General features: G+C 43.4%; 3 protein-coding genes, 1 long non-coding RNA gene, 3 other non-coding genes and 1 pseudogene across 10 annotated transcripts in view; 4 read left to right on the forward strand and 4 right to left on the reverse strand.

The window, feature by feature from the left end:
• Positions 1–5,353: 5,353 nt before the first annotated feature.
• On the reverse strand, positions 5,354–23,809 carry LOC147005828 (sodium/nucleoside cotransporter 2-like). Of its 2 annotated transcripts, none has more exons than XM_085834508.1 (18): positions 23,523–23,809; positions 22,868–22,961; positions 22,673–22,764; positions 19,151–19,245; positions 18,185–18,368; positions 16,062–16,203; positions 14,992–15,105; positions 14,515–14,592; positions 14,057–14,137; positions 13,557–13,637; positions 11,476–11,601; positions 11,265–11,395; positions 10,683–10,851; positions 10,327–10,524; positions 9,685–9,766; positions 8,331–8,429; positions 8,034–8,145; positions 5,354–5,916 (listed from the first exon to the last, which is right to left on the reverse strand). In XM_085834508.1, exons 2-18 carry the CDS (start codon positions 22,946–22,948, stop codon positions 5,799–5,801), a joined length of 1,983 nt encoding a protein of 660 aa, XP_085690634.1. In that variant the 5' UTR covers positions 22,949–22,961; positions 23,523–23,809; the 3' UTR covers positions 5,354–5,798. The 2 variants fall into 2 exon arrangements, with proteins under 2 accessions (XP_085690634.1, XP_085690633.1); XM_085834507.1 differs by having other exon boundaries at positions 22,868–22,964.
• Positions 23,810–35,248: 11,439 nt separating this feature from the next.
• Positions 35,249–36,148, reverse strand: LOC147005829 (uncharacterized). The gene is made up of 3 exons (XR_015044897.1): positions 36,078–36,148; positions 35,430–35,526; positions 35,249–35,321 (listed from the first exon to the last, which is right to left on the reverse strand). It is a non-coding gene; the product is annotated as an uncharacterized LOC147005829 (long non-coding RNA).
• A 7,291-nt stretch (positions 36,149–43,439) lies between these two features.
• LOC147005830 (BMP and activin membrane-bound inhibitor homolog pseudogene) lies at positions 43,440–47,051 on the forward strand (annotated as a pseudogene).
• A 12,057-nt stretch (positions 47,052–59,108) lies between these two features.
• LOC147005831 (sodium/nucleoside cotransporter 2-like) lies at positions 59,109–81,092 on the reverse strand. 2 transcript variants are annotated; one of them, XM_085834510.1, is made up of 18 exons: positions 80,920–81,092; positions 80,263–80,356; positions 80,062–80,153; positions 72,793–72,887; positions 71,822–72,005; positions 69,844–69,985; positions 68,771–68,884; positions 68,294–68,371; positions 67,836–67,916; positions 67,336–67,416; positions 65,231–65,356; positions 65,020–65,150; positions 64,439–64,607; positions 64,083–64,280; positions 63,441–63,522; positions 62,087–62,185; positions 61,790–61,901; positions 59,109–59,671 (listed from the first exon to the last, which is right to left on the reverse strand). In XM_085834510.1, exons 2-18 carry the CDS (start codon positions 80,341–80,343, stop codon positions 59,554–59,556), a joined length of 1,983 nt encoding a protein of 660 aa, XP_085690636.1. In that variant the 5' UTR covers positions 80,344–80,356; positions 80,920–81,092; the 3' UTR covers positions 59,109–59,553. The 2 variants fall into 2 exon arrangements, with proteins under 2 accessions (XP_085690636.1, XP_085690635.1); XM_085834509.1 differs by having other exon boundaries at positions 80,263–80,359.
• A 50,640-nt stretch (positions 81,093–131,732) lies between these two features.
• Trnah-gug (transfer RNA histidin (anticodon GUG)) lies at positions 131,733–131,804 on the reverse strand. The gene has a single exon. It is a non-coding gene; the product is annotated as a tRNA-His (tRNA).
• Positions 131,805–132,336: 532 nt separating this feature from the next.
• Trnah-gug (transfer RNA histidin (anticodon GUG)) lies at positions 132,337–132,408 on the forward strand. Its single transcript has one exon. It is a non-coding gene; the product is annotated as a tRNA-His (tRNA).
• A 1,487-nt stretch (positions 132,409–133,895) lies between these two features.
• Trnah-gug (transfer RNA histidin (anticodon GUG)) lies at positions 133,896–133,967 on the forward strand. The gene has a single exon. It is a non-coding gene; the product is annotated as a tRNA-His (tRNA).
• A 6,770-nt stretch (positions 133,968–140,737) lies between these two features.
• Shf (Src homology 2 domain containing F) overlaps positions 140,738–144,179 on the forward strand; it is a 20,793-nt gene continuing 17,351 nt past the window's right edge. For both annotated transcript variants that reach the window (XM_021155422.3, XM_021155423.3), the window contains exon 1: positions 140,738–141,225. In XM_021155422.3, the coding sequence (XP_021011081.1) occupies positions 140,740–141,225 (486 nt within the window). In that variant the 5' untranslated portion in view covers positions 140,738–140,739. The remainder of the gene's footprint in view (positions 141,226–144,179) is intronic.

Raw genomic sequence — 144,179 nt, forward strand, 5'->3', positions numbered from 1 at the left:
AACGCATGAAACTCAAGAACGAAGACCAAAGTGTGGACACTGTGCCCCTTCTTGGAATTGGGAACAAAACACCCATGGAAAGAGTTACAGAGATAAAGTTTGGAGCTGTGTAGAAAGGATGGACCATCTAAAGACTGCCATATCCAGGGATCCATCCCATAATCAGCTTCCAAACGCTGACACCATTGCATACACTAGCAAGATTTTGCTGAAAGGACCCAGATATAGCTGTCTCTTGTGAGACAATGCCGGGGCCTAGCAAACACAGAAGTGGATGCTCACACTCAGCTATTGGATGGATCACAGGGCCCCCAATGGAGAAGCTAGAGAAAGTACCCAAGGAGCTAAAGTGAACTGCAACCCCATAGGTGGAACATTATTATGAACTAACCAGTACCCCAGAGCTCTTGACTCTAGCTGCATTTGTATCAAAAGATGGCCTAGTCGGCCATCACTGGAAAGAGAGGCCCATTGGACTTGCCAGCTTTATATGCCCCAGTACAGGGGAATGCCAGGGCCAAGGGGTGGGGGTGGGTGGGTGGGGGACTGGTGGGGGAGTGTATTGGGGACTTTTTGGATAACATTGGAAATGTAATTGAGGAAAATACCTAATTAAAAAAAAAAAGGAAAAAAAATCTGATATGACAGGGAGAGACTCCTGAAGATCTTGACTATAGACAGGAAGAAAGAAATTAGCAAGATCAACAAGGCAGATAATATGTACCTTGTTGCTTCTACATGGAACATCTCAGAGACTGGCTGAGACTTAAAAATCTATATGTAGCTGTAGTGGTTTGAATGTGCTTGGCCCAGGGAGTGTCACTATTTGGAGGTGTGGCCTTGCTGGAGAAGGTGTGGCCTTGTTGGAGAAAGTGTGTCACTGTGGGCATAGGATTTAAAACCCTCCTCCTAGCTGCCTAGAAGCCAGTCTTCTAGCAACCTTCAGGTGAAGAAGTAGAACTCTCAGCTCCTCCTGTCCCATGCCTGCCTGGATGCTGCCATGCTCCCTCCTTGATGATAATGGACTGAACCTCTGAACTTGTAAGCCAGCCACAATTAAATATTGTGTTTATAAGAGTTGCTTTGCTCATGATGTATGTTCACAGCAGTAAAAACCCTAAGACAAGAGCTAATAAATATTGTTGGCTACAAAGTCCTCCTAACATATTATTACATGCCATCCTTTCACATGGTTTGGATGGAGATTTATATTATAGTTCAGTTATACAATCCAAACTAACTTTATGAAGTCAGATGTCTTTTACTTGCTCAAACAAAGAACAAAGAATCACCTTTAACTGCTCTATGCACACTAGACATTCAATACATATGTTAATGGAAAAACATATATTACTTGTGAGAGTTTATGTGTTTCAGAGCAAAAGAACCAATTTTTTCTGGGGCCCCAAGAAGGAAAAACTATATCCAAAATCAGTAGGAAGAGGTTTAAAAGAATGACAGCCCATTTCACAAAAGGTGGGGTAGATGGTTTTATGTTCATTCAGTGGGTTATGGATGGTTATTGTTATTTACAGGGGTTGACTGCAAGTTATTCAATGGTCTTGATTAAGGAGAAAACAATGTATAGAAAATTAGACTCAGGGACTTCTCTGTTTCCTTTTCTTTTCTCTATCACTTCTTTCTTATGGAGGGAGAAAAGGGTTGAAAAGAAAGAAAGGAAGAGATAGGAATAATATAGAAATAATTGGGGAAAGAGGTAGATTATTGAATCTACTCTTTTTCTTTTTGTTTTTTTTTTGTTTTTATTTTTTTGTTTTGTTTTGTTTTGTTTTTTACTTTTTCGAGACAGGGTTTCTCTGTGTAGCCCTGGCTGTCCTGGATCTCACTTTGTAGACCAAGCTGGCCTCGAACTCAGAAATCTGCCTGCCTCTGCCTCCCAAGTGCTGGGATTAAAGGCGTGCCCCACCATGTCGGGCTGAATCATTTTTTTAATGAGCATAGAGACCTGGGATTTTGGCTGAAATCATATTTCTTCTTGTCAGGAGCTGCTGTTCCCTCAAGAGAGGTAAACATGTCTGTGGAACTGAGTACTTCATAAACACAAGTCAAAGATTAGCTTTCCATGGCAACATGACTCAGATTTGAATTCCTCATCGAATGAAGGATATTTCCTTCATTTTGTCCATTTTCTTTGTCCATGTTTGTCCATGGTGGACAGCATTTTGTCAGTGGTTGAATCAAGGAACGATTTTGCCTCCTTGCCGCCTGCCCGATTTGAAGCAAACATAAGGAGGCTCTGATGTTCATCATCTTCTCTGAGGTAGAAGTGGAGGTGATGTCCGGAGGTGACATACCCAAAATCCTTCAAATAATAAAACATCCTTTAATGACATCTTCTGTAGGTCTCTGAGGGTTTTGAACACCACCTATTCATCCATAGAATATCTGACATGAATAGGCAAACTTAACTTGTTTTACATTTTACTGTATCTGTTTTGTTTTGTTCTCCAAACACGTGGGGAAAATTCTTATAGTCATGGCTAATCTGGCAATGACTGCCACAGAGGCCAACCTTGAGATAGAGACAAAAATTTACTCTTAAAAAAAAAAAAAATGTAACAAGCACTGATACACACTGAGCCGTGTTGCTGGCCCCTACCCTGTTTCTTGACTGACACATGAATCCTCTCTGAGAATGGACGGGCACATTCTTGTTTGCTGTTGTCTACCTTTGTCTCACTTAAACCCCTGCTTCTGATTGAGATGCACTAACACTCCTGTCCCGCTATCAGTCAGTATGTGTGTCTATCCATAGGTATCTCTCGGATAAATTGCACTGCGTACAATTCTGGACATTGCTACTGCTTCTTGAAATGCTTCCTCAACTTCACCCTTGGTGGCCAACCTCTCATCCCCAGGACAGGTCATTCCAAGGAACTAGTATTCCCACTGGAGCCATTTGATGACCTGGTTTCCCTTGCTTCTGGCTTACCATCATTATTTAAGAGAGTATATGGCTCTATCAATTCTGAACTTTAGACTTGTATCTTAACCAGAGCAAGGACTTCTAGCCTGTGACCCTCAGCAAACTCCAGCCCAAATGGACCCATCCTCTAATCCTGCCCTTCTGAGACTAGGTAGGAGAGGAGTTGAGCATATGCAGAGCAGGGTGCCAGGTACCCCCAGGAAAAAATAAAATATGTCTATGGTAGAAGAATTCAAAAAGTATTCGCCTTCATTTGCCTGATCTATTAGAAACAAAATACCTTAAATCAAATGGCACTTAAACAATAGAAATGTATTCCTCACATTTCTGAAGGCTGACAAATCCCAGATCAGAGCAGCAGAGGTTGGTGTTTGTGGACCGGATTCCATATACAGGCCCATCACTAACCAACAGGCAGAAGAACAAGTGTTTTCTGATTCTTCCATCAGGGCATGGATCGACTCATGAGAGCTCCACCCACATGACCTAAACACACTCTAAGTTCTCACCTCTAATACTAACACCTCCTGGACAGGGTCTCAATACATGAATGGAGTGGGGTACAAACATCCACATTCTAGCAGTGCTAAAATTAGGACAGGAAATATGGAATAAAATGAAGGCAGGAGAAAAGAGAGCAAATACTCGCTATGCATCTCTGTGTCACAGTGATGATGCTAGAGAGGAGATACCGCATTTTCCACAGCAAGCCTTCTATGAAGCTATAGTTCTTTTCACTTGAAAGGGTAGGGACATTGGAGGGTCACTTACCAGGAAGGTATAGATTTTTACCAGGAAGGACACTCAGTAGTTGTGTATGGTGACTGAATGATCACGCTCATGAGTAGGTAGCACAAGACAGTGTACAGTGATGAGAAAGACAATCGTGGGTTGACAACATGGACTAATAGGTGTAGGTGCTAGCACACAGGTTTAAGACCTGAGACCAATCTCCAGAATCCAAAAGGTGGCAGTACAGACCTGATTTCTGAAACAGCAAGCCTCTGATTGCTGATTCATGCCTGCATACTTGGACAGAAAGACAGACATACAGACACAGGCACATACACACAACACAGAGAGAGGGGGGGGGGGAGGGAGAGGGAGAGAGAGAGAGTAAAATAAATTAATTAATTTTAAAGATACTCTTGGGCTAAAGAGATGGCTTAATCAGTAAAGTGCTTGCTGAACCCCTGGATTCGATCCCCAAAATCCACACAGAGAGTATAACAAAGGATTAGCTGTCTTAGTGTCCTCCATGCTCTCTAGCCTATTGATGATGACCCAATCATGCCAAGGTATATTGGACACCCAGCCTCTCTGTGATCCCTGGCTGCTCTGGGTAACTCCGTGGAAGCACTGCTGTCTATGGCACTACCTCTGCCACCCCCTCCACTGGACAGCTCCTGGGTTCCTTAGCATGGCACCCGCACCAGACCATAAATCCAGCAGAGTCTCTTGCATTTTTATTTTGTTTTTCCTTCTGGTTTGTTGAACAAGACAAGGTCTCTCTCTGTAGCCCAGGCTGTCCCGAAGCTCACCCTGTGGACCAATCTGACCTCAAACTCACAGAGATTCAAGGCATACGTCACCCACACTTGGCCCCTTACTGAGGAGCTGAAGCCAAGAATAGTGAGGTGCTGGAGAGACAGTTAAGTAGCCCTGGTGTGAGTGCTGTAGTGAGGGTGCGGGAGTGACAGAGTTAAGTAGCCCTGGTGTGAGTGCCCCTTACCCATTTCTGTTGAGAGAAATCCTCCTGAGGTCTAACTCAGGCTATCTGGCCAGCTTTTTATAGGGTAATTTTATGGATGGTACAAAACTATTTAAAGGATTCTAGATAAACCTGAAGTGCAGGTAACTGGCACTGAATGAGAATACCAAATCAAAATCAGAGCCTGGTAACTTATGGATATCCCTTAGGATTGTATGTACTGGGGCTTACAAGATGGTTCAGTGGTTACGTGTGTACTGTTCCCGCAGCAGACAGGAGTGCAGTCTCCAACATGCATGTTGGTTGTCTCAGGACCACCTGTACTTCCAGGTCCAGGTGACCCCCACATCAGGGCTCCTCTGGCACCTGTACTCACACGCACACCCCCACAGACACACAGACACACACACAATTTTTAAAAATGCTTACTTTAAAAAAAAAAAAAAAAAAAAAAAGCTTTATTGCCCAGCAGTGGTGGCGCATGCCTTTAATCCCAGCACTTGGGAGGCAGAGGCAGGCAGATTTCTGAGTTCGAGACCAGCCTGGTCTACAGAGTGAGTTCCAGGACAGCCAGGGCTACACAGAGAAACTTTGTCTTGAAGAAAACAACAACAAAAACAAAACAAAACAAAAAACACTTTATTACAAGAATCATTTTTATTTCTTTATGAAAATAAAAGAAGCTCTTGTTTTTATAAGTCTTTGGCAATACAAAAAGAATGTGTGTCTTTAAATTCACACGTTTCCAATATAACTTTAAAAATATCGCCCCTCACCTCCACCCCTGCATGAGGACATGTCATGTTTGGGCCAGGCTTGACTTGAATCTAGGGTAATCCCCTTAGCTGTGAACCTACAGGTAAGAGACCACCATTCCCAAGTTAAAACTAAGCATCTACTTTGATTTCCCCACTCTCCCCACTCTAGGCCTGGCCCGGGGTTGAACCTGGATCTTAGCCCTCAGCATACATATTTTCCCCTCAGCTACATTCCCACCATACTTTGGCACAAGAGGGTCTATAATGAATTTCATGTCTTTGTGGAGTTTAGTGGGGTTCTCAGAGAATAGGAAGTACATGAAAATGTATTTGGTAATATGAATCTGTTCTATGAGAACTGTCTTGCAGCGGCCCGCCAGCCTCATGCACACACAGTGCTGGTATAGAGGTCACAGCAGCTAGCAAGATTCCTGAGACTGGACACGTTGTCTTGCCAGGGGCCTGAGAAAGAAGGCATGTTGGTGCTGTTCAGCGAAGTACTGAAATGATAAAACCAGATACACACGGGTCAGACACAAACAAAGCAGCATAATCAACAAGTTTTCCAAGTAACTGAGAACAAAGCTACTGTGCGTAGATCTGTTGTCATAACCAGGACATGACATCCAACTGAACGAGCTTGGCTCCTCACGCTTTAGTCGATGCTAGAACGGAACCCTGACCATTGTCTGCCCAGTGCCCAGCTCCTAACCTCAGGTCAGTTACAAATGTCTGGCATTTCCAAACAGTTGAGAAAAAATTAGACCTTATACATGATCCAGAATTTAATTTAATAAAAAAAAGCTGATAACTAGGGTCACTCTCTTCTTGAGAAAGAAATACTGTTTGTACTTCATTGCTACAAATTAATTAGACAAAGTTATTTCTATTTTTCTCGATTTTTTGATTTTCATTTTATTCAAACTGAAACAGAATTATGTCACTTCTCTCCATCATTTTCCTCCCTCCAGCCCCTCCCATTTATCCTCCCTCAAATCCCTCCCATAATATCCTCTACTCTCAAGTTAATATCCAATTTTTTATAGACATATGAACAGACAGACAGAAAGAAAGACAGATCCAGCTATTATTTTTCTCAGATTCTATGTCCATGTGCAGGTGTGGATGTGTGCATGTGAGGGCAGGTGCCTGCAGAGGACTTAAGCATGGGAACTAGAGATGGAGGTGGTTGGAAGTCCCGTGTGCTTGGGGAAATAGAACTCAGGCCGTCCCAGACAGCAGCCTGTTAGTCCCCCTGCAAGAGCTGCATCTGAACAACTACTTGAGCCAAACTCTAGCTGACTTGTGAGTGGATTTATATGATATTTTCAGCCCCTGAAAACATTTCTTTGGGTTTCTAAATGCCAATGATTCTTTGAGTATGTCTTTAGAAAATCCACTGAGAATATACACATTAGAACTCTACCAGACAAACAATCTAGCCACTTTATAAATTCTGCTTTAACAATAAATGAAATTTGCAATTCGCTTACTTTTACTTTGTTTCTTAACCTGTTCTACAACTAACATCTGATTAAGAACAGGGACGCATCAAGGACATACACTTCACCTCCTAATCGGGCTCCAGCTCTGACCTCTCTCCAGAGCCTCAGACTCCAGATGACTTGTGACTCACTTTATATGCTAGTCACTCAGGTACCTCCAAATTAACATATCCAGAACCGGAAGAGGCCATGCCTTTAGCCTTCACTCCTATTTCTTGTTCCTCCTTGTGATGGACACACAGACCCAAGTCAGAAAAGACCATTATTTCTCCTCTTCACCCTGGGCCTTTCTCCTATGCAGTTGAGGGTCAGTCCTATCGACTCTCCCTTGTGTGGTGCCTGTATCTGGTCAGTGTCTCACTCTCTTGCTAAGACTGTTACACTGATGCTTTTGCTCTCCTTGTTATCACCCTTCTGTAAAGCACAGCTAACCATGCTGAGGTCCAGAATCCTGCAGGTCAAAATTGGACTCCTCGAGGTGCTCATGCAAGGCCTTTCTATAACAGTTCAGTCCAGCTTCCTAGAGCTCTCCCCACTCACCTGCAGGCCACTACCAGCATGCACCTTTTTGGCTTTTACAACAGCAAATATTCTACTTCCTCATTTCTTCTATGTGTCCCAAAACTGATTCCTTGGGCTCAGTGATAGGTTCTTTTCATATTCTAGAACATAGTAAACAAGGTAACCTTCACACTATCTGAACTCAAGGTTATCTTTTCAATTTAAAATCTGTCTTCTCCTGGTCTGCTTTATTTCTATCTGGAAAAAAAATCTGAGTTTTATACAACTGTAAAATCATCACATGTCGACCACATACATTTCAGTCACAATAAACACAGGAACTTCTTAACCAAGAGACCAAACTTCTTTCCCTTCTGCTACACAACACTAATAAATGGAACCTGCCACACACAGTAGGACTAATAATGAAGATAAAAACTACTAAGAGAAAAGAGTCCAGATTATCAATCACAAGCATCCATGTTGTGTCTCATACACTCCACACAGCTTTCACGACCCTGTACTCAAGACCTCCATCTCCCAACATCCAGAAGTTCCCTTATTATAAGAGGATATGCTAGGGGGGAGCAGGAACCCTGGTGGTTGCCTACCTCTGGAAAAGCTCTCTGCAGCACACATATGTCTCATATGTTCTATTGGTGAAATTTGTGTTTAGGAATGAGACACAGTCAGTTTCAGCGCCTCTGGGAACATAGAGGATTCCTGCATGGAGAAGATAATAGTTATTTAAAGAGACAGATTTGACACATGCAGTCCAAAGTTCTGTATTGCTTGGATGGGAGTTGGTAACGCCATAGACTAGGTGTCTGTGGGGTGGATGGTTAGTTAAATAAACATTCTGAGAGAGATCCTGTAGTCTCTGCCAGAGATGATGCTTAGGCACCTACCTGCCATGCAGGCACTGATAAAGGAAACACAGGCACCTGTGAAGAGGGCCCTGACCACAATCTTGCACAAGTCACTCTTCCTCTGGGGTATCATGGATGCTGTAGACAACAAAGAAAGCAATTGATGTCTTCCTCACACAGCAAGGAGGTGTAGCCCATCAGTCCCCATTAGAAGAATTAAAAAAAAGAAAAACCAGGTCAGAAGACTAGTGTTCTTTGACCAACCACCTAAACCTGCTAAAGCTTCCTTAAGAGGTACATACATACATACATTAGTCTTGACACATAACTCAGACTACTCCTGGATCAAGGATTGTATATCTGACCCTCACCTCAGTGGTTCTGGAACCCATTCAAGATGAATCTGAATCAAGCAGGGCTCTGAGCTGCTCAAGCAGGCACAGATGCCTATGTCAGCCAGCTGAGATCTACACCATTAAGTCCAGAGTGGAATTACATGTAGAATTTGAGCCACAGGACTGAAGAGGACAGCATCCATCTCACCTCAGCCCAGAGTCACAACTATCACGTGACAGACATACAGCAGTGTGCATGAGTGCTTTGCAGAGAGGAAAAAGATAAACGAAAAGGAAACTGTTTCACCTGCTTCATTAGCTATCAGGGACATAAATTTAGTGAATCTACCCCAGAGTATGATTGTTATACACGGCATTTTAACACACTCTTTTCATATTATATTTCTTTTTAGATACATTTGTAACGTGGTTCTTCCAAGTGCTCAGCTCAGGATACTGAAGCACACATACACACAGAGAGACACACAAACACATCCACAGATACCCAACACAAACACAGCCCACCAAGACCACCACCCCTCTCCTGGTATTCGTGCAACCATCACCCACAGTCAGCACCCTGAATACCTCTGCTTCATGTACTAACTACTCCTCTGTACTCCAGGACTCTCAGCTTTTGCCCAACAAGGTGTGATGCTCACTGACTCCACTTATCTGCTTTGTCTCCTGTTTTCATTTATCTTTTTAAAATTCCTGTGCAAATATCACTCTTATAAAAGAAAAAACTGTTGGGAAGATTAATTTCAGAAAGAACTTTTGGCAGTTGAACAGCAAGATAGAAATATAATGTTCATAACTTCTTCCTTATAATGAAACTAAAAATAAAACCTGTTTGTGCCTTGGCAGAAAGGAGAGCAGGCAGATGAAGCATTGCTTGTAAAGGATATACCATAGTGAGCTGACTGCATTAGCTCTGAGCTACATGTGGCCTGCGAGGTCCACTTCGTTCCAGATTCTCTATCTAGCCTCAGCTGTGCAGTGAGCAAAGGCTGGATCTGCCTGGCACGTTGAGAACCTGGGGAAATTGAACAACTCACTCAAGCCTCCCAGTGTGATTCCTATGGAACTAAGATTGGCAAATCCACAGAGGGAAAATGTTGTAATGATTTCAGCTTTCACCTAGAGGGGAGAAAACAAGTAGATAAATTTAGTCCTTGTGTGTCTCAGAACCATATTAGAAGTTCCAAGGCACACCAAATCTTTCTTACAGTATTCTAAAGAATGCACAAAAGATACTCAGAAAACAACCAGCCCCTGACTTACAACCACTGTGATGATATGGTAATACCACCAGACTCCTTGTCCAGCTGGGTTCTTATTAAAGATACAGAGAAAATGACCTAGAGATGCTAAGAGAGCAGCAAGAAAGATTGTTTCATAAATGTTTGAATGTGTAGATAAAGGGTCATCAGGACATCCAGGAGAAGGTATGTTCTTTGGACTGTCCTAGTGTAAGGAAGCAACAATTATCTCATAGATCAAAGTTGGGTCAGAATTCAGGAGAGAACTAACACAGAGACCTGGAACAGAAGCTTGGGTCCTGACAAACGTGCTTCTGCTTGTCTCATGCTTAGGCTGGGACACTGAGAATCATTTGCAAGCCCACAATGTTTGTGTGGCACCCTTAGATATGCCTGGCCCAAACCTCTCGCTCTGTAATTCGCTGGATTGTCACTTACAGAAATCCACTGTTTCTCGCCATTGATCCACTCTTCTACTCCAGAGAGACGTTTGTTCTTGTACTGAGACAGTTGTTGGTAGGCCACAAATTCATTTATGAAGAATTTGACTCCCACTATCTCAGCCACCAGTGGGCAGTCTGCCCACTGTACACCCATCATGAAAACCATGGGCCTTAGGACATAGGAGCAGATGACCTAAGAAAGAAGGGAAAGGAAGAGTAGACAACAGAAGTCAGGCACCAGGAGCCACTCCAGACGCTTAGCCGCCTCTCCTTCCTCTACCCTCTTCTCCTCCTCGGGCTTTCAGCTTACTGAGGGTCAGGAAAATATGCCCAACACAGATAAGCCTTTACCTGGAAACTGAGTCCATGGATATCCACCATTTCCCCCAGCCAGGAGAGGGTAGCATTGATGAAGGCCAATACAGCCAGAAAGGCAATCAGGTTGGCTGCCACATTAGCAACAAGGCTTATGGCATCTGTGGCTCCATTGCTTGCAGCTTCCAGGATGTTCCTCTCTTCCCTGTGGTTATTGGGCACAGAGAAAGAATATGCTATCTACAGTAATCTCAGCTCCTCAGAGAGGAGAAGCTCTATAGACCCTAAAATGGAAGAAATGGGTAGCCAGCCATTGTGAGGGGTGCTGGGAACCATTAGTAATTATAACAGTGGAGATTACTCTGAAGTGATTCAGATATTATTGCATGAAAGTTTGATGCCAAGGACATAGAATATTTGTATAATATCCCACTAATGCCAGGTGGGAAGCTTTAGTCCAAACAAAACAAAAACTGAAAATGATTAGCTGGAAGCAGGGATAGCAAAAGGGGACATGGAGTGACAGACCTTCTTCCTTTGGGGAAGCTGGAAGTCTCTAGCACCCTGAGCTTCTTCCTGTAGCCCAGCTTACCATCTCCTGAACTGTCCCCAGCTCACCCTCGAGGCAGCTTCAGTCCCTCCTTGCTCTTGAACTTGGACTCTTCGACTTCTGGATATACCAGTTTGGATAAGGCAAGTGCACAAGGGGCAGCCATCACTGAGGCAGAAATCAAGGATGATGCGTCAATCTGTAAAGCCAGATGGGATTAGCACCACTGTGGGGCTCAACATGAGTGCACCATGAGCAATTATGTTGACTGTGCCTCACCCCAAAGGATATGAAGGCTCCCAACACTGTGCCTGCTATGGTAGCAAAGCCTCCAGTCATGACTGCATGGATTTCAGAGATGGTCATGTCTGCAAGGTAGGGACGGATGAGCAGAGGCGCCTCTGTCTAAAAACAAAGAAAAATAGTCACACACCAAGAAGGTATCACTCCCCAAGTCAAAGTGCTTATCCCAGACAGAGAATGGACCTATCAGATACATGCCCTTCCAGTCAGTGGACAAAAACCTGCCCAACCATCTCCATGAGGGCCTGTTTTCACATCTTCCTCTAGCATATTATGGAATACTGTAGACAACTGGTGTCATTTACTTTGTTTGTGGTGTCTAAGTCCATGAGCTTAGTGAGTAAATTATAGAGTACAGTTCCATTGCTGACCACACACTAGATGTCTACAGAACATGTATTAAAGGAACTGAAAATAGCTTATCTAAGCTAATGCTGTATGAAATAATAAGAAAATAATGTCAAGCCAGCAACAAAGTTCAGCCTGGAGACCTGATATCAATATCTAGAACTCACACCAGTAGATAGAAGCAAAGAAAAACCCAGCATCCACAAGTTATCCTCTGACCTCCATATGAGAGCCATGATACATGACTACTTATACACATACAGAAAGAGAGAGAGAGAGAGAGAGAGAGAGAGAGAGAGAGAGAGAGAGGAAGAGAAGAGAAGAGAAGAGAAGAGAAGAGAAGAGAAGAGAAGAGAAGAGAAGAGAAGAGAAGAGAGATGAGAGAGGAAGAGAGAGTCATTAAACAAAATATAATTTGAAATGTCTGTAATTTTTTATTAATTAGGAAGATTCAAGGAGGAAATGACCTAGCCTTAATCTATGAGGTCATGTATCCTTTAATGAGTGTCAGCAAAACGATGGATTAGCTTAGTAGAGTATTAAGGCAAGGCTCCTGCTCTTAGATGATTAGGTCTAGCTGGAAAAGTTCAACTGATTATAGATAATTTTAGCAAAATGTAAGGTCATGATAAAAGAATACAAAAGTACTCTGAAAACAGATCAAAAGCAGATAAACAGCCCAAGGCTTTGAGAGAAAAAGACCCCAATTGTTAACGTCTTACTCATTTGAACAACTACTAATGTTGATTTGACCAGTCAATGGCATAGATTTAACACTGAAATGGTTAATGTTGATTATCAGTAATTGATAGAATCTCCTAAAAATGACTCTAGGGATGCCTGTGAGCGGTTATCTTGATAGGTCAGCCTGTGAGAGATTATTTTAATTAGATTAAAGCAGAAAGACCCATTCTAAAAGTGGTTAGGACATTTCCTAGGCTTGGGTCCTAGGTGCTGGGCACAAGCATCAGTGGCCTTAAGCTCCTGTCACTAAGCTCTTCCCAACAGGATGGCTGTACTCTCAAGCTGTGAGTCAAAATGAATCCTTTTTCTCTTAATACACCTTTTATTCAAGGTATTTGATCAGAGCAAAAGAGAAAGACATCTATTCCACACAAACACATGCTCTTCCACACAGATGGATGCACTGAGAAAGATGCTGTGTGAAGAACAGTCCTGATAGTCGTGAGCAAGACAAGCCATTGCCTCCTCAGAGACCTCAGAAAAATCACGGTGAATCACAGCAAGAAACCAGAGGTAGCCAACTATCCTTCCCAACTCCTGAGGGGGATAAGGCTTAGACTAGGACATTCCCCTATATAAGAAGCTGGATAGTGTGTCTGGACTGTGCATTAGGCATCGAGTTCTCCTTGACGCTCTGAGGATTCTTTCCTAAAGACTGACTGCCCCGTGGTCTCCATTTATCTGCTTTCCATAAGAAAAATGAGCTTTTCAAGCCATGTGATGACACATACGTATATGTTCAGCACTTGAGATGGGGGAAGCAGGAAAATAAAGAATTCAAGTTCAACCTCAACTACATAGTGAGTATGAGGTCAGCCTGGACTACATGAGACCCTGTCTTAGAAAAACAGGAAGGAAGGAGGTTGGGAGGGACAGGAGAGAGAAAATCCTCTTTCCAAATTTGTTCTCTGCCAAACTCTCAGTTCTTGAGAGATTAGAAAAACAGAAGGCTCCAGGGTACTTACCATCCCCACAAAGATGTTTCCTGCCACGGCCAGGGTCTCTGCAGCAGTGGTACCCATGGTAATTTGCAGGAACCAAGCAACCTACAAGAAACCAGACACATAAATCTTCAACATTAGCAGGAGTCTTGGATAGTGTCCAACAAAACCCCTCCCTGCTATTCCACTTAGTGTTAAAGAAACTGAAGCCTGGAGAAATAGTGTGGCCCAAAGTAACAGAACAAATTGCAAACATATTAGCCAGAGCTCAGGCCTTGGGGCTTCTAGCACAAGCAAATTCAACCCAGTATGAAAGAGCTTCTTACCATGTTCTGCCTCCAGCCTATCTCAGGCCTGGGTGATCCTTTGATACCAGGATGCTTCAGAGAGATTGCCTTTTCAAATTGGTTCTGATTCTCCATATCCTATGTATTTACTTTCTTCCCCAACATGTAAGTAAAAACTCATTCATCCCCCTGAAAATTTCAAGCTGAAGGTCCTTTTGTGGAAACCAAATGCCTCACCTTCTGAATCACCCACTGCACAAGGCCCAGGTAGTAAAGAATAGACATCACGCATCCAAAGAAAATGATGATTGGCAGAGACTGCAACAAGAACGGAGGCAGCGTGTGAGAGATTGTACTGTGTGTGCTCAGTGTGTCATGAGCTAGGTCTTGCAGGCTTCTAAACAGAGCTCTGGGAATGCCCAGGGAATTGGATGCAGTGTAGTTTAGGGATAAACTCAGAATGCACTGCAGCCTATCAACCTATTAGCATTAAACACAGAATATTTCCCAAGTCTTTCCCCACACCCGACTTTAAACCAATTTCATAATGGTAAGGATCATGGGGAAAGAGCAGACTCCTCTCCGGGATCAAGTTGGTAAATGCTTTCTGGTCTCGTGAACACACACATGGTCCCCATCTCTATTCCCCTGTCCTTGACTGACATTGTCATCCCTGCCCACAAAACAGGTAGTACCTGAAAAGCAAAAACATTTTGGACCAGTGTATCACCAAAAACAAAACTGGATCCTTCCACAGTATAAGCCAGGAAAATCTGAAGTGGGAAGAAAAGCGAGGAGAGTTAGGACAGGTGGGCCACAGAGGAAGATGGGATCTGACTCAGGTGTGACCACCTGTGTGCCGTGTCCCAAAAGTTGGCCATGAAATGAGAGACTCAGCAAATCACTTCTCTACACTTACATTCTCACCTGAACCCCATTACTCCCACTCTTTCTTTATCCGACCACATTCTGTATACTACCTGAACCCCACTATTCTCTCTACCCAAATGGATTCCGTATTCTCACCTGAACCCCATTACTCTCTCTCTCTTTACCTGACCAGATTCTCCCATACCATCATTAAGGTGTAGTTCCAAAGCCCCCTGCTTCCCTCAAATCAACCATCTCTGGGTTCCTGGTAAAGAAAAACTCTGACATTCAACTCCCTGTACCTGGATCTGATCTCCCAGCCATTGAAATGCATTAAATCCAGGTTCAGTTCTGATGACTAAAATCCCAAAGATGAACTGAAGGCCCAGGCCCCAAAACACTGTCCTCCAGCACACCTGGAACCAAAAAGAAAATATTCCAGCATGAGTTACAAACCTTGCTCAGCCATTGCCTAATTCAACCATGTGCTGGGAGTGGGGCTAAGTGAGGGTGGTAACAGTCTCAGACAACATAGCTGTGCTGGCTAGTTTTATGTCAACTTGACACAAACTAAAGTCATCTAAGGAGAAGTAATCTCAATTGAGAAATGCCTCCATAAGATTGGTTTGGAAACAAGACTGTATGGCATTCTTAATTAGATGGAAAAGGGCCCAGTCTATTGTGAGTGATGCCACCCCTGGGCTGGTGGTCCTGGGTTCTATGAGAAAGCACGTGATCAAGCCGTGTTGAGCAAGACAGTCAGCAGCACCCCTCCATTGCATCTGCCCTGTTTGAGTTCCTGTTCTGACTTCCTCCGATGATGAACAGTGATGGGAAAACATAAGACAAATAAAACCCTTTCCTCTCCAAGTCGCTCTCAGCCATGGAGTTCCAGCACAAAAATAGCATAGAAAAAGTATGCTGATATTGTGCATAGGCAAATATGTCCATACTGATTTTTAAAATAAGTTACATTACAGTAAAGACACATACATGCAAATAGAGTCTGCAAACATCATTCCTGCACAATGCTATATGATTCTCTGCAATGATATGTTTTCTTCCTTCCTCCCTCCCTTCCTCCCTTCCTTCCTTTCTTTCTCTTTCTTCCTTTCTTCCTTCCTTTCTTTCTATTTGATTTTATTTTTCTTTAATGCTGACTAGATTCATATATACCACAGTAACAATTAACAGACCAAATGTCTCTAAAAGCTTTCAAACTTGCATAGAAATAAACCTGTCAGAGGAAGATTCCAGAAAATATTGGTTATCTCTGTTTTTATCATGAGTACCTGGCATGGGCACTTTACAATCTCTACATAGCCCTTGCTGTGTGTTTCTATGCCCAACCTAAACCCTCCCCCAAACTCACCGCGCTGTGGTGTTTGGAGCAGGCAAAGAGGATGAGGATGAACATACAGATTCCTGCAAAGGAGATCAGCTGCTCTGGCCTTTGAGCTGTGTCAAGAGCCAGCCAGAGGATGAGACCAACAACAGAGAGTCCTATGAATACCCTGGAGGAGGAATAACAACACTCTGTCACCAACTCAGGTGATGAACAGCAGAGAAGCCCCTAGTTGGAGAATCCCTGAGATAACACAAGAGCTTATTCCTCATTAGTCAGAGATGGACCTTGACAATCATCTGGTAGCTCCCTAGCTTCTGCTGCCCCCTCCCAATTTACATAAATAAGTGTCTGATCTGAGGATACAAACCACATAACTTCTCCTTTCTCATACAGACATATCAATAAAATGTGGTGTACAGACTCATCCATGAAGGATGAAGGTGCTTCCAGTGACTAATCCAAATACTGAAAACAGAAGAAAATGATGAGCTGGTCCCCTGTGGATTGCTACTCCTTTTTTAACCACTCCAAAGGCTGGGATCAAATACACTTCTCCTTTCTCATACAGACATATCAATAAAATGTGGTGTACAGACTCATCCATGAAGGATGAAGGTGCTTCCAGTGACTAATCCAAATACTGAAAACAGAAGAAAATGATGAGCTGGTCCCCTGTGGATTGCTACTCCTTTTTTAACCACTCCAAAGGCTGGGATCAAATACACCATCCACGGACATACAGCCTTTACTACATAGACTAGAGGCTGCAGATATAGCTTAGCAGAGCATCGCCTAGAAGGTACAAGACCCTGGGTTCAATCCCTAGCCTACCAAGATAAATAAGGAGTCAGTCATGTGTTGCAAACCTTAGGAAGAGGAGGCAGAAGGAATGTGATTTTAAGATTGGGATTTGGGATTGGAGAACTGGCTGAGCACCTGAGAATACTTATGCTTGTGGTTAACTCAGGATCAATTCCCAGCACCCACACGGTGGTTCACCAGCCATCTGTAACTCGAGCCCAAAGAGATCTGATGCGCTCTTTTGAACACAGTGGTTACCAGTCATGCATTTGGCATGCATGCATACATGCAGACAAAACACTCATACACATAGAATTGAAAAAACAGTTCATTTATGTTTATGAGCAAGTTTGCGCCTAGACTCTAAGGGTGTTTCTCAACCTGTGGGACAAGACCCCTTCGGGCAGTCATATATCAGATAACATACATATCAGATATTTATATTACAATAACCGTCATGTAATTATGATACATTACAGTGACAAAATTGCAATTAGGTTAGCAATGAAACCATTTTCTGGTTGGGGGTTACCACAGCATGAAGAACTTAATTTAGAGGTCACAGCATTAGGAAGGTTGACAGCCACTGCCCTAAGGGGCTATAAAGACAAAAGCCGGTAGAGGGGCTCCGGAGAACTAGAGGGGAAGGGGCTAAATCTCAGGGCAGGGAGAGGCAACCTGGCCTTTGCATAGGTAAGAGCCTGGAGGCCACTCAGGAACTGTCAAAAGAAGATATTCAAGAGATGGTTTTGATGCTCAGCCATCTCTTGTCTAGGATGCACAAGGCCTTGGCTTAAATCCCCACCATTCCATGAACTGAGTGTGGCAGTGCATGTATAATCCTGGCACTCAAGAGGTGGAGGCAGGAGGATCAGAAGTCCAGAGTCATCCTTTGTTACATCCTTGGCTACATAAAGAGTTCTGAGACCACCCTGGACAAGAGACCTTGTCTCATGATAAAGAAAAATAAAAGACAAGAAAGAGAAAGGGAGGGGAAAGGAAATCCCTCATTGGTGAGTTACTCCATTGATGCGTTCACAATTTAAAGGACTGTTAGGAGGCGGAGGAAGCTATAGAAGCTGAGACCCAAGTGGTGGAGGTCAATTACTGGGAAACCTTGTGCCAGGTCCCTTGCTCTACTGACGTCCTTGCCTCCTGGCCTCCATGATGTGAACAGTTTATTTCACCTGTTCACTTCCCACCATGATATTTCTACCCTATCAGCAGCCAACACTTATGGGGCTAAGTGACCATACGCTAAGCCTCTGAAACTGGGAGCCAGGACAGCTTTTGCATTGTTCTTAGGTATTTTGTGAACAGCAACAAAAGCTGATCGACACACTTACCGCTTTGCCCAAAGTTTCAGGTGGGTGTTTTTCAAGGGCTTCAAGCATCTTAGTGATTTTTTAGCAAAGAATTTTTTCAGAAAATGGCAAGCCAGGATGAAGATCACAAGACAGGTGATGACAAACAAGGCCAGTGCCCTCTGGAAGTTCAGGATGCAAGCTGCCAGGAAGTAGGCGGCATAAGCTGTGAAGAGAAGGGGAAGAGTGGGGGTCAGGAAGGCCGAGGCCCATGCAGAACGAAGACATTCCTCTCTTCCCCTGTGAGAGTCTCACCCCCTTCTGTTTAGCTGTGGTCCCCAATATCTGCATTAGATGTGGTTCACATCCACTGTCAGACTCTGGAATCAGGCATCTCTTTGTGAACTTGATTTTTACCTCAGCTATGATGAGATGTCAAGTGATTAAACTTTTTCTACAGTAAAGCCATGTAAGGAGGCTGGCACTAGGAGGAAAAGCCACATGATGCTTCCCTTGGGACCTCAGATTCACCCCAAAGGAAAATTTGTGATCTCATCATCCCAGCTACTCCTAATCAATGCTCCATATGCCCCTGACAGCATAAATAAACAAGGTTTTCTGTCTTTCAAAAATAGTGTATCACACTGATTTTAAGTATAAAGCAGTAAATGAGTTATGTATAGGGCATCGTTCATAAATACGACAGACATGAGGCCTGAATCAAATCCAAGCACTACAAAGGAGGTGAACTAAAAGATTTTTTTTTTCTTAAAAATTAGACCTGTCAAATAGTGTGGTTTTGAACTGTAGCTTATCTTTGGATTTCATTTATCCTTCTGGGTCTGAGGCAATAAATTATTTTTACCTTCAGGCAGTTAGATCTGTACCTCATAGAGCCTTTAGGTTAACTTATGAGTACGATTAGTTTTCACCCAGCCATAGCCTTGACATAGTTGACAGTTGTGAAAATGCTCGTGTTTTCCCCTCCATGAATTCTCATGATCTCACCTAAACACAAGAGACCAAGCAGGATCTTTCTGAATAAACCAGCATGTCTTTCAAAGAAACTTCTCGCCTTGGTGAAAGGCTGAAGAATCCTCCTGCTGAGAAGCCAAAATTAAAATGCAAGCATTACTTCATCCAGTTTGTGCAATTCTTTGAACTCGATGGGCCAGGCAAAGTTTGTTCTTAGTTAACAGAGAAACTTAATCAGATGCAGATGTTTGTAGTGCTCCAACGAGGCCCCCAAAGGCCAGCTCTGACGTTTCACCTGTGCATCAGGTCAGGAAGGCTGACTCCGCATGGAGTAGCTATGTCATTGGTGATTTTCTACCACAGAAACCGATGATGTTCTCTGTTTATCCTAAGGACAGACATTGCTTGCCTTCCATATTCTGCCTGTCCTTCATAGAGGCTATTCCATCATAGCACCCTAAGACCACACAGAGCTAGCACTTTGAGCAGTTCTTCATATTTGGCAGATAGGAGAGAAAACAGCACTAACCTCAAGGGTCACTAGGTTGACAGGCCTGAGAGAAAATGCCAAGCAAGAACTACTCAAGACTACTTTATATAGTGTTTTCCATGTGTTTGGGCTCAAAGGAGTTACAAATGCTAACACTGATCCTCTAATAACCATGGAGGTGCTGCTATTGCAATCTGAAAGCCAGGAAGCTGAGTAACTTTCCCAAAGTCACAGAGGTTGTCAAGAGGAGAGCTTGTCACTGAGTAGCCTGGCTCCTGAACCTAAACTCTCCATCATTGCCCCAGGCTGTGCCTTACCTGACACCATTATCTGCCTTTGCCATCCTAAGTGTCTTTAGCACACTGAAGCAATGTGTGCAAAAATATCCCACTCCCACACTCCTGGAAGCTCCAAAGAAAGTGAACCCAGCTAGAAGTGACCTGTCTGACTATGGTGGTAAGGTATGATGCTTAGCCACGGGCGGGACCAACTGCTAAATGGTCTGGGGTCTTGGTCCACACAGTATTGGGCTCCTTCTTTATTGGTGCCTATCCCACTTAACTTACAGTTGAACCTGTTATAACCATAGCCCCTATATCCTTCCTTCTTCAGTCTCACCTCTCTCCCCTTATTTCTGCAGGAAGTCTAACCATGATGATACAGTTTGAGCAGTTGTATCAGTGCTATAAGTAGAAATTGAATTGAGATGTTTAACTGCTAGGTGAGTGAACCCTGGCACTGTGCCTCTACCTCCAAGTGTTTGTATGGGAGGACAGCACTCTCACAGCTGACAGCTATTCTATGCTAGCTCAAATGAATTATTCTTTTTATACAACTGGTTTTGACTTAAGAGCTGGATGATCTTGTTGCATAGAGAATAGAGAAATTTACACATACATACAAGGAGAATGGCAACTGGGTCTAACACACAAACAGAGACTAATAACCAGTGTGTAAAGCCAAGAAGGGAGTAAGCCAGGGTAAAGTCTATCAGAGAAGGCCAGCATGTTTAAATCAGAGGTGATAGCTATGAGGAGCTGGAAATAGCTAGTTCTAAAGCATCTCACTCCAAATACAATGAGAAAGGATCTAAACCAGAACATAGCCACTACCGAGTCTCAGTAGATGTGTTGTCTGGGAGAGGACTTTCCTCCACAAAACACCCACATCCTTGCTTGATACAGCCCTCACAGAAGATAGCCAGTATTTGATCTTTACTGTGATGTGTAGAAGCAATACCAAAAGTCTAAAGAAACAAAGTACCAAGCTAGGTGTGGTGAGTCACAGCTGTATGCCCAGCTGAGCCCAGAAGAGTTTTGAGGCCAGCCTAAGTGACAGAATAAGAATGTCCCAATAGATAGGTAGGTAGATAGATAGATAGATAGATAGATAGATAGATAGATGATAGATGAATAGATAGATACATAGATAGATACATACATACATATAAAAATAGATAGATGATAGATACATATATATATCAATAGATATATACATAAATATATAGGTACATAAATAATAGATACATATATACATAGACACTAGATACATAGATAGATACATAGATAAACACATAGATACATTGATATATAGATAATAAATAAGTACATGGACAGGCAGACATGAAGAAGCTATACAGTGGGTTTTCTAACCTGCCCTCAGCTTCTTCCTCCAGAACTCATCTCTCCTCAAGTTGGAGGTAGCATTTGTTCTGACAAGCAGTGGAGATTTCCAATAAAAGCGATTCTATCTCATGACTATGCCCCATGCCCATTTCAGGCTGAGCCCTTGGGTTTATTTCTTTTGCAAGGAAAATTATAGGTGCTATTTGAATAACTGAGGGACAGGAGAATGAGGGCATAACTCCCACAACTTTCGCAGTGGATGACAGGCGAGGCATGTTCAGAAGGAGAGGAGAATAAGCCTGAGTAGGAAGTAGGAAGCTCTACTAGAATTTAAAGAGTTCAAGCATGGGCTGGAGAGATGGCTCAGTGGTTAAGAGCACTGATTACTCTTCCAAAGGTCCTGAGTTCAATTCTAGCAACCACAAGGTGACTCACACTCATCTATAATGAGATCTGATGTCATCTTGTTGTGTCTGAAGAGAGTGACAGTGCACTCACATACATTAAATACAGAATTCAAGCACTTGAGAATCATCAGTCCTGCTGTGTGGTGGTGGATGTCTCAGATCAGCATACTAGTGTGCTAATTGGCAATCATCCTTGGCAGGTAAGCAAAAAATATCAATAACATTCATGTCTAAATTATGCTTAAAGAGGAAAAAGTAACTTTGATGTGGGGGGGAGGGGTGAAAGAGCATCTTACTGTACTTCCCAGGCTATTCTCACACTCATTAAGACCAGAACTCATCTTCCTGTATTAGCCTTCAAGGTACAGAGTTAACAGGTGTGTAACACTAGACCAGCATGAAATTCCACTCATGTACTTAACAACAAGAATTTAATCCCAGCCCTCAGGAGTTTGAGGCAAGAGCTTATCAGTAAGTCCAAGGGGGCACCCTAGCTTATAAATGAGTACCAAGCCAGCTATAACTATGTAGTAACATTTTATCAAAAAGCAAAAGAGAAGAAAAAGAAGAGAACAGCAAAGATCCAAACAAGAAAAGCAAAACAAACGAACCAGGACATTCCTGGGCCAAGTTCAGCGATGGCTCTAAGCAGACTGACCATAGAATTTACATTATTGACGGTTAAACTGCTAACAAAAGGATGAAATTTTGTGTCTACAAAAATGTACAAGGTCCATTGTTCACCATAGTAGTGCTCAATCAATGTTAGCCATTTACTGTTATTGCTGTTGTTATTCTTTTCTTAATGTTGTCCTGGCAGACACTGATGGTCTTGTCTAAGTCATGGGCTGACATTCAGTTAATTCTATAAAATACACATGCTTATGTAGTAACATGCAGTGATCCTGGTCCTGTTTGTGAGTTAAGCAATCTAAGAATGAGTAGCTTGGATCTGTTCTCAGCCACTTTTCTTCCCTGCCCCCACCCCCAGGTTCTTGGTTGATAACTTAGCTGGAATCCGGAGCACCCTTACCTCCAGAGAGAGGAATGCCCCAAGCCATCCTCCAGGCTGAGCCCCTGTGTCACTTCCTCCAGTGTGATTCTTTGCTCAAGATTTCCGCCTTCCTACAAGCACAGGTAAATATGAGATCAGCCATGCAGTCCTGTCAGGGGATCTAGAAACTGAGAAAGCAGCCAGAGCCACACAGCCGCCACCATACTGAATTACCATGAGCTCCAGGCCTGGGTTCTCCATGCCATTCTCCACTGTGGCCTGGGAAACAGACTTTCTTCCCCCTGACTTCTCCATCTCCTGTTATCACCTGCTGAAAAACAAATTCAAGGCTAAAGCTGGCCGATTTGCCATTCACTCATGTGGGGCAAAGGAGAAGTTTTATGGCCGTCTCCTCTCAGAAAACACCAAACTGACCTCTCTAAGAAGTCTGATGCTTCCATTAAGAATAAGAAGTAGAAAGATTGTGAACAGATAAATATGATGAATAACGAAAGGCAGAATTTGATTTCTTGTTGTAAATGATTATGGGAAAGAGGCAATATGACAGACAAGAAGTGAAGGTCAGAGAGGAACTGGAATGAATCGTTGGGCCTCCCAGAGCCCCAGGACCTGGGTTGAAATATAACCCACTTACTCTCTCAAACCAAGGGTCAGATAGCATTTCTCTTTATCTTTATAGAGGAGGCCCCACTGAGCTATTCAGAAAGGAACGAGAGAGAGAAAATGATAGCTGAGGAAATCCTGGGTGCCCAGCATTGCTGGGGGGTTGGGGGGAACAACAAATCAACAGATTGCTTTAGGTAGGAGTCTCTAAGGAAAAGAACACATAGAGTGTGTAGCTAAGAGAGGGCTTCCAAGAATGACTTACAGTGTGCTGGATGGGTCCACACAGCCCAGTCCAACAATGGCTGGAACCTGGAAGCTGTTCAGGTTACAAAGCCAGATGCCTCAGCACTTCCAAACCTGGTGCCTTGAAGACTCCTGGAGAGCTACCGATCTTCAGTGTCTACTGGATCTCAGAGACACTGGAGTCTGATGTCATGAGGATGCACAGCTGCAGCAAGGATTAACACTGTCAACAGCAGCAGGAAGTGAAGGCAGGCCAGCAAACAGCAGAGTTTCCCCCAGAAGACTTCCTTTATGTAGGTGGTTACCACTGAAAAGGGCCACCCACTCTAGGGGAGGGGCTTCTTCCAAATGTGTTTCTTACTTCAGACTAATGTTATCTCACTGGTAGTGAAATAATGCACTATATTTTCCTCAGAAAATTGGTAAGGTCCCTGGAGGAATGTAGTCTTTTATTGTCCTATGCCTTAACTATGACAAGATAAATTTAAGAACATTTAATGACTGATAGCAACTCAGTCATTACATTACTGGATAAAGGAACACAAAAGGAATGAAAACACAGATATTTGCTTAATAAATGCATCTATCTACTCAAACATAGTCTGAACACAATAGGTACAGAAACATTCTTGGCACTAACAATCCCCATTTCTATAACAGATTTCATCGCCTTAGCTGGAGTTATAACTATCTTCTACACCCGTTCCCTAGTCCCTCCACCCTCAGCAAGCACATCAGGCATTCTTGGTCCTTTACCTATTGGATAAGTGACCAATGTCTTCACTCTTGAAGGGTCTGGGTTATGTATCATCCTACCTGGCTTGAGTTGTTGTAGTTTCCCATTGGCTTTAATCACAGTGCAGATCTCTTGCGTTTGATATGATCTTCCTTACCTCCATTGTGGGGAAAGAGTCCAATTTCATTTGGTCTGGGTCAACCACCCCTTCTAACTCTATGGTTGCTTCCAATGTGGCTAGAGAGTAGCATTAGCTTCCAGTTCAGTGGGATGTCTCCTGACCAAAGCACCCCCACTATCGGGGGTCAAAACTTCTAGGCCAAGAGAGCATAAGCTTTTCGGTCATAAAGCAAAAGTTTGGCTGGTGGCTCAATGGGGATGCTGATGAGGTACCATTTCCATTTCCACATCTCCATCCTGGACCTGTGAAGCCTGAGTAATGGGAGAAACCATATATTGGGCACTGATTTGAGCACAATGCACCTTCTGGAGAACCTCAGCATTCCAGACTGCTGCCAGCTTGCTAGCTATATAACTGCATTTTTTTTCAAGGTAGAACCAGAGATATGTTCTTATTAACATAAATCAATTACAGAGGGTGGAAATCATTATATTTTCATGTGTGTGCATAATGAACTTTGATCCTATTCAGCCCCACTATCCTCTTCTGTCTCCTTCTACTCCCAACAATGCTCCTTCTCTTCCAAACTAGCCACTCCTCCACTTCCACGTCTCAAGTTTGTTTTCTTTTAACAACCCAGAGAAATTTCATAAGGTTTCTTTACAGGGTCATGAGCACCTTGCCAACATCTATACCTGAAGAAGAGTTGTCTCCTTTCCCTATCAACCACCAACTTCCATAAATAAACCCTCAGGAAGGGGTGGGATCAAAAAGTATCTCTTGTTCCCTAAATAGAATATTGACAGTACAGGACTAATGTTTTACACGTCTTGCATAAGTAATCATAGCTACGGTCAGTCCAAGAGTGCAGCAGTCATATCATGCCCAGAAGTCATCACCCAACCAGCATCACTAACTCCCTTCCTCCACCCTCTTTCTGTGATACTCAGTGAGTCTTGTATGTGACTTAATAGATGTCTCATTTATTGCTGGACAATAAATAAATGGTCACTTGTTTTTGAGTACATTGAACAGTTGTATTTCTTCAATCACCACTGACCACTGTGGAAAGATATTTCAATGACCTAAACAGATAACTCCTATCCCCTGAACATAAACAATTATTGGGACTCAGCTTAATGGGAACATCATGTCCATCTAGCACAGCAACAGCAGTACTTCCCTATTGGGAAACATAACCTCCCAACCACAGGCCTTTTAACTGTGAATTCCTTCCTGGTGGTTGACACAAAACCTAACCCCAACCACTATTGTACTGGTGGGTTTATCTTATCTAGTCTGTCAGTATTGTTGTGCACAGGGTCCACAGCTAAGTAAGAGTGCCGATAACAATTCTCCCCCAACAGCCTGCTTAGCACCTTCTGGCTTTGCGAGAGATAGCCAGCAAGGAAGAGATTTCCAGCAAAGTTCTAGCTTGGTTTTCTATGCCTTGTGATCAAAAGATGGGGCATCTTCAGCAATCTGGTTTTGCTACCTAGTCCTGGTGGGCAAACAATAGCAAAGACAGATCTTGCCCCCTCCCATGAGACTCCCTGACCAACAATCCACGAGGAAGAATCTCATGCCTGACACAGGTTTTTATTAAACAACCCAGGACTCAGGGTTACTTAACAGCTTTTTCTACCTACTGGAGGTATGTTTTTTTAAACTGGTTTTTTTTTTTTTTTATGTTTGTTCCCCTATCATGACTCATGTTTCCATGTGGTGTTTACAAGCATCCTTAGTTTGTGTTGACTCCTCTCCTCTGTGTCCTGGCCACACCTCCTCACAGCTCTCCACTCCCAGCATTCCCCTTTCCATCACAGACGTTCTACTTCCACTACAGATTCTGTTTCCTCCTTTATCATGCGATCCTTTCTAGCTTCCTGGGACCTACACAGTTACTTCCACATAAATGTACATATATAAAGGTTAGAAGACAGGATCCACCTTGAAGGAGAGCTGAGGTTCAGTTACCTCAAAATAGTTTCTGTTCCTATTAATTTTCCTGCACTGTATCTATGTCTTTAAAAAAAAAAAGCCATTCTGCCGGGTGGTGGTGGCACACGCCTTTAATCCCAGTACTTGGGATGTAGAGGCAGACAGATTTCTGAGTTCGAGGCCACCCTGGTCTACAAAGTGAACTCCAGGACAGCCAGAGCTACACAGAGAAACACTGTCTCAAAACAACAACAAAAAACATCCTACCATTTATTCAAGTCAGTTGCTTCAAGCTGATGGAGAGCATGGTGGTTTGAATGAGAAATGTTCCTCATGGGTTTGTGCATTTCAACAAGGACCAACAGCTGGTGGTGCAGTTTCGGGAGATCATAGAATGTCTAGGTACAGCCTTACTGAAGGAAGTACATCTCGAGGCTGGTATTTGAGGGCTTACAGCCTCGCCCAATTTCCTGCTTCTCTCTGCTCCCTGTGTGTGATTGTGATGTGAGCTCCCAGTTCCCTGTTCCTGCTGCCATGCCTGTCTGATACCATGCCAACCCTGCCATTATGGATGTAGCTCTCTGCAACCATAAGTAAAAATAAACTTTCTTTTAAGTTACTTCTGGTCATGGTATTTTATCACAGCAATAGAAATGTAACTAATTACCTCATCATCGTACTTCTTTATGTATAAAAGTGAGTTCTTTGGTCAGAAACAATATGTGGAATACTACAGAGACACTTATTAACCCAAAAAATTGTACTTTGGCTGAATCATTGACCTTCAGGAAAGGCAAATCCATCACCAGAAGGATTAAAATATGTGTCCTGGCCACACCTCCTTAAAATGGGAACAAATCACTGCCATTCTTTACTATAGAAGTGAACTGATGCAGTCCACCTATCACCTAGCTTCTGGCTCGTCATTTTACAGAATGCCATGATACCAGGAACACAGAGGTAGTCTCTATAGTTGCCAGATTTAACCCCAAGCAGCAACTGCACCAGGTCAGTCTTGGTGAAAAGAATCCATGCTGTTGAACCCATGTGCACCTCCCATCTGTGCCACCATGGCAAGTATGTTAATGTGTCCCATGAGCCAATATTGAGGAAGGAATAGGAAATGAATTAGCACTCACCAGTCAACCTATATATTTGGGTATTAAAATCCTTTGCTGATGCTAGTATTGGTGAGCAACTAAATGAGACACAAATATCTTCATATTTGGAGTGGTCTGCCCACATACTCCTTCCCTAAATGTCACTCACTCTAATTTTCCAATCACATATCCAAGTCTCTGACTATCCAGACAAATCATTACCTACAACAGTATATAAACATCAGTATATAATACCACATCTGATCATTTTTACACCAAGAAAAGTATGTGATCAAGACCATGTTTGCTCTCCAAAATTATGCCCACTGAGAAGATTTCCCTTTTCCAGTGTCTTTCATGTCTTCTGCAGGATAGAACAGCGATGCTCTAGGTCCCTACTTCTGGGTAGACTCTGCAGAGCATTCAGAACCATCTGTAAAGCAGGCCATAAGTTTCTGTTTCACAAGGTTCTTGGAATTTTGGTGAAAAGTCCTAATGTCAGCTGCCTGTCAAGTCCTGCATGGATGCAGAGGGACTTTGTGACCCAGTACCCACCCCTGGAGCAAAGACAATAGGGTATGGCCTTCACCAGTGCTGACAGCTGCTGGCATGAAGCTTGTTTTTATACCAATGTACATATTTTCATGTTCCTCCTTCAGGGAATGCTCTCCCTGTTAAGGTTAATGACTCCATTATAATTAGAAACAGCATGAGTCCAGGAGGCAAGAATGTATTCTTCAGCAAAATAGTAAATACTGTGTGACCTTCAAGACAGCCCTTAAGGCTGTGGGAAAGAACTCTGAAAATATGGGTTCAAGACTATATAACTTCTTAATTATGCAAAATATAAAAACACAATATGAATTTTATGAGGGACTTCATGGACCTAAAAAAAAACAAAAAACAAAACAAAACAAAAAAAACAAAGTCACCTGCACTAATGAGCCAGCTCATCAGAAAGATATAAGGCAAGTATATTTCTGAGTTCAAGGTCAGCCTGAGAGAGAGCAAATTTAGGTCCAGCCATGGTGGGAATGGTGATCTCAGAGCTGGATCTCACCCAGCTAGCTTATGGTCTATGCTTACAAAAGTAGGTGGATCTCTAATTCATTTGCTTTGTTAAAAAATGTATTTATTGTCTTTTCCTAAGAATCAAGGGCTCAGGTCATAAAACCCTGATTCATGGAATACTCAAAAGGGAACCTGGGGTAAGGATTTAATTGATATGTAAATAAAGACTTGGATTTGGTCTGTAAGAGCAGAACTATCTAGATGAGTAATCCAGAGAGCTGTCTCTTGAGCAGAAGACAGAGTTTTCTACTTGCACCCTACACTGACTAACCCTGACTTGCCTCAACAGGGTGTACATGCTCAGATACAGGGAAGTAAAAGAGAGAGCAAATCTGTTCTTATCACTTTTGGATTGTCTACACCCATCACTTCAGTAGGAAATTTGGGATCTCAAAGCCTCTGACACCATCTGTGCTCAGGGGAAAAGTAATGAGTCAGAAAGTTTATGGTGTCAGTACCTGACAGCAGTGATCCTCTAATAACCCTGGAGGTGGCTGCTCTTGCAGTCTGAACATCACTCACAAAGTACACAAAGCAATGTTCTCACTTTTCACTCTAGGCTTCCCATGAGATCCAGGTCTTTTGGTTGCTCCTCCAGGTCCTCACTCCACCCTGCTTAGGTCCTGGGAGTTCAATCTATGAGGATATACCACTGAACTCCAAACCCCTTGGCTTGTCTAGTGAGTTTCTGCCAACGGGACCTCACAAGAGCTCACAATACATAAAGTTCACGTCTAAGCAGGGAGGGATTCTGATCTGACTATACTACCAGTTCTGTTTCACTATACCCTTCTGGTCTAGGAATAGATTGTGTTCACTGTTTCAAACCTTAGATCAAGTACCATCCTTCCCGTGACTCAGCTCTACATCATAACATTTTCAAATGTCCATCTTTGTTTGTTATTGTTACGTGTATATTTGTGGAGGTGAGGATTGTGCATGCAGAGGCCAGAGGAAGCCTCAGAGCTTATGGAGTTATGATCACAGATAGTTGTAAGCCACTGGATGTGGCCTCTAGGTACTGATGGTGAGTCCTCTGAAAGAGCAGTGATGTACTTAACCACTGAGCCACCTCTCCAGCCATTTTTTGTTTTTTCTTAATTCTATTTTTAGGTTAGTATTGGGTTTTATTATGGTATTTTCACACATCTGTCATTATACTTTATTTGCACATAATGGCCTCTTTATGAGTAAACTCTCTTCTGGTTATTCTAGCTTAAATATGCTACCAGGGGCTGGAGAGATTGCTCAGAGGTTAAGAGCACTGACGGCTCTCCCAAAGGTCATGAGTTCAAATCCCAACAACCACATGGTGGCTCACAACCATACTTAATGAGAGCTGATGCCCTCTTCTGGTATGTCTGAATACAGCTACAATGTACTTACATATAATAAATAAATAAAACCTTAAAAAAATAAGAATGCCACCTGTTTCCTTATTCACATGGTGAAGCTGGCTTAAAACTATGCCCAATTACATACCTGTTAGGCAAAGCCACTCCAAAGGAGAGGGGACATGCATGAGTCTAAGAGACAATAGATAGCACAGGCTTAGGGTTTTACATCCTCACCACAAACCACCATTTTTTGGGAAGTTCAATATATACTTCAAAATCACCTAAATATTTGCAAAACCCATGAACAATAGATTGCTAGAAAACCAGATTGGAACTGAGTATGAAAAAGAAAAAAAAAAAAAACAATGATGGACTATACATCCAAAAGAAAAAGAGAAAAAAAATGCAACCTTTTAAACTAAACAAGCAGTCACAGAAGCACACACAAGGTTCCGGGAACTCTATCTTGCCTGGTCCAGCATCTTACTAACAGATCCAAGCTCTTACCTACATGATGGTACAGTTTGAGCAGTTGTATCAGTGCTGTAAGTAGAAATTGAATTGAGATGTTTAACTGCTAGGTGAGTGAACACTGGCACTGTGGCTCTACTTCCAAGTGTTTGTATGGGAGGACAGCCCTCTCACAGCTGACAGCTATTCTATGCTAGCTCAAATGAATTATTCTTTTTACACAACTGGTTTTGAACTTAAGAGCTGGATGATCTTGTTGCATAGCAAATAGAGAACTTTACACATACATACAAGGAGAATGGAAACTGTGCCTCACACACAAACAGAGACTAATAACCAGTGTGTAAAGCCAAGAAAGGAGTAAGCCAGGGTAAAGCCTATCAGAGAAGGCCAGCACGTTTAAATCAGAGGTGATAGCAATGAGGAGCTGGAAATAGCTAGTTCTAAACCATCCCACTCCACATACAATGAGAAAGGATCTAAACTAGAACATAGCCACTACCGAGTCTCAGTAGATGTGTTGTCTGGGAGAGGACTTTCCTCCACAAAACACCCACATCCTTGCTTGATGCAGCCCTCACAGAATATAGCCAGTATTTGATCTTTACTGGGATGTGGAGAAGCAATACCAAAAGTCTAAAGAAACAAAGTACCAAGCTAGGTGTGGTGAGTCACAGCTGTATGCCCAGCTGAGCCCAGAAGAGTTTTGAGGCCAGCCTGAGTGACAGAATAAGAATGTCCCAATAGATAGATAGAGAGATAGATAAAAGATAAATAGATACATAGATAAATTGGTAGATGATAGAGATATATATACATCAATAGATATATAGATATATACATAAGTATATAGGTACATAAATACTAGATACATAGATAAAAACATAGATACATCGATGTATAGATACATAAATAAGTAGATGGAGGGTTTTTTTTTTTTTTTTAATAACCCTGGCATGCTGCTCAGGAATTGAGTGCCTTCCCGCGCCTCCTCCCCTGGCCATGCCACCGGGCACTTGCTCCCTCCCTTCCTGTGTGCTGGGCAGTGAGTCTGTGCGTCTATGGCAGACCGAAGGCTCCAGGCACGTAGGGGACCAGTGATGCTGCCCAGACTGTGAACAGGGGAGGCAGCCCCTATGGCTTCTGCCTGCCAGATCCTCCGCTGGGCCCTTGCCCTGGGGCTGGGCTCACATTCAAGGTCATGCATGCCTTCAGATCTCAAGATGAGCTCCTGTCCAGTTTGGAGAGCTATGAGATTGCCTTCCCAACTCGAGTGGACCACAACGGGGCAATGCTGGTCTTCTCTCCACCTGCCTTCTGGAGGCAGTGTTGGGGTGCAGGGGCTACAACTGAGTCCTGCCTATTCTACAAGGTGGCCTCACCCAGCACTCACTTCCTGCTCAACCTGACCCGCAGCCCCCGTCTCCTGGCAGGGCACGTCTCGGTGGAATACTGGACACGAGAAGGCCTGGCTTGGCAGAGGGCTGCCTGGGCCCACTGCCTATACGCTGGCCACCTGCAGGGCCAGGCTGGTAGCTCCCATGTGGCTGTCAGCATCTGTGGGGGCCTGGTGAGCTGAGGATTCTGGGAAGCAGGGGATATGCCCACTTCCTTCTGGGAGTTAAGAAAAACTCATGATCAACACAATGTAACAATCATAGTAGGTAAAGAAGCAGAAGATGTAATTAAAGGAAAATGTATATAGACTTATGTAAGGCTGAAAGCAATGGACATGTGTCTCAAGAACATAGACAAAAAGCATAGCACCGTAAAATCACTAGCAGTCGGATGGCTCAATGGATAAAAGCACTTGCTATCAAGCCTGAAGCCTTGACTTTGATCCCCAGGAACCATGTTATGGAGGGGAGAGAGGAACTTCCTCAAGTTGTCCTCTGAGCTCTACACATGTCATGTGCACACCCACACACATCCATACACAAATAAGTGTAGTAAAAAGACCCTTATAAGGAATTAAAACGTTTAGGAGGGCTTGAAGAGAAGAAAAAGGAGAGAGAATGTAATTTAACTTAAAAGGTTTTAGATGTTTTTTTTTTTTTTTTCTTTTAAGACTGGGACTGGGGAGGTGGCTCAATTAATAGAGTCTAGACACAGGAAATTGCTTAAATCCCAGGCTGTGCACACCTATAACTGAAGGGCTGGGTCGTAGGAGGAGAGAGGAAGATTCTGGCGATCCTGATAGCCAGCTAGTCTAACCAGGAAAGAGCAAGCAAGCCCCAGATTCAATGAGAAATCCAGTCTGGAGGAGATAAAGCAGAAAGAAACAGGGGACCTCCCATGTCCTCCTCTGGCTTGTGCACAAGTGCTCAGGCTTGTACAGCTCTACACACACACACACACACACACACACACACACACACACACGACAGAATATAAACCAGATGTTGGGTGAGACATGCCCCTAATCCCAAGTACTTGTGAGGTAGAAGCTGAGTCATCCTGAACTATGCAGTGAGTTTGAGGCCACCCTGAACTACATAAGACCCTACCTCAGTAAAACAAAAACAAGCAAACAAAAGAGGAGCTAAGTGGTAGCTACGTGTTTGCCTTGCATGCAGAAGGCCTTAGCTTTGATTTCTAGTGTGGAAAAAAGGGAAAAGAAGAAACAGAATCAGAGAGATAGCGTCCAGGATACCAGGACCTGAACTGAGCTTTCTGTCCCCCATCCAGCATGGTCTGATTGTGGCAGATGATGAAGAGTATCTGATTGAGCCCCTGCAAGGTGGACCCAAAGGTCACCGTGGCCCAGGAGAGAGTGGCCCCCATGTAGTGTACAAGCGTTCCTCTCTGCGTCACCCCCATCTGGACACAGCCTGTGGAGTGAGAGGTACTCCTGTGCCTTTGGGGATGGACAAGGCTTCTTTGAGGCAGAGATAGGCAGCCAAGTCTTTGCACCCCAAAGGTCAACTGGACACTGTATAATGAAGAAAGAAACTGTTGGGAGAGAACAGTAATTGAATTCAAGAGCTTCATTCACCTGCAGGCAAGGGCCATAAAGAATACAGATTCTAAGAGGATGGTGCTGTAATGCAGTGGAGTGACCCATCAGTGCTGTAGTCAGCCATCTAGCAGTTCATAGGTGTTCAGGGGTCCAGGGGAAGCCATTCTTTACCTAGAATTAAGTAGACACTTAGGTAGTTAAGCCACCAAAATGCCAACAAGAGCTAAGAGAGTTCAGTGGTAGAGTGCTTACCAAGTTCCAGAAGGCCCTATAAAACATGTGTGCGAGCACACGCACACACACACAGAGACTGATGCAGGGGGATCCATTTCCTCCTACTTGGTTGCCTTGTCCAGCCTTGATATGAAGATTTATGCCCACTCTTATCGTATGTATCTTATTAGGCCGTATTCGGTAGATGTCCTTGGATAGAAGGAGTAGAGGGAGGGGTAACTGCGGTCAAGATGTAATGTATGAGAGAAGAATAAAAGTTAAAAAAAAATAAATAAATAAATAAGTAGATGGACAGGCAGACATGAAGAACCTATACAGTGGGTTTTCCAACCTACTCTCAGCTTCTTCCTCCAGAACTCATCTCTTCTCAAGTTGGAGGTAGCATTTGTTTCTGACAGGCAGTGGAGTTTTCCAAGAAAAGCGATTCTATCTCATTAGTATGCCCATGCCCATTTCAGGCTGAGCCCTTGGGTTTATTTCTTTTGCAAGGAAAATTATAGGTGCTATTTGAATAACTGAGGGACAGGAGAATGAGGGTATAAGTCCCGCACCTATCGCAGTGGATGACAAGCACATCATCTTCAGAAGGAGAGGAGAATAAGCCTGAGTGGGAAGTGGAAAGCTCAACTAGAATTTAAAGAGTGCAAGTATGGGCTGGAGAGATGGCTCAGTAATTAAGAGCACTGATTATTCTTTCTAAGGTCCTGAGTTCAATTCCCAGCAACCACATGGTGACACACAACCATCTATAATGGGATCTGATGCCATCTTCTGTTGTGTCTGAAGATAGAGACAGTGCACTCACATACATTAAATAGAGTTCAAGAACTTGAGGATCATCAGTCCTGCTGTGTGATGGTGGAGGACTCAGATCAGCACACTAGTGTGCCAACTGGCAATCATCCTTGGCAGGTAAGCAAAAAATATCAATAACATTCATGTCTAAGTTATGCTTAAAGAGGAAAAAGTAACTATGATGGGGGGAGGGGTGAGAGAGCATCTTACTGTACTTCCCAGGCTATTCTCACACTCATTAAGACCAGAACTCATCTTCCTGTATGAGCCTTCAAGGTACAGAGTTGACAGGTGTGTAACACTAGACCAGCATGAAATTCCACTCATGTACTTAACAGCAAGAATTTAATCGCAGCCCTCAGGAGTTTGAGGTAAGAGCATATCAGTAAATCCAACGGGGCACCCTAGCTTATAAATGAGTACCAAGCCAGCTATAACTATGTAGTAACATTTTATCAAAAAGCAAAGAGAAGAAAGAAAAAATAGAGAACAGCAAAGATACAAACCCAAACAAGAAAAACAAAACAAAACAAACGAACCAGGACATTCCTGGGCCAAGTTCAGCTATGGCTCTAAGCAGACTGACCATAGAATTTACATTATTGACTGTCAAACTGCTAACAAAAGGATGAAATTTTGTGTCTACAAAAATGTACAAGGTTCATTGTTCATCATAGTAGTGCTCAATCAATGTTAGCCATTTACTGTTATTGCTGTTGCTATTCTTTTCTTAGTGGTGTCCCAGCAGGCACTGATGGTCTTGTCTAAGTCATGGGCTGACATTCAGTTAATTCTATAAAATACACATGCTTATGTAGTAACATGCAGTGATCCTGGTCTTGTCTGTGAGTTAAGCAATCTAAGAATGAGTAGCTTGGATCTGTTCTCAGTCACTTTTCTTCCCTGCCCCCACCCCCAGGTTCTTGGTTGATAACTTAGCTGGAATCCGGAGCACCCTTACCTCCAGAGAGAGGAATGCCCCAAGCCATCCTCCAGGCTGAGCCCCTGTGTCACTTCCTCCAGTGTGATTCTTTGCTCAAGATTTCCGCCTTCCTACAAGCACAGGTAAATATGAGATCAGCCATGCAGTCCTGTCAGGGGATCTAGAGACTGAGAAAGCAGCCAGAGCCACACAACACAGCAGCCACCATACTGAATTACCATGAGCTCGAGGCCTGGGTTCTCCATGCCATTCTCCACTGTGGCCTGGGAAACAGACTTTCTTCCCTCTGACTTCTCCATCTCCTGTTATCACCTGCTGAAAAACAAACTCAAGGCTAACGCTGGCCGATTTGCCATTCAGTCATGTGGGGTAAAGGAGAAGTTTTATGGCCGTCTCCTCTCAGAAAACACTAAACTGACCTCTCTAAGAAGTCTGATGCTTCCATTGAGAATAAGAAGTAGAAAGATTGTGAACAGATTAACATGATAAATAACGAAAGGCAGAATTTGATTTCTTGTTGTAAATGATTATGGGAAAGAGGCAATATCACAGACAAGAAGTGTGGGAGGACCTGGAATGAATTGTTGGGCCTCCCAGAGCCCCAGGACCTGGGTTGAAATATAACCCATTTACTCTCTCAAACCAAGGGTCATATAGCATTGTTCTTTATCTTTTTTCTAGAGCAGGCCCCACTGAGCTATGCGGAAAGGAACACGAGAAAAGGATAGCTGAGGAAGTCCTGGGTGCCCAGCATTGCTGGGGATTTGGGGAAAACAACAGATCAACAGATTGTTTTAGGTACGGTTCTCTAAGGAAGAGAACATATAGAGTGGGTATCTAAGAAAGGGCTTCCAAGAATGACTTACAGTGTGCTGGATGGGTCCACACAGCCCAGTCCAACAATGGCTGGAACCTGGGAGCTGTTCAGGTTACAAAGCCAGATGCCTCAGCACTTCCAAACCTGGTACCTTGAAGACTCCTGGAGAGCTACCGATCTTCAGTGTGCACTGGATCTCAGAGACACTGGAGTATGATGTCATGAGGATGCACAGCTGCAGCAAGGATTAACACTCTCACCAGCAGCAGGAAGTGAAGGCAGGCCAGCAAACTGCAGAGTTTCCCCCAGAAGACTTCCTTTATGTAGGTGGTTACCACTGAAAAGGGCCACCCACTCTAGGGGAGGGGCTTCTACCAAACGTGTTTCTTACTTGAGACTAATGTTATATAGTTATCTCACTACCAGTGAAAATGCACTGTATTTTCCTCAAAAAATTGGCAAGGTCCCTGGAGGAATGTGGTCTTCTATTGTCCTATGGCTTAACTATGACAAGATAAATTTAAGAACATTTAACGACTGATAGCATCTTAGTCATTACATTACTGGATAAAGGAACACAAAAAGAACAAAAATACTGATATTTGCTTAATAAATGCATCTATCTGCTCAAACATAGTCTGAACACAATAGGGACAGAAACATTCTTGGCACTAACAATCCCCATTTCTATAACAGATTTCGTAGCCTTAGCTGGAGTTATAACTATCTTCTACACCCGTTCCCTAGTCCCTTCACCCTCAGCAAGCAAATCAGGCATTCTTGGTCCTTTACCTGGAGAAGTGACCAATGCCTTCACTCTTGAAAGGTCTGGGTTATGTATCATCCTACCTGGGTTGAGTTGTTGTAGTTTCCCATTGGCTTTAATCACAGTGCAGATCTCTTGCGTTTGATATGATCTTCCTTACCTCCATTGTGGGGAAAGAGTCCAATTTCATTTGGTCTGGGTCAACCACCCCTCCTAACTCTATGGTTGCTTCCAATGTGGCTAGAGAGTAGTCTTAGCTTCCAGTTCAGTGGGATGTCTCCTGACTAAAGCACCCCCACTTCTGTGGTCAAAACTTCTAGGCCAAGAGAGCATAAGCTTTTGGGTCATAAAGCAAAAGTTTGGCTGGTGGCTCAATGGGGATGCTGATAAGGTACCATTTCCATTTCCACATCTCCATCCAGGAACTGTGAAGCCTGAGTAATGGGAGAAACCATATATTGGGCACTGATTTGAGCACAATGCACCTTCTACAGAACCTCAGCATTCCAGCCTGCTGCTATCTATATAACTGTCTTTTTTTTCAAGGTAGAACTAGAGATATGTTCTTTTTAACATAAATCAATTACAGAGGATGGAAATCATTATATTTTCATGCATGTGCATAATGAACTTTGATCATATTCATCCCTACTATCCTCTTCTGTCTCCTTCTACTCCCAACAATGCTCCTTCTCTTCCAAACTAGCCACTCCTCCACTTCCACGTCTCAAGTTTGTTTACTTTTAACAACCCAGAGAAATTTCATTAAGGTTTCTTTACAGGGTCATGAGCACCTTGCCAACATCTATACCTGAAGAAGAGTTGTCTCCTTTCCCTATCAACCACCAACTTCCATAAATAAACCCTCAGGAAGGGGTGGGATCAACAAGTATCTCTTGTTCCCTAAATATGAAATTGACCGTACAGGACTAATGTTATACACGTCTTGCATAAGTAATCATAGCTACGGTCAGTCCAAGAGTGCAGCAGTCATATCATGCCCAGAAGTCATCACCCAACCAGCATCACTAACTCCCTTCCTCCACCCTCTTTCTGTGATACTCACTGAGTCTTGTATGTGACTTAATATATGTCTCATTTATTGCTGGACAATAAATAAATGGTCACTTGTTTTTGAGTACATTGAGCAGTTGTATCTCGTCAGTCACCACTGACCACTGTGGAAAGAAATTTCACTGACCTAAACAGATAACTCCTATCCCCTAAACATAAACAGTTATTAGGACTCAACTTAATGGGAACATCATGTCCATCTAGCACAGCAACAGCAGTACTTCCCTATTGGGAAACATAACCTCCCAACCACAGGCCTTTTAACTGTGAATTCCTTCCTGGTGGTTGACACAAAACCTAACCCCAACCACTATTGTACTGGTGGGTTTATCTTATCTAGTCTGTCAGTATTGTTGTGCACAGGGTCCACAGTTAAGTGAGAGTGTCGATAACAATTCTCCCCCAACAGCCTGTGTAGCACCTTCTGGCTTTGCGAGAGATAGCCAGCAAGGAAGAGATTTCCAGCCAAGTTCTAGCTTGGTTTTCTATGCCTTGTGATCAAAAGATGGGGCATCTTCAGCAATCTCGTTTTGCTACATAGTCCTGGTGAGCAAACAGTAGCAGAGGCAGGTCTTGCCCCCTCCTGTGAGACTCCCTGACCAACAACCCATAAGGAAGAATCTCATGCCTGACACAGGATTTTATTAAACAACCCAGGACTCAGGGTTACTTAACAGCTTTTCTACCTACTGGAGGTACGTCTATTTAAACTGTTTGTTTTATGTTTGTTCCCCTATCACGACTCATCCTTCTGTGTGGTGTTTGCAAGCATCCTTTGTTTGGGTTGACTCCTCTCCTCTGTGTCCTGGCCACACCTCCTCACACCTCTCCACTCCCAGCATTCCCCATTACAGTTTCATATCACAGACATTCTACTTCCACTAAAGATTCTGTTTTCTCCTCTATCATGCAATCCTTTCTACTTTCCTGGGACCTACACAGTTACTTTCACATAAATGTATATATAGAGAGGTTGGAAGACAGGATCCACATTGAGGGAGAGCTGAGGTTCAGTTACCTCAATATAGTTTCTGTTCCTATTCATTTTCCTGCACGGTGTCTATGCCTTGATAAAAGCCATCCTAACATTTATTCAAGTCAGTTGCTTCAAGCTGATGGAGAACATGGTGGTTTGAGTCAGAAATGTTCCTCCAGGTTTGTGCATTTGACAACGACCAACAGCTGGTGGTGCAGTTTGGGGAGATCATGGAATGTCTAGGTACAGCCTTACTGAAGGAAGTAATCTCAAGGCTGGTATTTGAGGGCTTACAGCCTTACCCAACTTCCTGTTTCTCTCTGCTCCCTGTGTTTGATTGAGATGTGAGCTCCCAGCTCTCTGCTCCTGCTGCCATGCCTGTCTGATACCATGCCAACCCTGCCATTATGGATGTAGCTCTCTGCAACCGTAAGTAAAAATAAACTTTCTCTCTTTTAAGTTACTTTTGCTCATGGTATTTTATCACAGCAACAGAAGTGTAACTAATGCCCTCATCATCATACTTCTAGATATAGATATAGATGATATAGATATAGATATATAAATATGTAGATATATACATGAAGTGAGTTCTTTGGTCAGAAACAATTTGTGGAATACTATAGAAGTACTTATTAATCCAAAAAATTGTACTTTGTCTGAATCATTGACCTTCAGGAAAGGCAATTCCATCATCAGGAGAAGTATCTCTTCTGATGGGAACAAATCACTGCCATTCTTTACTATAGAAGTGAACTGATGCAGTCCACCTATCACCTAGCTTCTGGCAGGTCATACTGCAGCATGTCATGATATCAGGAACATAGAGTTACAGTCTTGGTAAAAAGGAGTCCATGCTGTTGAACCCATGTGCACTTCCCATCTGTGCCACCATGGCAAGTATGTTCATGTGCCCCATCAGCCAATAATAGAGAAGGAGTAGGAGATGAATTAGCACTCACAGAACAATCTATATATTTGGCTATTAAAATCCTCTGCTGATGTTAGGTTTGGTGAGCAACTATACAAGACACAAATATCTTCATATTTTGGTGGTCTCACCAAATCCTCCTTTGCCATGCACTCCAGTCAAGTCTGCTTGACAGGCTGAAAAGTCTAGAAGCACTCATGGGGAAGAGTTTCATGGAAACTCACCTCCTGGCGCTTTGGCGTTCTCATTTACCCATACTCATACCCTATTCCTGCCTTAGTCTGGTGTATGGAACTACGAGCTCTCTTTTAATATTTTATTATAATTTGCTTTTAAAGATTAAATTCTGATATAGTTAAGTCTCCCCAGTGTTCCAAGATCCCAGAAGTTGAGGAGCTTGGAATCCAGCAGAAATGCAGTAAGGAAGTTACCTATTCAGTAACTAAGTAAGCATTACAAAAGACAGAGCCAGTAGATCAGAGCTGGCCTGCAAAATATTTACTAAGGACAGTAGCAAATCTCACCCAAACAAGGGAATACCATAATAGAGCTAGGGAATCCCACTGAGACAGAGATCTTCTCTACAGCTAGGTATAGCAAGCTTCACATTGGAAGCAAGTTGGTATATTCTTCTGTAGACCCAGAAAATAGGGGGGTTGGGGTATTGCAGTATTCATAATAAGGTCTGCTAGTGCAGAACCCCTGGTGGTGGGTTTAACAATAGACCAGTTTACACCTGGCTCCCTTCTTTGTGGCAGCAGCCTGGTCCCTGCCTTCTTTTGATGTATACATTCCTTTTGTATTGCGGCACTGTAACTTGGTGGATTGTATTTTGCCTAGTTTCTTGTTATTTCTTCGGTATAAAAAGTTTGATGCTCGACCTGACAAAAGACATTCAGATTCTACACAATCTCACATGTTGGTCTGTCTGTCACCCGCCAACGCCTTGCCCACCTGCCCCAGAGACTGGTTCCACGAAGACAAAGGAACCCAGAGGGTCTGCAGCACTCCTTCCCTAAATGTTGTTCACTCCAATTTTACAATCATATGTCCAAGTCTCTGACTATCCAGACAAATCATTGCCTGTAACTGTATATAAACATCAGTATATAATACCACATCTGATCATTTTTAGTTCAAGCAAATTGCATGATCATGGCCAGATATCCTTCCCAAAGTGCTGCCCACTGTGAAAATTTCCCTTCCCCACTGTCCTTCATATCTGCTCCAGAATGAGATAGTGATGCTACAGATATCCACTTCTGGGTAGACCCTGCACAGCATACAGAATGATCTCTAAAGCAGATCTTAGTCTTCTGTTTCTTGGTCAACCAATCATAGAGCATATCCAACAAGGCCTAAGGTACACCCTTTGGAGACAGAGGCATTAACAGTAGTCCACACGCTGTGGTCAACTTCTTCATGTAACTTCATTGTTTCCCAAGAACCTGCTGAGATCCAATCATATATATAATATATATTGCTGCCTTGAATATGCAAAGATAGAGTTTGTTGGGTCAAGTAGCACCCAGCTAATGGTTTATAGTTCATATCACATGATAATTTGTAGATCATTGTCAAGTGCTCAGTTTCCACTAACAAAGTCACAATAGCAGGTCAAGACCTATTCCTCAAAGGGAGAACAACAGATTACAGAAGGATCTTTTTCCTACCGCCAAAATTCCAAAAGCCTTCATTGGGATTCACTTTCAGGGACCTGCCAAAAGCTTCAGAAAGCATCCCTATGTGCCACTGATACCTCAAGTACCATCAGGTGTGCTAGTCATGCAGCACAATTGGCCTAGCAGCCTGCACAGCAACCACGACCTGTGAAAAAGCCTTCTCTTATTCCAAGAAACTGTCCAAAACAAGTAGTCTTTTGAGACACTTGAAGTATATGCAGGAGTAACACAACCAACTTGAGAACAGACTGGCTCCAAATCCAAATAGAGCCAGTAGGCAGCATGCTTTTATTTCTAGGTGGTGGGAAATGCCAAATGTAACAACTTATCATTCATCTTCTAAGAAATACTTCTCTCTGCCCCACACCACTGTGCTCCAAGAAATTTCACTGATGTAAAAAATTCTTGCATTTTTTTCCAGGTTCTTTCCCATCATCTGGTAGACACATACTTTATCAAGAAGTCCAAAGTGAGGTCTACTCCCTGCTCTCTTGGTCCAATAGTTCTAATATCTTCAATAAAATGGACCACTGCAAGCACCGGGGAAGATACTAGTGATCGAGATGTTTGCACACTAAGGACATTAGTAGCCTAGAGATTTAGTGAACCCTGTCTTAGGGTTGCTATGCCTGCACAAACAAGTTGACCAGGAAGCAAGTTGGGGAAGAAAGGATTTATTCAGCTTACTCTTCCACACTGCTGTTCATCACCAAAGGAAGTCAGGACTGGAACTCAAGCAGGTCAGGAATCAGGAGCTGATGCAGAGGCCATGCATGAGGGATGTTACTTACTGGCTTGCTTTTCCTGGCTTTCTCAGCTTGCTTTCTTATAGAACCCAAGACTACCAGCCCAGAAATGGTACCACCCACAAGGCCTCTCACCTTGATCACTAATTGAGAAAATGCCCCACAGCTGGATCTTGGGGAGGCACTTCCCCAACTGAAGCTCCTTTCTCTGTGATAACTCCAGCCTGTGTCAAGTTGACATTCAAACCCAGCCACTACAAAGCCTTAAAGTAAAAAAGTACCAAGAAAAAAAAAAAGCACTTGCTAGATCAATGTTTTCATACCCAGTGCCAGGATTATGCTTTTCTACTGAGAGAAAGAAGCCACATCTGGTACAGCAGTGGCAATTAAAGGCCATGCTTAATTAAGTTTGTGGTAAACAGCGGTCTTCCTCTATGTTGTCTGTGTCTTTTGCACAGGCCTGTAGGAGGTGTGGTGGGAACCATTACCTTGCATCTTCTGAGTACTCAAATGGTGGCACAAACTTCTGTAATCCTCTGGGCTTTGCACACTGCTTTTGACTTAGTATTTTCCCTGACAGGGACAGCTCTATTCACTGGCATTTGGCCTTTCCAACCATAGATCAGGCTGCCAATGAGGGGATTCTGCCAACATCTAAATGTATCTATCCCAACTATGCATTCTGGGGCTGGGAAAATAACCATAGGATATCTATAGAGAGCCACTGGACCCAGTGTGAGTCAGACTGTGGCTAAAACTCTATCAATGGCCTGACTCTCATAAGCCTCTTCTTTGACTCTGGGCACTGTCCTGCCTGCAACCATCTGAAATCAATGTCAATTCAGAGGCCGTGTCTCCTGGGTAAGAGGAAGTCTGATCGCCTACTTTTCTCCAATGTGATGTTACCTTCATAAATACTATAAACTTTCTGGTATTGTAGGAGGTTCTGCCTCAAGGGGGCCTGGCCTTCCTCTCATCTGAGGGGATCTATGTCTGTAACTGACTCAAGATTGAAAATTCATTGAGGGGACCTTGATTCTCTATTGCTGTAATTCAATGTAACTTTACTGTAATTCAATGTAACTTTACTGTAATTCAATGTAACTTTACTGTAATTCAATGTAACTTTACAGTAATTCAATGTAACTTTTCTTTCCCTTCTCTGAAGTTCCTCTGCTTATAGAGATCAAGCAAAAACATAGTTGAAACCCAATCTAATTTGTTTCTGGGAACGCCATGATTAATTGGGCGGATGCTACTGTTTACGTGAGTCAAGCCTTTACTGTGCTGTGTGTTTTGGGAAGTACTTTCAACCTTGGTTAATTGCCATGTAGCCCTTTCTTCTCCCTGATCAGTTGAGATGGGAAGTTGGGTCAGATGCATATGACTATGAATCATAAAATGAACTTTGGGGCTATGAACCAAGGACTGCCCATTGGACTTAGATTACACAAACCTTCCCACAACAGGAAAACGTAGTAATCACAACCTGAAAGTAAAACTCACTAAAGGATGTGCATGTGCCTGGTTCCCACAAAAGCCACTGGTGTCAGATCCCTCTGGAACTGGAATTATAAATGGTTGTGAGCAGTGATGTGGGATGTGGGAACAGAACTTAGATCATTTGGAAGACAGGCAGTACTCTTGACCACTGAACGGTCTTCCCACTGTCCTTCTTTCTGCTTCCTTATATCTGGGATGCCACTAGAAGGGGCTGTCAACATTAACAATGTGTCTTCCCTCTTCAAATAATCCAGTCAAGAAAATTCCTCACAGGTATGCCTAGCTTCTTGCCTTTAAAAAAATGTTGATTCCATATCCAATCAAGTTGACACCCAATATTAACTGTTAGAAACCTGCCCCTTGTCAAATTGATACCCACTCACCCACCTTTATGTCATGCTTAATTCCCAAATGAGAACAATAGCAAAGTCATAATTCTGCCTAGCATGATATAACTGTCTCACATAAAACCATAAGCACATTAGTTTTCTTCCATAATATGTGGCAAAGTTGCTTAGGGAACATTTAGTGTCTTGGTGTCACATACCCTGAATATGATACTATACATTTACAACACTTAACGTCTGATATTTTCTCAATGTTATACTAAATGTAAAACAGGGGTCTAGAGAGATGGCTCAGTGACTAAGAGTACTTTCTGCTCTTGAAGAAGACCAGAATTCAGTCCTTAGCATCCACATCAATGTGCTTACACTCACCTGTAACCCCAGCTCCAGTGGATCTGAAATCCTCCCCCTCACCACACATGGGCATACTCACACAGTCATACCCACATAGGGAGTGGAAACTTTGGGGGTCTTGTAAAGTCAGTTATGTCCAAGGATGTTTTTCTGAAGTAGACACAGGTGAAAGGATGTTTTGCTAAGGCAGACACAGGTGAAAGGATGTTTTGCTAAAGCAAATACGTGAAAAGACAAGTGATAAAAGATTTTTCACTAAGGACACACTTGTATTCATTCGCCTTACATTGTGTCGCTGAGTTCCATTTGTGGTAATTCATAGGAAAAAACTTGCCAAAGAACTTCTCGTGAGGTTCTGGAGGCTTCTTGCCTCTTCTGAGGACTTGGGCTGATTGACAGAGTGATGTCAGCTGATACAGACTCACTTAGGGTTTTACTAAGACAGACTCGTGTGGTGAAGCACGACCCATGGGAAGACATTTGATATTTTGAGAGAGTATATACAGGACTCAATAGACAGTGACGGTGGGCTCGCATAGCTAGCTTTGCAACACTTCTTGGTCTTGGGTCTTTGTCTTTGCTGATCTTCACTTTGTTGAGTGCTAAGAACGTTTCCTGTTGTCCCTGCCGGTCCTAATTGCTTCTCCTGACTTGTGCCTATTCAGTGGAGTCCTGTTTATAGTAGGCTGTGTCACTGCTGCCAATTTGTGTTTACTAACCCAGCACCACTGATCTAGAATACCGGTATATTTGTAAAGTATTTTGCAAGTGGATCAAGCTGCCACTTTTGATTCCTGCAAACTAAACTGCTGATTTCCTGACAAAGCAGATTAGATTTGCTCCAAAGAACAATTTCTAAACAGGTCCACTTCCCCTATATCCTAATAACATTTCTTCTCTACTACCTATGATGGAGGTGGGCTACAGAGGAGGTTAAAACATTTAAAAAACATTATTAAATTAGGCTTTTAAAAATTTAAGCCAACATATACATATAAATTTTAAAATAAAGAAATTTCTTTACGTGATAAATACAGGTGGGCGGGAAAGTGTTTCAATGGAAAAGGCATTTGCCAGCATACAGATGACCTGAGTTCAAACAGTAGGAAGCACATGGAAGTCTTCCAGGTAGTTCTCTGTCCTTAAAATGTGCTCTGTGCTGCATGAACACACACACACTGGTCACAAGGCGGCCAGCTCAGGATGGATGAGCCCTAGGGAGCCAGCAGAGAGCCAGCAGCCCCTTCTTGACTATGTGCACCCTACTTCTCGTCGGCCACGCGCGCGGGCAGACCCCAAGCCCATTGGTCCGTGGTGGTGGTGGTGGGGTTTCAGGTGGGACAAAAGCGAAGCCACGTGCTGGAGGCCTCTGACCAGAGACTGAGCAGTGAGGGTCTCACAACTTGGAACCTACCTAGAAGCTTGGCTCTGCAGCACATCTCTGCTGCTCGCGCAGGCGTCCGTTAGGGGGAGTGGACAGTGCCCCGCTCAGGCCTTAGCCCGCCTCTGGCCCCGCCCCCTGCTTCTGGGCCCCAGGGCTAGAGGCGTCGGCCATTCGGAGAGTGGAGGTGGGGCATAGAGCTGTCCTTGGCTCTATTTACCCCCGCCCGGCTCCAATTCACCTCTCCTGTTCCTGTCTTTTGCACTGGCTGGCAGAGCAAGAGGACTACCGCCGGGGAGCGCGAGGGACCCGGAATGGGTCCTCGGTAGTCTTAGTTCCGCTCAATGCTCAGGCCCTCGCCCAGACACTGACAGCGCCCGGGCTCAAGTGCGGCGCGCCCCGGGGATCGTAGTGCAGCCGCGCCTGGCTCCGGGTTCGAAGGGAGCGCGAAACGTCAATGGATGCCACTCCAGATACTTCTTCATCTGGCTGCAACTGGAGCTCTGCGCCATAGCTGTGCTGCTCACCAAAGGAGAGATCAGATGCTACTGTGATGATGCTCGCTGTGTGGCAACGGGTTACATGTGTAAGTCTGAGCTTAGTGCTTGCTTCTCCAGACATCTTGATCCTCAGGACACCAATTCCCCACTCATCCACGGCTGTCTGGACTTACATGCAAGCACAGCACAGACATCTGCCAAGACAAACAGGCCCCAAACCACTCTGGCCCTGCCATGCCCACTTTAGAATGTTGTCACGAAGACATGTGCAATTACCGGGGACTGCATGAAGTCCTCTCTCCTCCCAAGAGCAAAGCCTCAGGACAAGGAAACCAGTATCAGCATGACAGCAGCAGAAAACCCATCCCTAAGATGCAGGAGTGGACTTCCTTCAAAGAACTGTGGTTCGACCGACCTGGGATCGCTGCTGGACTGATCTTGTGCTGCCTTACTGTTTCCTTGGCCTTGCGAGTGCTTCAAAGAACAAGAGACTGCAGGATCAGTGACAGCAGATGCTGTCCTGTTTGCACTACAGCTTTCACCGTGGTGGCTTTCCTAGATCTGAGATACAAAGCTAAAATTTGAAGAGATCACCAGTGTAATAAACTAGAGTAAGTACCCAAGGAGGAACAACAATATGAACTAACCAGTACCCCCCAGAACTGTGTCTCTAGCTGCATATGTAGCAGAGGATGGCCTAGTTGGCCATCAATGGGAGGAGAGGCCCTTGGTCCTGCGAAGATCATATGCCCCAATGCAGGGGAATGCCAGGGCCAAGAAGTGTTAGTGGGTGGGTTGGGGAGCAGGACAGGGGGGATGGTAGAGGGGACTTTCGGGATAGCATTTGAAATGTAAATGAAGAAAATATCTAATAAAAAAAGAAATGAAACTTGGCAATTGGGTGTGTTTCCTTTTATAGAGTTTGGTAAACTGTAATATGTTTATCATACTATAGACACATATTCAGTATTTTAAACTGTAATATGTTTGTCATACTATAGACACATATTCAGTATTTTAAACTGTAATGTGTTTGTCATACTAAAGACACATATTCAGTATTTTAAACTGTAATGTGTTTGTCATACTATAGACACATATTCAGTATTTTAAACTGTAATGTGTTTGTCATACTATAGACACATATTCAGTATTTTAAACTGTAATGTGTTTGTCATACTATAGACACATATTCAGTATTTTAAACTGTAATGTGTTTGTCATACTATAGACACATATTCAGTATTTTAAACTGTAATGTGTTTGTCATACTATAGACACATATTCAGTATTTTAAACTGTAATATGCTTATCATACTATAGACACATATTCAGTATTTTAAACTGTAATGTGTTTGTCATACTATAGACACATATTCAGTATTTTAAACTGTAATGTGTTTGTCATACTATAGACACATATTCAGTATTTTAAACTGTAATGTGTTTGTCATACTATAGACACATATTCAGTATTTTAAACTGTAATATGCTTATCATACTATAGACACATATTCAGTATTTTAATGAGCAACTGCTTTGTGTTCTGAAAAGGCTGATTCTGCCAATATAATTATTAGCATCTCTAGCAATTATGGAGATATCTATACAAATCATGACTGACAATGCTATAGCATATGTCTCTGGAAAATGGAACAACTTTTGCATATTATAATATAAAGCTAACTATGGGTGTGCCTCAGTTTTCTGCAGGACAAGCAGTTATAGAGAGATCCAATTGTACTTTAAAAGAGATGCTTAACAAACAAATGGGAAACAAAGATTCCCAGAGATACATTACACAGTGCATTATTGGCTTTAAATGTCTTGATGCTAATGAACAAAAAACAACAGCTGCTAAGAAACATTGGACTATGGAAAAGCCTGCTGAGATTAATCGGCTTATATATATAAAGAATGTCGTTATATCTGAATAGAGGGAAGGAAATTATTAGCTAGGGGAAAGGCTTTATATATGTTTCTACAGGAGAAGAAAAACTATGGAATTCATCCAAATTGATAAAAATCTGATATGGGGGGTGGCTGGGGCCCGGGGTCGACTGACACCTGCCAGCTACCCACGACACCCGCCACAGGATCTTGAGACTTTTGGTGAGGGGAACACAGCTTCTGCTCCAGTCCAATCCTGCGGGACCTGAGACTGCTTTGGTTGGGGAGGCAGAAAACCGGCCTGAGTAGGGCCACAAGCCTCTTCCGGTCTGGCCAGCACCAGGGTAGCTGGGGCAGGGTAGGCTGACACCCGCCAGCTACCCACGACACCCGCCACAGGATCTTAAGACTTCTGGTGAGTGGAACACAGCGTCTGCTCCAATCTTTAAACAGTGACAACGATAACAACTAACCCCAGAGATTACCAGACAGCGAAAGGTAAACGTAATAATCTTACTAACAGAAACCAAGACCAATCACCATCATCAGAACCCAGCACTCCCACTTCGCCCAGTCCAGGGCACCCCAAAACACCGGAGAAGCTAGACCCAGATCTAAAAGCATATCTCATGATGATGGTAGAGGACATCAAGAAGGACTTTAATAACACACTTAAAGAAATACAGGAGAACACTGCTAAACAGGTAGAAGACATTAAAGAGGAAGCACAAAAATCCCTTAAAGAATTGCAGGAGAACACTGCTAAACAGGTAGAAGACATTAAAGAGGAAGCACAAAAATCCCTAAGAGAATTGCAAGAAAACCAGACCAAACAGGTGATGGAATTGAATAAAACCATCCAAGATCTAAAAAGGGAAGTAGAGACAATGAAGAAAACCCAAATTGAGGCAACGCAGGAGATAGAAACCCTAGGAAAGAAATCTGGAACCATAGATGCGAGCATCAGCAACAGAATACAAGAGATGGAAGAGAGAATCTCAGGTACAGAAGACTCCATACAGAACATCCGCACGACAATCAAAGAAAATACAAAATCCAAAAAGATCCTAACTCAAAACATCCAGGAAATCCAGGACACAATGAGAAGACCAAACCTACGGATAATAGGAGTAGATGAGAATGAAGATTTTCAACTCAAAGGACCAGCAAATATCTTCAACAAAATTATAGAAGAAAACTTCCCAAACCTAAAGAAAGAGATGCCCATGAACATACAAGAAGCTTACAGAACTCCAAATAGACTGGACCAGAAAAGAAATTCCTTCCCACACATAATAATCAGAACAACAAATGCACTAAATAAAGATAGAATACTAAAAGCAGTAAGGGAAAAAGGTCAAGTAACATATAAAGGCAAGCCTATCAGAATTACACCAGATTTTTCACCAGAGACTATGAAAGCCAGAAGGGCCTGGACAGATGTTATACAGAAATTGAGAGAACACAATTTCCAGCCCAGGCTACTATACCCAGCCAAACTCTCAATTACCATAGATGGAGAAGCCAAAGTATTCCACGACAAAACCAAATCCACACATTATCTTTCCACGAATCCAGCCCTTCAAAGGATAATAACAGAAAAAAACCAATACAAGGACGGAAACCATGTCCTAAAAAAAGCAAGAAGGTAATCCCTCAACAAACCTAAAAGAAGACAGCCACAAGAACAGAACACCAACTCTAACAACAAAAATAAAAGGAAGCAACAATTACTTCTCCCTAATATCTCTTAATATCAATGGACTCAACTCCCCAATAAAAAGACATAGACTAACAGACTGGCTACACAAACAGGACTCAACATTTTGCTGCTTACATGAAACTCATCTAAGAGAAAAAGATAGACACTACCTCAGAATGAAAGGCTGGAAAACAATTTTCCAAGCAAATGGTAGGAAGAAACGAGCTGGAGTAGCCATTCTAATATCTGATAAGATTGACTTCCAACCCAAAGTCATCAAAAAAGGCAAGGAAGGGCACTTCATTCTCATCAAAGGTAAAATCCTCCAAGAGGAACTATCAATTCTGAATATCTATGCTCCAAATACAAGGGCAGCTACATTCATTAAAGATACTTTAGTAAAGCTCAAACCACACATTGCACCTCACACAATAATAGTGAGAGACTTCAACACACCACTTTCACCAATGGATAGATCATTGAAGCAGAAACTAAACAGAGACACAGTGAAACTAACAGAGGTTATGAAACAAATGGATCTGACAGATATCTACAGAACATTTTATCCTAAAACAAAAGGATATACCTTCTTCTCAGCACCTCATGGTACCTTCTCCAAAATTGACCACATAATTGGTCACAAAACAAGCCTCAACATATACAAAAATATTGAAATTGTCCCATGCATCCTATCAGATCACCATGGACTAAGACTGATCTTCAATAACAAAATAAATAATAGAAAGACAACACACATGTGGAAACTAAACAACACTCTTCTCAATGATACCTTGGTCAAGGAAGGAATAAAGAAAGAAATTAATAACTTTCTGGAGTTTAATGAAAATGAAGCCACAACATACCCAAACTTATGGGACACATTGAAAGCATTTCTAAGAGGAAAACTCATAGCTCTGAGTGCCTCCAAAAGGAAACTAGAGAGAGCACACATTAGCAGCTTGACAACACACCTAAAAGCTCTAGAACGAAAAGAAGCAAATTCACCCAAGAGGAGTAGACGGCAGGAAATAATCAAACTCGGGGGTGAAATCAACCAAGTGGAAACAAGAAGAACTATTCAAAGAATCAACCAATCGAGGAGCTGGTTCTTTGAGAAAATCAACAAGATAGATAAACCCTTAGCCAGACTCACTAGAGGGCATAGGGAAAGTATTCTAATTAACAAAATTAGAAATGAAAAGGGAGACATAACAACAGTTCTTGAAGAAATCCAAAACACCATCAGATCCTTCTACAAAAGGCTATACTCAACAAAACTGGAGAACCTGGATGAAATGGACACTTTTCTAGACATATACCAGGTACCAAAGTTAATTCAAGATCAGGTTAATGATCTAAACAGTCCCATATCCCCTAAAGAAATAGAAGCAGTCATTAATAGTCTCCCAACCAAAAAAAGCCCAGGACCAGATGGGTTTAGTGCAGAGTTCTATCAAACCTTCAAAGAAGATCTAATCCCAGTTCTTCACAAACTATTCCACAAAATAGAATCAGAAGGTACTCTACCCAACTCATTCTATGAAGCCACAATTACTCTGATACCTAAACCACATAAAGACCCAACAAAGATAGAGAACTTCAGACCAATTTCCCTTATGAATATTGATGCAAAAATCCTCAATAAAATTCTCGCTAACCGAATTCAAGAACACATCAAAACAATCATCCATCCTGACCAAGTAGGTTTCATCCCAGGGATGCAAGGATGGTTCAATATACGAAAATCCATCAATGTAATCCATTATATAAACAAACTCAAAGACAAAAACCACATGATCATCTCATTAGATGCTGAAAAAGCATTTGACAAAATCCAACACCCCTTCATGATAAAAGTCTTGGAAAGATCAGGAATTCAAGGCCCATACCTGACCATGATAAAAGCAATATACAGCAAACCAGTAGCCAACATCAAAGTAAATGGTGAGAAGCTGGAAGAAATCCCACTAAAATCAGGGACTAGACAAGGCTGTCCACTTTCTCCATACCTATTCAACATTGTACTTGAAGTCCTAGCCAGAGCAATTCGACAACAAAAGGAGATCAAAGGGATACAAATTGGAAAAGATGAAGTCAAAATATCACTTTTTGCAGATGATATGATAGTATATATAAGTGACCCTAAAAATTCCACCAGAGAACTCCTAAGCCTGATAAACAGCTTCGGTGAAGTAGCTGGATATAAAATTAACTCAAGCAAGTCAATGGCCTTTCTGTACACAAAGGATAAACAGGCAGAGAAGGAAATTAGGGAAACAACACCCTTCTCAATAGTCACAAACAATATAAAATACCTTGGCGTGACTCTAACTAAGGAAGTGAAAGATCTGTATGACAAGAACTTCAAGTCCCTGAAGAAAGAAATTAAAGAAGATCTCAGAAGATGGAAAAACCTCCCATGCTCATGGATTGGCAGGATCAACATTGTAAAAATGGCTATCTTACCAAAAGCAATCTACAGATTCAATGCAATCCCCATCAAAATTCCAACTCAATTCTTCAAGGAATTAGATAGGGCAATCTGCAAATTCATCTGGAACAACAAAAAACCTAGGATAGCAAAAACTCTTCTCAAGGATAAAAGAACCTCTGGTGGAATCACCATGTCTGACCTAAAGCTTTACTACAGAGCAATTGTGATAAAAACTGCATGGTACTGGTATAACGACAGACAAGTAGACCAATGGAACAGAATTGAAGACCCTGAGATCAACCCACATACCTATGGTCACTTGATCTTTGACAAGGGAGCAAAAACCATCCAGTGGAAAAAAGACAGCATTTTCAACAAATGGTGCTGGCACAACTGGCGGTTATCATGTAGAAGAATGAGAATTGATCCATTCCTATGTCCTTGTACCAAGGTCAAATCTAAGTGGATTTAAGGAACTCCACATAAAACCAGAGACACTGAAACTTATAGAGGAGAAAGTAGGGAAAAGCCTCGAAGATATGGGTACAGGGGAAAAATTCCTGAATAGAACAGCAAAGGTTTGTGCTGTAAGATCGAGAATAGATAAATGGGACCTCATAAAGTTGCAAAGCTTCTGCAAGGCAAAAGACACCGTCAATAAGACAAAAAGACCACCAACAGATTGGGAAAGGATCTTTACCTATCCTAAATCAGATAGGGAACTAATATCCAATATATATAAAGAACTCAAGAAGGTGGACTCCAGAAAATCAAATAACCCCGTTAAAAAATGGGGCTCAGAACTGAACATAGAATTCTCACCTGAGGAATACCGAATGGCAGAGAAGCACCTGAAAAAATGTTCAACATCCTTAATCATCAGGGAAATGCAACTCAAAACAACCCTGAGATTCCACCTCACACCAGTCAGAATGGCTAAGATCAAAAATTCAGGTGACAGCAGATGCTGGCGAGGATGTGGAGAAAGAGGAACATTCCTTCATTGTTGGTGGGATTGCAAGCTGGTACAACCACTCTGGAAATCAGTTTGGCGGTTCCTCAGAAAATTGGACATAATACTACCAGAGGATCCAGCAATACCTCTCCTGGGCATATATCCAGAAGATGTTCCAACCGGTAAGAAGGACACATGTTCCACTATGTTCATAGCAGCCTTATTTATAATAGCCAGAAGCTGGAAAGAACCCAGATGCCCCTCAACAGAGGAATGGATACAGAAAATGTGGTACATTTACACAATGGAGTACTACTCAGCTATTAAAAGGAATGAATTTATGAAATTCCTAGGCAAATGGATGGATCTGGAGGGCATCATCCTGAGTGAGGTAACATATTCACAAAGGAACTCACACAATATGTACTCACTGATAAGTGGATATTAGCCCAAAAACTTAGGATACCCAAGATATAAGATACAATTTGTTAAACGCATGAAACTCAAGAACGAAGACCAAAGTGTGGACACTGTGCCCCTTCTTGGAATTGGGAACAAAACACCCATGGAAAGAGTTACAGAGATAAAGTTTGGAGCTGTGTAGAAAGGATGGACCATCTAAAGACTGCCATATCCAGGGATCCATCCCATAATCAGCTTCCAAACCCTGACACCATTGCATACACTAGCAAGATTTTGCTGAAAGGACCCAGATATAGCTGTCTCTTGTGAGACAATGCCGGGGCCTAGCAAACACAGAAGTGGATGCTCACACTCAGCTATTGGATGGATCACAGGGCCCCCAATGGAGAAGCTAGAGAAAGTACCCAAGGAGCTAAAGTGAACTGCAACCCCATAGGTGGAACATTATTATGAACTAACCAGTACCCCAGAGCTCTTGACTCTAGCTGCATTTGTATCAAAAGATGGCCTAGTCGGCCATCACTGGAAAGAGAGGCCCATTGGACTTGCCAGCTTTATATGCCCCAGTACAGGGGAATGCCAGGGCCAAGGGGTGGGGGTGGGTGGGTGGGTGGGGGACTGGTGGGGGAGTGTATTGGGGACTTTTTGGATAACATTGGAAATGTAATTGAGGAAAATACCTAATTAAAAAAAAAAAGGAAAAAAAATCTGATATGACAGGGAGAGACTCCTGAAGATCTTGACTATAGACAGGAAGAAAGAAATTAGCAAGATCAACAAGGCAGATAATATGTACCTTGTTGCTTCTACATGGAACATCTCCGAGACTGGCTGAGACTTAAAAATCTATATGTAGCTGTAGTGGTTTGAATGTGCTTGGCCCAGGGAGTGTCACTATTTGGAGGTGTGGCCTTGCTGGAGAAGGTGTGGCCTTGTTGGAGAAAGTGTGTCACTGTGGGCATAGGATTTAAAACCCTCCTCCTAGCTGCCTAGAAGCCAGTCTTCTAGCAACCTTCAGGTGAAGAAGTAGAACTCTCAGCTCCTCCTGTCCCATGCCTGCCTGGATGCTGCCATGCTCCCTCCTTGATGATAATGGACTGAACCTCTGAACTTGTAAGCCAGCCACAATTAAATATTGTGTTTATAAGAGTTGCTTTGCTCATGATGTATGTTCACAGCAGTAAAAACCCTAAGACAAGAGCTAATAAATATTGTTGGCTACAAAGTCCTCCTAACATATTATTACATGCCATCCTTTCACATGGTTTGGATGGAGATTTATATTATAGTTCAGTTATACAATCCAAACTAACTTTATGAAGTCAGATGTCTTTTACTTGCTCAAACAAAGAACAAAGAATCACCTTTAACTGCTCTATGCACACTAGACATTCAATACATATGTTAATGGAAAAACATATATTACTTGTGAGAGTTTATGTGTTTCAGAGCAAAAGAACCAATTTTTTCTGGGGCCCCAAAAAGGAAAAACTACATCCAAAATCAGTAGGAAGAGGTTTAAAAGAATGACAGCCCATTTCACAAAAGGTGGGGTAGATGGTTTTATGTTCATTCAGTGGGTTATGGATGGTTATTGTTATTTACAGGGGTTGACTGCAAGTTATTCAATGGTCTTGATTAAGGAGAAAACAAGGTATAGAAAATTAGACTCAGGGACTTCTCTGTTTCCTTTTCTTTTCTCTATCACTTCTTTCTTATGGAGGGAGAAAAGGGTTGAAAAGAAAGAAAGGAAGAGATAGGAATAATATAGAAATAATTGGGGAAAGAGGTAGATTATTGAATCTACTCTTTTTCTTTTTGGTTTTTTTTTTGTTTTTATTTTTTTGTTTTGTTTTGTTTTGTTTTTTACTTTTTCGAGACAGGGTTTCTCTGTGTAGCCCTGGCTGTCCTGGATCTCACTTTGTAGACCAAGCTGGCCTCGAACTCAGAAATCTGCCTGCCTCTGCCTCCCAAGTGCTGGGATTAAAGGCGTGCCCCACCATGTCGGGCTGAATCATTTTTTTAATGAGCATAGAGACCTGGGATTTTGGCTGAAATCATATTTCTTCTTGTCAGGAGCTGCTGTTCCCTCAAGAGAGGTAAACATGTCTGTGGAACTGAGTACTTCATAAACACAAGTCAAAGATTAGCTTTCCATGGCAACATGACTCAGATTTGAATTCCTCATCGAATGAAGGATATTTCCTTCATTTTGTCCATTTTCTTTGTCCATGTTTGTCCATGGTGGACAGCATTTTGTCAGTGGTTGAATCAAGGAACGATTTTGCCTCCTTGCCGCCTGCCCGATTTGAAGCAAACATAAGGAGGCTCTGATGCTCATCATCTTCTCTGAGGTAGAAGTGGAGGTGATGTCCGGAGGTGACATACCCAAAATCCTTCAAATAATAAAACATCCTTTAATGACATCTTCTGTAGGTCTCTGAGGGTTTTGAACACCACCTATTCATCCATAGAATATCTGACATGAATAGGCAAACTTAACTTGTTTTACATTTTACTGTATCTGTTTTGTTTTGTTCTCCAAACACGTGGGGAAAATTCTTATAGTCATGGCTAATCTGGCAATGACTGCCACAGAGGCCAACCTTGAGATAGAGACAAAAATTTACTCTTAAAAAAAAAAATGTAACAAGCACTGATACACACTGAGCCGTGTTGCTGGCCCCTACCCTGTTTCTTGACTGACACATGAATCCTCTCTGAGAATGGACGGGCACATTCTTGTTTGCTGTTGTCTACCTTTGTCTCACTTAAACCCCTGCTTCTGATTGAGATGCACTAACACTCCTGTCCCGCTATCAGTCAGTATGTGTGTCTATCCATAGGTATCTCTCGGATAAATTGCACTGCGTACAATTCTGGACATTGCTACTGCTTCTTGAAATGCTTCCTCAACTTCACCCTTGGTGGCCAACCTCTCATCCCCAGGACAGGTCATTCCAAGGAACTAGTATTCCCACTGGAGCCATTTGATGACCTGGTTTCCCTTGCTTCTGGCTTACCATCATTATTTAAGAGAGTATATGGCTCTATCAATTCTGAACTTTAGACTTGTATCTTAACCAGAGCAAGGACTTCTAGCCTGTGACCCTCAGCAAACTCCAGCCCAAATGGACCCATCCTCTAATCCTGCCCTTCTGAGACTAGGTAGGAGAGGAGTTGAGCATATGCAGAGCAGGGTGCCAGGTACCCCCAGGAAAAAATAAAATATGTCTATGGTAGAAGAATTCAAAAAGTATTCGCCTTCATTTGCCTGATCTATTAGAAACAAAATACCTTAAATCAAATGGCACTTAAACAATAGAAATGTATTCCTCACATTTCTGAAGGCTGACAAATCCCAGATCAGAGCAGCAGAGGTTGGTGTTTGTGGACCGGATTCCATATACAGGCCCATCACTAACCAACAGGCAGAAGAACAAGTGTTTTCTGATTCTTCCATCAGGGCATGGATCGACTCATGAGAGCTCCACCCACATGACCTAAACATACTCTAAGTTCTCACCTCTAATACTAACACCTCCTGGACAGGGTCTCAATACATGAATGGAGTGGGGTACAAACATCCACATTCTAGCAGTGCTAAAATTAGGACAGGAAATATGGAATAAAATGAAGGCAGGAGAAAAGAGAGCAAATACTCGCTATGCATCTCTGTGTCACAGTGATGATGCTAGAGAGGAGATACCGCATTTTCCACAGCAAGCCTTCTATGAAGCTATAGTTCTTTTCACTTGAGAGGGTAGGGACATTGGAGGGTCACTTACCAGGAAGGTATAGATTTTTACCAGGAAGGACACTCAGTAGTTGTGTATGGTGACTGAATGATCACGCTCATGAGTAGGTAGCACAAGACAGTGTACAGTGATCAGAAAGACAATCGTGGGTTGACAACATGGACTAATAGGTGTAGGTGCTAGCACACAGGTTTAAGACCTGAGACCAATCTCCAGAATCCAAAAGGTGGCAGTACAGACCTGATTTCTGAAACAGCAAGCCTCTGATTGCTGATTCATGCCTGCATACTTGGACAGAAAGACAGACATACAGACACAGGCACATACACACAACACAGAGAGAGAGGGGGGAGGGAGAGGGAGAGAGAGAGAGTAAAATAAATTAATTGATTTTAAAGATACTCTTGGGCTAAAGAGATGGCTTAGTCAGTAAAGTGCTTGCTGAACCCCTGGATTCGATCCCCAAAATCCACACAGAGAGTATAACAAAGGATTAGCTGTCTTAGTGTCCTCCATGCTCTCTAGCCTATTGATGATGACCCAATCATGCCAAGGTATATTGGACACCCAGCCTCTCTGTGATCCCTGGCTGCTCTGGGTAACTCCGTGGAAGCACTGCTGTCTATGGCACTACCTCTGCCACCCCCTCCACTGGACAGCTCCTGGGTTCCTTAGCATGGCACCCGCACCAGACCATAAATCCAGCAGAGTCTCTTGCATTTTTATTTTGTTTTTCCTTCTGGTTTGTTGAACAAGACAAGGTCTCTCTCTGTAGCCCAGGCTGTCCCGAAGCTCACCCTGTGGACCAATCTGACCTCAAACTCACAGAGATTCAAGGCATACGTCACCCACACTTGGCCCCTTACTGAGGAGCTGAAGCCAAGAATAGTGAGGTGCTGGAGAGACAGTTAAGTAGCCCTGGTGTGAGTGCTGTAGTGAGGGTGCGGGAGTGACAGAGTTAAGTAGCCCTGGTGTGAGTGCCCCTTACCCATTTCTGTTGAGAGAAATCCTCCTGAGGTCTAACTCAGGCTATCTGGCCAGCTTTTTATAGGGTAATTTTATGGATGGTACAAAACTATTTAAAGGATTCTAGATAAACCTGAAGTGCAGGTAACTGGCACTGAATGAGAATACCAAATCAAAATCAGAGCCTGGTAACTTATGGATATCCCTTAGGATTGTATGTACTGGGGCTTACAAGATGGTTCAGTGGTTACGTGTGTACTGTTCCCGCAGCAGACAGGAGTGCAGTCTCCAACATGCATGTTGGTTGTCTCAGGACCACCTGTACTTCCAGGTCCAGGTGACCCCCACATCAGGGCTCCTCTGGCACCTGTACTCACACGCACACCCCCACAGACACACAGACACACACACAATTTTTAAAAATGCTTACTTTAAAAAAAAAAAAAAAAAAAACTTTATTGCCCAGCAGTGGTGGCGCATGCCTTTAATCCCAGCACTTGGGAGGCAGAGGCAGGCAGATTTCTGAGTTCGAGACCAGCCTGGTCTACAGAGTGAGTTCCAGGACAGCCAGGGCTACACAGAGAAACTTTGTCTTGAAGAAAACAACAACAAAAACAAAACAAAACAAAAAACACTTTATTACAAGAATCATTTTTATTTCTTTATGAAAATAAAAGAAGCTCTTGTTTTTATAAGTCTTTGGCAATACAAAAAGAATGTGTGTCTTTAAATTCACACGTTTCCAATATAACTTTAAAAATATCGCCCCTCACCTCCACCCCTGCATGAGGACATGTCATGTTTGGGCCAGGCTTGACTTGAATCTAGGGTAATCCCCTTAGCTGTGAACCTACAGGTAAGAGACCACCATTCCCAAGTTAAAACTAAGCATCTACTTTGATTTCCCCACTCTCCCCACTCTAGGCCTGGCCCGGGGTTGAACCTGGATCTTAGCCCTCAGCATACATATTTTCCCCTCAGCTACATTCCCACCATACTTTGGCACAAGAGGGTCTATAATGAATTTCATGTCTTTGTGGAGTTTAGTGGGGTTCTCAGAGAATAGGAAGTACATGAAAATGTATTTGGTAATATGAATCTGTTCTATGAGAACTGTCTTGCAGCGGCCCACCAGCCTCATGCACACACAGTGCTGGTATAGAGGTCACAGCAGCTAGCAAGATTCCTGAGGCTGGACACGTTGTCTTGCCAGGGGCCTGAGAAAGAAGGCATGTTGGTGCTGTTCAGCGAAGTACTGAAATGATAAAACCAGATACACACGGGTCAGACACAAACAAAGCAGCATAATTGACAAGTTTTCCAAGTAACTGAGAACAAACCTACTGTGCGTAGATCTGTTGTCATAACCAGGACATGACATCCAACTGAACGAGCTTGGCTCCTCACGCTTTAGTCGATGCTAGAACGGAACCCTGACCATTGTCTGCCCAGTGCCCAGCTCCTAACCTCAGGTCAGTTACAAATGTCTGGCATTTCCAAACAGTTGAGAAAAAATTAGACCTTATACATGATCCAGAATTTAATTTAATAAAAAAAAAGCTGATAACTAGGGTCACTTTCTTCTTGAGAAAGAAATACTGTTTGTACTTCATTGCTACAAATTAATTAGACAAAGTTATTTCTATTTTTCTCGATTTTTTGATTTTCATTTTATTCAAACTGAAACAGAATTATGTCACTTCTCTCCATCATTTTCCTCCCTCCAGCCCCTTCCATTTATCCTCCCTCAAATCCCTCCCATAATATCCTCTACTCTCAAGTTAATATCCAATTTTTTATAGACATATGAACAGACAGACAGAAAGAAAGACAGATCCAGCTATTATTTTTCTCAGATTCTATGTCCATGTGCAGGTGTGGGTGTGTGCATGTGAGGGCAGGTGCCTGCAGAGGACTTAAGCATGGGAACTAGAGATGGAGGTGGTTGGAAGTCCCGTGTGCTTGGGGAAATAGAACTCAGGCCGTCCCAGACAGCACCCTGTTAGTCCCCCTGCAAGAGCTGCATCTGAACAACTACTTGAGCCAAACTCTAGCTGACTTGTGAGTGGATTTATATGATATTTTCAGCCCCTGAAAACATTTCTTTGGGTTTCTAAATGCCAATGATTCTTTGAGTATGTCTTTAGAAAATCCACTGAGAATATACACATTAGAACTCTACCAGACAAACAATCTAGCCACTTTATAAATTCTGCTTTAACAATAAATGAAATTTGCAATTCGCTTACTTTTACTTTGTTTCTTAACCTGTTCTACAACTAACATCTGATTAAGAACAGGGACGCATCAAGGACATACACTTCACCTCCTAATCGGGCTCCAGCTCTGACCTCTCTCCAGAGCCTCAGACTCCAGTTGACTTGTGACTCACTTTATATGCTAGTCACTCAGGTACCTCCAAATTAACATATCCAGAACCGGAAGAGGCCATGCCTTTAGCCTTCACTCCTATTTCTTGTTCCTCCTTGTGATGGACACACAGACCCAAGTCAGAAAAGACCATTATTTCTCCTCTTCACCCTGGGCCTTTCTCCTATGCAGTTGAGGGTCAGTCCTATCGACTCTCCCTTGTGTGGTGCCTGTATCTGGTCAGTGTCTCACTCTCTTGCTAAGACTGTTACACTGATGCTTTTGCTCTCCTGTTATCACCCTTCTGTAAAGCACAGCTAACCATGCTGAGGTCCAGAATCCTGCAGGTCAAAATTGGACTCCTCGAGGTGCTCATGCAAGGCCTTTCTATAACAGTTCAGTCCAGCTTCCTAGAGCTCTCCCCACTCACCTGCAGGCCACTACCAGCATGCACCTTTTTGGCTTTTACAACAGCAAATATTCTACTTCCTCATTTCTTCTATGTGTCCCAAAACTGATTCCTTGGGCTCAGTGATAGGTTCCTTTCATATTCTAGAACATAGTAAACAAGGTAACCTTCACACTATCTGAACTCAAGGTTATCTTTTCAATTTAAAATCTGTCTTCTCCTGGTCTGCTTTATTTCTATCTGGAAAAAAAAATCTGAGTTTTATACAACTGTAAAATCATCACATGTCGACCACATACATTTCAGTCACAATAAACACAGGAACTTCTTAACCAAGAGACCAAACTTCTTTCCCTTCTGCTACACAACACTAATAAATGGAACCTGCCACACACAGTAGGACTAATAATGAAGATAAAAACTACTAAGAGAAAAGAGTCCAGATTATCAATCACAAGCATCCATGTTGTGTCTCATACACTCCACACAGCTCTCACGACCCTGTACTCAAGACCTCCATCTCCCAACATCCAGAAGTTCCCTTATTATAAGAGGATATGCTAGGGGGGAGCAGGAACCCTGGTGGTTGCCTACCTCTGGAAAAGCTCTCTGCAGCACACATATGTCTCATATGTTCTATTGGTGAAATTTGTGTTTAGGAATGAGACACAGTCAGTTTCAGCGCCTCTGGGAACATAGAGGATTCCTGCATGGAGAAGATAATAGTTATTTAAAGAGACAGATTTGACACATGCAGTCCAAAGTTCTGTATTGCTTGGATGGGAGTTGGTAACGCCATAGACTAGGTGTCTGTGGGGTGGATGGTTAGTTAAATAAACATTCTGAGAGAGATCCTGTAGTCTCTGCCAGAGATGATGCTTAGGCACCTACCTGCCATGCAGGCACTGATAAAGGAAACACAGGCACCTGTGAAGAGGGCCCTGACCACAATCTTGCACAAGTCACTCTTCCTCTGGGGTATCATGGATGCTGTAGACAACAAAGAAAGCAATTGATGTCTTCCTCACACAGCAAGGAGGTGTAGCCCATCAGTCCCCATTAGAAGAATTAAAAAAAAGAAAAACCAGGTCAGAAGACTAGTGTTCTTTGACCAACCACCTAAACCTGCTAAAGCTTCCTTAAGAGGTACATACATACATACATTAGTCTTGACACATAACTCAGACTACTCCTGGATCAAGGATTGTATATCTGACCCTCACCTCAGTGGTTCTGGAACCCATTCAAGATGAATCTGAATCAAGCAGGGCTCTGAGCTGCTCAAGCAGGCACAGATGCCTATGTCAGCCAGCTGAGATCTACACCATTAAGTCCAGAGTGGAATTACATGTAGAATTTGAGCCACAGGACTGAAGAGGACAGCATCCATCTCACCTCAGCCCAGAGTCACAACTATCACGTGACAGACATACAGCAATGTGCATGAGTGCTTTGCAGAGAGGAAAAAGATAAACGAAAAGGAAACTGTTTCACCTGCTTCATTAGCTATCAGTGACATAAATTTAGTGAATCTACCCCAGAGTATGATTGTTATACACAGCATTTTAACACACTCTTTTCATATTATATTTCTTTTTAGATACATTTGTAACGTGGTTCTTCCAAGTGCTCAGCTCAGGATACTGAAGCACACATACACACAGAGAGACACACAAACACATCCACAGATACCCAACACAAACACAGCCCACCAAGACCACCACCCCTCTCCTGGTATTCGTGCAACCATCACCCACAGTCAGCACCCTGAATACCTCTGCTTCATGTACTAACTACTCCTCTGTACTCCAGGACTCTCAGCTTTTGCCCGACAAGGTGTGATGCTCACTGACTCCACTTATCTGCTTTGTCTCCTGTTTTCATTTATCTTTTTAAAATTCCTGTGCAAATATCACTCTTATAAAAGAAAAAACTGTTGGGAAGATTAATTTCAGAAAGAACTTTTGGCAGTTGAACAGCAAGATAGAAATATAATGTTCATAACTTCTTCCTTATAATGAAACTAAAAATAAAACCTGTTTGTGCCTTGGCAGAAAGGAGAGCAGGCAGATGAAGCATTGCTTGTAAAGGATATACCATAGTGAGCTGACTGCATTAGCTCTGAGCTACATGTGGCCTGCGAGGTCCACTTCGTTCCAGATTCTCTATCTAGCCTCAGCTGTGCAGTGAGCAAAGGCTGGATCTGCCTGGCACGTTGAGAACCTGGGGAAATTGAACAACTCACTCAAGCCTCCCAGTGTGATTCCTATGGAACTAAGATTGGCAAATCCACAGAGGGAAAATGTTGTAATGATTTCAGCTTTCACCTAGAGGGGAGAAAACAAGTAGATAAATTTAGTCCTTGTGTGTCTCAGAACCATATTAGAAGTTCCAAGGCACACCAAATCTTTCTTACAGTATTCTAAAGAATGCACAAAAGATACTCAGAAAACAACCAGCCCCTGACTTACAACCACTGTGATGATATGGTAATACCACCAGACTCCTTGTCCAGCTGGGTTCTTATTAAAGATACAGAGAAAATGACCTAGAGATGCTAAGAGAGCAGCAAGAAAGATTGTTTCATAGAGGTTTGAATGTGTAGATAAAGGGTCATCAGGACATCTAGGAGAAGATATGTTCTTTGGACTGTCCTAGTGTCAGGAAGCAACAATTATCTCATAGATCAAAGTTGGGTCAGAATTCAGGAGAGAACTAACACAGAGACATGGAACAGAAGCTTGGGTCCTGGCAAATGTGCTTCTGCTTGTCTCATGGTTAGGCTGGGACACTGAGAAACATTTGCAAGCCCACAATGTTTGTGTGGCACCCTTAGATATGCCTGGCCCAAACCTCTCGCTCTGTAATTCGCTGGATTGTCACTTACAGAAATCCACTGTTTCTCGCCATTGATCCACTCTTCTACTCCAGAGAGACGTTTGTTCTTGTACTGAGACAGTTGTTGGTAGGCCACAAATTCATTTATGAAGAATTTGACTCCCACTATCTCAGCCACCAGTGGGCAGTCTGCCCACTGTACACCCATCATGAAAACCATGGGCCTTAGGACATAGGAGCAGATGACCTAAGAAAGAAGGGAAAGGAAGAGTAGACAACAGAAGTCAGGCACCAGGAGCCACTCCAGACGCTTAGCCGCCTCTCCTTCCTCTACCCTCTTCTCCTCCTCGGGCTTTCAGCTTACTGAGGGTCAGGAAAATATGCCCAACACAGATAAGCCTTTACCTGGAAACTGAGTCCATGGATATCCACCATTTCCCCCAGCCAGGAGAGGGTAGCATTGATGAAGGCCAATACAGCCAGAAAGGCAATCAGGTTGGCTGCCACATTAGCAACAAGGCTTATGGCATCTGTGGCTCCATTGCTTGCAGCTTCCAGGATGTTCCTCTCTTCCCTGTGGTTATTGGGCACAGAGAAAGAATATGCTATCTACAGTAATCTCAGCTCCTCAGAGAGGAGAAGCTCTATAGACCCTAAAATGGAAGAAATGGGTAGCCAGCCATTGTGAGGGGTGGTGGGAATCCTCAGTAATTATAATAGAGGAGATTAATCTGAAGTGATTCAGATGTTATTGCATGAAAGTTTGATGCCAAGGACATAGAATATTTGTATATTATCTCACTAATGCTAGGTGGGAAGCTTTGGTCCAAACAAACAAAAACTGAAAATGATTAGCTGGAAGCAGGGATAGCAAAAGGGGACATGGAGTGACAGACCTTCTTCCTTTGGGGAAGCTGGAAGTCTCTAGCACCCTGAGCTTCTTCCTGTAGCCCAGCTTACCATCTCCTGAACTGTCCCCAGCTCACCCTCGAGGCAGCTTCAGTCCCTCCTTGCTCTTGAACTTGGACTCTTCGACTTCTGGATATACCAGTTTGGATAAGGCAAGTGCACAAGGGGCAGCCATCACTGAGGCAGAAATCAAGGATGATGCGTCAATCTGTAAAGCCAGATGGGATTAGCACCACTGTGGGGCTCAACATGAGTGCACCATGAGCAATTATGTTGACTGTGCCTCACCCCAAAGGATATGAAGGCTCCCAACACTGTGCCTGCTATGGTAGCAAAGCCTCCAGTCATGACTGCATGGATTTCAGAGATGGTCATGTCTGCAAGGTAGGGACGGATGAGCAGAGGCGCCTCTGTCTAAAAACAAAGAAAAATAGTCACACACCAAGAAGGTATCACTCCCCAAGTCAAAGTGCTTATCCCAGACAGAGAATGGACCTATCAGATACATGCCCTTCCAGTCAGTGGACAAAAACCTGCCCAACCATCTCCATGAGGGCCTGTTTTCACATCTTCCTCTAGCATATTATAGAATACTGTAGACAACTGGTGTCATTTACTTTGTTTGTGGTGTCTAAGTCCATGAGCTTAGTGAGTAAATTGTAGAGTACAGTTCCATTGCTGACCACACACTAGATGTCTACAGAACATGTATTAAAGGAACTGAAAATAGCTTATCTAAGCTAATGCTGTATGAAATAATAAGAAAATAATGTCAAGCCAGCAACAAAGTTCAGCCTGGAGACCTGATATCAATATCTAGAACTCACACCGGTAGATAGAAGCAAAGAAAAACCCAGCATCCACAAGTTATCCTCTGACCTCCATATGAGAGCCATGATACATGACTACTTATACACATACAGAAAGAGAGAGAGAGAGAGAGAGAGAGAGAGAGAGAGAGAGAGAGAGAGAGAGAGAGAGAGGAAGAGAAGAGAAGAGAAGAGAAGAGAAGAGAAGAGAAGAGAAGAGAAGAGAAGAGAAGAGAAGAGAAGAGAAGAGAGATGAGAGAGGAAGAGAGAGTCATTAAACAAAATATAATTTGAAATGTCTGTAATTTTTTATTAATTAGGAAGATTCAAGGAGGAAATGACCTAGCCTTAATCTATGAGGTCATGTATCCTTTAATGAGTGTCAGCAAAACGATGGATTAGCTTAGTAGAGTATTAAGGCAAGGCTCCTGCTCTTAGATGATTAGGTCTAGCTGGAAAAGTTCAACTGATTATAGATAATTTTAGCAAAATGTAAGGTCATGATAAAAGAATACAAAAGTACTCTGAAAACAGATCAAAAGCAGATAAACAGCCCAAGGCTTTGAGAGAAAAAGACCCCAATTGTTAACGTCTTACTCATTTGAACAACTACTAATGTTGATTTGACCAGTCAATGGCATAGATTTAACACTGAAATGGTTAATGTTGATTATCAGTAATTGATAGAATCTCCTAAAAATGACTCTAGGGATGCCTGTGAGCGGTTATCTTGATAGGTCAGCCTGTGAGAGATTATTTTAATTAGATTAAAGCAGAAAGACCCATTCTAAAAGTGGTTAGGACATTTCCTAGGCTTGGGTCCTAGGTGCTGGGCACAAGCATCAGTGGCCTTAAGCTCCTGTCACTAAGCTCTTCCCAACAGGATGGCTGTACTCTCAAGCTGTGAGTCAAAATGAATCCTTTTTCTCTTAATACACCTTTTATTCAAGGTATTTGATCAGAGCAAAAGAGAAAGACATCTATTCCACACAAACACATGCTCTTCCACACAGATGGATGCACTGAGAAAGATGCTGTGTGAAGAACAGTCCTGATAGTCGTGAGCAAGACAAGCCATTGCCTCCTCAGAGACCTCAGAAAAATCACGGTGAATCACAGCAAGAAACCAGAGGTATCCAACTATCCTTCCCAACTCCTGAGGGGGATAAGGCTTAGACTAGGACATTCCCCTATATAAGAAGCTGGATAGTGTGTCTGGACTGTGCATTAGGCATCGAGTTCTCCTTGACGCTCTGAGGATTCTTTCCTAAAGACTGACTGCCCCGTGGTCTCCATTTATCTGCTTTCCATAAGAAAAATGAGCTTTTCAAGCCATGTGATGACACATACGTATATGTTCAGCACTTGAGATGGGGGAAGCAGGAAAATAAAGAATTCAAGTTCAACCTCAACTACATAGTGAGTATGAGGTCAGCCTGGACTACATGAGACCCTGTCTTAGAAAAACAGGAAGGAAGGAGGTTGGGAGGGACAGGAGAGAGAAAATCCTCTTTCCAAATTTGTTCTCTGCCAAACTCTCAGTTCTTGAGAGATTAGAAAAACAGAAGGCTCCAGGGTACTTACCATCCCCACAAAGATGTTTCCTGCCACGGCCAGGGTCTCTGCAGCAGTGGTACCCATGGTAATTTGCAGGAACCAAGCAACCTACAAGAAACCAGACACATAAATCTTCAACATTAGCAGGAGTCTTGGATAGTGTCCAACAAAACCCCTCCCTGCTATTCCACTTAGTGTTAAAGAAACTGAAGCCTGGAGAAATAGTGTGGCCCAAAGTAACAGAACAAATTGCAAACATATTAGCCAGAGCTCAGGCCTTGGGGCTTCTAGCACAAGCAAATTCAACCCAGTATGAAAGAGCTTCTTACCATGTTCTGCCTCCAGCCTATCTCAGGCCTGGGTGATCCTTTGATACCAGGATGCTTCAGAGAGATTGCCTTTTCAAATTGGTTCTGATTCTCCATATCCTATGTATTTACTTTCTTCCCCAACATGTAAGTAAAAACTCATTCATCCCCCTGAAAATTTCAAGCTGAAGGTTCTTTTGTGGAAACCAAATGCCTCACCTTCTGAATCACCCACTGCACAAGGCCCAGGTAGTAAAGAATAGACATCACGCATCCAAAGAAAATGATGATTGGCAGAGACTACAACAAGAACGGAGGCAGCGTGTGAGAGATTGTACTGTGTGTGCTCAGTGTGTCATGAGCTAGGTCTTGCAGGCTTCTAAACAGAGCTCTGGGAATGCCCAGGGAATTGGATGCAGTGTAGTTTAGGGATAAACTCAGAATGCACTGCAGCCTATCAACCTATTAGCATTAAACACAGAATATTTCCCAAGTCTTTCCCCACACCCGACTTTAAACCAATTTCATAATGGTAAGGATCATGGGGAAAGAGCAGACTCCTCTCCGGGATCAAGTTGGTAAATGCTTTCTGGTCTCGTGAACACACACATGGTCCCCATCTCTATTCCCCTGTCCTTGACTGACATTGTCATCCCTGCCCACAAAACAGGTAGTACCTGAAAAGCAAAAACATTTTGGACCAGTGTATCACCAAAAACAAAACTGGATCCTTCCACAGTATAAGCCAGGAAAATCTGAAGTGGGAAGAAAAGCGAGGAGAGTTAGGACAGGTGGGCCACAGAGGAAGATGGGATCTGACTCAGGTGTGACCACCTGTGTGCCGTGTCCCAAAAGTTGGCCATGAAATGAGAGACTCAGCAAATCACTTCTCTACACTTACATTCTCACCTGAACCCCATTACTCCCACTCTTTCTTTATCCGACCACATTCTGTATACTACCTGAACCCCACTATTCTCTCTACCCAAATGGATTCCGTATTCTCACCTGAACCCCATTACTCTCTCTCTCTTTACCTGACCAGATTCTCCCATACCATCATTAAGGTGTAGTTCCAAAGCCCCCTGCTTCCCTCAAATCAACCATCTCTGGGTTCCTGGTAAAGAAAAACTCTGACATTCAACTCCCTGTACCTGGATCTGATCTCCCAGCCATTGAAATGCATTAAATCCAGGTTCAGTTCTGATGACTAAAATCCCAAAGATGAACTGAAGGCCCAGGCCCCAAAACACTGTCCTCCAGCACACCTGGAACCAAAAAGAAAATATTCCAGCATGAGTTACAAACCTTGCTCAGCCATTGCCTAATTCAACCATGTGCTGGGAGTGGGGCTAAGTGAGGGTGGTAACAGTCTCAGACAACATAGCTGTGCTGGCTAGTTTTATGTCAACTTGACACAAACTAAAGTCATCTAAGGAGAAGTAATCTCAATTGAGAAATGCCTCCATAAGATTGGTTTGGAAACAAGACTGTATGGCATTCTTAATTAGATGGAAAAGGGCCCAGTCTATTGTGAGTGATGCCACCCCTGGGCTGGTGGTCCTGGGTTCTATGAGAAAGCACGTGATCAAGCCGTGTTGAGCAAGACAGTCAGCAGCACCCCTCCATTGCATCTGCCCTGTTTGAGTTCCTGTTCTGACTTCCTCCGATGATGAACAGTGATGGGAAAACATAAGACAAATAAAACCCTTTCCTCTCCAAGTCGCTCTCAGCCATGGAGTTCCACCACAAAAATAGCATAGAAAAAGTATGCTGATATTGTGCATAGGCAAATATGTCCATACTGATTTTTAAAATAAGTTACATTACAGTAAAGACACATACATGCAAATAGAGTCTGCAAACATCATTCCTGCACAATGCTATATGATTCTCTGCAATGATTTGTTTTCTTCCTTCCTCCCTCCCTTCCTCCCTTCCTTCCTTTCTTTCTCCTTCTTTCTTTCTTTCTTCCTTCCTTTCTTTCTATTTGATTTTATTTTTCTTTAATGCTGACTAGATTCATATATACCACAGTAACAATTAACAGACCAAATGTCTCTAAAAGCTTTCAAACTTGCATAGAAAAAACCTGTCAGAGGAAGATTCCAGAAAATATTGGTTATCTCTGTCTTTATCGTGAGTACCTGGCATGGGCACTTTACAATCTCTACATAGCCCTTGCTGTGTGTTTCTATGCCCAACTTAAACCCTCCCCCAAACTCACCGCGCTGTGGTGTTTGGAGCAGGCAAAGAGGATGAGGATGAACATACAGATTCCTGCAAAGGAGATCAGCTGCTCTGGCCTTTGAGCTGTGTCAAGAGCCAGCCAGAGGATGAGGCCAACAACAGAGAGTCCTATGAACACCCTGGAGGAGGAATAACAACGCTCTGTCACCAACTCAGGTGATGAACAGCAGAGAAGCCCCTAGTCGGAGAATCCCTGAGATAACACAAGAGCTTATTCCTCATTAGTCAGAGATGGACCTTGAGAATCATCTGGTAGCTCCCTAGCTTCTGCTCCCCCCTCCCAATTTACATAAATAAGTGTCTGATCTGAGGATACAAACCACATGACTTCTCCTTTCTCATACAGACATATCAATAAAATGTGATGTACAGACTCATCCATGAAGGATGAAGGTGCTTCCAGTGACTAATCCAAATACTGAAAACAGAAGAAAATGATGAGCTGGTCCCCTGTGGATTGCTACTCCTTTTTTAACCACTCCAAAGGCTGGGATCAAATACACCATCTACGGACATACAGCCTTTACAACATAGACTAGAGGCTGCAGATATAGCTTAGCAGAGCATCACCTAGAAAGTACAAGACCCTGGGTCCAATCCCTAGCCTACCAAAATAAATAAGGAGTCAGTCATGTGTTGCAAACCTTAGGAAGAGGAGGCAGAAGGAATGTGATTTTAAGATTGGGATTTGGGATTGGAGAACTGGCTGAGCACCTGAAAATACTTATGCTTGTGGTGGACTCAGGATCAATTCCCAGCACCCACACGGTGGTTCACCAGCCATCTGTAACTCGAGCCCAAAGAGATCTAATGCGCTCTTCTGAACACAGTGGTTACCAGTCATGCATTTGTCATGCATGCATACATGCAGACAAAACACTCATACACATAGAATTGAAAAAACAGTTCATTTATGTTTATGAGCAAGTTTGTGCCTAGACTCTAAGAGTGTTTCTCAACCTGTGGGACAAGACCCCTTCAGGCACTCGTATATCAGATAACATACATATCAGATATTTACATTACAATAACATACATATCAGATATTTACATTACAATAACCATCATGTAATTATGATACATAACAGTGACAAAATTGCAATTAGGTTAGCAATGAAACCATTTTCTGGTTGGGGGTTACCACAGCATGAAGAACTTAATTTAGAGGTCACAGCATTAGGAAGGTTGACAGCCACTGCCCTAAAGGGCTATAAAGACAAAAGCCAGTAGAGGGGCTCTGGAGAACTAGAGGGGAAGGGGCTAAATCTCAGGGCAGGGAGAGGCAACCTGGCCTTTGCATAGGTAAGAGCCTGGAGGCCACTCATGAACTGTCAAAAGAAGATATTCAAGAGATGGTTTTGATGCTCAGCCATCTCTTGTCTAGGATGCACAAGGCCTTGGCTTAAATCCCCACCATTCCATGAACTGAGTGTGGTAGTGCATGTGTAATCCTGGCACTCAAGAGGTGGAGGCAGGAGGATCAGAAGTCCAGAGTCATCCTTTGTTACATCCTTGGCTACATAAAGAGTTCTGAGACCACCCTGGACAAGAGACCTTGTCTCATGATAAAGAAAAATAAAAGACAAGAAAGAGAAAGGGAGGGGAAAGGAAAGCCCTCATTGGTGAGTTACTCCATTGATGCGTTCACAATTTAAAGGACTGTTAGGAGGTAGAGGAAGCTATAGAAGCTGAGACCCAAGTGGTGGAGGTCAATTACTGGGACACCTTGTGCCAGGTCCCTTGCCCTACTGACGTCCTTGCCTCCTAGCCTCCATGATGTGAACAGTTTATTTCATCTGCTCACTTCCCACCATGATATTTCTACCCTATCAGCAGCCAACACTTATGGGGCTAAGTGACCATACGCTAAGCCTCTGAAACTGGGAGCCAGGACAGCTTTTGCATTGTTCTTAGGTATTTTGTGAACAGCAACAAAAGCTGATCGACACACTTACCGCTTTGCCCAAAGTTTCAGGTGGGTGTTTTTCAAGGGCTTCAAGCATCTTAGTGATTTTTTAGCAAAGAATTTTTTCAGAAAATGGCAAGCCAGGATGAAGATCACAAGACAGGTGATGACAAACAAGGCCAGTGCCCTCTGGAAGTTCAGGATGCAAGCTGCCAGGAAGTAGGCGGCATAAGCTGTGAAGAGAAGGGGAAGAGTGGGGGTCAGGAAGGCCGAACCCCCATGCAGAATGAAGCCATTCCTCTCTCCCCCTGTGAGAGTCTCACCCACTTCTGTTTAGCTGTTGTCCCCAATATCTGCATTAGATGTGGTTCACATCCACTGTCAGACTCTGGAATCAGGCATCTGTTCTTGAACTTGATTTTTACCTCAGCTAAGATGAGATGTCAAGTGATTAAACTTTTTCTACAGTAAAGCCATGTAAGGAGGCTGACACTAGGAGGAATAGCCACATGATGCTTCCCTTGGGACCTCAGATTCACCCCAAAGGATAATTTGTGATCTCATCATCCCAGCTACTCCTAATCAATGCTCCATATGCCCCTGACAGCATAAATAAACAAGGTTTTCTGTCTTTCAAAAATAGTGTATCACACTGATTTTAAGTATAAAGCAGTAAATGAGTTATGTATAAGGGCATCGTTCATAAATTCTACAGACATGAGCCCTGAATCAAATCCAAGCACCACAAAGGAGGTGAACTAAAAGATTTTTTTTTATTCTTAAAAATTTAGACCTGTCAAATAGTGTGGTTTTGAACTGTAGCTTATCTTTGGATTTCATTTATCCTTCTGGGTCTGAGGCAATAAATTATTTTTACCTTCAGGCAGTTAGATCTGTACCTCATAGAGCCTTTAGGTTAACTTATGAGTACGATTAGTTTTCACCCAGCCATAGCCTTGACATAGTTGACAGTTGTGAAAATGCTCCTGCTTTCCCCTCCATGATTTCTCATGATCTCACCTAAACACAAGAGACCAAGCAGGATCTTTCTGAATAAATCAGCATGTCTTTCAAAGAAACTTCTCGCCTTGGTGAAAGGCTGAAGAATCCTCCTGCTGAGAAGCCAAAATTAAAATGCGAGCATTACTTCATCCAGTTTGTGCAATTCTTTGAACTCGATGGGTCAGGCAAAGTTTGTTCTTAGATAACAGAGAAAATTAATCAGATGCAGATGTTTGTAGTACTCCAACGAGGCCCCCAAAGGCCAGCTCTGACGTTTCACCTGTACATCAGGTCAGGAAGGCTGACTCCGCATGGAGTAGCTGTCATTGGTGATTTTCTACCACAGAAACGGATGATGTTCTGTGTTTATCCTAAGGACAGACATTGCTTGCCTTCTATATTCTGCCTGTCCTTCTTAGAGCCTATTCTATCACAGCACCCTAAGACCACACAAAGCTAGCACTTTGAGCAGTTCTTCATACTTTGGCAGATAGGAGAGAAAACAGCACTAACCTCAAGGGTCACTAGGTTGACAGGCCTGAGAGAAGATGCCCAGCAAGAACTACTCAAGACTGCTTTGTATAGTGTTTTCCATGTGTTTGGGCTCAAAGGAGTTGCGAATACTAACACTGATCCTCTAATAACCCTGGAGGTGCTGCTATTGCAATCTGAAAGCCAGGAAGCTGAGTAACTTTCCCAAAGTCACAGACATTGTCAAGAGGAGAGCTTGTCTCTGAGTAGCTTGGATCCTGAACCTAAACTCTCCATCATTGCCCCAGGCTGTGCCTTACCTGACCCCATTATCTGCCTTTGCCATCCTAAGTGTCCTTAGCACACTGAAGCTATGTGTGCAAAAACATCCCACTCCCACACTCTTGGAAGCTCCAGAGAAAGTGAACCCAGCTAGAAGTGACCTGTCTGACTATGGTGGTAAGGTATGATGCTTACCACTGGTGGGACCAACTGCTAAATGATCTGGGGTCTTGGTCCACACAGTATTGGGCTCCTTATTTATTGGTGCCTATCCCACTTAACTTACAGTTGAACCTGTTATAACCATAGGCCCTATATCCTTCCTTCTTCAGTCTCACCTCTCTCCCCTTATCTTCTGCAGGAAGTCTAACCCAGATTTGCCTCAACAGGGTGTACATGCTCAGATACAGGGAAGTAAAAGAGAGCGCAAAACTGTTATCACCCTTGGATTGTCTAAAACCATCACTTCAGTAGGATGTTTGAGATCTCAAGATCTCTGACACCATCTGTGCTCAGGGGAAAAGTAATGAGTCAGAAAGTTTACAGTGTCAGTACCTGACAGCAGTGATCCTCTAATAACCCTGGAGGTGGCTGTTCTTGCAGTCTGAACATCACTCACAAAGTACACAAAGCAATGCTCTCACTTTTGACTCTAGATTTCCCATGAGTTCCAGGTCTTTTGGTTGCTCCTCCAGGTCCTCACTGCACCCTGTTTAGATCCTGGGAGTTCAAACTGTGAGGATATACCACTGAACTCCAAACCCCTTGGATTGTCTCTTGAATTTCTGCCCATGGGACCTCACAAGAGCTCACAATACATCAAGTTCACGTCTAAGCAGGGAGGGATTCTGATCTGACTATACTACCGGGTTCTGTTGCACTATACCCTTCTAGTCTAGGAATAGATTGTGTTCACTGTTTCGAACCTTAGATCAAGTACCATCCTTCCCGTGACTCAGCTCTACTTCATAACATTTTCAAATGTCCATCTTTGTTTGTTATTGTTACGTGCATATTTGTGGAGGTGAGGATTGTGCATGCAGAGGCCAGAGGAAACCCCAGAGCTTATGGAGTTAACATCACAGATAGTTGTAAGCCACTGGACATGGTCTCTAGGAACTAATCCTGAGTCCTCTGAAAGAGCAGTGATGTACTTAACAACTGAGCCACCTCTCCAACTATTCTTTTTGTTTTTTCTTAATTCTATTTTTAGGTCAGTATTGGGCTTTATTATGGTATTTTCACACACCTGTCATTATACTTTATTTGCACATAATGGGCTCTTTATGAGTAAACTCTCTTCTGGTTATTCTAGTTTAAATATGCTCCCTGGGGCTGGAGAGATGGCTCAGAGATTAAGAGCACTAACTGCTCTTCTGAAGGTCCTGATTTCAAATCCCAGCAACTACATGGTGGCTCACAACCATCCTTAATGAGAGCTGATGCCCTCTTCTGGTGTGTCTGAAGACAGCTGCAGTGTACTTACATATAATAACTAAATAAATCTTTTTTAAAATAAATAAATAAGCTGGGCGGTGGTGGCGCACGCCTTTAATCCCAGCACTTGGGAGGCAGAGGCAGGCGGACTTCTGAGTTCAAGGCCAGCCTGGTCTACAAAGTGAGTTCCAGGACAGCCAGGGCTACACAGAGAAACCCTGTCTTGAAAAGACCAAAAATAAATAAATAAATAAAAATAAAAATAAATAAATAAACAAATAAATAAATATGCTACCTGTTTCCTAATTCACACAGTGAAGCTGGCTTAAAACTATGCCCAATTAAATACCTGTTGGGCAAAGCCACTGAAAAATGGAGGGGACATGCATGAGTCTAAGAGTCAATAGGAAGCACAGGCTTAGGGTTTCTCCTCCTCATCACAAACCACCATTTCCTGGGAAGTTCAAAGTACTTCAGAAATCATCTAAATATTTGCAAAATGCCATGAACAATGGAATCCTAGAAAACCAGGTTGGAACTGAGTATGAAAAAGAAAAAAAAAAAAAAAGATGGACTATACATCCAAATGAAAAAGAGAAAAAAAAATGCAAACTTTTAAACTAAACAAGCAGTCACAGAAGCACATACACAAGTCCCTGAACTCTGTATCTTGCCTGGTCCAGCATCTTGCTAACAGAATCAAGCTCTTACCTACATGATGGTATGGTTTGAGCAGTTGTATCAGTGCTATAAGTAGAAATTGAATTGAAATGTTTAACTGCTAAGTGAGTGAACACTGGCACTGTGCCTACCTGCAAGTGTTTGTATGGGAGGACAGCACTCTCACAGTTGAGAGCTATTCTATGCTAGCTCAAATGAATTATTCTTTTTACACAACTGGTTTTGAACTTAAGAGCTGGATAATCTAATTGCATAGCGAATAGAGAAATTTACAAAGCATCTGTCTTAGTCAGGGTTTCTATTTCTGCACAAACATGATGACCAAGAAGCAAGTTGGGGAGGAAAGGGTTTATTCAGCTTACTCTACCACATTGCTGTTCATCACTAAAGGAAGTCAGGACTGGAACTCAAGCAGGTCAGGAAGCAGGAGCTGATGCAGAGGCCAAGGAGGGATGTCCTTTACTGGCTTGCTTCCCCTGGCTTGCTCAGCCTGCTCTCTTATAGAACCCAAGACTACCAACCCAGAGATGGTCCCACCCACAAGGGGCCTTTCCCCCTTGATCACTAATTGAGGAAATGCCTTAGAGTTGGATCTTATGGAGGCATTTCCTCAACTGAAGCTCCTTTCTCTGTGATAACTCCAGCTGTGTCAAGTTGACACAAAACTAGCCAGTACAATTGACCCCTTGTCAACTTGACACACAAACACATCACCAGTAAGCCTCAACCCTTACATTCTTTTTAATCCCCAAGATCTAAATAACTTTAAACGTCCCACAGTTTTTACATATTCTTAAATTTTCAATTTCTTTAAAATATCCATCTCTTTTAAAATCCAAAATCTTTTTACAATTAAAAGTCTCTTAACTGTGGGCTCCACTAAAAGAGTTTCTTCCTTCAAGAGGGAAAATGTCAGGGCACAGTCACAATCAAAAGCAAAAATCAATCTCCAACCGTCCAATGTCTGGGATCCAACTCACGATCTTCTGGGCTCCTCCAAGGGCTTGGATCACTTCTCCAACCATGCCCTTTGTAGCACACGAGTCATCCTCTAGGCTCCAGATGCCTGTACTCCACTGCTACTGCTGCTCTTGGTGGTCATCTCATGGTACTGGCATCTCCAAAACACTGCATGACCCCTTCAGTCCTGGGCCGTCAATTGCAACTGAGGCTGCACCTTCACCATTGGCCTTCCATGGCCTCTTACAGTGCCGAGCCTCAGCTGCTCTGCATGACCCCTTCATGCCTTCAAAACCAGTACCACCTGGGTGACCCTTACACATTACCAAGTCCCACTGCAGCAGGAGTACAACCTTGGCTATCTCTGGAACACAGACTCTTTGTGCGTTCAGAAAACACTTCCCAGAAGATGTCACCTCAATGATGCTGGTCTCTTCTTAATCACTGCTAATTTCTTAGCTCCAGCTAACCAGCATCAATAGTCCCAGTAATGCAAAGTTTTTGCTTTAGTAGTTCTGGTATCTTGTTAATCACAGCTGATTCTTCAGCCCCAGATAACCAGAACTACAGAATCTTCACAATCAAAACAGCAATGGCCCTGAAAAGTCTTTAATCTTCCCTCTGAAATTTCACAACCCAGGCCTCCATCCTCTGCACTGTTCTCAACATTATCTTCCAAGCTCCTACACAGCATTCGACAGAGCTCTTAACACCGAATGGATCTTCTGGCCCAAAGTTCCAAAGTCCTTCCACAGTCCTCCCCAAAACATGGCCAGGCTGTCACAGGAATACCCCACTATGCTGGTACCAATTTGTCTTAGTCGGGGTTTCTATTCCTGCACAAACATGATGACCAAGAAGCAAGTTGGGGAGGAAAGGGTTTATTCAGCTTACTCTACCACATTGCTGTTCATCACTAAAGGAAGTCAGGACTGGAACTCAAGCAGGTCAGAAAGCAGGAGCTGATGCAGAGGCCAAGGACGGATGTTCTTTACTGGCTTGCTTCCCCTGGCTTGCTCAGCCTGCTCTCTTATAGAACCCAAGACTACCAGCACAGAGATGGTCCCACCCACAAGGGGCCTTTCACCCTTGATCACTAATTGAGGAAATGCCTTAGAGTTGGATCTTGTGGAGGCATTTCCTCAACTGAAGCTCCTTTCTCTGTGATAATTCCAGCTGTGTCAAGTTGACACAAAACTAGCCAGTACAGCATCCAAAGGAGAATGGCAACTGCATCTCAACACAAACAGAGGCTAATAACCAGTGTGTAAAGCCAAGAAAGGAGTAAGACAGGGCAAAGTCTATCAGAGAAGGCCAGCATGTTTAAATCAGAGGTGATAGCTATGAGGAACTGGAAATAGCTAGTTTTTTTTTTAATTATGTATTTTCCTCAATTACAATTCCAATGATATCCCAAAAGTCCCCCATAACCCCCCCACTCCCCTACCCACCCATTCTCACTTTTTGGCCCTGTTGTTCCCCTGTACTGGGGCATATAAAATTTGCATGTCAAATGGGCCTCTCTTTCCAGTGATGACCTACTAGGACATCTTTTGATAGAAATAGTTAGTTCTAAAGCATCTCACTCCAAATACAATGAGAGGACTAAACCAGAACATAGCCACTACCGAGTCTCAGTAGATGTGTTGTCTGGGAGAGGACTTTCCTCCACAAAACACCCACATCCTTGCTTGATACAGCCCTCACAGAAGATAGCCAGTATTTGATCTTTACTGTGTTGTGGAGAAGCAATACCAAAAGTCTAAAGAAACAAAGTACCAAGCTAGGTGTGGTGAGTCACAGCTGTATGCCCAGCTGAGCCCAGAAGAGTTTTGAGGCCAGCCAGAGTAAAAGAATAAGAATGTGCCAATAGATAGATACATACATACATAGATACATAGATAGATACATAAATACATAGGTTCATAAATACTAGATACATAGATAAACACATAGATAGATACATACATAAATAAGGACATAGACAGGCAGACATGAAGAACCTATACAGTGGGTTTTCCAACCTACTCTCAGCTGCTTCCTCCAGAACTCATCTCTCTTCAAGTGGGAGGTAGCATTTGTGCTGATAGACAGTAGAGTTTTCCAACGGAAGCTATTCTATGTCATGACTATGCCCCATGCCCATTTCAAGCTGAGCCCTTGGGTTTATTTCTCTTGCAAGGAAAATTATAGGTACTATTTGAATAACTGAGAAACAGGAGAATGAGGGCATAAGTCCCGCACCTATCACAGTGGATGACGAGCAAGGCATCTTCAGAAGGAGAGGAGAATAAGCCTGAGTGGGAAGTGGGAAGCTCTACTAGAATTTAAAGACTTCAGGCATGGGCTTGAAAGATGGCTCAGCGGTTAAGAGCACTGATTACTCTTCCAATGTTCCTGTGTTCAATACCCAGCAACCACATGGTGACACACAACCATCTATAATGGGGTCTGATGCCATCTTCTGTTGTTTCTGAAGAAGCAACAGTGCACTCACATACATTAAATAAAGAGTTCAAGTACTTGAGGATCATCAGTCCTGCTGGGTGTGACGGTGGAGATCTCAGATCAGCACACTAGTGTGCCAGTTGGTAATCATCCTTGGCAGGTAAGCAAAAAGTATTAATAACATTCATGTCTAAATTATGCTTAAGAGGAAAAAGTAACTTTGATGGGGGGAGGGTTGAAAGAGCATCCTACTGTACTTCCCAGGCTATTCTCACACTCATTAAGACCAGAATTCATCATCCTGTATCAGCCTTCAAGGTACAGAGTTAACAGATGTGTAACACTAGACCAACATGAAATTCCACCCACGTACTTAACAGCAAGAATTTAATCCCAGCCCTCAGGAGTTGGAGGGAAGAGCATATGAGTAAATCCAAGGGCACCCTAGCTTATAAATGAGTACCAAGCCAGCTATAACTATGTAGTAACATTTTATCAAAAAGCAGAGAAGAAAGAAAAAGAAGAGAACAGCAAAGATCCAAACCCAAACAAGAAAAACAAAAACAAACAAAAAACAAACAAACAAACCAGGACATTCCTGGGCCAAGTTCAGCAACGCCCTAAGCAGACTGACCATAGAATTTACATTATTGACTGTTAAACTGCTAACAAAAGGATGAAATTTTGTGTCTACAAAAATGAACAAGGTCCATTGTTCATCATAGTCGTGCTCAATCAATGTTAGACATTTACTGTTATTGCTGTTGCTATTCTTTTCTTAGTGTTGTCCCGGCAGGCACTGATGGTCTTGTCTAAGTCATGGGCTGACGTTCAGTTAATTTTATAAAATACACGTTTATGTAGTAACATGCAGTGATCCTGGTCCTGTCTGTGAGTTAAGCAATCTAAGAATGAGTAGCTTCGATCTGTTCTCAGTCACTTTTCTTCCCTGCCCCCCACCCCCAGGTTCTTGGTTGATAACTAAGCTGGAATCCAGAGCACCCTTACCTCCAGAGAGAGGAATGCCCCAAGCCATCCTCCAGGCTGTGCCTCTGTGTCACTTCCTCCAGTGTGTATCTTTGCTCAAGATTTCCGCCTTCCTACAAGAACAAGTAAATATGAGATCAGCCATGCAAATCCTATCAGGGGATCTAGAGACTGAGAAAGCGGGCAGAGCCACACAACACAGCAGCCACCATACTGAATTACCATGAGCTCGAGGCCTGGGTTCTCCATGCCATTCTCCACTGTGGCCTGGGAAACAGACTTTCTTCCCTCTGACTTCTCCATCTCCTGTTATCACCTGCTGAAAAACAAACTCAAGGCTAACGCTGGCTGATTTGCCATTCAGTCATGTGGGGCAAAGGAGAAGTTTTATGGCCATATCCTCTCAGAAAACAGCAAACTGACCTCTCTAAGAAGTCTGATGCTTCCATTAAGAATAAGAAGTAGAAAGATTGTGAACAGATTAATATGATAAATAACGAAAGGCAGAATTTGATTTCTTGTTGTAAATGATTATGGGAAAGAGGCAATATGACAGGCAAGAAGTGAAGGTCAGGGAGGAACTTTAATGAATCGTTGGGCCTCCCAGAGCCCCAGGACCTGGGTTGAAATATAACCCACTTACTCTCTCAAACCAAGGGTCAGAAAGCATTGTTCTTTATCTTTTTTTCTAGAGTAGAACTCACTGAGCTATGCAGAAAGGAACAAGAGAGAAGATAATAGCTGAGGAAGTCCTGGGTGCCCAGCATTGCTGGGGGGGTAGGGGGAACAAGAGATCAACAGATGGCTTTAGGTAGGGTTCTCCAAGGGAAAGACCACATAGAGTGAGTATATAAGAGAGGGCTTCCAAGAATGACTTACAGTGTGCTGGATGGGTCCACACAGCCCAGTCCAACAATGGCTGGAACCTGGGAGCTGTTCAGGTTACAAAGACAGATGCCTCAGCACTTCCAAACCTGGTGCCTTGAAGACTCCTGGAGAGCTACCGATCTTCAGTGTGCACTGGATCTCAGAGACACTGGAGTCTGATGTCAGTGACGATGCACAGCTGCAGCAATGATTAACACTGTCAACAGCAGGAAGTGAAGCAAATAGCAGAGTTTCCCTCACAAGACTTCCTTTTATGTAGGTGGTTACCACTGAAACGTGCCACGCACTCTAGGGGGAGGAGCTTCTTCGAAACGTGTTTCTTACTTGAGACTAATGTTATATAGTTATCTCACAACCAGTGAAAATGCACTGTATTTTCCTCAGAAAATTGGCAAGGTCCCTGGAGGAATGTGGTCTTTTAGTATCCTATGGCTTAACTATGATAAGATAAATTTAAGAACATTTAAGGACTGATAGCATCTCAGTCATTACATTACTGGATAAAGGAACACAAAAGGATTGAAAACACAGATATTTGCTTAATAAATGCATCTATCTTCTCAAACATAGTCTGGACACAATAGGGACAGAAACATTCTTGGCACTAACAATCCCCATTTCTATAACAGATTTCGTAGCCTTAGCTGGAGTTATGACTATCTTCTACACCCGTTCCCTAGTCCCTCCACCCTCAACAAGCACATCAGGGATTCTTGGTCCTTTACCTGGAGAAGTGACCAATGCCTTCACTCTTGAAGGGTCTGGGTTATGTATCATCCTACCTGGGTTGAGTTGTTGTAGTTTCCCGTTGGCTTTAATCACAGTGCAGATTTCTTGAGTTCCTTACCTCCATTGTGGGGAAAGAGTCCAATTTCATTTGGTCTGGATCAACCACCCCTCCTAACTCTATGGTTGCTTCCAATGTAGCTAGAGAGTAGCATCAACTTTCAGTTCAGTGGGATATCTCCTGACCAAAGCACCCCCAATTCTGGGGTCAAAACTTCCAGGCCAACAAAGCATAAGCTTTTGGGTCATAAAGCAAAAGTTTGGCTGGTGGTTCAATGGGGATGCTGATAAGGTACCATTTCCATTTCCATTTCCATATCTCCATCCAGGAACTGTGAAGCCTGAGTAATGGGAGAAACCATATATTGGGCACTGATTTGAGCACAATGCACCTTCTGGAGAACCTCAGCATTCCAGACTGCTGCCAGCTTGCTAGCTATATAACTGCATTTTTTTTCAAGGTAGAACTAGAGATATGTTCTTATTAACATAAATCAATTACAGAGGATGGAAATCATTATGACATTTTCATGTGTGTACATAATGAACTTTGATCCTATTCAGCCCTACTATCCTCTTCTGTCTCCTTCTACTCCCAAAAATGCTCCTTCTCTTCCAAACTAGCCACTCCTCTACTTCTAGGTCTCAATTTTGTTTTCTTTCAACAACCAGAGAATTTCATTAAGGTTTCTTTACAGGGTCATGAGCACCTTGCCAACATCTATACCTGAAGAAGAGTTGTCTCCTTTCCCTATCAACCACCAACTTCCATAAATAAACCCTCAGGAAGGGGTGGGATCAACAAGTATCTCTTGTTCCCTAAATAGAATATTGACAGTACAGGACTAATGTTATACACGTCTTGCATAAGTAATCATAGCTACGGTCAGTCCAAGAGTGCAGCAGTCATATCATGCCCAGAAGTCATCACCCAACCAGCATCACTGACTCCCTTCCTCCACCCTCTTTCTGTGATACTCACTGAGTCTTGTATGTGACTTAATATATGTCTCATTTATTGCTGGACAATAAATAAATGGCCACTTGTTTTTGAGTACATTGAGCAGTTGTATCTCTTCAGTCACCACTGACCACTGTGGAAAGATATTTCAATGACCTAAACAGATAACTCCTATCCCCTGAACATAAACAATTATTGGGACTCAGCTTAATGGGAACATCATGTCCATCTAGCACAGCAACAGCAGTACTTCCCTATTGGGAAACATAACCTCCCAACCACAGGCCTTTTAACTGTGAATTCCTTCCTGGTGGTTGACACAAAACCTAACCCCAACCACTATTGTACTGGTGGGTTTATCTTATCTAGTCTGTCAGTATTGTTGTGCACAGGGTCCACAGCTAAGTAAGAGTGTCAATAACAATTCTCCCCCAACAGCCTGCGTAGCACCTTTTGGCTTTGAGAGAGATAGCCAGCAAGGAAGAGATTTCCAGCAAAGTTCTAGCTTGGTTTTCTATGTCTTGTGATCAAAAGATGGGGCATCTTCAGCAATCTGGTTTTGCTACATAGTCCTGGTGAGCAAACAGTAGCAAAGGCAGGTCTTGCCCCCCTCCCATGAGACTCCCTGTCCAACAACCCATAAGGAAGAATCTCATCCCTGGCACAGGTTTTTATTAAACAACCCAGGACTCAGGTTTATTTAACAGCTTTTTCTACCTACTGGAGGTACGTCTATTTAAACTGTTTGTTTTATGTTTGTTCCCCTATCACGACTCATGTTTCCATGTGGTGTTTGCAAGCATTCTTAGTTTGTGTTGACTCCTCTCCTCTGTGTCCTGGCCACACCTCCTCACATCTCTCCACTCCCAGCATTCCCCTTTCCATCACAGACATTCTACTTCCACTAAAGATTCCGTTTCCCCCTAAAGGTTGGAAGACAGAATCCACCTTGAGGGAAAGCTGAGGTTCAGTTACTTCAATATAGTTTCTGTTTCTATTCATTTTTCTGCACTGTATCTATGTCTTTTTTTAAAAAGCCATCCTGCCGGGCGGTATTGGTGCATGCCTTTAATCCCAGTACTTGGGAGGTAGAGGCAGGCAGATTTCTGAGTTCGAGGCCAGCCTGGTCTACAAAGTGAATTCCAGGACAGTCAGGGCTACACAGAGAAACCCTGACTCAAAAAAAAAAAAAAAAAAAAAAAAAAAAAAAAAAAAACCAACAACAACAACAACAAAAAAGCCATCCTACCATTTAATTATTCAAGTCAGTTGCTTCAAGCTGATGGAGAACATGGTGGTTTGAATGAGAAATGTTCCTCATAGGTTTGTGCATTTGACAAGGACCAACAGCTCGTGGTGCACTTTGGGGAGATCATAGAATGTCTAGGTTCAGCCTTACTGAAGGAAGTACATCTCAAGGCTGGTATTTGAAGGATTTACATCCTCACCCAATTTCCTGCTTCTCTCTGCTCCCTGTGTGTGATTGCAATGTGAGCTCCCAGCTCCCTGTTCCTGCTGCCATGCCTGTCTGATACCAAGCCAACCCTGCCATTGTGGATGTAGCTCTCTGCAACCATAAGTAAAAATATACTTTCTTTCTTTTAAGTTACTTCTGGTCATGGTATTTTATCACAGCAATAAAGCGTAACTAATAACCCCATCAGTGTACTTCTTCATGTATATGGAGTGAGTTCTTTGGTCAGAAACAATATGTGGGATACTGCAAAAGCTCTTATGAATCCAAAAAAAAATTGTACTTTGTCTGAATCATTGACTTTCAGGAAAGGAAAATCCATCACCAGAAGAAGTATCTCTTCCAATGGGAACAAATCACTGCCATTCTTTACTATAGAAGTGAACTGATGCAGTCCACCTATCACCTAGCTTCTGGCTCGTCATGCTACAGAATGGCATGATACCAGGAACACAGACATAGTCTCTGTAGTTGCCAGATTTAACACCGAGCAGGAAGTGCACCAGCTCAGTCTTGGTGAAAAGGAGTCCATGCTGTTGAACCCATGAGCACCTCCCATCTGTGCCACCATAGCAAGTATGTTCATGTGCCCCATGAGCCAATAATAGAGAAGGAGTAGGACATGAATTAGCACTCACCAGTCAACCTATATATTTGGCTATTAAAATCCTGTTCTGATGCTAGACTTGGTGAGGAACTATATGAGACACAAATATCTTCATATTTGGAGTGGTCTACCCACATACTCCTTCCCTAAATGTCACTCACTCTAATTTTCCAATCACATATCCAAGTCTCTGATTATCCAAACAAATCATTAACTACAACACAATATATACATCAGTATATAATACCACATCTGATCATTTTTACACAAAGAAAAGTATGTGATCAAGACCATGTTTGCTCTCCAAAATTATGCCCACTGAGAGGATTTCCCTTTCCCAGTGTCTTTCATGTCTTCTGCAGGATAGAACGGCGATGCTACAGGTGCCTACTTCTGGGTAGACTCTGCAGAGCATTCAGAACCATCTGTAAAGCAGGCCATAATCTTCTGTTTCGCAATCACTTATAAATGACATCCAATAAGATCTAAGGTGCATGCTTGGAGACAGAAGGCATACTGTGAGTAGTACACAAGGTTTGTCTACTTCTTCAGGTAACTTCATTGTGCCCTGTGCATCTGCTTAGATCCATTCATCTATATAGCGTATTGCTGCTGTAAATGTCCAATGAGGCAGTTTGGTGGATCAGGTAGCAAAAAGCTCTTGACTGAAAGCCCATCATGTCACATGATAATTTTGTAGATCATTGTCAAATGCTCATTTTCCACTAAGCAAGGCAGAATAGCAGATCAAGAGATGCTTCTCAAAGGGAGAATGGCTATCAGCACATGCCAAGGATTACCCTTTGGTCTTGGAGAGGGGCTCCTGAGGAGGGGGTGTTTGGGAGAAGGGGAAGAAATGACTTGAAGTCAGTGAAGGGTGCAAGCAGAAAACTCTGTCTTCTGCTGGAGAGACAGCTCTCTGGATTGCTCATCTAGATAGTTCAGCTCTTACAGACCAAATCCCAGTCTTTTATTTACATATCAATTAAATCCTTACCCCAGGCTCCCTTTTGAGTATTCCATGAATCACAGTTTTATGACCTGAGCCCCTTGATTCTTAGGAAAATACAACAAATACATTTTTTAACAAAGCAAATGAATTAGAGATCCACCTACCTTTGTAAGCACAGACCATAAGCTAGCTGGGTGACATCCAGCTCTGAGATCACCATTCCCACCATGCCTGGACCGAAATTTGCTCTGTCTCAGGCTGACCTTGAACTCAGAAATCTACTTGCCTTATATCTTTCTGACGAGCTGACACATTAGTGCAGCTGTGGGTGTTGTTGTTGTTGTTGTCTTTTTGGTCCATGAAGCCCCTCATAAAATTCATATTGTGTTCTTATATTTTGCATAATTAAGAAGTTATATAGTCTTGAACCCATGTTTTCAGAGTTCTTTCTCACAGCCTTAAGGGCTGTCTTGAAGGTCACACAGTATTTACTATTTTACTGAAGAATACATTCTTGCCTCCTGGACTCATGCTGTTTCTAATTATAATGGAGTCATTAACCTTAACAGGGAGAGCATTCCCTGAAGGAGGAACATGAAAATATGTACATTGGTATAAAAACAAGCTTCATGCCTAGCAGCTGTCAGTACTGGTGGAGGACATACCCTCTTGTCTCTGCTCCAGGGGTGGGTACTGTGTCACAAGGTCCCTTCTGCATCCATGCAGGACTTGACAGGCAGCTGACAGTAGGACTTTTCACCAAAATTCCAAGAACCTCCATTGGGATACTTCTACGGAGTCCTGCCAAACACCTCAAAGAATATCCCTGTCTGCCACTGACACCTCAAGCACCATCAGGTCTGCTGGTCATAAGCACAATTGCCCTACCATCCTGCACAGTGGCCTGGATGTGTTTAAAAAAAAGAAGAAGAAGAAGAAGAGGAAGAAGTTTAAAAAAAACACAAAAACAGCCGGGAGTGGTGGCAAACACCTTTAATCCCAGCACTGGGGAGGGAGAGGCAGGCAGATTTCTGAGTTCAAGGCCAGCCTGGTCTACAAAGTGAGTTCCAGTCCAGCCAGAGCTATACAGAGAAACCCTGTCTCAAAAAAACAAAAAAAAACAAAAAAACAAAAAAAAAAAAATCTTATTCCAGGTCCTATTTAAAACCAGCAGTCTTTTGAGACACTTGGTATATGTGTTGGAGTAACACACCTGACTGAGGAATAGGCTGCCTCCAAGTCCAAAAGGACCAGAAGGCAGCGTGATTCTTTCTAGGTTGTGGGAGGGACCAAATGTCACAACTTCTCATTCACCTTCTAAGAAATAGCTCTGTCTGTCTCACACTACTGGACTTCTAAAAATTCCACTGTTGTAAAAGATCTTAACATTTTGGTCCAGTTTCTTTCTCATCATCTGATGTACATATGCTTTACCAACAAGTCCAAAGTGGTGTCTACTCACCGCTTTCTTGGTCTGAAAGACATAACGTCCTCAGTAAAATAGACCAGTGAGATCACTGTGGAAGATACTAGTGATCAAGATTATTGCAAACTAAGTTAGGATACCAGGCTAGAGAATTAAAGTAAAGTATCAAGAAAGAAAGAAAAAAAAAAAAAAAAAGCACTTGCTAGGTCAATGTTTTCATACCAAGTGCCAGGAGTATGCTTGTCTACTGAGAGAATAAAGCCACATCTAGTACAGCAGTGGCAAATGGAATCAGTGTTTAATTAAGTTTGGGGTAAACAGCTGTCATCCTCTATGTTCCCTGTGTCTTTTACACAGGCCAGTAGGAGATGTGGTGAGAACCATCACCCTATATCTTCCAAGTCCTCAATGGTGGCACAAACTTCTGTAATCCTCTGGACTTTGCACACTGGTTTTGACTCATTATTTTCCCTGACAGGGGCAGCTCTATTCACTTGCATTTGGCCTATCCAACCATAGATCAGGTTACCAATGTGGGGACTCTGCCAACATTTAAATGTATCTATCCCAAGTATGGATTCTGGAACTGGGAAAATAACCATAGGATAAGTATAGGGAGTCACTGGACCCAGTGTGAGTCAGACTTTGGCTAAACATGGGAGGCAGAGGCAGGCAGATTTCTGAGTTCCAGGCCAGCCAGGGCTATACAGAGAAACCCTGTCTTGAAAAACAATGTCGCGGTCGGCGCCAGCACTGGGTCAACTTGGGCCCAGAGTAATCAGACACCCCCAAGGTCCCTAGAGGACAGCTTCTGAGGCAGACCCTGTTTCAGGCTCCAGACATCCGGGCACCTTCCCTGCCAGAGGAGAGGTGTTCACTCCATCCGGGAGGGCTTTGCCAGAGCACCTGGGGGAGCCATCTTGGTTCCCGGATCCCTCTAAGAATAGTGTGCACAGGTGAGAGTGTGGACTACAGAAGCTAACAGCTTCTGGGACATGCCCTGTTTTGGACCTTCATCTTCTGTCAGGGGGCAAGTACGAACACCAGATATCTGTGCACCTTCCCTGCAAGAGGAGAGCTTGCCTGCAGAGACTGCTCTGAAAACTGAAACTCAGGAGAGAGTTAGTCTCCCAGGTCTGCTAATAGAGGCTAACAGAATCACGAGAGGAACAACCTCTAACCAGAGACAACTACAACAACTAACTCCAGAGATTACCAAATGGAAAAAGGCAAACGTAAGAATCTTACTAACAGAAACCAAGACCACTCACCATCATCAGAACGCAACACTCCCACCTCACCAGTCCTGGGCACCCCAACACACACGAAAACCTAGACCTGGATTTAAAAGCATATCTCATGATGATGGTAGAGGACATCAAGAAGGACTTTAATAACTTACTTAAAGAAATACAGGAGAACACTGCTAAAGAGTTACAAGTCCTTAAAGAAAAACAGGAAAACACAACCAAACAGGGGGAAGTCCTTAAAGAAAAACAGGAAAACACATCCAAACAGGTGATGGAAATGAACAAAACCATACTAGACCTAAAAAGGGAAGTAGACACAATAAAGAAAACCCAAAGTGAGGCAACGCTGGAGATAGAAACCCTAGGAAAGAAATCTGCAACCATAGATGCAAACACCAGCAACAGAATACAAGAGATGGGAGAGAGAATCTCAGGTGCAGAAGATTCCATAGAGAACATCGGCACAACAATCAAAGAAAATGCAAAATGCAAAAAGATCCTAACTCAAAACATCCAGGAAATCCAGGACACAATGAGAAGACCAAACCTACAGATAATAGGAGTAGATGAGAATGAAGATTTTCAACTTAAAGGGCAAGCAAATATGTTCAACAAAATTATAGAAGAAAACTTCCCAAAGCTAAAGAAAGACATGCCCATGAACATACAAGAAGCCTACAGAACTCCAAATAGACTGGACCAGAAAAGAAATTCCTCCCAACACATAATAATCAGAACAACAAGTGCACAAAATAAAGAGAGAATACTAAAAGCAGTAAGGGAAAAAGGTCAAGTAACCTGTAAAGGCAGGCCTATCAGAATTACACCAGATTTTTCACCAGAAACTATAAAAGCCAGAAGATCCTGGACAGATGTTATACAGACACTAAGAGAACACAATGCCAGCCCAGGCTACGATACCAAGCAAAACTCTCAATTACTATAGATGGAGAAACCAGAGTATTCCACAACAAAACCAAATTCACACATTATCTTTCCACGAATCCAGCCCTTCAAAGGATAATAACAGAAAAGAAAAAAAAACAAAAAGCTAATACAAGGATAGAAACCATGCCCTAGAAAAAGCAAGAAATTAATCCTTCAACAAACCTAAAAGAAGACAGCCACAGGAACAGAATGCCAACTCTAACAACAAAAATAAAGGAAGCAACAATTACTTTTCCTTAATATCTCTTAATATCAATGGACTCAATTCCCCAATAAAAAGACATAGACTAACAGACTGGCTACAAAACAGGACCCAACATTCTGCTGCTTACAAGAAACCCATCTCAGGGAAAAATACAGACACTACCTCAGAATGAAAGGCTGGAAAACAATTTTCCAAGCAAATGGTCTGAAGAAACAAGCTGGAGTAGCCATTCTAATGTCTAATAAAATCGACTTCCAACCCAATGTTATCAAAAAAGACAAGGAGGGGCAATTCATTCTCATCAAAGGTAAAATCCTCCAAGAGGAACTCTCAATTCTGAATATCTATGCTCCAAATGCAAGGGCAGCCTCATTCATTAAAGAAACTTTAGTAAAGCTCAAAGCACACATTGCACCTCACACAATAATATTGGGAGACTTCAACACACCACTTTCATCAATGGTCAGATCGTGGAAACAGAAACTAAACAGGGACACAGTGAAACTAACAGAAGTTATGAGACAAATGGACTTAACAGATATCTACAGAACATTTTATCCTAAAACAAAAGGATATACCTTCTTCTCAGCACCTCATGGTACCTTCTCTAAAATTGATCATATAATTGGTCACAAAACAGGCCTAAACAGATACAAAAATGTTGAAATTGTCCCATGCATCCTATCAGATCACCATGGACTAAGGTTAATCTTAAATAACAATATAATAATAGAAAGCCAACATTCACTTGGAAACTGAACGACACTCTTCTCAATGATAACTTGGTCAAGGAAGGAATAAAGAAAGAAATTGAAGACTTTTTAGAGTTTAATGAAAGTGAAGCCACAACATACCCAAACTTATGGGACACAATGAAAGCATTTCTAAGAGGAAAACTCATAGCTCTGGGTGCCTCCAAAAAGAAACTGGAGAGAGCACACAGTAGCAGCTTGACAACATAACTAAAAGGTCTAGAACAAAAGGAAGCAAATTCACCCAAGAGGAGTAGACTGCAGGAAACAATCAAACTCCTTCCCTAAATGTCACTCACTCTAATTTTCCAATCACATATCCAAGTTTCTGACTATCCAGACAAATCATTAACTACAACAGTATATATACATCAGTATATAATACCACATCTGATCATTTTTACACAAAGAAAAGTATGTGATCAAGACCATGTTTGCTCTCCAAAATTATGCCCACTGAGAGGATTTCCCTTTCCCAGTGTCTTTCATGTCTTCTGCAGGATAGAACAGCGATGCTACAGGTGCCTACTTCTGGGTAGACTCTGCAGAGCATTCAGAACCATCTGTAAAGCAGGCCATAATCTTCTGTTTCGCAATCAGTCATAAATGACTTCCAATAAGACCTAAGGTGCATGCTTGGAGACAGAAGGCATACAGTTAGTAGTACACAAGGTTTGTCTACTTCTTCAGGTAACTTCATTGTGCCCTGTGCATCTGCTTAGATCCATTCATCTATATAGCGTATTGCTGCTGTAAATGTCCAGTGAGGCAGTTTGGTGGATCAGGTAGCAAAAAGCTCTTGACTGAAAGCCCATCATGTCACATGATAATTTTGTAGATCATTGTCAAATGCTCATTTTCCACTAAGCAAGGCAGAATAGCAGATCAAGAGATGCTTCTCAAAGGGAGAATGGCTATCAGCACATGCCAAGGATTACCCTTTGGTCTTGGAGAGGGGCTCCTGAGGAGGGGGTGTTTGGGAGAAGGGGAAGAAATGACTTGAAGTCAGTGAAGGGTGCAAGCAGAAAACTCTGTCTTCTGCTGGAGAGACAGCTCTCTGGATTGCTCATCTAGATAGTTCAGCTCTTACAGACCAAATCCCAGTCTTTTATTTACATATCAATTAAATCCTTACCCCAGGCTCCCTTTTGAGTATTCCATGAATCACAGTTTTATGACCTGAGCCCCTTGATTCTTAGGAAAATACAACAAATACATTTTTTAACAAAGCAAATGAATTAGAGATCCACCTACCTTTGTAAGCACAGACCATAAGCTAGCTGGGTGACATCCAGCTCTGAGATCACCATTCCCACCATGCCTGAACCGAAATTTGCTCTGTCTCAGGCTGACCTTGAACTCAGAAATCTACTTGCCTTATATCTTTCTGACGAGCTGACACATTAGTGCAGCTGTGGGTGTTGTTGTTGTTGTTGTCTTTTTGGTCCATGAAGCCCCTCATAAAATTCATATTGTGTTCTTATATTTTGCATAATTAAGAAGTTATATAGTCTTGAACCCATGTTTTCAGAGTTCTTTCCCACAGCCTTAAGGGCTGTCTTGAAGGTCACACAGTATTTACTATTTTGCTGAAGAATACATTCTTGCCTCCTGGACTCATGCTGTTTCTAATTATAATGGAGTCATTAACCTTAACAGGGAGAGCATTCCCTGAAGGAGGAACATGAAAATATGTACATTGGTATAAAAACAAGCTTCATGCCTAGCAGCTGTCAGCACTGGTGGAGGCCATACCCTCTTGTCTCTGCTCCAGGGGTGGGTACTGTGTCACAAGGTCCCTTCTGCATCCATGCAGGACTTGACAGGCAGCTGACAGTAGGACTTTTCACCAAAATTCCAAGAACCTCCATTGGGATACTCCTACGGGGTCCTGCCAAACACCTCAAAGAATATCCCTGTCTGCCACTGACAACTCAAGCACCATCAGGTCTGCTGGTCATAAGCACAATTGCCCTACCATCCTGCACAGTGGCCTGGATGTGTTTTAAAAAAAAATGTTAAAACAAAAACAAAAAAAACCTCTTATTCCAGGTCCTACTTATAACCAGCAGCCTTTTGAGACACTTGGTATATGTTTTGGAGTAAGACACCTGACTGAGGAATAGGCTGCCTCCAAATCCAAAATGACCAGAAGGCAGCGTGATTCTTTCTAGGTTGTGGGAGGGACCAAATGTCACAACTTCTCATTCACCTTCTAAGAAATAGCTCTGTCTGTCTCACACTACTGGACTTCTAAAAATTCCACTGTTGTAAAAGATCTTAACATTTTGGTCCAGTTTCTTTCTCATCATCTGATATGCATATGCTTTACCAACAAGTCCAAAGTGGTGTCTACTCACCTCTTTCTTGGTCTGAAAGACATAACGTCCTCAGTAAAATAGACCAGTGAGATCACTGTGGAAGATACTAGTGATCAAGATTATTGCAAACTAAGTTAGGATACCAGGCTAGAGAATTAGTGAACTCTTAAAGTAAAGTATCAAGAAAGAAAGAAAAAAAAAAAAAAAAAAGCACTTGCTAGGTCAATGTTTTCATACCAAGTGCCAGGAGTATGCTTGTCTACTGAGAGAATAAAGCCACATCTAGTACAGCAGTGGCAAATGGAGTCAGTGCTTAATTAAGTTTGTGGTAAACAGTGGTCTTCCTCTATGTTCCCTGTGTCTTTTACACAGGCCAGTAGGAGATGTGGTGAGAACCATCACCCTATATCTTCCAAGTCCTCAATGGTGGCACAAACTTCTGTAATCCTCTGGGCTTTGCACACTGGTTTTGACTCATTATTTTCCCTGACTGGGGCAGCTCTATTCACTTGCATTTGGCCTGTCCAACCATAGATCAGGTTACCAATGTGGGGATTCTGCCAACACTTAAATGTATCTATCCCAAGTATGCATTTTGGAACTGGGAAAATAACCATAGGATAAGTATAGGGAGCCACTAGACCCAGTGTGAGTCAGAGTTTGGCTAAACATGGGAGGCAGAAGCAGGCAGATTTTTGAGTTCAAGGCCAGCCTGCTCTCCAAAGTGAGTTTCAGGACAGCCAGGGCAATACAGAGAAACCCTGCCTCAAAAAACAAAAACAAAAAAACATCCTCTATCAATGGCCTGACTCTCATAAGCCTCTTCTTTGACTCTGGGCACTGTCCTGCCTGCAACCATCTGAAATCAATGTCAATTCAGAGGCAGTGTCTCCTGGGTGAGAGGAAGTCTGATCGCCTACTTTTCTCCAATGTGATGTTGCCCTCATAAAAACTATAAACTTTCTGGTATTGTAGGAGGTTCTGCCTCAAGGAGGCCTGGCCTTCCTCTCATCTGAGGGGATCTGTGTCTGTAACTGACTCAAGATTGAAAATTCATTGAGGGGACCTTGATTCTCTATTGCTGTAATTCAGTGTAACTTTACTGTAATTCAATGTAACTTTTCTTTCCCTTCTCTGAAGTTCCTCTGCTTATAGAGATCAAGCAAAAACATAGTTGAAACCCAATCTAATTTGCTTCTGGGAACGCCATGATTAATTGGGCGGATGCTACTGTTTATGTGAGTCAAGCCTTTACTGTGCTGTGTGTTTTGGGAAGTACTTTCAACCTTGGTTAATTGCCATGTAGCCGTTTCTTCTCCCTGATCAGTTGAGATGGGAAGTTGGGTCAGATGCATATGACTATGAATCATAAAATGAACTTTGGGGCTATGAACCAAGGACTGCCCATTGGACTTAGATTACACAAACCTTCCCCCCATCAAACTGGAAAACATAGTAACCACAACCTGAAAGTAAAACTCACTAAAGGATGTGCATGCGCCTGGTTTCCACAAAAGCCGCAGATGTCAGATCCCCCTGCAACTGGAATTTATAAATGGTTGTGAGCTGTGATGTGGGAGCTGGGAACAGAACTTGGGTCCTCTAGAAGATAGCCAATGTTCTTGACCACTGAACAGTCAGTCTCTCTAGGCCCCTTCTTTCTTATATATGGGATTCTACTGGAAAGGGCTGCCAACATTAACAATGTGTCTTCCCTCTTCAAATAATCTGATCAAGAAAGTTCCTCACAGATGTGCCTAGCTTCTTGCCTGAAAAAAAAAAAAAAAGAAAAGAAAGTTGATTTCATAGCCAGTCAAGTTGATACCTAAGATTAACCATCAGAAGCCCACCCCTTGTCAACTTGATACCCACTCACCTGTCTTTATGTCCTGCTTAATTCCCAAATAAAAACAATAACAAAATCATAATTCTGCCTAGCATGGTATAACTGTCCCACATATAACTGTAAACACGAGCCGGATGTGGTGGCACACGTCTTTAATCCCAGCACTCTGGAGGCAGAGGCAGGCAGATTTCTGAGTTCGAGGCCAGCCTGCTCTACAGAGTGAGTTCCAGGACAGCCAGGGCTACACAGAGAAACCCTGTCTTGAAAAAAAAAAAGAAGAAGAAGAAGAAGTTGGTGAAAGAATATGATCAAAATGTATCTTATGAAATTCTCAAAAAGTAAAATTATTGATATTTTAGAAATTCCATAAATGTACATTTTATTTACCTGATATAATTGTCATCTGAGGCTTACGGCTTCATTCTGCTAACCTAGGCCTAGTCTGGGTAGTTTCTTTTTTTTTTTTTTTTTGGTTTTTCGAGACAGGGTTTCTCTGTATAGCCCTGGCTGTCCTGGAACTCACTTTGTAGAGCAGGCTGGCCTCGAACTCAGAAATCCGCCTGCCTCTGCCTCCCAAGTGCTGGGATTAAAGGCGTGCGCCACCACCGCCCGGCGTCTGGGTAGTTTCTAACATCTGTACAATCTAATCTAGACCAAGAATATTTTCAGCCCCTGAAACTTACTGCTGAATAAACTCACCCCTTTCTAGTTCTTTCTGAACTCTGCCTAGCTGGTTTGACTGGGCTGCTCTGCCTCAAACTCTTCTCCAAGCTGGTTGATTCAATGTTCTCTCCATGTGTCTCCGTCTCTGTGTGTCTGTCTGTGTCTCTGTCTGTGTCTCTCTCTGTCTCTCTCTCTGTGTCTCTCTCTGTGTCTCTCTCTGTCTCTCTCTGTCTCTCTCTGTCTCTCTCTCTGTCTCTCTCTCTGTCTCTCTCTGTCTCTCTCTCTCTCTGTCTCTCTCTCTGTCTGTCTCTGTCTCTGTCTCTGTCTCTCTCTCTCTCTCTCTCTCTCTCTCTCTCTCTCTCTCTCTCTCTTTCTGTCTCTCTCTCTCCCTCTCCTGAATTGCTCCACTTAACCTTATACTAACTTTCGGCAATTTGTTCGAGTCTTCTGGCTCTGTCTCCACCTGTGTCTAGCTTAATCTCTCTCTGTAACCTGTTGCTGTACAACTATCCCAGTAAGACTGTCTCCATTCTCTCTCTGCTCTTCTCCCTCAAGTAGCTTCTCTTTCCTTTCTCTTCTCATGAGAGTTTGGCATATCCTATTCTGTCAAATCCAAATAGGCCCACGACACATTCTACTTCTTGGTGATAAGAGGGACTAGGTCAGCAATTAATCATTCAACCTATAAGAAACAGCTCTACCAGCCCCACACCACTGGACTCTTAGAAATTTCACTGAGGTAGAACATTCTTAAAATTTGATTGGATTTGTTTCCCATCCTCTGTTGTGCAATGAGTCCAGAGTGGATAAGAGTGCATGCTATGCAAGTATGAGGACCTCGGTTCAAATCTTCAGTGACAATATTTAGGAAAAAATACACAAATTATAGCAATGGATGCCTGTAATTCAAGAACTGGGAGACAGAGACAGGAAGGGCTCATTGGTTGTGTTGTTACTGAAAAACTCAGGGAAATAAAGCAAAGAGTAACACAATAGAACATTCATCATTCTCCTCTGGCCTCTGCATGCATGTATGGCATAGCTACACACACACGTGCAACACACACACACAATTAAAATTTAAAAATAACATTTCATTGAATGTATCTAATCAACCTTTATTGTGTAAATAATGCCTTCCTCTATAAGACAGGCTACCTGAATTTCATCTGAATATAAAGAAATCTGAAAAATAAAACATCTGCCCTCCTCCAGGGGCCTCTCTTACCACAGCTCATGCTCCTTTGTAGATTCTGTTGAAGACTAAGAACATAGGTCTCCAGACATTGGTTAGTTTTATGCCTCAGTCCCTCCTTCACTGTGTCTGCCCTTGCTCTCAGTTTAAGAGTGCAACTCTCAAGTTAATATTTATAGATTTCTGACTATAAATTTTGCAGGTCTAAGAATTGTGTAGGAACTTTCAACCCAGGGTGTCATACTTGCTAGATAAGTACTCTACCACTGACCTATATTCTCAGCTAATTCTGCTGAAGAATTTAACAGGTATAACTGCAGCAGCATTATCCACCACTGGACTAGTGGCGTGTAAACAAGAGTCAGAAAGTTTGCACTGAAATGGCTCCTAGAAAGGAGTAGAAACAGGACTATACATGACTCTATGCCAATAGGTGACAGAAATCCCCTCATTAATCCATTTGACAAATGTATAAGCACTCGCTATCACCCTGGCAACTGCCTTGGTTTCTGAGGACACTAAGATATGTCTTTGTCAGTCAGAATTTTTGGAATCACGAAATGTGGCATCCTGAACTACAGGATCCTGGGAAACAGTTAGGGGCAGACATGGGGATGAAAATATCACAGGCACACATCCAAAACAAGTTGGGATCTGGTAGGCTGCGCTAGCTTTGGTGGAGAGCACCTACTACCCAACCCAGAAACTCAGTGTGTTTCAAACTCAGTTTGAACAAAGAGGGCTTAGTTATTCTTGGGGGGCTGAAACTCTGTAGATGAGCAATCTCAGGCTCTAAACACTTAGAAGGAAAACACTGGGGTAAGTCAATGCTTTCTGTACACTCTGTCAACATTAACACATTAACACAGTGAATGGCTTTGCCTGACCGAGCCTGGCCATGGGAAGGTTTTGCTGTTCCCATGGGTCTGAGCCAGTGGGGTTCTTGACATAGCCATGATCATGCCAACAATACACATTCACTTAGGGCTTCATCTGCTCCCCACAACTAAGACAAGGCAGATGTGTCAAGAAAGCTGGTAACTCTTGGCTGAAAGAGGACAAGCTGAAGAATGAAGGACATTATTGAGAAACAGAGTAAGAGATGTTGGGATAATTAATAAAGTAGTTAAGGGGTGCAGAGGGGGCCGCTTTGTTGAGCTTGCAGTGCTTGGAATTGACTTGGTCCTCCTTTTCTTAACTACAGTGACAGCATCCTTTTCTCTTTCTCCAAGCCTTTGAGTGTGGTTACTTTTCTCTTCAGTCTGAAGAAAAAGTCCTTTCAGTGCCTTCTGTAGACCTTGGTTTAGTGGTTATCGATTTCCTTAGCTTCTTTTTGTCGTGGAACGGTTTTCTTTCTCCTTCAGTTATGAGATAACTTGATGGGGACATCAGCTGTTATCTGGTGGACCTACCTTTATATATGACTTGGCCTCTCTCTTGTACTTTTCAACGTGCTTTCTTCATTTGTGCCTTTAGTGTTTTAACTATGAAGAAGACCTGGGAACTTCTTTAGTGGTCCTGCCTGTTTGCTGTTCTGTACACTTCCTGGGCCTTGATGGACATCTCTTTCCCTAGACTTTAGAAGTTTTCTGAGATTTCTGAGTTTCATTTCGGTTTCTCTTCAATATTGCTTTTCGTTACTGTTTCATTTCCACATCCCGTGTTGACTTCCTTATTTAATGCAGCTGTTTTATTCTCCTGGGAATTCATTCAGGAGCTTATTTGTGTCCTCCTTTTATTTCTTTGAGGATATTTATAATCATTCTTTAGAATTCTTTGTCTGGGATTTCATTTAAGTCATTCTCCTTGGGGCCATTACTGCATTTTGTAACTTTGGGAGAAGATTTTACTGAAAATGTTTCCAATGCCTTCATCACGGAATCCTTCTCCTTTGTCCATGCCTGTAAGCAACAGCTATATTTTTTTCCCATAGTATCCAGAGATCTCACAGCTTCGATTAGTAGTTTTTTTTTTTTTATTAATTTGTCATTGTCCCTGACAAAGTGCTCCAATCCTCTGTGTTGTCCTCAAGGCCTGATAGTCTGTGTTCCTTGTGGTCCACTGTACCTCTGAGGCTGTCCCAGGATCATTTTATCTGATGGAGTGAATATTTCACTTCAATTTCTATTCAGTATTTCTATCTCTTTATTGTTCGATTTTCACATCCTGTATTGACTTCCTTATTTAATTTACTTGATTTTGTTCTCTTGGGAATTCACTGAGGAGATTATTTGTGTCCCTTCCTTTATTTCTTTGAACATATTTATAATCATTCTTTACAATTCTTTGTCTGGTTTTTCATTTAAATCACTTTTATTGGTTCCATTACTGCATTGTGTAGCTTTGAGAGAAGATACATTCTCTTGTTTTCTCGGGTTACTTATGTTTTTAAATTGGAGTTTGCAAATTGATTGGTTTGGGGTTTTTTTTTAACTTTTAAATTTTTAATTCACCTTTCTTTTTTAGTGGAGGTGTTTGCAGTGCCTTGGAAGAACTAGGTTTTAGTAAGACTGGGGTGTCATTCCTCTGGTAGATGGTTATTGGGAGCACCAGGATCTATGCTTAATACTTCCCTCAGAGGAGCATGCTACTCTGAAACAATAATCACTCTCCAGGGATAAAGCTGTGAAAATGGATTGATAGCAAATTAAAAAATCAATTAGCCCTTAAACACCAATCATTTTAGGGAATAAAAGAAGACTGATAATATCACGTGTGATGATATACTAGTTACTGTGAGTACGAGTGGAAAGAAAAAGAAAGGAAAAAGAAACAGACTGGCTCTCATGATTAGTGTTGGGTTGATGAGGAGAGAGCATAGGTGGGGACACTAATAGGAGAAGTAAAGGTTCAGGTCTATGAGGGGTCTGACTAAACTAGACTGAAAAAAAAGAGAGGGAAAGTCTGCAATGATGAGATCGCAGAATGGTGATGGAAACTGAAGGGCAGGGCCCGATATGAGACCTTTAGGTCATAGGGTGAGCCCTGAAGGAAATTATGAAACTGTGCTCTCCAGCCCTTCCCACTTGTTTCTGGCTATAAAGTGAATGTTTTGCCTGAGATGTATATGGTTACATAAGGCAAAATCCAGTGGGGCTAACCTCATAGACTGAAGCTTCAAAAGCTAAGCCATAATAACTCTCATATTTTAATAAGTTGATTACCTTAGGAATTTGTTACAGTGACAGGTGACTAACATAGCTCAGTGGCACGTTTTTTAAAAAAAGCATTATGTAGTGTTTCATAACATACAGTTGCCCACTGTCTTAGTCCAGGGTTTCTATTCCTGCACAAAACATCATGACCAAGAAGCAAGTTGGGGAGGAAAGGGTTTTCAGCTTATACTTCCACACTGCTGTTCATCATCAAAGGAAGTCAGGACTGGAACTCAAGCAAGGCAGGAAGCAGGAGCTGATGCAGAGACCATGGAGGGAGGTGACTTACTGGCTTGCTTGCCCTGGCTTGCTCAGCTTGCTTTCTTATAGAACCCAAGACTACCAGCCCAGCGATGGCACCACCCACAATGGGCCCTTCCCCCTTGATCACTAATTGAGAAAATGCCTTACAGCTGGATCTCATAGAGACATTTCCTCACCTGAAGCTCCTTTCTCTGTGATAACTTCAGCTTGTGTCAAGTTGACACAAAACCAGTCAGTACAGACTGGGACAGTCAAACCTCTCAGGAGGCTGAGCCACAGAGACCCTCTACACCACCTTCTCTATGTTCTTTAGAAGAAGAAAGTGAAGAAATTCAAAAGAGGAGAAAGAGGGGGAAGAGGGAGACAGGGGAAAGGGAGGGGACAAGGAAGAGGGAGGGGGAGTGTAGGGGAAAGGAAAGAGGAAGAGGATGAAGGAGGAGGAGGAGGAGGAGAAGAAGAAGAAGAAGAAGAAGAAGAAGAAGAAGAAGAAGAAGAAGAAGAAGAAGAAGAAGAAGAAGAAGAAGAAGAAGAGGGGGAGGGGGAGGGGGAGGGGAGGGGAGGGGAGGGGAGGGGGAGGGGGAGGGGAGGGGAGGGGGAGGGGAGGGGGAGGGGAGGGGAGGGGGAGGGGAGGGGGAGGGGGAGAAGAAAAGGAGAAATCACCATCATCAACAACAAAAACACAGAGCAGAGTGTGTCCTGCATACTAAATTGGCATTGGGTGTTAAATATAGGAGGAATAAGCACAGTGGGGTGAGAGAGCAGGGTGAGGATACAGGATATGAAAACTGGCTACCCTTATTGGTAGATTTAATCTTGAATCTCTTGGCATCCCTTTCTCATCCCTGGGAGCTCCTCTTGATAGGAGATCCTGGCTTCCTTTGGATGACTGAGTTGAAGATGCTGGTCTGATCTATGAGCAATGAATCACAAGCAAAATCCCAGATGCTGCTCACATCTCTGTGTGTTGCTTCAGTGCCCCAGTGCAAATGCTGGCCTCATCTCTGTACAGCTCTTTCCAATGTCCTGCATGCTGCCTGGAGTCTTTGTGAAGAATTCCTGTAAACTTTGGGTTTTGAGCTTACTGAATGGTACATCATGGGTGGATTCTAATGAGGGCTTACTTCCAGGTTGCAGGCTGTATTTTCTTTTCCCTCATATACTCACATAGTCAACAAAAGACCAGAGAGCTCTGGGACCTCTTTTTTTTTAAGACATGAACTCAAACCAGGAAGGCTCATTCTCATGGTTTCATGGCCTTCTGAGAGTCTCCTTCCCAATACAATCACATTAGTGGTTAGGACTTGGCCCATAATACGCTATCAGACAAAAATAGACACACTTCAATTGAACAGAATAGAGATTACAGAATAGACCCACACAGATGAGGTCAATTGATTTCTCACAAAGTTATAAAAGTAACTCCATACAAAAAAAGATAATCTTGTCATGAAATGACACTGGAATGTGTGATAACTATACACACACACACAAAGAAAAACAACAACAAAAAAGTGACCCTTAACTTATTACTTATGTTTTACTTTTAAAGTAATCACAATGGATCACAGACCTAAGTCCAAACATGGCTGGGTACAGTGGGATAGCCTATAGTCCCAGCTATTTAGAAAGCCTTTGAGAGAGAACAATAGCTTTGACCATAGGAATTCAGGGGTGAGGAAAAAGGGAGAAATTTTTTGCATACACAAAGATTATTTTTATCAACACAAACATCCCAAAGCATACAGAAAACTAATAAACTGAGTTTCACAAAAATTAAGAACTTGTGCTCTTCCAAAGATGCCATAAGAATGAAACTAGCGATCTGGCCACTTTACCAGCCAGAGGAAAGGAGTCGACCCAGCCCGGGAGTGCTTCACCTGAGCATCTGCAGCAGACATCTTGGTTCCAGGACCCCGCCAAGTGTATTCTGCACAGCTCCAGAGAATACCAGATGATGAAAGGCAAACGTAAGAATCCTACTAACAGAAAACAAGACCACTCACCATCATCAGAAGACAGCACTCCCACCCCACCTAGTCCAGGGCACCCCAACACAACCGAAAAGCTGGGCGGGGATTTAAAAGCATATCTCATGATGATGGTAGAGGACATCAAGAAGGACTTTCATAACTCACTTAAAGAAATACAGGAGAACACTGCTAAAGACTTACAAGTCCTTAAAGAAAAACAGGAAAACACAACCAAACAGGTAGAAGTCCTTAAAGAAAAACAGGAAAACACATCCAAATAGGTGATGGAAATGAACAAAACCATACTAGACCTAAAAAGGGAAGTAGACACAATAAAGAAAACCCAAAGTGAGGCAACGCTGGAGATAGAAACCCTAGGAAAGAAATCTGGAACCATAGATGTGAGCATCAGCAACAGAATACAAGAGATGGAAGAGAGAATCTCAGGTGCAGAAGATTCCATAGAAAACATTGGCACAACAATCAAAGAAAATACAAAACGCAAAAGGATCCTAACTCAAAACATCCAGGAAATACAGGACACAATGAGAAGACCAAACTTACGGATAATAGGAGTTGATGAGATTGAAGATTTTCAACTTAAAGGGCCAGGAAATATCTTCAACAAAATTATAGAAGAAAACTTCCCAAACCTAAAGAAAGAGATGCCCATGAACATACAAGAAGCCTACAGAACTCCAAATAGACTGGACCAGAAAAGAAATTCCTCCCGACACATAATAATCAGAACAACAAATGCACTAAATAGAGAGAGAATATTAAAAGCAGTAAGGGAGAAAGGTCAAGTAACATATAAAGCAGGCATATCAGAATTACACCAGACTTTTCACCAAGACTATGAAAGCCAGAAGAGCCGGAACAGATGTTATACAGACCCTAAGAGAACACAAATGCCAGCCCAGGCTACTATACCCAGCCAAACTCTCAATTACCATAGATGGAGAAACCAAAGTATTCGAGGACAAAACCAAATTCACACATTATCTTTCTACGAATCCAGCCCTTCAAAGGATAATAACAGAAAAAAAAAAACAATACAAGGATGGAAACCACGCCCTAGAAAAAGCAAGAAAGTAATCCCTCAACAAACCAAAAAGAAGACAGCCACAAGAACAGAATGCCAACTCTAACAACAAAAATAAAAGGAAGCAACAATTACTTTTCCTTAATATCTCTTAATATCAATGGACTCAATTCCCCAATAAAAAGACATAGACTAACAGACTGGCTACACAAACAGGACCCAACATTCTGCTGCTTACAAGAAACCCATCTCAGGGAAAAAGACAGACACTACCTCTGAGTGAAAGGCTGAAAAACAATTTCCAAGCAAATGGTCTGAAGAAACAAGCTGAAGTAGCCATTCTAATATGAAATAAAATCGACTTCAGAGAAAAGCACCTGGGTAGCTAGGGCGCAGGGTCGGCTGACACTCGCCAGCTACCCACAACACCCGCCACAGGATCTTAAGACTTCTGGTGAGTGGAACACAGCTTCTGCTCCAATCCAATTGCGCGGGACCTGAGACTGCTCTGGTTGGGGAGAGAGAAATCCGGCCTACATAGGGCCACAAACCTCTTCCGGTCAGAAAAGCACCGGGGTAGCGAGGGCGCAGGGTCGGCTGACACTCGCCAGCTACCCACAACACCCGCCACAGGATCTTAAGACTTCTGGTGAGTGGAACACAGCTTCTGCTCCAATCCAATTGCGCGCGGGACCTGAGACTGCATTAGTTAGGGAAGCAGAAACCGGCCTGAGTAGGACCACAGGCCTCATCCGGCTGGATCAGCACTGGGGTAGCTAGAGCGCAGGGTTGGCTGACACCCGCCAGCTACCCACGACCCCCGCCACAGGATTTTGAGACTGCTGGTGAGTGGAACACAGCTTCTGCTCCAGTCCAATCACGTGGGACCTGAGTCTGCTTTGGTTGGGGAGGGAGAAATTCGGCCTACATAGGGCCACAAGCCTCTTCCGGTCAGAAAAGCACCAGGGTAGCAAGGGCGCAGGGTCAGCTGACACTCGCCAGCTACCCACAACACCCACCACAGGATCTTAAGACTTCTGGAGAGTGGAACACAGCTTCTGCTCCAATCCAATTGCGCGCGGGACCTGAGACTGCATTAGTTAGAGAAGCAGAAAACCAGCCTGAGTAGGACCACAGGCCTCTTCCGGCTGGACCAGCACCAGGGTACTGCCAGCTACCCACGACCCCCGCCACAGGATTTTGAGACTGCTGGTGAGTGGAACACAGCCTCTGCTCCAATCTTTAAACAGTGACAACAACAACAACTAACCCCAGAGATTACCAGATGGCGAAAGGTAAACATAATAATCTTACTAACAGAAACCAAGACCACTCACCATCATCAGAACCCAGCACTCCCACTTCGCCCAGTCCAGGGCACCCCAACACACCGGAAAAGCTAGACACGGATCTAAAAGCATATCTCCTGATGATGGTAGAGGACTTCAAGAAGGACTTTAATAACACACTTAAAGAAATACAAAGGAACACTGGTAAACAGGTAGAAGACAATAAAGAGGAAGCACAAAAATCCCTTAAAGAATTGCAGGAGAACACTGCTAAAGAGTTACAAATCCTTAAAGAAAAACAGGATAACCTAATCAAACAGGTAGAAGTCCTTAATGAAAAACAGGAAAACACATCCAAACAGATGATGGAAATGAACAAAACCATACTAGACCTAAAAAGGGAAGTAGACACAATAAAGAAAACCCAAAGTGAGGCAACACTGGAGATAGAAACCCTAGGAAAGAAATCTGGAACCATAGATACCAGCATCGGCAACAGAATACAAGAGATGGAAGAGAGAATCTCAGGTGCAGAAGATTCCATAGAGAACATCGGCACAACAATCAAGGAAAATGTAAAATGCAAAAAGATCCTAACTCAAAACATCCAAGAAATACAGGACACAATGAGAAGACCAAACCTACGGATAATAGGAGTGGATGAGAATGAAGATTTTCAACTCAAAGGACCAGCAAACATCTTCAACAAAATTATAGAAGAAAACTTCCCAAATCTAAAGAAAGAGAGGCCCATGAACATACAAGAAGCCTACAGAACTCCAAACAGACTGGACCAGAAAAGAAATACCTCCCGACACATAATAATCAGAACAACAAATGCTCTAAATAAAGATAGAATACTAAAAGCAGTAAGAGAAAAAGGCCAAGTAACATATAAAGGCAAGCCTATCAGAATTACACCAGATTTTTCACCAGAGACTATGAAAGCCAGAAGATCCTGGACGGATGTTATACAGAAACTAAGAGAACACAAATTCCAGCCCAGGCTACTATACCCAGCCAAACTCTCAATTAACATAGATGGAGAAACCAAAGTATTCCACGACAAAACCAAATTCACACATTATCTCTCCACGAATCTAGCCCTTCAAAGGATAATAACAGAAAAAAACCAATACAAGGACAGGAACCACGCCCTAGAAACAACAAGAAGGTAATCCCTCAACAAACCTAAAAGAAGACAGCCACAAGAACAGAATGCCAACTTTAACAACAAAAATAACAGGAAACAACAATTACTTTTCCTTAATATCTCTTAATATCAATGGACTCAACTCCCCGATAAAAAGACATAGACTAACAAACTGGCTACACAAACAAGACCCAACATTTTGCTGCTTACAGGAAACTCATCTCAGAGAAAAAGATAGACACTACCTCAGAATGAAAGGCTGGAAAACAATTTTCCAAGCAAATGGTATGAAGAAACAAGCTGGAGTAGCCATTCTAATATCTGATAAGATTGACTTCCAACCCAAAGTCATTAAAAAAGACAGGGAGGGACACTTCATACTCATCAAAGGTAAAATCCTCCAAGAGGAACTATCAATCCTGAATATCTATGCTCCAAATACAAAGGCAGCCACATTCATTAAAGAAACTTTAGTAAATCTCAAAGCACACATTGCACCTCATACAATAATAGTGGGATACTTCAACACACCACTTTCACCAATGGACAGATCATGGAAACAGAAACTAAACAGGGACACAGAGAAACTAAGAGAAATTATGAATCAAATGGATCTGGCAGATATCTACAGAACATTCTATCCTAAAACAAAAGGATATACCTTCTTCTCAGCACCTCATGGTACCTTCTCCAAAATTGACCACATAATTGGTAACAAAACAGGCCTCAACAGATACAAAAATATTGAAATTGTCCCATGCATCCTATCAGATCACCATGGACTAAGGCTGATCTTCAATAACAAAATAAATAATAGAAAGCCAACCTTCACGTGGAAACTGAACAACACTCTTCTCAATGATACCTTGGTCAAGGAAGGAATAAAGAAAGAAATTAAGGACTTTTTAGAGTTCAATGAAAATGAAGCCACAACATACCCAAACTTATGGGATGCAATGAAAGCATTTCTAAGAGGAAAACTCATAGCTCTGAGTGCCTCCAAAAGGAAACTATAGAGAGCACACATTAGCAGCTTGACAACATACCTAAAAGCACTAGAACAAAAGGAAGCAAATTCACCCAAGAAGAGTAGAAGGCAGGAAATAATCAAACTCAGGGGTGAAATCAACCAAGTGGAAACAAGAAGAACTATTCAAAGAATCAACCAATCAAGGAGCTGGTTCTTTGAGAAAATCAACAAGATAGATAAACCCTTAGCCAGACTCACTAGAGGGCACAGGGAAAGGATCCTAATTAACAAAATCAGAAATGAAAAAAGAGACATAACAACAGATCCTGAAGACATCCAAAACACCATCAGATCCTTCTACCAAAGGCTATACTCAACAAAACTGGAGAACCTGGATGAAATGGAGAAGTTCCTAGACAGATACCAGGTACCAAAGTTGAATCAAGATCAGGTTAATGATCTAAACAGCCCTATATCCCCCAAAGAAATACAAGCAGTCATTAATAGTCTCCCAACTAAAAAAAGCCCAGGACCAGATGGGTTTAGTGCAGAGTTCTATCAGACCTTCAAAGAAGATCTAATCCCAGTTCTTCACAAACTATTCCACAAAATAGAAAAAGAAGGTACTCTACCCAACTCATTCTATGAAGCCACAATTACTCTGATACCTAAACCACAAAAAGACCCAACAAAGATAGAAAACTTCAGACCAATATCCCTTATGAATATTGATGCAAAAATCCTCAATAAAGTTCTTGCTAACCGAATCCAAGAACACATCAAAACAATCATCCATCCTGACCAAGTAGGTTTCATCCCAGGGATGCAGGGATGGTTCAATATTCAGAAATCCATCAATGTAATCCAGTATATAAACAAACTCAAAGACAAAAACCACATGGTCTTCTCATTAGATGCGGAAAAAGCATTTGACAAGATCCAACACCCATTCATGATAAAAGTCTTGGAAAGATCAGGAATTCAAGGCCCATACCTAAACATGATAAAAGCAATCTACAGCAAACCAGTAGCCAACATCAAAGTAAATGGTGAGAAGCTTGAAGCAATCCCACTAAAATCAGGGACTAGACAAGGCTGTCCACTTTCTCCATACCTATTCAACATTGTGCTTGAATTCCTAGCCAGAGCAATTCGACAACAAAAGGAGATCAAAGGGATACAAATTGGAAAAGATGAAGTCAAAATATCACTCTTTGCAGATGATATGATAGTATATATAAGTGACCCTAAAAATTCCACCAGAGAACTCCTAAGCCTGATAAACAGCTTCGGTGAAGTAGCTGGATATAAAATTAACTCAAACAAATCAATGGCCTTTCTCTACACAAAGAATAAACAGGCTGAGAAAGAAATTAGGGAAACAACACCCTTCTCAATAGTCACAAATAATATTAAATATCTTGGCGTGACTCTAACTAAGGAAGTGAAAGATCTGTATAATAAAATCTTCAAGTCTCTGAAGAAAGAAATTATAGAAGATCTCAGAAGATGGAAAGATCTCCCATGCTCATGGATTGGCAGGATCAACATTGTAAAAATGGCTATCTTGCCAAATGCAATCTACAGATTCAATGCAATCCCCATCAAAATTCCAAATCAATTCTTCAACGAATTAGAAAGTGCAATCTGCAAATTCATCTGGAATAACAAAAAACCTAGGATAGCAAAAACTCTTCTCAAGGATAAAAGAACCTCTGGTGGAATCACCATGCCGGACCTAAAGTTCTACTACAGAGCAATTGTGATAAAAACTGCATGGTACTGGTATAGTGACAGACAAATAGACCAATGGAATAGAATTGAAGACCCAGAAATGAACCCACACACCTACGGTCACTTGATCTTCGACAAGGGAGCTAAAAACATCCAGTGGAAGAAAGACAGCATTTTCAACAAATGGTGATGGCACAACTGGTTGTTAACATGTAGAAGAATGCGAATCGATCCATTCCTATCTCCTTGTACTAAGGTCAAATCTAAGTGGATCAAGGAACTTCACATAAAACCAGAGACACTGAAACTTATAGAGGAGAAAGTGGGGAAAAGCCTTGAAGATATGGGCACAGGGGAAAAATTCCTGAATAGAACAGTAATGGCTTGTGCTGTAAGATCGAGAATTGACAAGTGGGACCTCATGAAACTACAAAGCTTCTGCAAGGCTAAAGACACCATCAATAAGACAAAAAAACCACCAACAGATTGGGAAAGGATCTTCACCTATCCTAAATCAGATAAGGGTCTAATATCCAATATATATAAAGAACTCAAGAAGGTGGACTCCAGAAAGTCAAATAACCCCATTAAAAAATGGGGCTCAGAACTGAACAAAGAATTCTCACCTGAGGAATACCGAATGGCAGAGAAACACCTGAAAAAATGTTCAACATCCTTAATCATCAGGGAAATGCAAATCAAAACAACCCTGAGATTCCACCTCACACCAGTCAGAATGGCTAAGATCAAAAATTCAGGTGACAGCAGATGCTGGCGAGGATGTGGAGAAAGAGGAACACTCCTCCATTGTTGGTGGGATTGCAAGCTTGTACAACCACTCTGGAAATCAGTCTGGCGGTTCCTCAGAAAATTGGACATAGTACTACCGGAGGATCCAGCAATACCTCTCCTGGGCATATATCCAGAAGATGTCCCAACCGGTAAAAAGGACACATGCTCCACTATGTTCATAGCAGCCCTATTTATAATAGCCAGAAGCTGGAAAGAACCCAGATGTCCCTCAACAGAGGAATGGATACAGAAATTATGGTACATTTACACAATGGAGTACTACTCAGCTATTAAAAAGAATGAATTTATGAAATTCCTAGCCAAATGGATGGACATGGAGGGCATCATCTTGAGTGAAGTAACACAATCACAAAAGAACTCACACAATATGTATTCACTGATAAGTGGATATTAGCCCAAAACTTAGGATACTCAAGATATAAGATACAATTTGCTAAACGCATGAAACTCAAGAAGAATGAAGACCAAAGTGTGGACACTGTGCACCTTCTTAGAATTGGGAACAAAACACCCAGGGAAGGAGTTACAGAGACAAAATTCGTAGCTGTGATGAAAGGATGGACCATTTAGAGACTGCCGTATTCAGGGATCATCCCATAATCAGCTTCTAAACGCTGACACCATTGCATACACTAGCAAGATTTTGCTGAAAGGACCCAAATATAGCTGTCTCTTGTGAGATGATGCCGGGGCCTAGCAAACACAGGAGTGGATGTTCACAGTCACTTATTGGATGTATCACAGGGCTCCCAATGGAGAAGCTAGAGAAAGTACCCAAGTAGCTAAAGGGATCTGCAACCCTATTGTTGGAACAACATGATGTACTAACCAGAACCCCGGAGCTCTTGTCTCTAGCTGCATATGTATCGAAAGATGACCTAGTCGGCCATCAATGGAAAGAGAGGCCCATTGGACTTGCAAACTTTATATGCCCCAATATAGGGGAATGCCAGGGCCAAAAGAATGGGAATGGGTGGGTAGGGAAGTGGGGGGGCGCTATGGGGACTTTTGGGATAGCATTGGAAATGTAATTGAGGAAAATATGTAATAAAAATATTAAAAATTAAAAAAAAATCGACTTCAAACCCAAACTTATAAAAAAAAAAAAAAAGGCAAGGAGGGACACTTCATACTCATCAAAAGTAAAATCCTCCAAGAGGAACTCTCAATTCTGAATATCTATGCTCCAAATGCAAGGGCAGCCAGATTCATTAAAGACACTTTAGTAAAGCTCAAAGCACATATTTCAGCTCACATAATAATAGTGGGAGACTTCAACACACCACTTTCATCAATGGACAGATCCAGGAAACAGAAACTAATCAGGAACAGAGTGAAACTAACAGAAGTTATGAGACAAATGGACTTAACAGATATCTACAGAACATTTTATCCTAAAACAAAAGGATATACCTTCTTCTCAGCACCTCACGGAACCTTCTCCAAAATTGACCATATAATTGGTTACAAAACAGGCCTCAACAGATACAAAAATATTGAAATTGTCCCATGCATCCTATCAGACCACCATGGACTAAGGCTGATCTTGAATAACAACATAAATAATGGAAAGCCAACATTCACGTGGAAACTGAACAACACACTTCTCAATGATACCTTGGTCAAGGAAGGAATAAAGAAAGAAATTAAAGACTTTTTAGAGTTTAATGAAAATGAAGCCACAACATACCCAAATCTATGGGACACAATGAAAGCATTTCTAAGAGGGAAACTCATAGTTCTGAGTGCCTCCAAAAAGAAACTGGAGAGAGCACACACTAGCAGCTTGAAAACACATCTAAAAGCTCTAGGAAAAAAGGAAGAAAATTTACCCAAGAAGAGTAGATGGCAGGCAATAATCAAACTCAGGGGTGAAATCAACGAAATGGAAACAAGAAGAACTATTCAAAGAATTAACCAAACTCGGAGTTGGTTCTTTGAGAAAATCAACAAGATAGATAATCCCTTAGCTAGACTCACTAGAGGGCACAGGGACAACATCCTAATTAACAAAATCAGAAATGAAAAGGGAGACATAACAACAGATCCTGACAAAATCCAAAACACCATCAGATCCTTCCTCAAAAGGCTATACTCAACAAAACTGGAAAACCTGGACGAAATGGACAAATTTCTAGACAGATACCAGGTACCAAAGTTAAATCAGGATCAAGTTGATGATCTAAACAGTCCCATATCCCCTAAAGAAATAGAAGCAGTCATTAAAAGTCTCCCAGTCAAAAAAAGCCCAGGACCAGATGGATTTAGTGCAGAGTTCTACCAGACTTTCAAAGAAGATCTAATTCCAGTTCTGCACAAACTATTCCTCAAAATACAAGTAGAAGGAACTCTACCCAACTCATTCTATGAAGCCACAATTACTCTGATACCTAAACCACAGAAAGATCCAACAAAGATAGAGAACTTCAGACCAATTTCCCTTATGAATATTGATGCAAAAATCCTCAATAAAATTCTCGCTAACCGAATCCAAGAACACATTAAAGCAATCATCCATCCTGACCAAGTAGGTTTTATTCCAGGGATGCAGGGATGGTTTAATATACGGAAATACATCAAAATGATCAGGTGTATAAACAAACTCAAAGACAAAAACCACATCATCATCTCATTAGATGCGGGAAAAAGCATTGGACAAGATCCAACACCCATTCATGATAAAAGTCTAGATCAGGAATTCAAGGCCCATACCTAACCATGATAAAAGCAATCTACAGCAAACCAGTAGCCAACATCAAAGTAAATGGTGAGAAGCTTGAAGCAATCCCACTAAAATCAGGGACTAGACAAGGCTGTCCACTCTCTCCATACCTATTCAACACTATACTTGAAGTCCTAGCCAGAGCAATTCGACAACAAAAGGAGATCAAGGGGATACAAATTGGAAAAGATGAAGTCGAAATATCACTTTTTGCAGAAGATATGATAGTATATATAAGTGACCCTAAAAATTCCACCAGAGAACTCCTAAACCTGATAAACAGCTTCGGTGAAGTAGCTGGATATAAAATTAACTCAAACAAGTCAATGGCCTTTCTCTACACCAAGAATAAACAGGCTGAGAAAGAAATTAGGGAAACAACACCCTTCTCAATAGTCACAAATAATATTAAATATCTTGGCATGACTCTAACTAAGGAAGTGAAAGATCTGTATGATAAAAACTTCAAGTCTCTGAAGAAAGAAATTAAAGAAGATCTCAGAAGATGGAAAGATCTCCCATGTTCATGGATTGGCATTATCAACATTGTTAAAATGGCTATCTTGCCAAAAGCAATCTACAGATTCAATGCAATCCCCATCAAAATTCCAACTCAATTCTTCAATGAATTAGAAAGAGCAATCTGCAAATTCATCTGGAATAACAAAAAACCTAGGATAGCAAAAACTCTTCTCAAGGATATAAGTACCTCTGGTGGAATCACCATGCCTGACCTAAAGCTTTACTACAGAGCAATTGTAATAAAAACTGCATGGTACTGGTATAACGACAGACAAGTAGACCAATAGAATATAATTGAAGACCCAGAAATGAATCCACACACCTATGGTCACTTGATCTTGGACAAGGGAGCTAAAACCATCCAGTGGAAGAAAGACAGCATTTTTAACAAATGGTGCTGGCACAACTGGTTGTTATCATGTAGAAGAATGCAAATTGATCAATTCCTATCTCCTTGTACTAAGGTCAAATCTAAGTGGATCATGGAACTTCACATAAAACCAGAGACACTGAAACTTATAGAGGAGAAAGTGGGGAAAAGCCTTGAAGATATGGGCACAGGAGAAAAATTCCTGAATAGAACAGCAATGGCTTGTGCTGTAAGATCGAGAATTGACAAGTGGGACCTCATGAAACTGCAAAGCTTCTGCAAGGCAAAAGACACCGTCAATAAGACAAAAAGACCACCAAGAGATTGGGAAAGGATCTTTACCTATCCTAAATCAGATAGGGGACTAATATCCAATATATATAAAGAACTCAAGAAGGTGGACTCCAGAAAATCAAATAACCCCATTAAAAAATAGGGCTCAGAGCTAAACAAAGAATTCTCACCTGAGGAATACCGAATGGCTGAGAAGCACCTGAAAAAATGTTCAACATCCTTAATCATCAGGGAAATGCAAATCAAAACAACCCTGAGATTCCACCTCACACCAGTCAGAATGGCTAAGATCAAAAATTCAGGTGACAGCAGATGCTGGCGAGGATGTGGAGAAAGAGGAACACTCCTTCATTGTTGGTGGGATTGCAAGCTTGTACAACCACTCTGGAAATCAGTCTGGCGGTTCCTTAGAAAATTGGACATAGTACTACCGGAGGATCCAGCAATACCTCTCCATCCAGAAGATGTCCCAACCAGTAAGAACACATGCTCCACTATGTTCATAGCAGCCTTATTTATAATAGCCAGAAGCTGGAAAGAACCCAGATGTCCCTCAACAGAGGAATGGATACAGAAAATGTGGTACATTTACATAATGGAGTACTACTCAGCTATTAAAAAGAATGAATTTATGAAATTCCTAGGCAAATGGTTGGACCTGGAGGGCATCATCCTGAGTGAGGTAACACAATCACAAAGAAACTCACACAATATATACTCACTGATAAGTGGATATTAGCCCAAAACTTAGGATACTCAAGATATAAGATACAATTTGCTAAACGCATGAAACTCAAGAAGAATGAAGACCAAAGTGTGGACGCTGTGCCCCTTCTTAGAATTGGGAACAAAACACCCATGGAAGGAGTTACAGAGACAAAGTTTGGAGCTGTGATGAAAGGATGGATCATCTAGAGACTGCCATATCCAGGGATCCATCCCATAATCTGCTTCCAAACGCTGACACCATTGCATACACTAGCAAGATTTTGCTGAAAGGACCCAGATATAGCTGTCTCTTTTGAGACTATGCCGGAGCCTAGCAAACACAGGAGTGGATGTTCACAGTCAGCTATTGGATGTATCGGCTCCAATGGAGAAGCTAGAGAAAGTACCCAAGTAGCTAAAGGGATCTGCAACCCTATAGTTGGAACAACAAGATGAACTAACCAGTATCCCGGAGCTCTTGACTCTAGCTACATATGTATCAAAAGATGGCCTAGTCGGCCATCACTGGAAAGAGAGGCCCATTGGACACACAAACTTTATATGCCCCAGTACAGGGGAACGCCAGGGCCAAAAAATGGGAATGGGTGGGTAGGGAAGTGGCGGGGGAGGGTATGGGGAACTTTTGGGATAGCATTGGAAATGTAATTGAGGAAAATACGTAATAAAAATATTAAAAATTAAAAAAATGAAACTAGCACTGGTGAGGTGGCTTAGCAGGTAAAAGCCTGCAAGCCTGGTGACCTGCTTTTAATCCCAGGGACCCAAGGTGGAAGGAAGAAATGACTTTTAGTCCTCTGACCTCTATACACAAATAATGGCATGCAGATACCTGCATATGCATGCACACATGCACACATGCATACACACACACACACACACACAAGAAGAAATTTAGAGATTGGACATAAATATCCTAAATAGGTACAATATTTTTGCAAAAACCCATATCCAAAAACTCACATGTATAGGGTATATTCAAATGCCTCATTTACTGGATTATTACTCTAATTCCATCATCTATTTCATGTCTTTGCTGCTACTTTCCTAGACATGTTATTGCTAACATATGGGTATGTATGTATGTATGATGTGTGAGGGTACAGGCGTGTACTATGTGGAGGCCAGAGGACAACCTTCCAGAGTGGGTCTTCTTCCTCCATTAGCACTAACATTAGTGTTGGAGGAGTTGACTCAAGCCTGTAGGCTTGCACAGCAACTGCTCTTGTGCACTGACACATTTCACAGACTTCCTCATTGTTTCTGCTAAATAGTTTTCCCCTCATTAAGGGTCATTCATCACATTTGGAATAAACTATAGTACAAGTGTGTCCTGTGTGTGCTAATAATGGGTCTTTCTGTATGTCTTTACTGATTTCTGGATCAATTCCTGGGTATTAACTATGTTACTTAGAAAGGGTTTAGCCTGTTGAAGCTTCCTGTATATGTTCATAGCTGCAAAACTGCCTGTGCTCTGTGGCTCCCTCCGTTGGAATCGAGGCAAGTATGTCCATGGAACTTTGCTCAGTGCTCCAGTGCTAGAACAAGGTCCTTCCACTTGGGCTAGGAGGGTTCCAGCCCTGTGTGAACCCCAAGGATCCCCTGCCAGGCCTCTCAGTGGTTATGTTCAGAACCCAATGTGTATGAGCTGACAGGTCTCCTCACCATACTCCATGCTGTGAATTCTAGCCTCCCTGGCATCCCTGAAGTCTCAGCTCCATGAGACCATGGGTCTGAACCTGGCTTCCCTGAACTGGAACCGCTCAGGCAGTCAACTGGGACATTGACTGAAAGTCCTTCTTGCTTACCTTCTTCTAGGGAGTTCCATCTTACACTGCCTGTTGCCCAATAGCTGAAAATCATTGTTTTCAGGACCATAGCTGGGATTGGTCAGCTGCTTAAAGTAAGAGGATACAGCTGGTCTCTGTTTCTCTATCTTGGCCAAAAATAAAAGTTTATAATTATCAAAGGCTTACTATTGTGCTTGACACTGTCTTAGACATTGAGGATAGACTTGTGATCCTCACAGGAAAAAGGTCCTGGTTTCCACTAAGAGGCCTGTGAAAATAAGTAGGGGATCCAGTCAATACTCAAAGATCTTGAATGCTCTTGGGTACGGACCTTCCATGTCTGTGACTGTAAACTCTAACAACAGCAGACTGCACAGAGGGCAGGATGGGGCTACAAAGAGATGAATAACTAAATTGGTAGAGATATATTAAATTAAATGGGTATTTGGCTATAACTAAACTGAATCAGGCTGCCTGAGAGGTAGGAAGGGGAGACTCACTAGGGTCCAGAAGTTTGAGGTCAACCTAAGCAAACTAGTGAGTCCTTATCAGAAGAAAAAAACGACTGAAGAAACGTGAGGAGGGGAAAATGGAAGAGAGAAGGGGAAGGAAGAGAACTGGGAGGGGTAGAAGGGAGCAGAGAGAAAGGAATGAAGAAGGAAAAGAAAGGACAGAGAGAGGGAAGTAGGGAAGGGAAGAGATGGGAAAGGTTAAGGGAGGAAGGGAAGTGGGGGAAAGAGGAGAGGAGGGGGACAGCCAGGTGAAAAGGTGAGAGGAGGAGTCTTAAAATATTGGTTTTGATTGACCAACCCCTTGCCTTCCCACTGTGTGTTCTAACTGCGTTCCTCTGGTGAAAATCTACCTCTGTTTGAAAACCAGGTTATCAGGATGTACTCCTTAACCAGACTACCTATTCTTAAGGGTTTCAGAGCTTGAGCCCGTGGGTTTGTTTGGTTTATTGTTTTACTATTAAGACACAAATGCAAAGATTTGAATTATGAAGCTCTGTGGGCAGAATGACCCAATAACTATGAGGAGACAATTTAACTTCCTTGAGCCTCAATCTCTGCTTCTGTAAAATGGACGTGCCACCACCACCTATGACTATAAGATTACTGGAGAAGTTGACTCAGTGGATAAAGGTCCTTGCCACCAAGCCTGAGGACCTGAGTTCAGTCCCTGTGACTCACATAGGTTAAAGAGAGAACACACTTCCACGAGTCGTCTTCTGACGTACACACACAAATCCCTACACCCACACACATAATTCTTTAAAAGTTAGTTGGAGACATTAAATTACAACAAATATCAAGGAAATAACAAACGAGTAGCCACTTTCAGTTCCGAGATGTCAGTAGTGATCACTTTCTTCTCACTTCCGGAACTGCCTCCCCCATTTACTTACGTTTCCTCACTTATTCCTATCCACAAATTTTTAGGAAGGCTAAAATTATTATTATAATTGTATCATATCCACCTATTATTATGGCAGTTTTCCAGTTCAAGCAAAGAGATGGAGTAATTTGCAGAAGTCATCCAGAGAGCAAATGACAATACTGTTTGAGCCCAGAGTACTCGCTGCTAACCAGGATGTCACTGCTCATTCTGCCTCAGGCCCCCCTTCCTATGGCATCCCTTCCTGCAACAATATCACTTATTCTTTAAGACCCAACTCAGGATTCTCCCTTGCTCTGATTTCAGCCTTTGGGCTGCAGTCCAGTACCCTCAAGTACTGTCTTATTCTGCTGTCTGAGCTATTCATGCAACGATCATGTGATGTCGTTTTATTTCTTTCTAGTCTTGCTGTCTGTCGTGTTGTCTTGTATTATACCCTAGAAGAAAAAAGGTTATTGTGATTGTAAGTTTTTAGTCACCTTGACATGACCCAGGGTCTTCTGAGAAGAGGATCCTCAATTGAGAGGGTCTGTATGCAAATTTGAGTCATTTTCTTGAACAATAATTGATATGGGAGGCTCCACCCCAAGATGGATGGTGAAACTCCTGGGCAAGTAGTTCTTTTCTTTCTTTCTTTGTTTCTTTGTTTCTTTGTTTCTTTGTTTCTTTCTTTCTTTGTTTCTTTCTTTCTTTCTTTCTTTAATTCACATGACACCCAATCACTGCCCCCACTCCTGGTTACCCCCTCCTACAATCCCTCCCACCATCCCTCCATGCCCTTCTCCTCTGAGAGGGTGCTCCCCCCTCAGGTATTTCCCCTCACCCTGGCACATCAAGTCTCTGGGAGGCTAGATTAATCCTCTCCGACTGAGGCCAGACAAGCCCAGCTAGAAGAACATATCCCACGTACAGGCAACAGCTTTGGGACAGACCCTCCTCCAGTTGCTCAGGACCCACATGAAGACCAAGCTGTATGTGTGTTACATATGTGCAGGGAGGCCTGGGTCCAGCCCGTGTATGCTCTTTGGTTGGTGGTTCAGCTTCTGAGAGCCCCAAGGGTCCAGGTTAGTTGACTCTGTTGGCAGGTTAGTTGACTCCCTGTGGCATTCCAACCCCTTTCAGGGCCCTCAATCTTCCCCCCAACTCTTCTATCAGAGTCCCCAAGAATCTTCCATCCACTGTTTGGTTGTGGGTCTCTGCTTTAGTCTGAGTCAGCTGCTAGGTGAAGCCTCTCCCATGCTCATGGATCAGTAGGACTAACGTAGTAAAAATGGCCATCTTCTAAAAGCAATCTCCAGGCAAGTAGTTCTTAATTATATAAGACAGTAAGTAGTCTGAGTGACCTATGAAAGCAAGCCAGGACGTAATATCTCTCCATGGCCTCTGTTTCAGTTTCTTCTTCTGGGTTCAGTCTTCTCTTCCCTTCATGGCACTCTGTAAGCTGAAATCTGAAGTAAGCCCTTTCCTCCTCCACTGCTCTTGGTCACTGCAGCAATAGAGAGCAAACAAGGATATTTAATTAATTGATTAATTAACTAATTAATTAATTTTTTAAACGGCAAAATGGCAATCTGAAAGGATTATTCAGAGCCAGGGATGTGGACCAGTGATAGAACACGAACTTAGTATGCTCAAGACCCTCACTTTGATCCCCAACATCAGAAAAAGCAAACATGTAGCAAGAACACTTACTCTTAGGAGTGAATCTTTGATTAATCCTGGAACTTCAAATAAAATTTATTGAACATAAAGTATTTTTAAATTTTTTATTTTCAGTGGCACATACCTGTAACCTCAGTTTTCAAGTGGCTGATGCAGGGGGGGTCACCATGAGTTTAAGGCTACCTTGCTCTGCGTGCTAATGTTCAGAGCAGCCTCAAAAACACAAAAAAATAGATTATTGGACAAATTGTCTTTATTGGCTCATTTGTTATGAAACGATATGAGACTAGAGACTCCAGGTGAGCAGAACAGCAGCTGTGTAAAAAAATATTTAGTGAAAAGATCCCCAGGAAGGTGCCTGAACTATCCACAGGGGCATAACTATTCCATTACTATTCCAAGGTAAATGAATCTGCATTTATGTCTTTATTTACTGTGTATGCAATGGTTTGAAAAGCCTGGGGAAGCCCAGACTATAACTGCTACAAGTTTGCAAATTAAAACAGAGCCTTAAGAATTGCTTGCCGACATTCATCTGAAACTTGGACCAGATTGGTGACGGTGAGGTGTTCTGTCCCGTTCTGGAGTCAGGACATTTAGAGAGACATAAGGGAGATCAGACTGGATCACGAACCCAGTGTCCAGGACAAAGGAGACACCCTTCTGTCCTATTAGATCTGGTGTACGAATGAAGGTGGCCACACATGTCTATAGTTGCTAGGTCGCCTCTGGTTGTGTGCACATTCTGTGGGGTTTTCATTGTTGGCTATTGTTGGTGGATCTGTGCTTTCTGATGTCTTCATAAGTTTTGTTGAGGACAGGTGAGCTGGGCCGAGCATGCCTAAGACCCCTCTGGACTGCAAGCTGTGTGATTCTTTTTTCAGGATTTCAGCAAGGCTGGCAGCCTGCTCCTGCCTAGCTCCATGCTGGCTCCCACCTAGAGCTTGCTCTGCCTCTGACCTTGTCACTGGCAAGCTGGAACCTGCTGTTTAGATCTCACAGTGTCTCACAGATTGTTATCTCTAAGCTTTCTTTGCTCTTTGCTTGATCTGGTCCCTCTCTGGTCACTGGATTCAGTTTGCCAGGGATCCAGGTGTCTTTGGGGTATGGATAATATTGAAGTATTGTCTTATGCTCTTCTGTGTTATTAAAAAGCTCTGGAGTTGGGTTATCGACTCCTTCTCCTGACTCAAGCATGCTCCTTTGAAAGTTTCCTCCAGGCTCTCTGCCCCAGGTCAAAAGGCCATCTGGCTCCAGGACACAGAGAGAGAACAAAATAGAGCAGCCACGGAAAAGACACTGCTTTAACACAGCTGAAAAGTCAGCTAATCCCAGGAGGAGTTACTGTGGCTTAGCCCATACACGCATTCTTGGTTTTAATAGACTCTCTAGAACTTCTGCTAAAATCTAAATTTATTCCAAGATTTGCAAGACTATTACATAGAATTTCTGTACTTTAAGATTTGTAAGCTTATCGGATACAGTGAAAAATCTGTTTATAAAAACCAATGCCAACAGCCAACATCTTCCATAGATGTCTGGGTTTGTTTGTTTGTTTGTTTTTCTTTTTATGGTTTTTCTGTTTAATGGCTTCTAGTTTACAGATACTTATATTATTCTTCAACTTGATGACTTTATAAGAAAAAATACTTACAAAGCTTTGCAGGCTGATTGCCTCCATCAGTAGACACACACAAACTCGTTATAGAATAGAAGAAAACTTTCTGTCTAAAATCTTTCATTTTGACTCCAGATATGTTTATTTAAAATATTCGGAGCTGGGCTTATTAGAAGTTAATGTTTCTTCATAAAGTAGCTGACAGATAAGATGGTTGGACCTTCACCTGAGTGCCTGGTCACTGCTCCAGCTGGTTGTACGCAGTTAACTCCCGATTGCCTGAGGACTCGGGGTTTTCTGGAGAAGCTAGGGTATAAGGCTAGAAGCTAAATATAAGGAGGGAATCCTACCATGCTTCAGGGGGAGAGCAGTTATACATACTTGGTAAAGGCTCCGGACATGCTCTAACTCCCCGGAAGAAAGACTTCTTACAACAAATGGTAAATTCGTTACTGTGATGTCTCATGCTATTTATTTTTTTGTAATTTCTCTGTGTTTTACTTTTCATTGATTCTTTATGAGCTTCACATCATGCACCCCAATCCACTCATCTCCCCCTCCCTCCACATCTGCCTTCAGCCCTTGCAACCTCCCTCACAAAAGAAAGCAAAAACTAAAACTAAATTTGAAAAGTAAATAAATAACAACAAAAAAAAACTTACCTGTAGTGTGTCATATGATATAGCCTTTTGCCCAGACATGTTTACTTGCAAATGAACACTTATACTATGAGTCACTGGTCTGTTTTGAAACATCTGGTTTCTGCCACACTATCAATACTGGATTCACTGGGATGCCTCTCAGATATCCTGCTTTTGAGTCATGGAAACCCTTCAGACAAACAAACGAAAACTTTGCTCTGCAATGACTATTCTTAGTAATCAACCACCTATGTCTCATAGTAAATAAATAAATAAATAAGTAAATAAGTAAGTAAATAAATAAATAAATAGGTTTCCTCTGGCTCCTCTCCATTTCCATTCCTGTAATTCTTTCAAACAGAAACAATTATGGGTCAGAGGTATGACTGTGGGATGGCAACCCCATCCCTCACTTGATGCCCTGTCTTCCTGCTGGAGGTGGGCTCTATAAGTTCCCTCTCCCTACTGTCTGGCATTTCGTCAAAGGTCCCTCCCAGTGAGTCCTGAGAGCCTCTCATCTCCCAGGTCTCTGGTGCATTCTGGGGGGCCCACCAACCTCCTATTTCCTGAGGTTGCCTGTTTACATTCTTTCTGCTGTCCCTCAGGGCTTCAGTCCTTTTCCCTCACCCAATACCAGATCAGGTTCCCCTCTCCCCCCCCACTATCCCACCCCGTCCACTTTCCCTCCCACTTATGAATGCTTTCTTCTCTCTCCCAAGTGGGACTGAGGTGTCCTCACTTGGGCACTTCAGCTTGTTAAGCCTTTTGAATTCTATGGACTGTATCTTGTGTATTCTGTATAGGTTTGTTGTTGTTGTAGTAGTTGTTGTTGTTGTTTGGGTTTTTTTGGCTAATATCCACTTATTAGTGAGTACATACCACGAATGTCCTTTTGGGTCTGAGTTACCTCACTCAGGATGATATTTTCTAGTTCCATCCATTTGCCTGCAAAACTAAGGATAATCTTATTCTTAATAGCTGAGTAGTACTCCACTGTGTAAATGAACCACATTTTCTGTATCCATTCATCTGTCATGGGACACCTATGTTGTTTCCAGCTTCTGGCTATCACAAATAAGGCCACTATGAACACCCCTGTGGCGTGGTGGGGCATTTTTGGGTATATTCCCAAGAGTGGTATTGCTGGGTCTTCAGGTAGATCTATTTCCAATTTTCTGAGGAGCCTCCAGATTGATTTCCAGAGTGGTTGTACCAGTTTGCAATCCCACCAGCAATGGAGGAGTGTTCCTCTTTCTCCACATCCTCTCCAACATATGTACACTGGACTTCCAACAGACCGAATACACCAGCTAATATGAGGCCCCCAAAACACATACAGTAGAGGACTTCCAGGTCTGTGTTCATTCAGAGATGATGCACCTAACCCTCAAGAGACTGGAGGCCCCAGGGAGTTTAGAGGTCAGGTGGGGTAGGGGTGGAGGCATCCACGTGGAGACAGGGTGGTGGAGGGAGGATGTGTGAGATGTGGAACTCTCTCTATCCCTTCGAATCCCTATTTATAAAGATGGAGCTTTGAGAGATGAGGCCTGTGCCCAACTGCAGTTGAGTAGAATTTTTCATACTGGCCCAGATAACTGAGCATTTGCCCTGAGTCAACAGGTTCAAACAGGCAGGTTGTAAACATGCCCTCTGGCCATTCTGAAGCTTATAGGGCACTGGTTACAGAAAACGACTGATCACAAGGTGTCCTGGAGAAGCATTCCTCAAACAGCCTTGCAACCAAAACAAGCCTAATTGATAGTCCCATGAAACAATGGACATCTGTGTAACAGTGGGAAGAGACTGAAATCAGCCAGCTCTTAAATCTTCAGACAGCGTCCATGAATTCGTCCACAGGCTGGGTTCTCCAGAACTTTTCGATGTGACAACTTGTTGACCCTGCCAAAGCTGCCTGGGAGAAAGTCAGGATGCGATGCCCTGCCATGGTCTTTTAGTGCCCGTAGCCCTACCTTACTCCAACCCTCACTTCACTGAGTATAAAAGTGTGGAGAGGATTCAGGGCTGAGGCAGCATATGCATTCAAGGGAACAGCAGAGATAAATGGGAAACCAGCAGTCTTGAGAGTGTAAGTTTCCCTGCCTTTGTCCTTCTGTCCATCCTCTGACTTCCTTTCTCTGGTTTGGTCATGGTGCCTTCTCTCTGTTATGCAGTGCTGGGAGAACTGTCTGGGACCCCAGGCATCCTAGGCAAGACCTCTAACAGGCATCTACACCTGCAACCATCTCTGGCTCGACTAAAACTGCCCTCAAGAATCAGTCTGGCTGGGCGTGGTAGCTCACACCTTTAATCCCAGCACTCAGGAGGCAGAGGCAGGCGGATTTCTGAGTTCAAGGGCAGCCTGGTCTACAAAGTGAGTTCCAGGACAGCCAGAGCTATACAGAGAACCCTGTCTCGAAAAACCAAAAAAAAAAAAAAAAATCGGTCTGAAATCAGTGCCCTTGCCGGGAGGACCCCAGGTCAGAAAGGACCTCTGTGTCTTCTGTCCTCAGTTGTGGGGCAGTTGAAATCTGTGAGGGGAGGAAGCATATATCAATCAAGATTCTTTCTCCAACACCCCCACCTGTGTTTAGCTCCTCAAATTTGTAAAAATGAAAGAATTTTATAAGTCAGAGTGTTCTTACCAGGACTGTAAAATCACACCCTTGATCTATCCTAACCTGATAATATGAAGTGTCCTTCTGAGAGTACATACGAGATGGCTTACTCACCCTAGGTCCCTTGCTTAGTCTTTGTCCTATGAGGACATGGTGATAGGTGACTTGTGTCAGTCTGGTTTATCATATATGGGCAAGGTGATGTGTCATATGTGACACTCTGCAAGCCAGGAGCAGAGAAGCTCAGTCACTGGTACCTTGACCTTTGCCTTCCAACCTCAAGAAGTCACCAAAAGGCAAATCCCTGTTGTTTAAGCCACTGAGTGGAGAGAGATCTGTCCTGCTGAGAACAGCAGCTCCTTCTGACCTCTTTAGCCCTTCCCCACCTCTAAGCCGCTGAATGAAATGATTCAGCCACCCATAAAAGCAAAGAGATTGTTGTAAGTAAGTTAAGGACGTAGCCAGCACAGCTGTGGTGTTCTGCTGCCCTAGTGTGAGCAGAGTGAGACACCTGCCTCTTGCTAAGATCTAGGCTGGCCTGCAAGTTCAGCTCCATGGTAGAGCACTTGGTTAGCATGTCTGAGACCCTGCTTCAGACCCCCAGCACCATGAAGAAATAAACAAATTAATTGGTTTTAAAATTATATTCAGGGGCTCAAATAAATAGACATACTTAACCAAGATTTTAAAAGACTAGAGCAGTCCGGCCAGGGTTATGCATGTCTCGAACCCTGGCAACTTGGGACGTCAAGGCAGCCTGGGCTCCTGCAAGTTTGACACCAGCCAGGTGAGTTTCAGGCTACCCTGTATGGCTGTGGTCCTGGTGAGATGAAGGTCCTGCCTTCTGAGAGAGAGAGAGAGAGAGAGAGAGAGAGAGAGAGAGAGAGAGAGAGAGAGAGAGAGAGAAAGAAAGAAAGAAAGAAAGAAAGAAAGAAAGAAAGAAAGAAAGAAAGAAAGAAAGAAAGAAAGAAAGAAAGATGATAAATCTAAAAGAGAAAAGCACACTTACCCGGCAACCGAAAGACCATAATCGAGAAGGTGGCTTTCTCAAGGTGAGGCCCATCCCTTGCTCCTGAGATGCACTGACTCCTATGGTTTCTCCACTGCCACATGATCTGTGATAGCGGGGAACTGTATTCATGCTCCCCTTTAAGTAAAAATAAATAAATACCAGAAATAAGAAAGAAAAGCATAAATACACGAAGGGTACAGCATCATAGAAACACTGTGTCCAATGGCCTGGGCAAGAATGTTTGGAGTTTGCCACAAAGCTTGACACTCTTTCCATTGGCCCCAGTCGCCTCTTTTACCCCAAATTACTCAGCTTCTGTTTGGCTTGCCGCTAGGGGACGCTATGTTGTTTTTTGCTTTGTACACATGAGCACATCACTTGCCTGTGCAGAGCTTGGTTTCATCTCAGGTAGAAACACTGTCAGTTTCAGCGTAGTCTTTTTAGTTCGGGAGAGGGAGACCTGCTCATAACCAACAAAAATGTCTTTGTCCCACAACTCTCTAGACACCCGTGACTTATACAAGTTCTGTCCTCAGCTGGCCTCCATGGGCTCAAAGGTACCAGGAGAGCCCTTATTATTTATTCTTTCTATAAAGTTTATTTTATTATTGCTGTTATTGTCACAATTCATCATCATCATCATGTGTGTGTGCATGGTGAATCAAGTGGGGCACATGCCATAGTACGTATTGGAGGTCAGAGGGCAACTTTGTGTTGGTCTGTTCTCTTTCCACCTTACGTGGGTTCCAGGTATGTAACTCAGGTCACCAGGCTTGGGTGGCAGGCATTTCCACCCACTGAGTCATCTTGCCAGGCCCTCTGTTAAGTATCTTTTCCTTAGTATAAATGGTGCATTAGTTTCTTTACTGCTGCTGCGATAAAACACCCTGGCCAAGACAACTTATAGAAGAGTTTATCTGAGCCTGTTGTTCAAGATGGACAGGAGTGCATCATGACAGGAGGCCGTGACAGTAGGAAGCAGACATGGTGGGGAAAGCAGAGATGGCTGGCACCCTCAGCATCAGCACGAAGGTAGGTAGGCTTTACTCTCAAAGTCCCCAGTGATGCTCCTCCTTCTAGCTAGGTAGGCTGCAGTGCCTAAACCTCTCCAAACAGCACGACTGACTGGGAACCAAGGGTTCCAATGCCAGGGCCTAGGGGGCATTTTCTCCTAACCATGGTGTTGCTTTGCCAGTCCTGGAAGAAATAGATTCTATAAATCAAAGGAGCTTAAAAACTCCATGTCCACCACAGAGGCCTGCCGACACTGGAGAACTTAGCCTACAATTACTTCCCATTATGGACTGTGTCATGTTCCTCTAAAATTTGAATATCAAACTCCTAAAACTCATACTTCAGACCAGAGCCTATGTGGAAGGCTCTAAAGAAGTTAAAATGGGACTAGTCTAGTGTATTCCAACAGGAGCCCTTCTATGAGAATTGTATCTCCAGAGAGATAACATGGATGTGCACTCACAGGAGGAAGAGTGTGAGACAGCAGGACCAGCATCTGCAAGCCCCAGCACAAGACCACTGCCATCTCCATCCGCAGCCCTCAGAACTGTCTCCCAGTGCGGCACTCTCTCTGCTGCACTTTGTCTGGTAACTTTCTGATCTGTCATCCCAACACTTAAGGGGCAGTGGCAGCAGGGCCACAAGGCTGGGGTGGCCTGAGACATTGAGAACGTGACTGTTCCTGTCATGACTTGATTCAGAGCTTGAGCATCCAAAGAAATTAATTCACAACTCCTAGCAGGGTCTTCGCCCATCTGATTAATTCCTCAGCAGGGTAGGCGATCCAACACACAGCTACCTGTCAGTAGCCCTGTCCGTGGTAAGGTGTGCTGTTTGATTTTGTGCAGGTAACTGTGGCTTCTGAGTTCATGAGAGTGGAAGCCAGCTACATCCTGTCCTGGGGGCAGCACTTGACAGCACCCCTCCCACTCTGCAGTTCCTCCATCCTCCCCATCTCCTCTTCCAAGATGTCCCCTGAGCCTCAGCAGGGTTATAATGATATCCTGTCTAAGGCTGCAAATCGGGCCTTTTGTTCTCAACACTTTGACTAAGAAGTTCTGCACTGGCTGCTCCCTCCTGAAGAAAGAATCTTCTCTGGCTAAGGTTAAGAGTGACAACAATCTACATCAATACTTAGGAGACAATTTGGCATGACCATTCAGGAAAATAACAACAGCCGGTTCTATCCTAGAACCTGTGGCCTCCCAGGCACGGGCTTTTGACTAAGATTACAATATAAGGTATCAAAGCGCCTCCTATGGAGCAGGCCTCAACCCAATCAGACACTGGTTATCACTCTGTAACATTTGTGCACCTCGTGGCACCTCTTGCCTGGCAGGCCTGTGTATGGAAGTTCAAGCACCAGGTAAGACCACTGATGTCTTTCTCCTCTGTAGTCTGCATAGTACCCTCTGGCCCTCTGTAAGATGGCCAGCAGAGAAGAAGTCTCCAGGTAGATTTGTATCTTAGTTAGGGTTTCCATTGCTCTGAAGAGACACCATGGCCAAGGCAACACTTATTAGGGCAATATTAAATTGGGGCTGGCTTACTGATTCTGAGGTTCAGTCCATTATCATCATGGTGGGAAGCATGGCAGCATCCAAGCAGGCAAGGCGCTAGAGGAGCTGAGAGTTCTACATCTTCTTCCAAAGAGAAACAGATGACTGGCTCCCAAGTGACTGGGAGGAAGGTCTCAAAGTCCACTGCCACATTGACAGTTGACATACTTCCTCCAACAAGGCCACACCTTCTAGTAGTGCCATTCCCTTGACCAAGCATATACAAACTACCACAGTGTGAGATTGGTTGTTTTCTATGTTCTGTAGCCAAAGGGACCACACAATTCAGCAACAGGGTCTTAGCGTATAGTCTCACCATGGCGGCTAAGCAAGGCCAATGCAGTAGCTGGGGTTTGAGACCTCTAGGGCATCTCTGACCAGTAACTCCCATACTTTGCAATTTTCATGTAATAACCCATGTAGTCTGAAATTGTCATTGTCTACCCATGCAGGATAATTCTGTTAAAATTGTTTTTGAAGTCCTATTTTGAAATTAGCATACTAACTTAGTGGCTTTCCATTAGGCTTTGTACACACCCTAGCTCTGGTTAACCCACTCACTCTCCCCTCCTCTCATGAGAGCCTGCACCATCCCCACTTAACCCTCAGCCCTCATTTCCTCCCACACATTTTCCACTAGCCCTCTATGTTTCGACTGTGAGGAGTCAGACTTCCACAGTGCTTAGCTGCTCAGCCCCCAGCTCCCTGACCCTTTGTACGATCTACTTTCCGCCTTTCTCCTTTCGTTTACCTATAATTTACCACCCTCCCCTAATGTGCCCCCCAAATGCCCCTTCCTGGCTTCCACTGTGCTCCAGGTTTGACTTGACGCTAGGACCCACAAATGCGAGAGAGCATGTGACTTTGTCCTTTGGGACCTGAGGTCCCTTACTCTGTGCAGGTTCTTGCAGTTGCTGCAAATTTCATTATTTTATTTTTCTTCAGAGCTGACTAGTGCTCCCACTAGTATAAGTGGGATATGTATGTATCAGAGGCACATTTTTCTCAGCCATCCATCCGTGGACCTACATTTCCTGGCTATTGCATCAAGCATGGATTTGCACGCATCTGTGGTAGGATGTGAAACCCACTGGGTGTGTGCCCAGGAGTGGTGTCGCTGGGTCATGTGACAGTCCAGGTTGTCGTCCTCTGAGACACTTCCAGGTGTCTGCTTTACAAAGTGGCTGCACTATCTACACCCCCCACAACAGTGTGTAGGAGCTACCCTCGTGTCACACACACCAGCGATGGTTGTCATTAATGATCCTGAGAGACGCCATTCTGACTGGAGAGACATGAAATCTTAATGTCGTTTTACCACATTGACCTTTTTCTTACTCTGTGACAGAAAGCTTCTTCCAATTGGTCACTTCTAGAATAATGTCTGGAAACCACTCCCTGCTATCTATCTTCCGGACTCAGGAAAAAGTTTCAGGTCTTGGGACAGGAGTCAAGTCCCACAGGAACTCCTCGAGCCCTCTTATGAGTGTGGAAAGATCTAGAAACAAGAGCAGCTGACGCGGGTGTGCGTGCCCTTGACCTGAGCGTATGTCAGGTGACAAATGCAGCTGGAAAATTAACCACTCTGGACCAAAAGCTTCATCCGCAGCTTTGTAGTCCTCCATACTCAGTATTTTAAGAGCAAAATGAGTCTTGTTTGAGGAATGATGGACGGAGGGGAAGAAGAAAAGGGAGTGGAGAGGAAGAACTTGAGTGTGGAACTTCCGGAGAAGCCAGAGGGATGCCTCAACTAGGTCAGATGTGTCTCCCAAATTAATTGACTCTCCTAGTTTCAGCTTCCCCCTAGTGGAATCAAAGATCGCTGCTGGAAAAAAAAAAGTTAAGAGCTGATGGGAAATCTGGAGAAATCTATCCAAAATGGAGACTGCTGGAGTTGGGATGTCCGCTGAAGGAACTCTTAACACCGCCTGCTTCTTTACGGGCACTCCAACCTAGAAAAGGTGGTGTCTAGTGACAACATTTATAGAATAAAACACAAACAAAAGTGAAGAAAACAAAACAGTTTTAAGGTGAGAGCAGGGAAGGAGGGTGTCGATTGGCCACTGAGTGTGCCAACTGGGTCATGATGACGTCATCCCAGGCCAGGCTCTTGGGGGCTCTGGCTCTCACCATTGCCAGCCCAGAAGCCTCATCACCCCAGATAAGCAGAGGAAATGAATCCCACCAATCTTGCCCAGGAGTCTAAACGGAAAACAACACAGTAAGGTGTACAAGCCAACAATTCAGAGGCTTGTTAACAGCAATGCTCCGTCTTCCCTGAAGGCAAGTCTAATGGGCAGGCAAGTCACTATATCAGCCTGATCTGACGCCCAGAAATCAGAGCAAGGAAAACAAGCAGAGTTCCTTAATAGAGGCTAGGTTGTCCCATCTCCAGAGTGACAATATTCCTGTCCAGAAGGCCAGCTGTCGACCTGAGCATCCTTCTGCACTCCACCCTACCCAATCCCACTGCCAGACTCTGCAGCATCTGGGTCATGCTACATTTCCTTAGCTTCCTCTGCATTCTTGGCAGTAGATATGGGTGACCAGTGGGGTATCTCAGATACCAGGTGTTTCTGAGCTGAGTTTTCTTGACTGTTCTAGTGTGTTCGTAGAGAGTTGACACAGCAACAGAACAGCCCAGTGAGGGAAAACTAGGTCTGGCAACAGGATGAAAGCTCTCACATGAATGGAGATCTAACAACTCCAGCTACCCAGAAGGTAAGACAGTTTGTCAATCATCTTGCCAAGGGACCACCCCTAGGAAGGCTCACCTTAAACCATGCTAAAGAGACAGATGGGATAATTATCTCTTTTAAAAAAAATGCTATACTTTGGCTTCCCAGAATGTCTGTTCCCAGCACAGTTCCTACAAGCTGCTATGAGACCCTGCTGGGTCTGCCCACCTTAATGAGTCCTGGTTTTAAAAGGCATAACTATTTCCTTTTGGTTCTTTCTTGGCTCCATCTCTGCTTCCAGAGTCTATGTGTGCTTTTCCACCATAGTACTTGAGCTTCCTTACTCTTTCTCTGATGTACCCTTCCTTTCTGGCTTTACTCAAATGGCCTTTCCCCTTCTCTCTTTCTCTCGCCATTCTCCTCCTCTGGGCTGCTAAGATTGACAGGTTACCTGCCCAGAGGAACTTTTTCCTTTCCTTTCCTTTCCTTTCCTTTCCTTTCCTTTCCTTTCCTTTCCTTTCCTTTCCTTTCCTTTCCTTTCCTTTCCCTTCCCTTCCCTTCCCTTCCCTTCCCTTCCCTTCCCTTCCCTTCCCTTCCCTTCCCTTCCCTTCCCTTCCCTTCCCTTCCCTTCCTTTCCCTTCCTTTTTTAACTCTATGAAATTGTCCACTTTGAATAAACCTTGGCTTTGCTTCACTTTCACACTTTTCCTGCCTTTGACTTAATTGACACATAAAATGGACCGCTTGCTGCACCCTAAATAATATCAGAGTGACTGCTCCTTCCTCCTTCGTCATCCAAGCAAAAGAGCAGCTGTCTTGACCAGGTCAGTTGTGCCTGGTTGGAAGCAGCCATCATGATTGAGCCAGTGGACAGTTGCTGTTCTCTCAAAGAAGGGATGGATAGGGAGGGTCACAGGACTCTCCCTAAGCAGTCACTCTTCCTGGCCACCTGCATGCCATTCTGCTCTAATTGCATATGACCTTGGGTCTCCAGAGACAATACAGTTTACATGCTGGGGGAGGTTGACTGAAGGGGACTCCTGTGACTTCAGGAAGAAGTCATCTTGCTGGGTGAAGATTTTCTAATGTGGCCACTTTATGGTCACCTGTCAGTCACCCCTCACTCAGACTCTATAAATAAACCCAACAACCTCCTAGTTCCTGGGGGGCCTCTGACAGAACTGTACTTTGGTTTGTTACTGGGACCTTAAGAGAGGGAGGTCGACATGGTTTATGTCTCCCTCAGGAGGGAATGCTTGCATCTCTCCCAAGCCCTGTTCTGGGTGCAGCTCATGGGAACAGCGCTAGCAAGGCCAGCCCAGGAACAGCTGCCACAGTCCTGGTGACTAGTCTGCTGGGTTTGGTGATACTGCCTAGATACATGACTGTTCACACAAAGCCCAATGGGTTTTCACATTCACCTACTATATTTTTGTTCAGCCACACTTGTAAGGCGCAAGCTGTCCTGTTATGTGGCTTTAAACTCACCAAATCTCCTAAAATGCCAGGAGACCCAGGGAAATTACAGCCTGCAAGGGTGGTTTTTGTTGTCTTTTGTTTGTTTGGGGACTTAGGGAGTGGGGCTGCAATGAAGTCTTGATTTTCTACACTGTTCAGTAAGCAGTTCCTGATGGATTGTGGGTGAAAGACCCCAACCCCATTACATTACAGCACCTATCTTTCCCAGGAATGTTTCCTGACTTGCTCTGCCATCCCAGAGCCCCTGGGAGGAGCTGGAGAACTTCTTTCTTCTCTGGGTCCTTTCTAGACAATCACACAGCCACCATCAAGTAAGCACTCAAGAGCTAGGTGGAAAATTCACTTCCATTTGGCCTAATGCCGAATAATAGACCCGAATTTGTGGAGCTTGAGGGTTTTTTAAGAGCACACAAAACAACGTGATAATTTGCTTTAATGTGAGGTAGACTGGGAAGAGGAGAAAAACACCAGCACCCACGAGGCTATCTTAGCACGCCACAGTGACCACAAAAACTAGTCCCTTCAGTGTGGTAGTATCTTTCATTTGTCATATGATCTGAACCAAAAAAGGTTCGGTTTGTTTTCCTACCTACCCGTCTCTAACCCCTAATTTTCGCATTGTTCCTATAATTCCTACGCCCTCCGTGATGAACTCTTAAGTCTTGTAAGGTTTTTAAAAGACTAAAATGTGATTAACCGTTGAATTAGGAAAATAGAAAGTACCACGCAGAAATATTAACAAAAGTAAGAAAGGTGCCTAAGCCGACAAGCTGTAACATCAGTAGCTCATGACATAGTATAGTGTTTCTGAGAATTAACCACGCATTATAATGCCTTCATAATGAGCAACAGGGACTCAGGAGAATTAGCCCGGGCATTACAACGACTTCACTAAAAAGGCGCCCTTGCCGTGCCATTGTTGCCACAATGCCGTGACTCGGATTCGAACCGAGGTTGCTGCGGCCACAACGCAGAGTACTAACCACTATACGATCACGGCGAGCTACCGGAACGCCACGGTGTATCGTCTAGCCAGTGCGGTTCTTGAGGCAAGGACGATCCATCCCCTGCCATCCCTATGCTGATGTACCTGGGGGACCCCCAGCGGACCACAACGATTGGCCACAGTCTTCTTGAGTTTCTATTTGGCTTGGAAACGCATCACAAAAAGACAGCCATGAAAATGCCTGGCAAGCCCAGCGTGGTGGCGCCTAGGAACCTAAAACTCGGGACGTTAGAGGCCAGCCTGTCCCGAATCAGACACTGACTCAAAATAAAAATTAAAAATAAAATTTAAAACAAGGAAAAAAAGAGGCCAAGTCGGCCGCTGTTACCACTGCTGCGAAGCGGAGGGCTTCTTTACGCTAGCGCACAGATCTAGCCAGGGAAACCAAAGCGCCTGCGCACACTCATAAGTCCGGCCGTTGATAGGTAGAAACAAATGCCAGCAACCCGATGACGTCAAAGGGGGCGGGACATCCAACACAGAAGAGACCAAGAAAGGATCCCCGACCTTAAGTTCCCGGTAGCTCGCCGTGATCGTATAGTGGTTAGTACTCTGCGTTGTGGCCGCAGCAACCTCGGTTCGAATCCGAGTCACGGCATTGTGGCAACAATGGCACGGCAAGGGAGCTGTATTTTATTCATCTGTCCGATTTTAATACTTAGCTAACATTCTAGAAAATGAACCTCAAACTGCCTGTTGAGAATAGGGTTTTATACCAGCGCGGGCTAAATTAAACTATAGGAGCACAAAAGCTTCCAGTTTGTAAGAAAGATGGTGTTTGCACCCTAAGTACAGAGAATTGCGTCAGCCAGAAAAATGGAAGTATATATGTAACTGTTTTCAATATATGTTGTAAAAATACGTTAGTTTTTCTTAGTCTCCTATACATACTTTTTACAAATTTCCATCAAAGCAGTGACGTAGACGCCGAAGTGATAAAAAAAAATAAAAAATAAATAAAAGAAGCGGCTCCGCAGAGGGTGTAACCTTTGAGATAGCTTTTACAAGTAGAATGGGAATCTGTCAAACAGCAATTTAATGTACAAAGGGTTGAACACGGTCATGAAAAGGCTCTGTCGTGATTCCTCTCCTAAGTGTTCTCCCTGGGTCATTTTTAGGACCTGCCCGCTCCCACAGCGCTCTAGGGCCTGGCTTGGCTGACAGCTAGAACCTCAAGAACCTGTTGAGTGAATGGGCGCCAGTCGCTGGGGGCGGGAAACGACACTGAAAGCCGCGTGAGGGAAAAGCAGGCGGATGTCCTGCAGTCTGGAACGTGAAATAGTGAAAGGATTTAGCTGGCGTTTTGCGAGATCTCTGGTGGCTCTGCAGGGGAGGTTAAAAAGTGGCCACTTTGAACTCACTTGTCAGAAACCACTGGCACCTTCTTGGTTTAGCAAATATCACTGCCTCTCTGTGGAAGCCGTCACAGGCTAGGCGCCGCGTGGGCGGGAGCGCTGATGGACAAGAAGAAAACCAGACCGAGTCCCAGTTGCCGCCCAATGGGATCAGAAGTGGGCGCAAAGCCGAGCGGGAGCATCAAGGAGAGAGGACTTAGCCATCCTAAATGTGGAATGAGTGGGAGAGGCTGCAAGGAAGAGAGAAGTCATGGGGGCGGAGGGCCCAAGCTGACCAGCATTCAATAGAGTTCTGTCCAAACTGCTAACTCAGTACTGAGGGCATCCGCCGCACTCTCAGCAAAGGTCCTCATCGGTCGCTGATATAGGGTGGGGGTGGATCTGCAGCCAGGAGACCCACTGGGGAACGCCCCTGCAGGCAGGAGAACTCTGCAGAGTCCACTAGTAAGGGTCCAGGCCCCGGAGACCGGCTTCCCCAAGACAGTCACCTCGGGTCCCCGGATGCTCAGGAGGTCTCCGGCCACCCCCAACATCTCTAGCAAGCCCCAGATTACCGAACCAAAGTGAAGCCTAGTTAGCGGCGAGAATTCAATGCGCCTGCGCATCGCAGGCTCTGCTAGGTTGGAGTCCCGCCCAGCACACGGGTCATTTAGTGACGCAGGAAGTGGGAAGGCCTATGAGTATTGAAGAGAATATTCAGAAGAGCGATATTACAGGTCCCTGGTAGCTCGCCGTGATCGTATAGTGGTTAGTACTCTGCGTTGTGGCCGCAGCAACCTCGGTTCGAATCCGAGTCACGGCATTGTGGCAACAATGGCACGGCAAGGGGATCCCGTCTTTTTTCTTTAATTTCCATGTTTTTTACAAGATCCACTGGTTTGGTTTTTGGTTTTTGTTTGTTTTTTTTTCCTTTTGTTTCTTTTTGTTTGTTTGTTTGTTTTGTTTTGTTTTTCTCTTCCTTTGAAAATTGAGCTACTCTAACGATCGCCGCATCTAAGAATTCTTTAGCGCTCTAACTACGGCTTCAGATCGAACAGTTTCTAATCCCTTCCTTCTGAAAAACCGTTATCTAAGCCATTCAACACGATCGAAAACAGCGCCCCTGTGCCCTTGTAGAGATTTCCCGCACCTCCGTTTTTTATTTTAAAAATCGCTTCGTTCGTTTGTAATTACAGATTGCGTGTGACCAAGTCTAACCGAAAGGTTTCTTCTCATTCTTCACGTCATCCACCAATTATTGCCATTTTCCAGTGCCATTATCTTGCCATGATAGTCCTAGTGCAACAAATACTTATGTATCCATACGTGTGAAGATATTCCTCCTCTTACATAACATACCGACACCTCCAACTCCCAAAAAATTATTATATGAGAACAGAATACGAGGTAGGTGACAGATTTATCTAAGTGGGTAAAAGTACTCACACTGAAGGAATCTCCATCCATCTCGAGGCCTGTCTTCCTTGCATCTCCCACCTCCCGTCCCTCCTGCCCATCTAGTGTGAGTGGGGGACAGTTTAGTGTGGTAAAACAGAAGAAAGCGATGATCCATTAAGACCCAAATTTGGAGACTAGAAGAGGAAATTGTCTTGACAGTACTTGACAGCCCTCCATTCTCATCTCTTATTGCCAAGAAAGATATAATTGAAGCAAAGCCACTAATGTTAAAAAACAAAAAACAGAAAAAACAAAAAACCACAAGCGCAATGCAAGCAGGACTCACTGAGTTCTTTTTATTGCCGGTTTTACTCTGGCTTTTGTTTTTGTTGCTTTCATTGTTTTAGGCTTTTGTTTTTGTTTTTAAGATCTTTTAAAAATATTTATTTTGTTTAATTTGCATTAGAATTTTGCATATTCATACATACATACACACACACACACACACACATCATACCCAGGAAGGCCAAAAGAAGTTGGGAGACACACTAAAACTGGAGCGTTACAACTGAACCCAGGTCCCCTGCAAGAGCAGTGTGATCTTCTAATCCCTATCACCCCTAAGTCATTTCCTCTGGACCTCACTGTGATTCTGCTTCAACCTTCCCAGTGCTGCGGTTACAGCTGTGCACCACCATTCGGATGTACTGACTAAATCTTGACCATGATTGTGCTCCAAACATGCAGCTCCACCTAATTTTGGGGGTTTTTTGTGGGGGAGGGTTGTTGTTTATTTTTGGTTTGGTTTGGTTTTTTTGAGGCAGTCTCATGTAGCTGAGGCTGGCCTTGAACTCACTTGCCTGTCAAAGTTGCCTTGGGATTCCCCTGCCCCAACCTCCTGAGTACAGAGATTGCAGCAGTATACTACCACACCTAGCTCCAAAACGAATATTGGAACAGGGCGCTTTGAGGCTTTGGCTTCTGCCTCCCCCGGAATCTTGCTTTGTCCCACATCTAGGTTGCCTCAATCTCAGTCCTTGAACTTCTAAAGCAGTTGAGATCACAGATACACATAAGTCCCTGACTTCAGGAGATTTCTTATAGTCTATAAATGAGTTGCAAGGTTTGCTTTGTGATTGCAAGATTTATATTATTTTCATATTAAAGAGATAGTCTACGGTTCTACAATAAGAGAAAACTGTGCCCTCCTGTTTTTCCAGTCACACAAAGTCCTCTCCTCTTTCTCTCCTTCTCTTTGCTCCCTTCCTCTTTGCCTTTCATTTTTTTCTCAGCCTTCAAAGGGACAAGACAGTAAGAAAAGGAGCGAAAGTCAGTGGTAAAAGTTTGGAGCTCCGATGAAATCCTAAGACCTTCTCTGACAGTGTGACTTCATTTGAAGTCACCCTAGTGTCATCTTCTGACACTTGTTCTTGATGAGAATCTAAGCCCAGTGTGCCAGACTTTCTGGTGTTTTAGGACATGACAGGAACTTGGAGTTTTGTGCATGATGTCTCATAATTTAAAACACTGGAAGTTGATTTAATTTTTTAAACAGTGATTTAACCAAAACTATGCAGGCCAAACAGAAAATGGTACAATGAGGAAGAGAGGTTCTGTGACTAAGAGTGACCTGGGCTCCATCCTCAGCATCCACACAATGGTCCGCAACCATCTGTAACAAGATCCAACGCCCTCTTCTTGCACACAAGCGGTACATAGAAGCACAAGCAAGCAACACACCCACCCATATGTATTTTTTTAAGTTGGTACAAATGGAACTCAGTCTCAGTCTTAATGAATAACAAAGTATATCTGAGAAAGAGAAGAGAAAAGATTGCTGAGGTCAAGTAAAAAGTATATAGGCACCTCTCAGGAAGGTTCTCTCTCATTGGCCAAATTGGAAGAATTTGGGCATCAAAAGGAATTATGATATAATGATGAGAATAGGTTATGTAGCACACAGAGTTTTTTTTAAAGGTTTTTTTTTATTTATTTATTTATTTACTTGTTGAGAGAGAGAGAGAGAGACAGAGGGAGAGAGAGGCAGGCAATTACCTATGGAGGCCAGAAGACAGTGTCCAAGGCCCTGGAGCTAGAGTTACACGTAGCTGTGAGCCTCCAGACATGGGTTTTGAGAGTCAAACTCAGTTCTCTTGAAAGAGCAGCAAATGCTCTTAACTGCAGAACCTGAAAAGTGGTGTTTTGTTTTGTTTTGTTTAAATGTGTATGGTTCTCTCACTTGTATGTATGTCTGTGCCCATGTGCATGCCTGGTACCTGTCAAGGCCAGAAGAGGGCATGAGAGCCTCTGGAACTAGAGTCACAAAGGGTCAAAAGCTTCCGTGTGGGCACTGGGATCTGAACCCAGGGTCTCTGGAGAGTAGCTGGTGGTCTTAACTATGACATCATCTGTTCCGCCCCTGAAAAAAGAGGAGTAGTTGTTGTTGTTGTTGTTTTTGTTGTTGTTGTTGTTGTTTTGTCTTGTTTTAATAGGATCTCCCTGTGTAGCTTTGGCTGGTCTGAGGCTCATCCAGACTGGCTTCAAACTCAGACATCTGCCTGCCTCTGCTTCCAGAATATTGTGTTCAAAAGGTACATGAGAGCCATCACAGTCAGGCTGAGAAATGGTTTAATGTATCTATTTTATGAGGATGTCTATGTGTGCCTGAGTATATGTGCACCATGTGTGTGCAGGAGCCCTCAGAGGCCAGAAGAGGATACCAGATCTCCTGGAACTGGAGTTTATAGGCAGCTGTGAGCTGCCATGGGCTTACTGAGAATTGAATCCAGGTCTTCTGTGAAAGCAACAGGTGTTCTTAGCTGCTGAGCCATCCCTCACCCCTGTGACTACTGTCTGCATACCATGCTGAAGCCCCCCTCACCCCTGTGAATACTGTCTGCATACCATGCTGGGCTCCACCTCTATTCCTTTGCTTGGCTCTCTGATGCCTCCTAGATAGGAATGGCACTTTACTCTTAATTTCATCTACCCAAATCTTGAGGGAGCATAGAAAAACTGAGAAATATATGACAGCATAGGAAAACAGAAGATTTTCCTCACTCCAGAGTCTTAGATTGAAGCTTCTAAAAGTTCCTACCACCAAGGCTAATAACAGTCAATAAGTTCAGTTCCGGGTAGAATTGTGGAAGGAGAGAAGCAATCTAACCTACACATACACACACTTTTTTTTTTTTTTTTTTTTTTTTTTTTTTTTGGTTTTTCGAGACAGGGTTTCTCTGTATAGCCCTGGCTGTCCTGGAACTCACTTTGTAGACCAGGCTGGCCTCGAACTCAGAAATCCGCCTGCCTCTGCCTCCCGAGTGCTGGGATCAAAGGCGTGCACCACCACGCCCAGCTCCACTTTTTTTTTTTTTATGTTAAAAAATTCCAACAGAAAGGCTGCTCTGCCTACCTGCCTTTGTATGTTCCTGGTCATTCATAGACATTTTATGCTGAAGTAATAGAAGGCTTAAGTTCTGGATGCACATGACCTTGGGTAGGCCCTCATTCAGGACCGCTAGCTTTGCTATAGTAGAGTTACCCTACATCCCTGTGTCCTAGTGAGCTACACTTTTACCTTATCAATTATAGCCTTACCGGGGACCCCTAAGGAAGCACCTTGTGGTCTCATTTGGGTCTCTTAGCAACTCTTTGAATGTCATAACTTCAAAACCCTCTAAAATCCTATATATGATTATTGTAAAAAAAACAAAACAAAACAAAAATCAAACAAACAGACAAAAACATAAAAAGCAGTGAACACGACTCTCGAGGAGCCTTCCACAGCCTGGACCCACACTTGGAGACGTCCTGCTTCTTCAGCACTTTAAAGCCTACACTCACGCTTTTGGGTGTATCTTATCTTTCTACTTTCTTTTTCTCTCAGCATTTATCTTTAAGCCTATATTAAAATAACTTTTTAAACTATTTATTTATTTTTATGTGTGCAGGTACTTTTGCCTCTGTGTGTGTGTGTGTGTATGCACGTGTGCATGCTCATATACACAAGACTCCACAGAAGCTAGAAGGTTAGAAGGTATGGGAACCCCTGGAGCTGAACTTGCCTGCTGTGGGTGCTAGGACCAAAGTCAGTCCTCTGGAAGAGCAATTAAGTGCTCTTAAGTCATCTTTTCAGCTCCCACTTTTTTGGTTTCTGAGAGACAGTCTCCCAAGATGAATTGGAATTCATTAAGGGATTCCTGCTAAAGCCTCTGAGAGCTAGATTATAGGCATATCCACTGCATTTACAGTGTTTTGTCTCCTGCCTCTGCCTTCAAAATGCTAGGATTGAAGTGGTGTACCACCAGGCTCAGCCTTGCAGGTTTGTTTTTGTTTTGTGGGACAAAAATTCAGGCAGCCCAGGCTGGCCTCAAACTCAACAAGACATTGTCCTTGAACTCCTGATCCTGTGGCTTCAACTTCCCAATCACTAGGATTATGGGTGTACATCATGTGTCAGTCACTGCTTTATTGCTATGAGGAGACATCAAGACCAAGGCAACTTATAGAAGAAAGAATTCAATGTCGGACTTGCTTATAGTTTCAGAGGGTTAGTCCATTATCTTCAAGGCAGAGAGCAGGGTGGCAGGCGGGTGGGCAGGCAGGCATGTTGCTGGAAAAATAAGTAGCTCAGAGCTTTACATCAAGATCCACAAGCATCAAGTAGAGAGGAGGTGGGTGGAGACTAGGCCTGTAATGGGCTTTTGAAACCTCAAAGACCACCCTCAGTGACTCCAACAAAGCCACACTTCCTCCAACAAGGCCACACCTCCCAATCCTTAACAAACATATGGGGACCATTCTCATTCAAACCACCACCATCACCACCACCACCATCACCACCACCACCATCACCACCACCAGGATCACTTTATATTGTTTAAGCAAATACCAGCAGTGTGGTGGCTCACACCTGCAACCTCAGAACTTGACTTGGGAAAGCTTGAGTAACAGGATTGCCATGAGTCTTAGCCTAGGCCTGATGGCAAAGTGACTACAGAGCAAGGGCTGTGCTCAGATCGTTAAGCACCCTTAATTTGCATGACAACAGCCCCTATCACCCTTTCTAAGATAGGACCAAGGCATTGTCTTGGCCTAGGAGATGGCAGTCCAATGCCTTTCCCGTCCACTCCCATTGGATGAGTGAGGAGACCTTCTCCTATGGGTTAGCTACAATATCCTCAGGAACCCGTCGTCTCTATGTTCACCGTTGCATCATTAGCTAGTATTTTAAACTGTATATTCTGGAATGTAAACCTCTTAGTTTCTCAATTATACCCCATGAAGTGAGGGGAGAGGGAGGGAGGGGAAGGAAGGGGGTGGAGGGAGAGGGAGAGAATCAGAGAGAAGGAGAGTTGTAGGCCTTCAGGGCTACAATACTTCTGGTGAACCTGCTTCCTTTCTAAGACAAAATTCCAGGCTCCTGGGCATTAACAACGGAGTCCTGAGAAGGTAAAGGGCTGGTGATTGACAACATTAGACCTGTTTCTCGCTTGATTTATTGATCTGTCTGTTTCTATTCTGTCACAAACTGATTGACAAACCCAGGGTGGAGCTTGAGGGATTTCCACAAGAAAGCAGGGTAGCTGTGAGGGCTGCGTGGGCCTGCAGGGGGCCGGTGTAAGCGTGGATGGGGATTGTTTGTGCGAGGGTTGTTAGCATTTGAAGCTGGCGATTGGGTGTGGAAACATCAGAGCAATGGGTGTCTCTGGAGAACTGATTGCATGCCACGTGAGAAGTTTGCCTGGATAGAAAGGCAACCTAGGTTTGGGTGTGAGCTAAGGGATAGGAGGAGGTAGGCGGTACTCCCAAGGTGAGGACAGTAATAGGCGCATCTAAGAGCAGCGTCTTCGAAAATGTTTGGGTCTTTGGGTTTTGGGGAAAGGAATCAGGATGAGCAGGATGTGCCTGGGGACTCATCTTCCCGCGTCTGACACGAACTGGGAGGTGCAAAGAGCAGATGGGACTAGAGAGCGCCCCACAGGAGCACGCGTAGCGACATGTGGAGGACTCACCCTCGGCGCAGTTGCTCCCCGCATCCCATCTACTCCTCTCAGAGTCCTCGGGTCCCCGTTAGGCAGCGGGCTCCGCCCCTCGTGTCACCGACGACGAGCCCCGCCCCTCCCGCCGGCGCAGCTCCGCCCCCTCTCGCCCCGCCCCCGCCGCCCGCGGTCGGCTCGCTCAGTTGGGAGGGCCCCATGCTACTGAGCGGAGCTCCTCCTACGGGCTCCGGCCCGGGGCCGAGGGCGCAGGGCAGCGCGGGGGGCGGCCCTGGGGGATCCCGCCGTGGGGCTGGGAGTGCGGGGACCGGCCCGGGAGGGGGCGGCAGCGGTGGAGTCGCAAAGTGGCTGCGAGAGCACCTGGGCTTTCGCGGGGGCGGCGGCGGAGGGGGCGCCAAACCCGCCCCCCCAGAGCCCGACTACCGCCCCCCAGCTCCCTGCCCGGCCGCGCCCCCTGCGCCGCCCCCGGACATCCTGGCCGCCTACCGGCTGCAGCGAGACCGCGACTTCGAGGACCCCTACTCCGGGGGCCCGTCCGCGTCCGCCGCCCTTTCCACCCCTGCGGTCCCTGGCCCCACTCCGCCCCCGCGCCACGGCTCACCCCCGCACCGCCTCATTCGGGTCGAGACCCCCGGCCCCCCAGCGCCCCCTCCGGACTCCGGACCCCCTGCCAGCAGCGACAGGGTGAGTGCCGCGCCGGGCGTGGGTGTCCAGGAGGGGTGGTGGTCTGAGGTCTGGAGATTTAGGGAGGGACAAAGGTGGCTTGGCTGGGGCTCAGCCTTTCGCAGTCAGTATTTCTAGTTGACACAAGCTTAGTCCCCGACACGGGGGCTCAAATTTTAACCCCTTTGTTAGCTTCTCCACCGACTAATCCGAGTCCCCAAACTCTGCCCTGTTTCCTGTTAGGGCCCCAGGACTAGGGACGACCTCCCTCATGGGCTCTGTCCTCAGCTTTGCAACCCCTCCAACCCTGGTCCTGGAACCTTTTTCTAACGGGCATGGAGAAGCACCCCTCCCTTCCCTTTGCCGGTTTATGGCCTTTGTGCCCTCTCCGGAGCAGCAGCTCCTCTGCCCTTTGATCTCTTGACTCTTCCCTCCACAAAGCTTTTCTCTCCCCCTCCTCTTCCCCTTCTCCTTCCTCCCACCTCCCACCCGGTCCTGGAGTCTAGGCATCTTTGCAGGTCTGAAGCCCAGAAAGGGGCTGAAAACTAAGATTCTTCCTTGAACACAACGAGCGCTGGCCTTTGCCTTTCCCAGTGGGATTAGAGGGGGGGAACTGTTGTACTCCGGATGCCAAGATGGGCATTGTCCAGCTCTTCCTAAAGAAATTCACCCCTGGGGTACAGGCGCACTCCTTCCAGTGTTCCCCCAAGTATGAGGACACTCAGTGGTCAGGACCTGTTGCCCAGTTAAGGCCGAGTGACTGGGTTCATTCATTATCTCTTCTCTCTCTGCTTCCCTCTTTCTCAGTCCATTCTGAGAGAGACTGGATCTGCGGGCCCTGGAGGAAGACTCCCAATAGTTTGTCTCTCAGGACATCTACCTTCCTTCTTAATTCCAGTTTTATCCTGTCCTGGATGATAAACAGCTGAAAGCCATCCTTAGTCTCCCTGAATCGGAGGACTGTGACAGAGCTACCCCAGCACTGTTGCCCTCCTCATGTCTGAGAGCTCATCCCTCCAGGGCTTGCTCATCTCTCCTCAGTAGAGATCTTTATCTGATTAGAGAGCAGTTAATGTCTGAATCCTCAGGTTTCAGAATTGGGCTTTTTACACCAAAAGATGGCTGTCCTGGTAGGCTTGCTGGATAAGAGGTGTGTCGGTGTCAGAACAAGAGCCCCAGATGTGTGAATCATTTCCCCCATGGTTCTTGCCATGGAGCATGGCTGACCATGCCGGCTCATCATGCTTAAGCTGATGAGGAAGGTCCAAGGGCACTTCTCCCAGGCTGCGTGCAGTCTCCTTCCTAATTGCCCTGGTGTTATGGTGAGACGGTGGTATGGCCTTGTCCTCCCTGTGGACCAGTCTCCTTCTCCCTGGCCACTGGCTGTTGGCCCATGGTCTAAGCTGTCCTTGGCTATTTTCCTTCCTGTAGTGGCTTAGAATGACCTAACAGGCTGCCCACCACACTGTGGGTTCCTCCAGGAAAACATCCCTTTTTTTGGGGGGGGGGTCAGTTCTCTGTCTCCAAAGTGTCTGACCCAGTGTCCTGAAATGGTGCGTATCCATTAACAGGGTGGCTTAAGGGTCAGGGATTCCCAAGGCATGGCTTTCCTTTCCTTTTTTTTCCAAGGAAGGAGCTGTAGCCCTGTGCACAGACCCTCAGACCCCTCCTGCCAAGACTGTCTTGTCTGTGCTTCAGTTGGGTCAGCTCTGACCTGTGGGGGAGGGGATGCTCAAGAGGTGTCTGAGTCTCTTGCCAGCCAGCCACGGAGACAGGAATGAAATCCGACAGGCTCTCCCAGGAGCCACACAATCTGTGCTTTCTTTGGTGTGTGTGATAAAAGGATCCGGGATGTAGCATCTGAGCTGTCCCATGGGCTGACCTAGGCTCCTCGTTATTCAGAAATCAATCAACTCCCAACCATCTAGGAACAGAATTTGAGAGATCCCAGAATATTCCCCTAGGAAAAACGAAGCCAGACAAGGTACCTGACTGAGCTCTTAACCCCAAACCCGGGTGGTCAGACACCTGCAGGGCCTACTGAGTGTACAGTGCAGCCTCTGGACCACCACTCCCGCAGAGCTGTGGTTTCTATACTGTGTGCCTGCTTCCCCTCTTTTCTCAGTTCTGCAGAGCTCCTTGGCTGGCAGAAAGAGGTTCCAGAGCACCCCAAGGGGGCTGTGTCCTGTGGTTGGATAGGCCTGGTAGAAGTGTTTCCCCCACCCACTATGCCAAGGAGCCATAGGATGAGGAGGCAAGAGGGAATGGTTATCGGGACAAGGCCCTGAGGTCCTGGGGGTTCTTTAGCCTTTCTGTGCTGGGCTCACTGGCTGCCGGCCCACTCTGAAACCCACTGATATAACTGGCAAAGTCTCAGAGTTGACCATCTGGCCAGGCCTGGCAGGGCAGGTGTGGGAACAGCAAGAGTGACACCCTGCAACCGGCAGCTAGAGCCTGGCCAGATGGCCCCCAAAGAACCCCTCTGGTGCTGGGCCCTGTCCCACTTCCAGGCTCTGCTCTGGCAGAAGGTCCAGGGTATTGGGCTTCCTCTTCATACATTCACTGTTCTCTAAGCTTCAACAAGAGAAAGAAACATGATCTAATTAGGGAACAGGGATGAAGCTGTGATTAAATGAAGGCTGAGTTGCCTACCACATCTGCAGTGTGTCCTGTTGGGCCAATATGAAGGTGAGACCTGACATGGGTAATAAAACAGGCACCCCACATTGAGACCAGGTCTCTTATTCTTAGCTCATGGGGGCAACCCTAGGGCTCTTGAGCACCCAGACATTGTGTGCAGGTATTTCTCATTTATATGGGAAAAGGCTCATAGCTCTCAAATTTTCACAGGAATTTATAGCCCCCCAAAATAGTATTAAATTAAAAAAAAAAACTTTAAAAAGATTTCATTGGGCTGGTGAGATGGCTCAGTGGGTAAGAGCACCCGACTGCTCTTCCGAAGGTCCAGAGTTCAA

Source organism: Mus caroli, unplaced genomic scaffold (assembly GCF_978045245.1).
Source record: "Mus caroli unplaced genomic scaffold, Mus_caroli_1 scaffold_2, whole genome shotgun sequence".
NCBI lineage: Eukaryota > Metazoa > Chordata > Mammalia > Rodentia > Muridae > Mus > Mus caroli.

Excerpts from the sequence above, each read along its gene's own strand:
- LOC147005828 (XM_085834508.1), bottom strand. The coding sequence starts at position 22,948 with ATGGAGAAGTCAGGGGGAAGAAAGTCTGTTTCCCAGGCCACAGTGGAG. Across the intron at positions 16,204-18,184 it reads CTGAAACTTTGGGCAAAGCG|GGTATTCATAGGACTCTCTG; the intron begins GTAAGTGTGTCG and ends TTCCTCCTCCAG. Across the intron at positions 8,146-8,330 it reads TATCAGTGCCTGCATGGCAG|GAATCCTCTATGTTCCCAGA; the intron begins GTAGGTGCCTAA and ends TTCTCCATGCAG.
- LOC147005831 (XM_085834510.1), bottom strand. The coding sequence starts at position 80,343 with ATGGAGAAGTCAGAGGGAAGAAAGTCTGTTTCCCAGGCCACAGTGGAG. Across the intron at positions 69,986-71,821 it reads CTGAAACTTTGGGCAAAGCG|GGTGTTCATAGGACTCTCTG; the intron begins GTAAGTGTGTCG and ends TTCCTCCTCCAG. Across the intron at positions 64,281-64,438 it reads TCCATGGACTCAGTTTCCAG|GTCATCTGCTCCTATGTCCT; the intron begins GTAAAGGCTTAT and ends CTTCTTTCTTAG.